This window comes from Diplotaxodon limnothrissa, linkage group LG20 (genome assembly GCF_057381915.1).
Source record: "Diplotaxodon limnothrissa isolate DT_005_m linkage group LG20, D_limnothrissa_male_GT1.1, whole genome shotgun sequence".
NCBI classification, from domain to species: domain Eukaryota; kingdom Metazoa; phylum Chordata; class Actinopteri; order Cichliformes; family Cichlidae; genus Diplotaxodon; species Diplotaxodon limnothrissa.
In genome coordinates, this window is record NC_140615.1 from 13,628,602 (window position 1) to 13,772,780 (window position 144,179).

The 144,179-nt window shown below is 40.2% G+C and overlaps 5 protein-coding genes and 1 non-coding gene across 8 annotated transcripts; 4 read left to right on the forward strand and 2 right to left on the reverse strand.

The window, feature by feature from the left end:
- The first annotated feature begins 10,503 nt into the window (after positions 1-10,503).
- Positions 10,504-10,575, forward strand: trnaq-uug (transfer RNA glutamine (anticodon UUG)). The gene has a single exon. It is a non-coding gene; the product is annotated as a tRNA-Gln (tRNA).
- Positions 10,576-11,569: 994 nt separating this feature from the next.
- On the reverse strand, positions 11,570-51,194 carry calcrl2 (calcitonin receptor-like 2). Of its 2 annotated transcripts, none has more exons than XM_085344389.1 (13): positions 50,530-51,088; positions 27,708-27,765; positions 27,393-27,567; positions 23,029-23,136; positions 21,327-21,439; positions 20,505-20,596; positions 20,159-20,288; positions 19,811-19,964; positions 19,255-19,315; positions 18,030-18,096; positions 15,936-16,154; positions 15,670-15,711; positions 11,570-15,494 (listed from the first exon to the last, which is right to left on the reverse strand). In XM_085344389.1, exons 2-13 carry the CDS (start codon positions 27,759-27,761, stop codon positions 15,216-15,218), a joined length of 1,494 nt encoding a protein of 497 aa, XP_085200515.1. In that variant the 5' UTR covers positions 27,762-27,765; positions 50,530-51,088; the 3' UTR covers positions 11,570-15,215. The 2 variants fall into 2 exon arrangements, with proteins under 2 accessions (XP_085200515.1, XP_085200516.1); XM_085344390.1 differs by lacking the exon at positions 50,530-51,088 and adding an exon at positions 51,106-51,194 and having other exon boundaries at positions 11,571-15,494.
- Positions 51,195-52,104: 910 nt separating this feature from the next.
- itchb (itchy E3 ubiquitin protein ligase b) lies at positions 52,105-76,001 on the forward strand. Of its 2 annotated transcripts, none has more exons than XM_085345512.1 (24): positions 52,105-52,237; positions 55,116-55,207; positions 56,118-56,259; positions 58,333-58,457; positions 60,205-60,339; positions 60,657-60,702; positions 60,812-60,993; positions 61,701-61,947; positions 62,749-62,844; positions 63,045-63,219; positions 64,324-64,393; positions 65,060-65,144; positions 65,279-65,407; positions 66,568-66,640; positions 67,090-67,161; positions 67,339-67,427; positions 67,558-67,717; positions 69,361-69,494; positions 71,657-71,797; positions 71,966-72,086; positions 72,164-72,268; positions 72,373-72,469; positions 72,719-72,791; positions 73,151-76,001. In XM_085345512.1, exons 2-24 carry the CDS (start codon positions 55,138-55,140, stop codon positions 73,248-73,250), a joined length of 2,667 nt encoding a protein of 888 aa, XP_085201638.1. In that variant the 5' UTR covers positions 52,105-52,237; positions 55,116-55,137; the 3' UTR covers positions 73,251-76,001. The 2 variants fall into 2 exon arrangements, with proteins under 2 accessions (XP_085201638.1, XP_085201639.1); XM_085345513.1 differs by having other exon boundaries at positions 52,113-52,169.
- A 2,242-nt stretch (positions 76,002-78,243) lies between these two features.
- On the reverse strand, positions 78,244-86,066 carry znf341 (zinc finger protein 341). Its single transcript, XM_085345514.1, has 16 exons — positions 86,032-86,066; positions 85,319-85,429; positions 84,005-84,195; positions 83,574-83,723; positions 83,163-83,486; positions 82,894-83,077; positions 82,661-82,754; positions 82,489-82,579; positions 82,244-82,409; positions 80,707-80,924; positions 80,378-80,586; positions 79,970-80,066; positions 79,644-79,776; positions 79,077-79,188; positions 78,915-78,985; positions 78,244-78,785 (listed from the first exon to the last, which is right to left on the reverse strand). Exons 1-16 carry the CDS (start codon positions 86,060-86,062, stop codon positions 78,244-78,246), a joined length of 2,724 nt encoding a protein of 907 aa, XP_085201640.1. The 5' UTR covers positions 86,063-86,066.
- Positions 86,067-87,683: 1,617 nt separating this feature from the next.
- Positions 87,684-94,127, forward strand: e2f1 (E2F transcription factor 1). The gene is made up of 7 exons (XM_085345275.1): positions 87,684-87,935; positions 88,175-88,274; positions 90,756-90,975; positions 91,124-91,276; positions 91,557-91,671; positions 91,761-92,043; positions 93,886-94,127. Exons 1-7 carry the CDS (start codon positions 87,684-87,686, stop codon positions 94,125-94,127), a joined length of 1,365 nt encoding a protein of 454 aa, XP_085201401.1.
- A 5,993-nt stretch (positions 94,128-100,120) lies between these two features.
- Positions 100,121-113,994, forward strand: LOC146610685 (protein-glutamine gamma-glutamyltransferase 2-like). Its single transcript, XM_085344921.1, has 14 exons — positions 100,121-100,157; positions 100,781-100,975; positions 101,368-101,610; positions 101,704-101,822; positions 101,919-102,047; positions 102,137-102,314; positions 102,774-102,909; positions 108,172-108,275; positions 108,390-108,629; positions 108,793-108,834; positions 109,372-109,584; positions 109,727-109,887; positions 112,538-112,677; positions 113,841-113,994. Exons 1-14 carry the CDS (start codon positions 100,121-100,123, stop codon positions 113,992-113,994), a joined length of 2,091 nt encoding a protein of 696 aa, XP_085201047.1.
- The last annotated feature ends 30,185 nt before the right edge of the window (positions 113,995-144,179 follow it).

The window sequence follows — 144,179 nt, forward strand, 5'->3', positions numbered from 1 at the left end:
GCAATAAGCTGCTTAGCAACAACCTTTTCTAAAATCTTAGCAATGAATGGTAATTTTGAAATTGGTCTGTAGCTGCTAAGAAGAGAAGCGTCAAGCTTAGTTTTTTTTTAACAATGGGTGAATGACAGCATGTAAAGCCATGTCCTCATGAAATCAGTGTCTCAACAGTATTCACTTGTGTTTAGAAAAATGTCTTTAATTTCAAAATGAAAGGAAATTCTTCTCCAGACTTCTGAAAAGCCTGAATAACTAGCTTTTTGATGGCACTTCATCTCCAAGGTCTCTTGCAATACAAGTTAGTTTTATACATCCATGTGTATTTAAGCTGGCAGCCAGAATGATTAAAAAGAGTGAAATGGGATTAAAGACGTTAGTATTTTGTCACTAATTTAATTTTCATTACACATTACATTGCATCGGAAACCTCAAAAGAAACTTAGTTGGACTAGAGTGGAAAGTAATGGTCTCATAATAGCCAACGTGCAATCCAATTTTTCCCTTTCAGCAAGAAACACTGACTTCTTGTCATTTACGAGCTGAAAAAAGAAACATCTTTCATCTTGTCTGACATTCTAACATTATTCATGGCTTACAAATCAAGAGCATAAAGTCCAGCGTGTGGCCGTAGAAGTCTTTAAAGTTCTAAAATAAGACCATTAACACTATACTTCTGTTTGCAAACCACCTGCAAAAAACCTGGAATGAATTACAGCCCAGGACCATCTAAGCCAATCAGACAAGCAGGATCCCAGGAGGACGCCAGCAGCTTTCTTTGTGAAAGCGTGATTTAAATTACCACAAGTGGAACTAAATAAATATAAATTCTTCTAAACTTTAGGAAAGAGTGTGACTAAATATTCATATCTCAAGATCCACTAAACTACTGTTCCAGTGAACAATCAATCTTTGGGGAAGAAGTTTCTTCAAACACAGATTAGTTGGATATTTTGGGAGACTCTGGTTTATTGAATGTGCTCATCACTCCAATTTCTCTATAATGCATTTGAAGCTATATTAAGATATCAGCTAGTTTTTATCTTAGCTTAAAAAATATTAATTTGTTCTTGGTATGCAGAATTGGCCAGTTTGTCTACGTCCAAAGGTTAAAATAAACTTCTTCTAGCACATCAGAAGCTCAATTATCAACAATGAATATGTTACTTACCTAATCCAAACGGCAAGTTTAAAAACACCTGTCTGGTCATTCTGTATTTAGCATAATGATGATTGGATAGGCTCATTGCCAGCGTGAATCAGGTCACATTGTGCCTTTCCTTTGCCTTTTTGCTTCTTTGATGAAGGGGACCCCTTCATTAATAAAATTAAGCACTATGCCAGGGGGCACCTCCTGCCATCCTCAAAACACCTGTAAATCGCTGAAAAGGGGGGAATAATTCTTCATAGACCTGGCACTCTGTACACAGTGTGCTGTTGCCAAGTTCAGTTTAATCTCCACACCTTAATTATAAAAAATGACTGTGTCTGACTTTGGTTACTGGGGAAACTGCATGCTGGGTACTGGAACATCAAAAAGGATAGTTCCTTTCCTGTTAACTCAAAACGTTTTCAGTTTTCAGTGAAAAATGTGTTTGTCTGAAGATAACTTTAAACATGTAAAAGTACCAGTTTTTGTAGACAGGACCATATGTGTCTTCTCATTAGGAAAGGGATTTGTGTCAGTGTGGGACTGCAGCCTAGCTTTATATTGTTAAATGGTAATTATGAGGCAATGTGTTTCAGGTCATTATACAGAAAAATGTGATTAGTGCATTACTTTTAAGAATAAGTGATATCAACAATGGAATCAAAATGACTAAATTCTTTCATGCCTTGAACTACCGCAGTGGAGCAGCAAGTTTAACACTATCCTGGCCACTTATGGTATATACTGTGTGTGTTATATTGCAGGGGGCAGTATTACAGATCTTGTGAAGCAGTGTAGCATACCAGGTTCAAAAACAAGCAAAGGATAAGAATCACTAGAAAATTAGCTCGTTTGGCAAAAATATATTTTTGCTTGTTTTGATCCAAATGGCCTTTTTTGCATGATAGTAACTAATATTCAAATGCTGATTTGCAAAACGATTGTCAGAATAATACTCTGATGTGTCTTCTTGCCTTAGACGCCTTCCCTTATGACTCCATTTGATTTGCAAGGCAGCCTCACTATTTTACACACACACGCACGCACACATCTTTGCTTACAGTGTGAGCCTGTCTGTGGGAGTTCTTCTCAGTACAGTATGCAGTCTGTGGGTTTTATCAGAGGCGTCCCACCTGGATGGAGTCTGGAGGAAATCACAGCTTCAGACAGATTTAGAGCTCTTTCTGCTCCACAGGAATGAACGAGCGGTGTTTGTCTTGCACCGTGTTTGAATAGTTCTCTTTTTGAGAGCGAGCCTCCCATTGGAAAGTGGCTCCTGGGGTGTGAGGATGCATAATGATGCCGTTGGATAAAAGTCTTGCATCTGTGAAATGGTGACAGAACACACAGAAGCAACAAAAAGATTATAATTAAAGGAAAGCAAAGTATTTCTGCACTTTTTCATTATTATTATTCAGTGAAAAGTTAGCCTTGACTAATCTTTGACATGTCAAAGAGGTTTTTTTCATCCTATGAATAACAATGTTAAAATGTGTTTTGCAGAATTCCAGCCTTTAATGAGTAAGAGAAATGACAAAGGCCTCAATGAAAAAAACATTTTTTAAAAAGAACGTTGGAGTCAAGCATGTTCCTGGTTTGTTAGCTATTAATCTCCCCATGCAAGGCTTTCCTCATAACTTTTTAGCACCTTGTTTAATGTTGGGTAAAGAGGACACTTAAGAAAAGATGAGACACATAAATGTTCCAGTTTAAGAATCAAAATCAGAGCAGTCTGAATTGCAACTCTGGGCATATCCAGTCATATATTTTCTGTGGATGGAGGAGGAAGACGTGTTCGGCAGCTGTCACTACTGAGAACTGTGTACCTTCTTAAAATATAGTGAAGGGCCAAAAATAGGTCACATGCCTGTTTCTGAGGCTGATATGTGCCTCGGATTTAATTTAGTCAGGCTGACTAAGATTAAAACCAAAATTAAGCCTGGCACAAAAGCCTCACCTAATGTGGTTATGCTTTTTTTTCTTTAACACGTTTAAAATGCACGAGTATATGCTTTTTTAATGACTTGTCAAAAGTGCATGTGGTTACAATCAGAACACGTCTGTTTATAGTCTGTTTATAGGTATGCCACATCATAATGATTGCTCTCTCTCTGATATATATATGTATCAATGGAGGGAAACCAAATCAGGTGACCTCGCTATGAGCAGATTCATGAAGCCTCAGAATAAACATATAGCACGTTCAATTAATGTGATAAATGATCATTATAAATCCACAGTTCTCTGTGATCACTCTGAATGCAGGGGAGCTCAGATTAATAATGCCCCTCTTCATGGTGACTGTCTCCAGTGTAGCAAAAGTATTTAGTATTTTTTCTTTTGCTTGAATTTGTGAAATTATTATAATTCTATACATTACGGCTTTGAGCAAGGTGGAAAAGTTGTGAAAGCTCTCGTGTAACTAATAATTTGCCATCATCTACATTTGGGCCTTTGTAGTGCAACTATTGTGTCCTTTAGCTCAGGTCCCCCAGGAACAACAGCAGACTGCGAGGCAATTTTAGCCCCCTGATCACGCTCTAAATTTCACATCACGTGACCATCACAGAACTCGACATGTATTGTTCTCACCGATGGTTACAAAAGAAACGCAATTGAAGCCATCAAAGTCTCACTGAGATAAAGGGTTTGTGAAGTTTTAAAAAAATGTTCAACCTATGCAGGAAGGGATCAACTTAGAGGCAACTTAGAAGATTATGCCATGTGCTAATATAACATTCATGGCACACATATTAGCATTAGCACTGATAAGGATCTGATGTACAGTCATAGCTACTGACATCAAACTTTATATATTGCCTGAGTTTTTGTGAGTTATTTTTCTAGATTAAAAAAACAAACAAACAAATTTTGATAAAAAGATCAAACTTTATTTATCCCAAAGAATAATTCTTGTACTGCTCAGAAAAATCACACTGAAAAATAATAAAAAATAGAAGAATATATATGGAGCAATAATGTAATAGATTAACATCAACACCTAAAAGTATGACACTAAATATAAAGTATTCACTGTAGAATTTAAGAGAATCTTAAATTAGGATTAATGTAAGATTATTTCTGTTCACTTTATACTTGTACATGTTTGTTATGTAAAATAATGACAACACAAAAAGTCAATACGTGAAACAGCTGCAACAGACAAAAGACAGAGAACTAGGCAATCTGCACAAAGTCGTGAAAACAAGGTTAAAGGGATGTCCTGGCTGCTGTGTTTACAATATTGTTATTTTTAGAATATTAGATAAAGCCTCAGAGTGATCCAGTAACTGAAAGTAAAGATGATACAAAAATAAACCACTGTGAAGTCGGAGTAAATAAAACAGAAAGAAGGCGAGTATTAGCGGAAAGGCTACAATTTGCGCTGCTTCTGGTTTCAATTTCATCTCATTATCCTGAAATGAGAACATTCTCAGAGCCTTATTTTGAGATACTGCTCATAGTTTTCTAGTGATTATAAATTTGCCAATCTTGCACATGCTTTATGGTTGCATATTTAAGCAAGGTTTAGTACAATTTCATTTTCATTTTGCTTTAAGTGGCCATTTAGAGTGTGGATTTCACTAAAGTGCTTACTGTGACTGAAGTTTAGTCACAATAAAAAAAACCCACAAAATTTCTACTCATGGTAGCAAGGAAGGTTTGATCTGTGGATGACATGTTCAGTTTTTTATTATGTATCGCTGCAGTATAAACCAGAATGGTATTGGTTTTTTAAATTTATTTACTTTTTCTTTCTGTTTCTGCTGTCTCCTCTGTGGCAATCAGGCAGGGAGACTCTCACCAGGGCCAGGCAGGCATGGAAGCACAGACAGGAAGTGACTAGATCACATGTGACAATACTGCACTGAAGGAGGCCTGCACATCTACCACTGCGGACAGAGTGACATTACGGAGACATAGAAGGGGGTGGCAGTCACTGCCCATGCAGAAGTGAACACAAAGGAAGAGGTTGTAATTGGTTCATATACAATTTCCATCACTGCGAAAGCAGGGAGAAAAACTAAAGTGATCTGTAACTGTGAGTCTGTGTGAAAAAAAAGAAAATCAATTTGTCAAGAGACCACATCTCAACCGCAGGGAGCGAGAGACGTGTTAGAGTGAGATCAGGAGAGATTATAAGAGCAAGCTGAGAAGGGGGGCGTGAGTCCAAAGGTGCTTATCTGAAGCTGTGTGAGTTACATAAACACTGACCCCTGCCTGACTGCCTGCTTTGCTGCTGGATGGAAATCAGGTTGCAGCATCCAGTCAGAGCATTTAAGGTCACAATCATGGCCAGGACACTATGTACAGCCAAGAGGTGACACAGCAGGCTGAGACACCAATAATATCTACAGTACACCAGAGTACACTGAAGGGCTAGGAAATATGTTTTTGGCTTGTTGCCTCATAGCGGTGTTCACAAGTGCTCTACACTCTTTGCCTTTTGAAAACTAACCAAGATGAACAGATTTTCTGGAGATTAGGGGGGGAAAGGCGTAATTTTGGTAATTGTTGTTAAAAGTTGTTTAGATTCATCCTGTTAGGGATACAATGTAATCCCATCCCAAGACGCTGTACCCTTAGCGTGGTTGAAGATATTGCTGTGCGATACTGCACATTTTGGCACCAATCTGATGCCAGATACAGGGCCAGTATCACCAATACCAATACTTTTGATATATAATGGCAGTTTATGTGAGGGAGAGCAGTGTGTCGTGATTCATGAGATGAATGGTCGTTAATTTGCCAATTCTGAACACATTTTAATGACCACTAAATCACTGTGATTTTTACTGTACGTTATAATTAGCTAATACAAAAAAACACATCTTTTAGCTTTTTGTGGGGTTTGGAGATCTGGATTGCAAATATGCCTGTCTCTACACAAAAAGATTCACACATTTTTCACAGTGCATGTTTGAGGTATAGTTTTTTTTATAACCAAAAAAGTGTCGTTCATGTGTGACCCATTGGACGCTGCCTGCATTTGTTCTTTCCTGCAGCACCTGCAGTACCCACATTGCTCGAGCCGCACACCTTACATTTTACGAGCTTGGCTAACATCACAGAATATCAGATTAAATATGTGATGGCTTGCAAGGGCGAAATTTGGACACGCTTCAGTTAAAATGCCAAAGAGGGAGCGAGTGTATTCATACCAAGAGAGGCTGCACAGCCATCAAAGAGCTAGATCACAAATCTTAAGAGATGCTGCAAAGCACACCTGCGTAGAGTAATGGGGGTTAGCTGAGGTGCCTGCCTGTAAATTTGAAGTTCAGAAGAAACAGTGTGCTTTACTGTCTTTTTCCTCTCCTGATTTACTGCAAATGCGGGATCTTATTTCATTGTCTTTCGCCAGACCTTTCATTGACACTTTTTCCTGTGAAAAACTGGAATACTATCCCATTGTGATGTTGCCACAAAAGATGAGCCTTAATAAGACCAAGCCTTTAAATCAATAACAAATATTCTCAAGAGTAATCCACCTTTTGCAAATCACACCCCTTTAAAATCAGACCAGACAAACCCCAGCTAGACGATGATATCTGCAGTTATGGCCCGAAGAGCTACATGAAAGCTAAAGACGCTGTTTGCAGATTTGAAATATGTATTGCAGTATTGCAATACCTGAACTCCTTTTTCTGTCCATAGTGTGTTTGCAAAGAGAGACTTAGGCGATCGGAGCAAATACTTTATGCTGTCAGTTTTGATTGGTCACAAACTAAGCAGTGACATTGCTCACTTAGCTTAGACACTGAATTAAAGCTTTGACATTTATTGTAACACAGGTATAATTCAGCTACAATTTAGTAGCTAAAAATAATGTTTTTTTCAGAATGCTTTTCATGCTCATCTTAAGAAATGATTCACTTAATGCTTTTGAAACCTGTTACCTTCACTCATTCTTTTCCTCACTGTAATAGTGAAGGGCAGCAGCAGTTAGGAAGGAGCCATCATTTTACAGCTAAGAAGGACTTAAAAATGATCGGCAGCTCTTTTCGTTTCTCTTTGAAGCATGAACTTGCTGGCTTTGTCTGTCAGACATGTTCTTATAATGATAATGCCTTAAGCTCAGCCTCCAATTTCTTAAATAAAGGTTGAACATTTTAGTGCACTGCACGTGTTATACATGAAAGAGGTTTTTTTTAAAGCTTCAAAAGATTAGATGGTTGATTTGTAACTGATTTGTGTTGATAGAGCTGTTTTTTTTTAAAGCTGTTGACTCATGAAACAGTATTAAGTCAATAGATGTGAAAACTGGGTGAAAAATAAGTCCACTGACCCACTCATCAATAGTTTATGTGCTAACTTGGTAACACTGATTCTACCCCAGTTCACACATGATTAAAATAAACTTTACTGATGCATACTATAGCAAAAAAATGACTTAAAAATACTAAAACTATAAACATTGTAAAAGCGCATTCCAGAAAAATGAAACAGTGTATAGTGTGTAGAACATACTGAAGGGCCACGCATACCATCTTGTCTTGCCTGGACAAGAACTGAGACTATCACTAAAACAGGATTTAGCCTAAATCTGACAGGCTGGGATTAAAGGAAAAGAAAAGAGGCTCATCTACTCCTGTGCCTGCTCACATGTGATGTGCATATGGGATTTATTCATGCTTGCACTCAGCAGTTTTTCACCTCGAATGCTTCAAATGATCTTTGATCATGAAACTTTCAAAATGTCAATAAATGTGTGTGTAAATTTAAGTTGGGTAGAGATAAACATAGCACATCGATAATGACCCTGCATTTGATAATTGGGTGAAATTAAAACTATCAGGGCTGTTCTCAAAATAAAGATTGAAATGATATCTTATCTATTTCCTTCTGTGTGGCTGACCTACTTCTATAGGGGTTACCACAGTATAGGATGATCTGCAACAAACACTCCACTAAATTGATTTCACTCACATTCCTGCATCCAAAGTTCAACACCACATTGATTTCCCTCTGATCCTTCTTAGGTCGAATGTGAGTGTAACCAAGTGGCCTGTTTGCTTAAACATACGTGCATTAAAACCAGTCTTTAATGGGGCCGAAGGTGAAGCGGGAGGCATCCGCTCACATGCTAGAGATTGTAACGAGTATGGCTGCTTTAAGCTGTTAGTATAGATAAGCTGTGGGGTATCAAGTGAATGTATCACCATAGCACCTCTCTATTACACTATGTGTGGATGGAGCTGTATTGGATGGACTTGCAGAGCTTATACAGAGAAGCTCATCCTGTCACTGTGAGGGTCATGTTTTTTGACTTTTCCAGTGCTTTCAACACCATCAGGCCGACCCTCCTGGGTGATAAGTTAGCAGCGATGCAGGTGGATGCTTCTCTGGTGTCCTGGATTGTTGATTACCTGACAGGAAGACCACAATATGTACGTCTCCCACAGTGTGTGTCTGACAAGGTGATTAGCAACACAGGGGCACCACAGGGGACTGTCCTCTCCCCCTTCCTCTTCACCCTCTACACCACAGACTTCAGCCACTGCACAGAGACCTGCCATCTTCAGAAGTTTTCTGATGACTCTGCGGTGGTTGGATGCATCAGCAGGGATGATGAGACAGAGTACCGGGCTGTGGTCGACTCCTTTGTCACGTGGTGTGAGCAGAATCATCTGCAGCTCAACGTGGCAAAGACCAAGGAACTGATCGTGGACTTCAGGAAGACCAGGAAACACTTGACCCCTGTTTCAATCCAGGGGGTCAGTGTTGACATTGTGGAGGACTATAAATACCTTGGAGTACACATTGACAATAAACTGGACTGGGCTAAAAACACCACAGCACTTTACAGGAAGGGCCAGAGTCGTCTCTATTTTTTGAGGCGACTGAGGTCCTTCAACATCTGCCAGAAAATGCTGAGGATTTTCTATGAGTCTGTGGTGGCCAGTGCGATCCTCTATGCTGTTGCATGCTGGGGGAGCAGGCTGAGGGTCGCAGATGCCAACAGACTTAATAAACTGATCCGTAAGGCCAGCAATGTTGTGGGGATGGAGCTGGACTCCCTCAAGGTGGTGTCGGAGAGGCGGATGCTGTCCAAGATAAAGACAATGTTGGATAACACCTCCCACCCACTCCATGACATGTTGGTCAGTCACAGGAGCTCGTTCAGTGAGAGACTGAGATTACCGAAAAGCACCACTGAACGACACAGGAAATCATTCCTGCCTGTGGCCATCTCCCTGTACAACGCATCCACTTAACACACTGTTTGCTGCTACAGCTACACATGTTTCTTTTCCAAATATTTATTTATAAGTGACTTATGTATGTATGTATGTATGTATATATATGTATATATTGTACTATTCTTAGTTAGCGTATTGTCTGTCTTGTCTTAATGTTGGTTTAAAATGGAGCACTGTAACAAAAAATAATTTCCCCCAGGGATCAATAAAGTATTCTGATTCTGATCCACAGCATTCTGTAATTATCTAGGTCTGCACAACTGGGGCAGAACCAGTCGTGCTTATTCGGCTGTAGTGCATAAGCTCAGTGACCGTGGAAACTTATTTTTAGGTTTGATTAAAATATAATCAATCTCATTTAGGGGGAAAATGTCATTACAATAGCTTAAACAGTGTAGGGACAGAACTTATAGCCTGCCTGATTACCTGCATTTTCAACAAAGCATCCGGGGGTGGTGATTTAATATGCGTGGAATTCCTTCCTGTACAGCCCAATAAAGAGCACGGTTTTAGTGAAATTATATAATAAAAATGCAAACGATACAAAAACATAGAGAAGTAGACGACGGTGTGGAGTGTGGTTAAAAACACATCCTCTGCTGCCTCCACGTGGCGTATTGTGTTACTACAACTCAGCAATAACCAACAACACCTAATGATAATAACATAACATAACAGATGTATATATGTACTTTATTCTCACCCTGCTTTCTCATTTATCATTCAGTTCATTTCAAGCATCCAAAGTAATTTACGTGTGCGGTAAGAATGAACCTGGAAGCAACGGTTAAGGTTAGCGGCGTTTCATATGAGAACTGTGTTGTAATGCTAGCTAGTTATACTACTGAGTACACGTAAACTACTACTCATATAAAAAAAAAGCGCATAGAATCAACGCTGCCTTTTCAGTCTTTGGCATGTTTGAGTTAGCTAAAGGAGCTCGCTTAAAACTTACAACATGTCTTTGCAGCTAACGTCACTCATATCCTGTTAGCTGTCTTTAAAAAGCTATAAACATAAATTACAGTTTAATGTCATCGTTTCAGCTGTGTCGTTGTAATGTAGCTGAACGTAAATAGACAAATACACCTAAAATTTTAAGCAGAGAGTCTCTTCACTTTCTTCAAAAGTCGACGACCCACACTGGCGATACCATCCGGTCCCATGGTGTAATGGTTAGCACTCTGGACTTTGAATCCAGCGATCCGAGTTCAAATCTCGGTGGGACCTCGTCCTTTTCTACTACAGTACAATAAAATACGGTTTTCTTTCAGAAAATCGACATGTACTAAGAAAACAGCGAATAACCTTAAAGCAGATGTATGCCCATGTTTAAGATATTTTACAAAATAATGTATTATACACCTAAATACTTGGGGAAGATTGTCCTATCGTATCAACCAAGTGATTTGTTATTTGATGATCTAATGGTAAATGGCCTGTATTTGTATAGCGCTTTTCTAGTCCCTAAGGACCCCAAAGTGCTTTACACATCCAGTCATCCACCCATTCACACACACATTCACACACTGGTGATGGCAAGCTACATTGTAGCCACAGCCACCCTGGGGCCATTGACAGAGGTCAATGGTCAATGGAATGGAAATCTAAATGAATAATTCTAAATGAATTATCAATTCATTAACAAATGCCTTTAATGAAAAACGAATTTACAGAAAAAACTCTAAACATTAAACTCTCAATAAAACCTAAATCTATTTAAAATTGCAATTTGCTTTCCCTATTAGCTGCTGGATTAACTATTCAATTAACTTTAGCATTTCAGTGACTATTTTGGTCCTCGGAAATGATCAAACAATGAATTGGTGTATTAAAGGTGAAATATTAATGTGTACACAAATTTACTAATACATATTTTACTGCACAATTCATTAATAAATCAGGAAACGTTTCATTTTGATGCTGGTCATCCTAGCAAACCGCTTATTTCCCAACATATAATCTCAATTAGCTGTTAAAGTTAATAGTACTTATTTTAATTACTTTATATAGTGTTGGTTTACACTAAATAAGATATATTAAATAAAATAAATAATAAACAAACCAAAAAAGAAATAAAGTAGCACACAGATTGCCATATTAAATATACGCCAAATAATAAAGTAACTAGCAAAAGTTAAAATAGTTTGATGGGAAAATAGTTGAGCATAAGTATGTAAAATAACAGCAGAAACACTTGTGTAAATTACAAATATTCCCAAAATAACCCAAAGTATAGAATAGTAACAGACACAGCTGGATTATAGTCACACAAATTTATTTCCACACATAAATGGCAGTGTTAAAAATATAAATACAGTATTATGTTTGTCTGTGTAGGTTCTCAGTCATCCACGTCATGGCGATCTAAGCAGCTGTGAAAGAAACACGACTGGAGTTCTTTAGGGTTCTTGAAGACAGATGGCTTGAAAGAGGAGTGAAAGACGCTATCTATGTCCACTGTGAACGACCATCCTTGAGTCGCTTTTCTTTCCAAGCTCCTTAGAGTAATATGTTTGAAGTGAAAATTTGTTTTGGCACTTTATTGGAATGTTTCTCAAATTGCTTTGCAAATGCATCCATGACAGTTGTTTCTCTGCTGAGCAGGCACTTCCCAAGTGGGTGGGATTAAGTGAAATAGCTCTTTCTCATGCTTAGTTAATTTCCTGTTACCTCACTATATTCACACTGGAGCCTTTGTTTTTCTATTATGATGTGTGTGTATGCATGCTGTAATAACAGCTAAATACATTTGCTAACAGCTCACCTTTAACAATAAGACTTGTTCAGTTTTCTAGTGGACTGTAGCCAGGATACATACAGTGCACTACTATTAAATTGTATTTCTGTAAAGTCACTGTAAATGCATAACTGTGCAAAGGGAGGGGGAAAGCATTGTGTAACAATAATAAGCACTCTTTGAAATAATAAAACAGCAACACTATGGAAAAACTATAACAAAAAAGGCACACACATCTGTTACGCACAAACTCTTCTCCTGTCTACAGAAGTTAGACAAAAGCTCATCTTCGTTTCATCTGAAACCTCAGGGTATTAAAGCTTTACATCAGATCAGTATAACCTGTTCCATTACAATAAAAGTAATATAATTATAAAAGAAACATTAATGGCAGACATTAAATAAGTGCTTTTTTTTCATACATTGTTCACGAGAAAGTAGTGGGGAATTTGTGAAGAAACAAATCGTCTGATACCAACAATTGGTGGTTTAAAGTTCAACATTCCTTTTCCCCCCCTTTAAACACATGAAACATGAATAGATTTTCCTTATATTTTTGTTGTGTGTAGCTATTTATTTACTTTTATATGCTCTACCCAGCTGGTTGTTGTGTTTGCTTCATTCCAAACAGGTGTGTTACCAACAGGGAAGTTGCAGAGTGCCCCCTGGTGGACAAAATATTCATCATCAACATTCATGACATAGTTGAAGGGTAGCTCTCCATCTTGTTTTCTTTTACAAATTTGAATTATCAACTATATTTAATGTCTTCAGTACCAACAGATTGGCTGAGATTGGCTGATAGTATTGGTCTGCCGATAAATTGGTCAGGGTCTAGTGCACACACTATTTATGGAACTTCTCTGAGCCTTTCCTGTACTTAAACCTCAGCCTCAGAGTTTTGAGCCAACCTAGTTGAGCCGTTCTAGTTCTAATCTCATTGTAGAGAAACTGAAACCGGAGCTCAGCAAGAGACAATGAGAAAAGACGAGCAAAAGAAATATTTTTTTGCATATGTAAATATAGTTTGGATAATATGTAAATAAAGTTTTGAAAAATAAAATACCACTCCTGTATTTTAGCTCTTTTGCTGACTGTCCAAAAACCCCCAACATTCTGGCTGCTCAGTTACAGATTGAAGTTAAGGGATAAAACTCCAAACTATAACTAGTCACGACAAGTCTAGTTAAACCACAACAACACACAATATTGTTTAGTCTTTACCTTACATTCTCTTGAACTGAACTAACTGAATTACATTGTGTAAGAAACAGCTAGCATAGCAGTTGCTAGCTTCACATTTTGCTAAATTTTAACTTGGTTCAGCTTTTCACCTCAGTGGGTTTGCTTGTGTCATTTACTTAGGTGATGAAGTACCATAACGCCACTTCAATTTACCAAAATTGGTATTTTTTGACAAAATGCTAAAGAATACGTAGGGTTTAAGTTTCAGATTATCCAGCTGCAGCTATTGGGCCAGCTAGCTTAAACTTTGGATATAATTTTTAGATTTACATGTCTAGTTAGCTGCCTTTCTGTATCATTTGGTTTTGAAAAAAAAAATTAACATCTTTTTTTTTTCATTGTTACAGTAAAAGCCAACTCAAACTAAATATTACAGCATTTTGCCTTTTTTGCATTTTGTATAGGGCAGATTAGTTCTATAACAGTGTATTTTCCAAACTCTCTGGGCACAGCACTCCCTCTGGTAATAAATTCCAGCTCTATTATAGGATTCACTGTGATGTGAAATTTAATATGTGAAACAACTTAAATGAGGATGCTGGCTTTCAAGACAACATGAGGTGTTTTTATCTTTCTTAAATAAAAGTTTGTAAAAAAAAAAAATCACATCTCTGGGCTACGACATTCACTTGGTCACTCTGATATACAGTTAAGCATTCGGCAGCTCTATGGGGCAACTAATGACACAAACACTCACCTGAAAATATGCATTAACTGTTTAGAAAAGAGCAATGTTTTAATACACAGTTATCAGAGGTTTAAATAAGGCTTCAGATAAAATATCTGGATTGATTGCAGTTGCTGGAACTCTCAATATGAGGTCCCGCAAGGTGTCCATGAAAGTGAAAGAGGAAATCATTCCCAAAAAATAAACCTATCAGACAGATAGCAAAAGCTTTTCAAGTGGCCAAATCAACAATCTACTACATTTAGTAGAAAATGTAGTGCTGACCATTAACAGCTCTAAAAGATCTGGAAGCCCACAAAAGGCAACTTAAAGAAGATGATTGCAAATTCTTTCCTTGTTTAGCAAGACCCTTTGAATTTAGCTAACCCAAGAACGCTCTCAGGGAGGTAGCGGTATAATTTTAAAGTCTACAATCAAGCTAGTCACCTCATCTCAGTCTAATAAAGCATGCTTTTCAGTTACTAAATACAAAACTAGCGGCAGGGAAACAAGCAGCAACTGAATGTGGCTGCGGTTAAGACCTGGCAGAGCATCTCAAAGGAAATGCACCATTGATGATATCCATAGTTTTTAGACTCCAAAAGGATTTTCATCCAAATCTTTAAAAACTGTTCAATTAAAATTAAAATTTAAAGTAATTGGTTTATCCAATTACTCAAAGAAAATAGGGGACAATGTAATAAAATGGCTAGAATTCCTAAACAGCTAATGCAATACTTTTATTAATCGCATATTGATTGTTTGATTTGCTGTAGATCGTGTTTGGTGGTGTAGAGATGTGTCATTGTCCAAAAATCTATTTTCCTAACTGCATCTAAGATACAGTGTCAGGATTGTCATCTTTCTCTATTCTGATGAAAACTACAAAAAACAAACAACAACTGAAACTTGACTTGACTGCAGCAACATAACAAAACGTTACAATACGATTACTGGATATTACTGGATATGATGAACGACGATGATGAACGCTTGTTTTTTTCATCAGTTCCTAAAAGTCCAAAAACGTAAGCGTAGAAATGTGCCTGTGTGAGCTACACATTACATGCTTTTAAATCGCTCTCCAGACATTATGTACATACATACAAAACCTAACATTTATTGTGAAAACTCTCCGTCAGTCCCTGTTTTTTTCAGTGTGTGTGTTGTGTGTGTGTGTATATGGCACTAAAACCGTCACCTCTGTGTTTTATCCAATCAGATTTGAGTGGTCTCCAGAATGTTGCTTATCTCCCCGTTGGTGCATGCATTGCTCTTCTTCCTGCTGGCGTTTTGCGGCACCACGGAGATCGAGTCCTTTTTTTCCGAAGGTGCATTGGCAGACGGCTCTACGTTCATGGTGATGCGGCTGGTTTCGGTGATGGAAGAGTTGGTGTGGTAGTTAAAGTGGTTGTTGGTGAGAGGTGTTTCACCCCAGCCGGTTTTGCCCCAGGCAGATTTACACTGAAACCACTTCCTCCGCACTGCTGTTTGAGCCTGCACATCAACAGTGAATAAATGTCATCTTATCTATGCTCTTTTGCCAATTCTAAGTCAACATTTTGGAAATTCGGACAGAATTTATATCGAATGAGTAAAAAAAAATCTGCATTATTTGTGTCATGACTGAAGTCTTAGTCAGTTTAGCACTTTGAAAATTTCTTAGACATACCTCAGCATTGCAGAAACAGAAAATAGATGCCACCAGGAGTCCCTGAAAAATAACAGCCAGACAGATTCAATAGCAGTAAAAAAACATTTCTTAGTGAGAGCACTATACATGGTAAATTTGGAATGGGTTAATATTAATACACAGTGCTTATTTATGCAGTTTTAGGAGCAAAAAGTGCTCTTTGTCACTGCATGTTGTCGAAAGCACTCTTTTGGTTTGATCACAGAGTTTAATGTATCTCAAGTGTGCCATTGTTTTGAGTGTACCTGGAAGTGAGTGAAGATGTTAAGAAAGAACTCATAGACAGCGTGGCTAATGCGTCCATTCGGCGCCCAAGGTATGAGGATATACTGGATTCCCAGCAGAGGGATGAGGATGAGCGTGGCTCTAACTGCTTTCATGTAGGTCGTGGACTCAGCACAGTGTGTCTCTTTCAGTTTGGTTATCAGAACCCGGACGATATTCAGGAGAAAGAAAAAGTTCACCTGGATAGATGGATGGAGGGGGATAGAGAAAAATATATGTGGTTAAAACAAATATGGATGAAAAGAATGAGACATAATGTTTATTATGAGGCTTTAAAAAAAATCTTTTATACGGAAAATACAACAAGTGGCCTGATGGTGGCACTGGAGTCCCAGTAATTAAGGAGACTGAAGTTTAATACATGACTACTTACTGTCTACATTGTGTGCCTTTTACAGTTTAATACAATCATTTTGGCACTCGTTTCAGAACCTGGATGTCATGTTGGGTACTACGTGCTAATGTGTAACATGTTTTCAGGCCAAATCTGCTCTACAGTAATACTTTTTCTCTTGTAATTATTCCAGTGGAATTGACACTAAACCAGGCAGAGACACACTCTTAACTGATGAACAATAGTTGGCCGTGATTGGCTTCTTCTGCATCAGAAGACAACTTCAACAATGTGGAATCTGTAAGTATCCCAACCACTGCACATATGCTGAAAAGGTACCCAATTTCCCTAAAACAGCTCTACTATGTGCTTTTCGAGAGAAATGCAGACATAGAGAAGCAACAGACCATTAAGTATGTTCAGTTTATGGCTCTGGATGCAAGTAAAAACACTCTTAAGTTCATTTTTGTGGCTCAGGCAGGCTTCCAACAAGCCAAGACAAAGAGCGAGGTCAGAATTTCACTGGTCAGTGGAACACCATCACAGTATCTTGACAACGTGAGGCCAACATCACATGTCTGCTGCTATATTAGAAGATGGTGTGGTGGGATGCAGATCTTGTGTTGGCTCATACAATGCAGAGCTCCTTGTAGCATTCTTTATGAGCTAAATCTGGTCTTTGGGACTGCTGGGGAATTCTGTGATACTGTGTGGGACAATGTTAATTTGCATGATGCTTTCAGCTGGAGCCATGGTTTCAGGATCATCCACAGCTCACCATCATAGACTTGCCCATGCACTCTCCTTTCCTCTGTGTGACTGAGGATTTTTCCCCACATGGAAGTAGAAAATATGTGACAGGCATCTGCATCAACAAGTGATCATCCTCCAGACATGCAACATAACAGCAGACAAGTGTCGGGCCTGGACTCGCCAAAGGTTCTTTCCAATATGTTCCAATATGTATATTATTTTTAGCAAATTGCTTTCATTTAAAGGGAACCACGCTGTTATTTACAGTGTATTTTATCTATCTAGTCGGCTATTTTTCTTCACTTATCTGGGTCCCAGTTGTGGGGGCAGCAGACTAATTGGAGACTAAGTTTTTTCCCAAGCCAAACGAGAGATGTAATCTCTCCAGCATGTCCTGGGTCTGCCCCAGAGACCTCCTGTTGAGTGGAACATGCCTGGAGCAACTCATCTAGGAGGTGCATAGCAGAGGCTCTCCTCATCTTACAGTGGATTTCATTAGTAAATTTAACATTTGTTCATTGACTCCACTGCATCTGTTGTATTCTCTCTACTGGTTCTTTTACAGCAACGACATATGTGTACTGCATGTACTCTAATATTCAATGATTTTCTAAACAACTAAACAGTGAAACTGTACCAGTTTTCCTTAAAAACATATGAACGCAAATGCAGTGTTTTGAATGAGAATTTTGTTTTTAGCGTTTTGAAAAATGACATCCAGGTTCTGAAACTAGTGCCAAAGCTATGATTTTATTAGCATTTTATCATTTTACTGTAATTATGCTGGCAATATTTATCATGGCACTTAAAGGCTGACACAGCGTATTTGATCTCTCTGTTAATAAATGAATGTGTATCTGGTATATTGTCTATTTCATGTATCAGAGTGTGCAGCAGTGTAATGAACTGTCACTCAATATTTAAAATTTGGGTAAAAGATATTTAAAATGCACTGTTATCAACTCACAATGAGTGCAACATGAATGGGGGCGTGTATGATGTAGAGCAGCTGAGTGTGTGTGCTAATCCAGCACCTGAAACAAACACAAAGAGGAAATCATTGTTCATCGTTTGTGCCACACTCAATGAACACTGCAATTTGATGAGATAATTCTATATTTTATAATTCTTCTTAACAAAAGACTGTACTATGAGGCTAGAGTAAAGACCTGCAAAAGCACTTTATTCTTTGAGTCCATACCGGAGGCCGAACAAAGGATCACAGTGTTTTTTTTAATATTCTTATATAGTCTCTTATGTTTTATTGTATAAAAATATTTTACTGAAAAAGCAGTTAAATTGACAGATATTCTAAAAAAAAAAAAACTCCCCAAATTTTAAAAACTTCTGAACAAAGTTCAGATGGGAGAAATTTCATAATGGAAGCTCTGATTCAAACCAAAGTAGATGTGACAGATGTGGGCAGAGGGTTCTTCTACGTATCTGAAAAAAAGAATATAAATATCATGATGGACTGATTGAATAGAGTGCTACATATATAAAAATATAAAGATCAGTAAACACCAAACATTTTTGGGGGGAGAAGGTCTGACTGTGATGAATCCAGCAATATAAACCATGTGACTGTATCAGGTGAACTTAATATTCTACATTAAAAAAGCACGTAGCAAGTAAAATAAAGGTGTGGAAGGGGTGGAGCTATCAAATTATCCAAAAACTATAACTGACAAATTAAAAATATAATACCACAATATATTTTACTCAACTAATGTCAAAGGTGTTCATCTGCTTATAATAATGATGATGGCAAAACATCTTTTACGAAGCTGCTGTAGACATAGTCGCTATATAAACTATCCCTGTAAGCCACAATCTTTATCAGTGTTTTCGCAGGCTGTAAAGATTGTGGCTTATGGGAATGGGTCACATTGCAGCTTGTACATGTGGATTACAGTGAATCAAATTACTCTCAGCGAGTCAGGCTTTGTCAGTCATTAGCTTATATCCATTATATACTGACCTTAGTTTGTTGAACATTTTTCAGTCAAATATTTCTATACAAGAATCCACTTCATATTTTAGAGACTATAGAAAAGATGAAAAACTCTCTTGTGCTTTGCTCTACTTCCAGTACGGATATCTCTACACGTCTTACTACATTTCTCATCTTAGTCTGAGCTTCTGATTTACAGAGATGACAATGGCAAAACAGTAAATGTGCTGCATCTTACGGGTCGTTGTGGAAAAGCCCACGAGCCACAGCGTATGTGACAGCAGGAACGATGGGAAAACCTTTGGATAGAGAGAGAGAAAATCAGAAATGAATACTAGTCTGACACCCAGGATCTCTGCAGAGGCTGCTGCAGCCGCAGCAGTACATCTTAGTGTATTAGTGAATGAGGATGTATATGTATGTATAATACATGCTCACGTGTTTGGATACAGTGCCGTGAAAAAGTATTTACCCTCTTCCTGATTTCTTAGTTTTGTTTTGTTCTTTTTTTATATATATATATTTGTCATGCATATCATGTTTCAGATCATCAAGCAAATTTTAATAGTGGACAAAGATAACCAGAGTAAATAATTAAGAGGAAATAATAATAATAATCCCCTTAACAATAATATTAAGGGGGAAAAAAGCTATCCCAACCTACCTGGCCCTTTGTGGCCAGAGCCAGGTCTGCAAATTTGCTGCTAACATGATGCAAATTCCTACATAACTAGACTAAGGAACTCCAAGAAGAATTGGAAAAGGCACAAATGTGTGTGATCCTCCTGACTCACCCCACCCCAGGATGTAGTACCAGAAGAGCTGCTGTTCCCCAACAAAGACGGCCACTATGATGAGTGTGTGGAGGTAGATGCCTTCACACAGCATCCAGAAGTAGGTGGAAGTAGAGGTATACTGAGTCAGTACAGCCAGGATCTTACAGTTCACCTGATAGAGGGGATATCGTAAGTCCTTATATACTGAATATGTTATAAGCAGATTTTTTATAAATATGTAATTAAACACAAACAGAGGACCACAGGTGAAAACTGAGAAAGGCACTAGACTATGGATTATAAGGCCTTTTTGAAAACAGAGAAAACTCATGAGTGTAATGAGATGAAGACTAGTTGGTGGCTCACAGAGTTGCTGGTGTCTGTGCCCTGGTTATTGACTATGCTGAATGTGAGCCATATCATAGTAACAATTGAGTTTAAGATGAAGGAAAGAAACATGTTCTTATGAAGGGAGATTCTCTGGCAGCTAAGGCTCCTGAAAGAGAGCAGAGAGAGCAAAGGAACAGCATTAATGGACTACCGTATTAGTTACGGGTGCTTCAGAGTGAACTAATACTTTTCTCAGGAGATTAATATTCCCATTCAAGCAATCACCATTATTTTCTATGATAATTTAATCATATGATTATGAAGAGGGAAAAAACAAGAAGCAGTCAATTAACCCAGACAGAAGAAACCTCCCATGACTCACTTGAAGTAGGAGAAGATGGTCAGACTGATGACTAAGGACACAATGGAAAGACTATGACCCACCATGGCCATGTAGTAGACACTGATGGCAAGCTGCAGGGAACAAATTGCTCAGCTATGATGAATGTAAATAGATTTATCGCTGACTAAGAGTGATTTTCTTTTAAAATTAAGATGTTAGCCAGCACAGAATACAATCTTTGCATCTTCTCTTCACAGTATGTGAAAGCAGCACACAGCAATGCAAATAAAACAACTGTAAACTCTCTTCTGAGAGAGAAAGTATTTGCTGAATGGCCATCAATTAAGATGCACTAAACAGTAATCACTGCTGGAGAAATGGCATGGGAATTTTAAATTGATTAAAGACAATATACAAAAAGTCTGACAGGCTTTAGAGATTTGTTTCTGACAGGAATATTCTTCAAACAACTGGCCTGTTCAGTCTAGACATGAGGTTGATTAGACTAAAAGCAGATTTGAGCAAGGTGAAAATTTCTATCAGAACTCTACTTAGACATATTTTGGAGGGTTAGATGAGTTTGCAAAGTTTTATGGCTTTCTAATAGTTAAATTGGCATCTCCAAATCAGATCAAATGAGATAAGATAAAATTGCAAGTTGAAAGTTGAAAGTGCGAACAAATTCTAACTCCAGTCAGAAAATTTCACAAAAAACATTCATTTATTCAGAAAAATAGCTCCCGAAACAGTGGCACACAGAACCAGATTACAGTAAAGGTCAATGCTCCAATTTGGTCAATTCAGCCAAAACCAAACCAAATTAAACAAATGCAGTAAATGATGAAAATAGCTCCATTTTACCTTGAGTTTGTGGTTAGTGTGTGCAGAACACATGGTGTAGTTAGACCAGATTCTCTTGCTCTCTGGGTGATGGAACCACTGGCCATCAGGATTACAGACTTTGGTAACCCTCTCTGTTGAATGAACAGATTTTACATGTTGTCATAGTTGGCAATGATAGGCCCATTATACATGAAATACAGCACGTGGACGATTTGTAGTACATGCAGTTAGGTCTGTTCTTTGCTGCACAAAGGGACAATTTTTGCAGTTTTGCCCCTGTAAACCACCAAAGTGGATTTTAAATAAAACAATCAACTTGTCCTTGAAGTGAAGGCTTTTAGCTTTAATTAAAAGGGTTTAACAAAATTATTACAGTTTAACAAATGCAACAACTTTTAAACACAGTCCCCCATTTTTGAAGTCTCTAAATTAGTTAGACAAACTAACTTAATTTTTAAATATCAGGACTGTTTTTAATACTTACATGAAGTCAATGACTGCCTTAAGACTTTAACCCATGGACATCTTTAACCCTGGAGAACCCATGGGCTCGGATCTGACCCCATTGGTTCTCCAGGGTTAAATGCTGTTTTTTCACCCTTGAAATGATCTGCCATGTGTTTACTGTAGCTTATTTAAGTTGCTGTTTGTTTGTGGAACTTTCTGCATTTAACTAGCGAAAAGGTTGTTTTTGCAATATGCTTTGGGTCATTTTCGTCTTACCCAACAGTTTTGCAGCATTTGGCTGAATCTGAGCAGAGAGTATAGCCCTGTTCACTTCAGTATTCATCCTGCTATTTCAACTAAAAGTCAAAACACCATTCATCACTAGTGATCTAGTTCCACTAGCAGCCGTACGGGCACATGCCATAACAAAGTCTCCACTATGTTGGACAGATGATTCCGCTTTGTCTTCCTTTTCTAGTAAATTACCCTTAGTTTCATCAGATTTTTCTGGAAAGTCAAATCTGGTTTTCAGGTTCATTAGTGTAACCAGTGGTTTGCACCTTGTTGTAAACCACCTGTACTTCATTCATGAAGGTGTCTCTTGATTGCAGACTTTTGACAATGACATGCCTACCCCCTTGAAAGTGTTCTTGACTTGGCTAAATGTTTCAGAGTTGGTTTTCTGAACCATCGACAGAATTCTGTCAACATCCTCTCTAGTTGTCTTCTGATCAGTGCAAAAAATTGTTTTAACACTGCACAAGATTGTTGATTTGGCTACTCCTTTAGTTTTCCGATCACACTAATAGATTTATTTTGGTTTTGATCCTAATGACGGGCTTCTTCACTTGCACTGATAACTTTTTGAGCCTTACATTGACTAAAATGACTAAAAAAGCTATAAAACACAAATTCATTACTTTGAATGAAATTCAGACATTACGTGTCCTTTATTTCTCACGAAATAGCAAGGGAATGGACACCTGTCCAAGAAACTTCTTGTCAGTCCAATGAAAATGAAAATTGGTGACTATGTATCGACTATGTATAGAAATGCCTCTAATTCCTAAACAAATAATACAACATTTTTGTTAAACCCGTTTGATTGTGATTTAGAGATCAATCACATCTTCATTACTTGATTTAAAATTAACTATGGTGGTGTAAATTCAAAACTATAACTATCTTTGTTCAATCTATTATTCACTTACTGTATCAGTACAAATAAAAAAGAAGAATACAAAGAGACCATGTGTGTCCATTACGGCCTTACCAGTAGGGTCAAAGTCCATAAAATATGCTGGACACATCTGCATGACAGTTCCTGGAGCTGAATCATCCCAACATAGCCAGCCATCCCATGTACGGTTACAGTAAGGGCCTAAAGAGGGCAGAGGAGAAATGTCATTGAGATTTGCATGTCTGTGCAGTGGTAATTTAGGGTAAGATAACCATAAAACACACACACACACACACACACACACACACACACACACACACACACACACACACACACACACACAGACAGAGAGAGAGAGAGAGAGAGAGAGAGAGAGAGCAGCTGGATAGTGTAGTGGTAACACTATAAGCCTTTTGGAAGTTCTAACCAAGTGGTGGCTAAGATGAATAGGCACATAGACAGGGGTGCACATAAGTGGTCCGCAGGTGCGCATTCGCTGTCAAAATAAAAGACGTGCACCAGATAAGAAGTTGCAACGCGTGTTTGCGTAGATAAAAGGCACTGTTTTTGTCCGCTAGAGTGAGATTTTCACGGCATATTCTGCACCACATCTCTGTGCGTTCATCATTTGAAGCCAGCTCACCTCCTGCAACCACTTTTCAATACGTGCTTCTTTTGCGGTTCGGACTCCTTATGACATTTCTTTGGAGGTGGAGGAACACCAAAGTAATTGCTTAAAGGAGCTTATCTGGTGCGCATCTTTTATTTTGACAGCGAATCCGCACCTGCGGACCACTTTTGTGCACCCCTGCAAATAGCTCAATACAGCGGCACACAGAAAGGAATTGGCAGTAATACCAGAGGGGTAAAACACCAGCCACTTGTAGACAGAGCAGTTCCTCAAGACTGCAAGACCAGACTGACCAACATGTCCACTGCCTGGATTGACTACAAGAAAGCATATTACTCAATGCCCCACGCATGGATCCTAGAATACCTAACAGTATACAAGATCAACAGGACCTTAGGAGACTTTAAAGTTTGTAATATTTGCAGATGACACAAATATATTTTGTTCAGGTGTGGAATTGCCACAGGTTTTGGAGATGATCATACAGGAATTAACGATATTAAAGAAGTGATTTGATATAAATGAATTATCATTGAATCTAGATAAAAACTAATTTATGTTGTTTGGAAACCAAAATAAAAATATCAAAGTAGAAATATGTGTTGACAATGTATATTTAGAAAGAGTAAATGTAATAAAATTTCTTGGTGTGATCATTGACCACAAGGTCTGTTGGAAACCACACATTACTTATGTTCGAGGGAAATTGGCACGGAGCATTGCCGTCCTGGGGAAAGCAAATAATATATAAAGTAAGAAATAAATTGCTTCCAAAAGAAATCTGTAAATTGTTTATAGAAAGACAAGGTGGGTGTAACTTAAGTAAGTAAGTAAAACTTTATTTATATAGCACCTTTCAAGATAAAAATCACAAAGTGCTTCACAGAAGCTAAAGAGGGAGGGAAATAGAATTTGAAAATACAAAGCGCTAGAACAACTTTGAAAAGTATGTCTATCTCTATAGCAGGAGTTAAATTATGGAACAGTCTAACAGAAGAAATGAAAGAAAGTAACAACATAAACTAGTTTAAAATGAAATATAAAAAACAATTTTTTAACAAATATAAGAATGAAGAAAACAGGGTTAACCCAGTGCGGAAATGTTGTTCGTAATAGTGTTTTAGTTTGTTTGTCTCATAATTTGTCAATCTGCAAACGTTACCACTCAGTCCTTATTTATATGAAAGTAACTATACTGTGGTGGGGCTTGTTTATTTGTTTTGTTTATTTGTTTGTTTTGTTTTGTCTTTGCTTTACTTTTACTTCATATGTTGTTTGTTTAATTTAAGGCTAAAAGAAAATTAAATTAAAGGCAAAATTTGAGGGGGTAGGGAATAATAAGTGTAGACTTCTGCCTACTCCTTTTCAAACAAAAGAATGGAATGATATTTTGTAATGAATGTGAAGGCGCATGTTTGAAATAAAAATGAACTGAACTGAACTGAACTTCATTACAAACTCAATGGGGACATGGCAAACAACTCTAGAAGCCAACTTCAACTGCATAAGCCTTAAACCCCTTGGTGAGCAATGGCTATGGATACCGACTATGGAGTGGAGCAATTGACAGCCACCTCCTCTACATGGATGACATCGAGCTATATGCCAAGAGTGAATGAGACATCGATTCACCAATCCGCACCACTAGGATCTACAGCAGTGACATCGGAATGTCATTCGGATTGGAAAAAGTTGAATAGTAACAAAGAGAGCGAAGGTAGTCAGAAAAGAGGGGATCAAACTACCAGAAATGAATTCTACAGGCAGCAGAAACCCAAGAAAGAAAAAGAGCAAGGAGAAGAATCATCATGGTAGGACAGGCCCCTTCATGGTATGTATGAACGCAGATTGAGGAAATTGTATCAGTGGCTGGACAAAGTTGGACTGAAAGACAATACAGAGGCCCTAATCATGGCACCACAAGAAATAGGTCTTAGCACGAGCTCAATAGAAGCAGGGTTCTACCACACCAAGCAAGATCCCAGGTGCAGGCTGTGCAAAGATTCCCTGGGATACATGGAACAACATAAACAAGTGGCCAGCATATACACAGAAACATCCGTGCTGACTATGGCCTGGAAGTCCCACGGTCAAAATGGGACATGGTTCCTAGGGTGGTTGAGAATGACCAAGCTAAGTTCCTGTGGGACTTCCAGATACAGACAGACAAACTGGTGATAGCTAACCAGCCAGACATGGTAGTGGTGGACAAGCAGAGGAAGATGGCTGTAGTGATAGATGTAGCTATACTGAGTAATAGCAACATCAGGACGAAGGAACACAAGAAGCTTGAGAAGTAGGGCTGAGAGAAGAGCTCAAGAAGATGTTAAGGGTGAAGGCAATAGCTGTTCCGTTGGTAATCAGAGCACTGAGTGCAGTGCCCTTGAAGCTTGGCAAGTGCCACCAGTAGATCCCAGACATCCAAGATTTCTGTCCAGAAGAGCGCAGTCCAAGGAACAGCAAAGATACAGCTAAAAGAACACCTGGAGGGGCGAGAGGAACCCTAAAGTGATTATACACCAACTGCTCATTTTGAATTTATTTTATCATCCACAGGCAACCCTTTAAATTATTATTACTATTTATATAGATTTTCCATTCATTATAAATAGTGTGTTACTCTTATATAGAGAGTGTAACCACAGCTGGGCTACACAAAGCTTCTCAACAATACTCGGAAATTCGCTTATACCAGGTCCCACAGAGGCATGCTGGGAATTGAAACACACAATAACATTTCAAAGGCAGTGAAGTACTGAATGGGAGTAACAGGCACTGGGGAAATACAAAGGGCAAGTTTCCTTTCTTTCTGACTCACTTCCTCTCTCTCTCTCTCTTCCTCTCTCTCTCTGTCCCTCTCTCTTTCTCTTTTCCAAGGAATGTGCACACACCAAATAGGAAGGACTGCCAGTAATACACCTCACTTCCTTACTATTCAACTGCTATCAGTTACTTAATATGTTATATGTTGCTTTACGATATATATACACTACTGTGCTGTAAACAAAATGCTGTAAACAAAGAGTGCTTTCAGAAAAAGAAATGATTGTTTATTGGCCCCAAATGTATTCTGCAGCAGGATAATGACCCCAAACACACAGCCAAAGTCATTAAGAACTCTCTTCAGCGTAAAGAAGAACAAGAAGTACTGGAAGTGATGCTATGGCCCCCACAGATCCCTAATATCAACATCATCAAGTGCCTTTATGTATTTTTACTTGATAAACAGAAAATATAGCAACTGCTTTATCACACAGAGAGGTCTACACAATAGCAATGGACTCCTTTACTGCCCCCGAAAGGTGGAGGATGGAAAATATCCAGACTTTTGTTGATGGTGGTTCAGGGGTTTATTTCAAGCCAATTTCACATTCTAAAACAACTTAGTGGGTTAGCGGTAAACAACCCCACCTCCTGTGTATGCTTGCTCTACGGAGCTTTTAAATGCCATTGCTACCAACATTTAAAGTCTTCCGATATAGGTGAGGAATTTGAGGAGTTTTTCTTCTGCCTTGGTGAGATCATGAGTTAAAGTTTTATTTTCCCTTTCCTCTTCATTTACTAGTAATGCAACAAGTCATCTGTTCTAGCACTGGCTCTGATATAATTATGTGGAATGTTTTCCAAACACAATGAAAATAGATGAATTTTTATTAATTAATTTTATTAATTAATTGTTTCATGCATACTGTGCATGTTTATATTTGCAGAAGAAACGATTTCAATGCTTCTTTAATACTGCAGCATCCTCCATCTACCAGGAATAATATACTTAAAAGAAATTCATCCAGCTGGGATGGAACAATGGGTAAAGTGTTATCATCACCTTCTTCTGTTACTGGATCGTGGATTATTTTCAAGTAGCATTCAAACTGAGCAGCCAGGATCTGCCGTCTCGACTGTCCAAGTAAGTCGGCCAAATCCATGTTAGTAAAATTCTCCTGCCGTGGCATTGTTTTTTCAGTGACTGCCAGGGACTCCATATCCTGACAGTGGGCCACCTGGGCAAGGTAGTCATCAAAAACAAAGAGTATGTTAGAGATACTACAAATCTACATCCTCTAATTTAATCAAAGCACATTCTGGCTTTGACATAAAGCATTAGACACTTAAATAGCTAATGGGTGAAAGGAGTACTCACCTCTGTGAAGAGTGCCAGTGCAACCAGCAGGGAGAGTGTTAGGGTTTTCCACATTTCTCTAAAAGGAAAAGAAGAACATGAACAATGTAATTGTGAAACATCTGTACGCTAAGTCTCCCACCATATGTACATGTGAAGTGGCTTCAGCTGCATCATTCAAGTACGACATAAAACCACCACTAGCATGCATGAAATCAAGCGCTCCGCATAGCGTCACTGTTGCAGGCCGAACCCAAATGCCTCTGTGTGAACGCACAGTTTTTATAAGCACATTCGTGTATGTTTATTCGCTGTTTGTGTATCTTCTCATTTATCAGCAAAGGAAGTTCATGCTCCCGCAGTCATTTCTCTCTACTGTCCACTCAGGGTCACAGAAACAGATGTGTGTTTATTGTTATTTTGGGGCAAAAGAGCAGCGAGTTCCCTTTAGCTTTTCATCTTTAATGAGCCAGCCAGTTACAGAGTCTCTAACAACAAATACACAGTCAGTGCTTTAATTCTGTTGTTCTCGCTCTCTATAGTCAGACTTTGTTTCGGGGATTTGCTCAATGCAAAAATCTACAGCTGCATATTCTGTTTAATTTTTCCTTGAAGCAAAATGTATTGTGAAACGGAGGCATCTACATTTTTTTTAAGATTTCAAATGATTAAAGTCAAACACAACTGATAAAATAGCAACATTTTATCAACATGGTTACAAAAACATTTTGCCAGATGTGAAAGGGATATAAACTGAAGAGTGTATGAGAAAAATATCTGAAAAAGCAATAAGAGTTCGCATTATCGTCAATAAATTCTCTGTAGGGGACAGAGTAATGAAAGCATTTTGACAGATGCGAATAAGAGAGATAGAAAAGCAAAAGGGGAAAGAAATGTGTGGAAATGTTGTGAGTCAGCGGTGTTGTTTCTCTAAATATTCAGTTTTATAATTATTTTTGTGTGTGTAAAAGAGCCTGGAGAGAAGAGCTCTCAGAATACAGGCAGACTTGATTTCATCATCCAAAATCTTCTGCGTGACTGGATCATTTTTTTCTCCACTCAATCCAACATATAAGATGAAAACGTTTAAGTTTACAACTGAAATATTCTTGTTTGATGCTTTTGTCTCTGTTGCTTATTTACTCATTGTGACAATAGAATATATTAAAAATAGTTTTGTAACTCTCGTGAAAATTTAGTTCTCTTATTTTTAATTGAACATACACTGGTGATGAAAAGAAAGAAACAAACACTGAACGGTGTAGGTGAGGACAGTAAGCAGGCTTGGTAGACAGATTAACAAATAACAGGACCCATCAAACGCTTAGTTATTCAAATAATTAAACATTTAAGAAAACATGCTTAAAATATAAACTTAATGTATTTCAATTAAGTAAATTTAATTTGACCAGATTCCATTAAATGTAACATTTTATATTCTACACAAGTAAAATTACCATATAATAAAATGAAGTTAAGTCAGCTTGTTTTGTATTTTGGTAATGCCTTTTATATAAATTTATTTTGATCTATTGTAATATTGTGAAGCACTTTTCAAGCCTTTGGTTTTAAACGTGCTATTTAAATAAAGTTGTATTGTATTCTTATAAGTCTGGACACAGACTGGATGTCATGTTGTATTGCGTAAAACAGCTTAAACTACACTTATTATAATTAAAATATCAGTTCGCCAATGTTAAAGGTTAAAGTCAAGTGCTTCTCAAATGCTCATGAGTCAGTCGCAAGCATACAAAAATGACTTGTAACTAGGTTTGAAGTGAAGGCAACACACAGGAAATGTCCCAAGCTCATTACAGCAAAGCTTGCCTGCAAGATTCTTTCCGAACTGCTTGCTTCTGCAGTTTTCCTCCACCAACCCAGAGAAAGTTTTGGTATTGCTGAGTCTGCTAAGATCAAGTGCAACCACGGATTACTTTAGATTGTTTAACCACAGCTTTTTCCCCCAGCTGAGGAGTATTTCAAATCGACTGCAGCACAGGGGGAATTTAATGTGAATATTGATCTTTAAGTAACTTACAGAAGTAAAAAAGTCACTTGTGTTTTTGCATTCTTTATATTAAGAATCATCAACTATTATCTTTACTACTACCATGTGCAAATAGGTTTCTGATTTGGTCTTTTAATGCCATCCTACCAGCGAAGAACAACATCGTAGCCACAGGCTATTGTAGCCTGCCCTTACTTTTTTTTTCTTCGCATCACAAACTGTGCTGTGACAGTTTTTCCCATGAACTTCAGTTCTGAGTTTCCGTCAGTGACAATGATGACACGCACAAACACACACAAATATTTATAATTATGATTCAATCCATCAAGAACCAAACAATGATTGCCCCTCTTTCTGTTTTGTACACAGTTGCCTCTCGTAATGTATTGTTCCCCATCAGAACATTGTTAACCCAAGGACACGCACCCGCACATATCATAATGCCTTGGCAAGTGCTCGCTATGTGCCATTGTCACCAATAAACACTGCTTGCAATCTATCTGTGAATTGTAGCCAAGTGGTTTGGATTGTCTTTGTTTTGCGGTAACAAACTGAGATGCTATTGCTGATTCGTCACTTCCTTTGTCCCTGTGGTTTTATTGTCTTTTATTTTCTCTTAGGCCGTCACCTCTCAATTTGAACTTAGGTGATGCAGATGCATGCTGATTTGACTGTGCCCAGAGAATTGTGTGTCCTATATTCAGCCAGACACATTAAGACGCACACATACAATAAAGCCAACACCCTTTCCGCTTGATCTCTTTCTTTTTCTCTTACTGCTGCTCTTGAAGACTCTTCCTCTCAAACTATTTTTTGTCCTCTGGTTTTTCTCATCCTACACTGCTTCCTGTCAGCATTTATCTCAGTCATACCGGTTCATCTGGTGAGAACAAAAGCCCGAAAATCACTGACATGTCAGTGAGACTGAAGAATATTGTGACTGCTTTTCTTTTACGGCTATGAAAAAAAGCTGGGAATCACTGCTGACCAGTGTTTGAACTCAGAGATTCAAACAGTGTTTAAAAAAAGAAAAGTCGTACTGAGTGCAGACATAAAAAAACACATCACTTTGACAAAGCATCAGCACATGCAGCTTACAATAACCTGGTTCATGAAGAAAACAATGAGTCTTTATACTGTAGCTCTGAGCACCATTACAGCAGGCCAGCTGGGACAGTATCACTAATACTGTGTAAAATAACAACAATAACATAAGTTTCCCCCCTAATTTAGTTAACCTTTCCACACCATTATATTAAGAAATTTTACTTTATAAGTCACTATGCTGTCAATCTCCAAACAATCTCCAAATTTTGACCATGTTTATTAAAAGTCCCAGCACCGTCTGCAGTACATGTAGCAGAGTAGCATAACAGCTGAGCAGACACTGATGTGGGTCAAGTCCCTGTGCTTTTCTTGTGTTGCATGGCTTACTTGGATAGATATTTATATTGCACTAGTCTACACTTACCCAGCGCTCAAATATTTACACTGTAAAACCAAAAGATCCACACACATACACGGAGCAGTTTCTATGCCCTTTTGGTGCATTTTGTCCAGCACACGCGCACTCATTGCCACTACATGGTGGTTCAGTAACTTGCCCTGATTAGTAGACCTAAGACACGGCTTTGGTTTTAATCAGCTGTGCTGTGATTTACCACCATATTTATACTTGAATGATCAGTTTTCCACAGATGAGGTTTTTTTCTTATAAAAAATAATTAAAAGTCTGTTAAGGCATTCTTGTGGTTCCTTGACTTTCCAAAATTAAAGCCTTCATCTGTCAGGCTCCTCACCTGTGAAATCAACCCTCAGTTTGACTTCAGGAAGCAGACATCCTCTCTACTTTTCTGCTCATACACTACTTATCCTTTTCTTTTCTCTTTCCTCTCAAACCCAACAGATCGTGGTAAAAGACGCCCGCCTCTCTGACCTTGATTGTGCTTGAGGTTTCTTCCTGTTAAAAGGGAGCTTTTAATTTCCACCGTCACCTACTGTTTTCTCACAGGTTATCATTTCCCCATTGATACTGTACGTCTTTACCCTACAGTATAAATTGCCTTAAGGTGTTGTTGTTGTGAGCTGGGGCTAAACAAATAAACCTGAATTAAATTAAATACTTTAAAGATTAGGTTTCAAAGTTTATTTTTTATCGGGCAGATCCCTCCTCAGATTAGGTCATCTACCCAACTACCAATCTTGAATTCCCAACTTTAAACATTCTTCTTCTCATTTCCCAGCTTCAGGCCAGCTTCTGTTTTATTTTCCCCACTGTGTCTCTTTTTCTTTTACTATCTTCATTTTTAGTATTTATGAAAGTTGCTATGAATTTATTTTTATTATTATTTTTTTATCCTTCATTTGTATTGTTTTCTTTTTTGATTGATTGATTGATTTTGATTTTACTGTTGTGCAGCATTTTGGTCAATGTCTGTTGTTTAAATGTGCTGTAGAAATAAACTAACTTGACTTGACTTTTTGATAAAGCTTACTGTTACTGTGGATCACGTGATCCACTAGCTGCTCACATTACAGTCCTCCATGAGGCTGATCCTGATCTTGGAAAAACTTCCTTCCAGGCTGATGATCCTGGAATAATGACCTTTTAACTGGAAGTGTCTTCCTGTTAAAAAGGAAGGCTTGCTCCACATAGTGCTTGCTCATAAGGGATTATTTGAATGTTGGGGTCTTCTCTCCAATATCATATCTCAATAAAACTGAATTTAATTGGAATTAGATTGACATGTATATGATTATTGAACTAGTGACAAAAGCACTAAAAGCACTATTTTAAAATTTTAATTTTAAAATAAAAATAAAAACATTAGCAAAATTACATAACAGCAACTAAACTTCAGTATAGGTCAGGCTTTTTCCAATAGCTCAGTGCATTCCTTTAATAGAGTTCTTTCTTTCTTTCTTTCTTTCTTTCTTTCTTTCTTTCTTTCTTTCTTTCTTTCTTTCTTTCCCTAGTGAGATGTTTAAATGGTCTGACAGCGGTCACTGTCAAACTGGTATGCATTGCTTGCTTGTCTGGTAACAGCTGTAAAAACAAATCAAGGCCACCAGTTCACCACATGTAGCAGCCTCACACTAGTAATAATGCAGGAGTAACAGCAGAGAGTCATCACCTATTGGAAGTGCTAATAACAGAAAATACTAACATGAGTCCAAACACGTGTCAGATGCTGTAGCCTTTCTTGGCAACCACAGAACTCAAGGTGATGTTTTCAGTGGATGGCGAGGTTTCACTCACAGACCTCGCAACATATGCGCAGCAGTTTGAAGTAATTAGGCCAAACTGCTACTTCACAAGTGATTTTGGCAAATGAATTCTGATTAAGATAAACTGTCAGACTCTAAAAGAAGGAGCGACCTAACAATAAAACCTAACACGTTTTATGGAATAGAAAATGAAGAAACATACCAGGATCCTGATGTTCTGAGGTCATAAAATGCTTTAAAAAAAGGATCAGTCATCTGTGGTATTGTGAGAAGCCTTTATTGCTAAAGACTTTTTCTCTCCTTAAACAGAATTGTTTCTCATTATTTTTGTTAAACCAAAGTGACTCTAATAAATCGTCCCTTTCCCTCTTTCTGGAAGGCAGAACATAAATATGTCTACATCTGAAAAAGTACAAACTGTACCTCTTGATAGTTCATGAGAAACAGAAACATGGGAGTCTGACTGGAGTGGCCCGTATTAAGCAAAAAGTCAGAGAAAAATATTGATAATGTAGAGATAGCTTAACAATAACAACAACCGTGCTATGTTTCTTTGGCCTGTGTTCCACCCTTTCATTTCCTTCCAGTGTTTGAATATCACCACACTGTAATGTTTTTGCACAAAATACACAAGAAGAACAATCCTGCCCACAAGAAAACCACCACCCTGTAGCTTTAACACTTCTTGTAATGAGGAGCTTTGAAATGGTTGCTGTTCTTCAGATACAGCAGGCATCAAAACCACATCAACATACTGAAGATTGTGGCCCACATAAAGGACCCCTTGAGCTCTCCTGCATTATCCAGGGCCCAGGGGAGAAAAAGCTTGACCTTGGTGCTTCTAAAACCAATACAATTGTTGTAGATTTCCATTTTTGAAGGAATGGATTACACCTTAAATCGGTGAGGTCATCTTTGCAAAAAAAGCCAAGAGTGCCTACATTTTCTGGGGGTGAAAAATGTAAAAATATACAGTCATCGAAAGAATTCTGCAGGTCTTTTGTAAGAGCATCAGTGATAGCTTGATTTGTAGCTATGACGAACATTGGCACAATCCCGAAGAACATTTGGATCAGGAATACAATAATCGTACTAGATCGGGAATCACGAAACACTTACAGGAACAAACTACAGTTAAATGGGTTAAATGAATCAGGACACAACACACTATCTACAGGATCAGTACACAATTTCTCCAGCTGGACATAACCATAGCAAATTTCCCATCAACCTCCTGGTACTTGGACTGGTACTTATACGTTAGAAAGGACTATATCCAGTCCATTTACTAATACTAGTCCATTTACGATTTATCCTTTGCCTTTTGGACACACACTGTTTTATATTTATCTTGAACTATGTCTATCCAGCTAATATTATTATATTTCATTTAGTTATTTCATTTACATGACCATTTTAATTTGAACAGTATATTTAGTTTTATAGTCTCACAGTTCTTAAACCTGGCTCCTATTTTATCTTTCAGTGTGAACGGACGCTCTTTTCCAAAAATGAGACGAATCAAGTCAATTCCATCTGAATCGAGCTATTTACTGACAAGCTCCCTAAACGCCTACTTTTTCTCAAACTGCCTTTTTCTTTAAATCAGTTGTGACGTCCTATAGTTTCCACAATGCCAGTTTGACAGCATCCAAAGAGTGGTCATTTCCATCATGAAGTTACATGTGCAACATGTGTAGGCAGGAGAAGCAGTGGTGATGTTATCAGCAGAAGATACAAGAAGACTTCCAATTAGGGGGGAACTACGAGAGACACAGCATGTCTCATAACATCACTGCATTCCGGTCTTTTGAGGTAACTGTTTCTGAGAAATAGTGTTTCTGTAGTGTGGTCAGTATGTCCTGTATAGCACTGTTTTCCCTGTTTTACTGTGTTTGCTAAAATCCCCTATTGTAGAGTAAGAGTTTAGATCTTCCCCAGTCCTTACTGAATAGATTTAATTCATTATTAAATCTAGTTCTTCATGATCAGTGATATTGTAGCAAAATATATTCAATTCAGTTCAGTTTTATTTATATATAGGGAGTGCAGAATTATTAGGCAAATGAGTATTTTGTCCACATCATCCTCTTCATGCATGTTGTCTTACTCCAAGCTGTATAGGCTCGAAAGCCTACTACCAATTAAGCATATTAGGTGATGTGCATCTCTGTAATGAGAAGGGGTGTGGTCTAATGACATCAACACCCTATATCAGGTGTGCATAATTATTAGGCAACGTCCTTTCCTTTGGCAAAATGGGTCAAAAGAAGGACTTGACAGGCTCAGAAAAGTCAAAAATAGTGAGATATCTTGCAGAGGGATGCAGCAGTCTCAAAATTGCAAAGCTTCTGACGCGTGATCATCGAACAATCAAGCGTTTCATTCAAAATAGTCAACAGGGTTGCAAGAAGCGTGTGGAAAAACCAAGGCACAAAATAACTGCCCATGAACTGAGAAAAGTCAAGCGTGCAGCTGCCAAGATGCCACTTGCCACCAGTTTGGCCATATTTCAGAGCTGCAACATCACTGGAGTGCCCAAAAGCACAAGGTGTGCAATACTCAGAGACATGGCCAAGGTAAGAAAGGCTAAAAGACGACCACCACTGAACAAGACACACAAGCTGAAACGTCAAGACTGGGCCAAGAAATATCTCAAGACTGATTTTTCTAAGGTTTTATGGACTGATGAAATGAGAGTGAGTCTTGATGGGCCAGATGGATGGGCCCGTGGCTGGATTGGTAAAGGGCAGAGAGCTCCAGTCCGACTCAGACGCCAGCAAGGTGGAGGTGGTATCATCAAAGATGAGCTTGTGGGGCCTTTTCGGGTTGAGGATGGAGTCAAGCTCAACTCCCAGTCCTACTGCCAGTTTCTGGAAGACACCTTCTTCAAGCAGTGGTACAGGAAGAAGTCTGCATCCTTCAAGAAAAACATGATTTTCATGCAGGACAATGCTCCATCACACGCGCCCAAGTACTCCACAGCGTGGCTGGCAAGAAAGGGTATAAAAGAAGAAAAACTAATGACATGGCCTCCTTGTTCACCTGATCTGAACCCCATTGAGAACCTGTGGTCCATCATCAAATGTGAGATTTACCAGGAGGGAAAACAGTACACCTCTCTGAACAGTGTCTGGGAGGCTGTGGTTGCTGCTGCACGCAATGTTGATGGTGAACAGATCAAAACACTGACAGAATCCATGGATGGCAGGCTTTTGAGTGTCCTTGCAAAGAAAGGTGGCTATATTGGTCGCTGATTTGTTTTTGTTTTGTTTTTGAATGTCAGAAATGTATATTTGTGAATGTGGAGATGTTATATTGGTTTCACTGGTAAAAATAAATAATTGAAATGGGTATATATTTGTTTTTTGTTAAGTTGCCTAATAATTATGCACAGTAATAGTCACCTGCACACACAGATATCCCCCTAAAATAGCTAAAACTAAAAACAAACTAAAAACTACTTCCAAAAACATTCAGCTTTGATATTAATGTGTCACGGTCCCCGTGCCTGCTCGGCTGGCCCTGTGTGGCTACATGTTATGTTTTGTCTTTTCTCTCTCTCCTCTCTCTCTGCTCGCTGCCTGGGCGGAGCTCATTGTGAGCTCCCGGCCTCCACCACCTGTAGGCAATCACCTGTGGCTCCTCACCCTGTTTGCTCCCGCTACTTAAGGCAGTGACTGAGAGCACCTCGCCGCTGGACTATTGAATAACGCTCGTCAGTGCTACTTTAGCCTCAGCCAGTTTTGAGCTCTGTCCGTAAAAGTTCCGTGCTAACCCTTGTTCTCTGTATGCAGATTTCTCGTGTTTTGGTTTGGAGACTCTGGACGCTTTTCCCGACCCCGCTCTGCACCCCTGGGAACCCTGGCCCCCTTCTCCCTCACCTGTATATAGTGCACCTGGAGTGTGTAAATAAACCTGTTTTTCTGAGACTTCAGTCTGCGCCGAGTCCTCCCTGCTCCTCCGTGACATAATGAGTTTTTTGGGTTCATTGAGAACATGGTTGTTGTTCAATAATAAAATTATTCCTCAAAAATACAACTTGCCTAATAATTCTGCACTCCCTGTACCTACAGCATGTTCTAATCGCTCTAATAGGATATTATGGTCAACAGTATCGAATGCTGCACTAAGGTCTAGCAGGACAAGCACAGAGATGAGTCCACTGTCAGAGGCCATAAGAAGATCATTTGTAACCTTCACTAAAGCTGTTTCTGTGCTGTGATGAACTCTGAAACCTGACTGAAACTCTTCAAATAAACCATTCCTCTGCAGATGATCTGTTAGCTGTTTGACAACTACTCTTTCAAGGATAAGTGCTGTTCACTAAAGGAAAAATATTGTTTCATTTTTTTCACAAAAAAATGTGAGCAGTTTAACACTTTGTTTAGACAATATCAGCTATTCTTTGACCATTGAGCCAAACAGTCAAACAGTTGTGGCTTTAGATATCCCCCTAAAATAGCTAAAACTAAAAACAAACTAAAAACTACTTCCAGAAACATTCAGCTTTGATATTAATGAGTTTTTTGGGTTCATTGAGAACATGGTTGTTGTTCAATAATAAAATTATTCCTCAAAAATACAACTTGCCTAATAATTCTGCACTCCCTGTAGTGCCAAAACACAACGCCAGTCACCTCTACCCACATAGCAAGCAGGTCTGGCCTGGATCTGGTATCAAGCCGGCACTGCTGGTTGACTTCTGGCATGATAAGACGTATGTCATCCAGATATGGGCCAGGTTTGGCAATGATGCCACTGTTTATGCGATGGCATGCCACATCTGGCCCGATTGTGGTTTGGTGTATGTGGCCCAGGCCCATAGAAAATAGGTCTTCCCTGGATCCGGCATCAAGCTGGCACTTCTGACTGACTGGTGTCATGGCAGGGTGTATGTCAACCAGATGTGGGCCAGGTCTGGCAATGATGGCACTATTTATCTTCCTATTTTCCTATTTTAGTCAGAAGACCTAAATGCCATGTTGCAATACTATACTGCTATGGTAGCCAACGTTTCAAATGCAGATTTGACAAGTTTGTGAGTGTACACTATATCCCAAACCTAGTGACAGTTTACTCTCTGCACCAGTGGGTGGCTGTAGCTCAGGAGGTAGAGCAGGCCACCTACTGATCGGAAGGTTAGTGGTTTGATCCCTGGCTCCTCTAGTCTGCAAGTCTGTGTATGAATATAGTTAGAAAGCACTCAGTCTAGAGAAAGTGGGAGAATGTGGAATGTTGTATAGAGTACTTTGAGTAATCTGGGAGAGTAGAAGAGCGCTATATATGAATCAGTCCATTCACTGTCTGAACAGTTTTGTCATGTTACTTTTGCACTATTATGTTCCAGCACATGTTGTTATTACATGGCTTGATTAAGGTACACATTAGGCTGACATCTGGGCCAGCACAGGGCCAGCAGTGTGTTTGCAACTGGCCCTTGGCTGCACACAACTTACACATGGCCCACATACCGCAAAGAATGACGGCCCTTTGGTGGCCCAAATCAGGTTTACCAGAGGTAATCCACACATGGGCCAGCAAAGGACCACCAGTGTGTCTGCAACTGGTCTTGTGCTGGCCCATGTGTGGGCCACCTCTGGCAAACCAGATCTGGGCCACCAAAGGGCTGTTATTCTTTGCGGTATGTGGGCCATGTATAAGAACATTGTGTGGGCCAGATCGGGGCCATACCAATTTTGCTATGTGGGTAGGTGATGTACAAGTCATACAGTCTCAAATAATATGTAATAGAGACATGACTGGTATTATCACTTGAACTAACAAACATGTTATCCAGTGGCTGTAGATAGCAACTACAACTTTTTAGCCAGGGTTTAAAAAAAAAAAAAAATCCAATTAATTTATATAAATCATTTCACAGTGAGGAAGGTCGTTAACAAAAGACATAGCTTTTAAATGTCTGACAAGACTCGGCTCCCCAGCAAATTCAGTCTGTTTAAAGAACTCCAAACTTTCATCACTGGATCTGCAGGTAACTCTTGTTAAAGTTCAAGTGTTTGAAACCAGGAGAAGACTGCATTTGTGTGTTTGTGCATTGATTATTATAACACTCTTCTTTCTGGGTTACCAAAAAAAGGTTTTAGAGGTTTACAGATTTACAGATGGTACAAAACGCAGCTGCTTGGATTTTAGCCAAAAATTGTGAAATTTGAGCACATTACCCCAGTACTGAAATGTCTTCACTGGTTGCCTTGTCAGGTTCGAGCAGATTTTAAGTTCCTGTTGCTCACCTACAAGGCTTTAACCATTTCACGCATAGTGGCCACTACAGTGGACAGCTATCGTTGTGGACAGCTGTTTTCTTGTATTTGTGTCAGTGTTGATATACTTGCACATAAACCACTACACTGGACACTGATGTGTCAAATTCATAAGTCAAAACGTATGTTGTGCACCTAAGTGGACATGTAACCAACTCTTTGAAAAGTACATATTTTAAAAAATGAAGTTCAAAAATATTTTTTCATGCCTAAAGATGAATAAAAGTACTTAATAAAAAAAATCCTGATTGAGGTTGTCATAATTCATGCATGAAAGGGTTAAAGCTAAGTTAAAGACCTACTTGGTCACCTGATCCTATGCGTCTTAATTTTATGCCTATTAGTTTTTAAATTGTTATCAGTTTTTAAATTGTAATGTTTTTTGTATTGCTTTTATTCACTTATCTTTTTTTAAATATTCAAATAGCTGTTCAGCACTTTGTTTAAAAGCGCTTTATAAATAAAGTTATCATTTTTATTATTAATGTAACCTCCATCAGAAGCCTATGTCACATCTGCTGATATTTTTGATTAATAAATGAATGAAAGTGCACATTTTTCCTTGCTTGAAGGTAGAACAAATTTCCCTGCCGTGGGATCAATAAAGTCTTATCTTATCTTATCTTATCTTATCTTATCTTAGACTATCAATTTTGATAAAATGTTTGCTTCTTGCTCAGAAAAGCAAAAAAAAAAAATTGGTTAAAAAGAAATTCCTATAATTTTCATGGGACATACTTGTTTTTTTTGCATGACTATATGGTCTGTACTACAGCTCACCAGCCGGAACTAATAAGAAATCCAAATGTTTTTGTTTTTGCTGTCCCAGAATTAGCTTTATTGGTTCTTTTACTCAGTAAAATGGACTGCAGATGCTGCTGTGAAATAAAACGACTTTTTTTTTCCTCCACTGACCCTAGTGGTCATTATTGCATAATTGCACAATGGCTAATTTTGTATAAACTAAAATAGAATATTATTGTTAGCACATGTGTTATCAATTGCAGTATTGCATTTTTGCAGGGTTAAAGGAATTTCAACTGTAGGGGAAAAAAGCATTTTTGCCTTAAAAGCAGTAACTCGAGAAAGTTATTTTGGGAAGAATGCAGTTAGTTTGAGAAAATCCAGACCCCATGGGTATATATAAAAGAACAAAATCTCAGACTGAAAGCTTAAATTAATTATGAAAAACCAATTTAAAAACTAACAGGCCTAAGAGCAAATAGCTGGCTGGAATTCTCACGCTGCTGTCAGCAACATAACAGAAAAAAGGACTGTGTAATTAAAAACTCTTCTTTGTTAGATAACTAAAACAAATGCCACTCAAAGCAACAATGAATGCACTCCACTGGATAAGAGAGAGTTTATCAGTGATAAGATAAAATACCACAAACACCATGGAGAACCAGAGGGAAGAAAAAGAAAAACTGGCCTTGATATTTATTTACAAGCCATATTTCAACTGTAGCTGAAAACTGTTCTGCACATCAAAGCTCTAATAAGCTCTACAGCTTGTTTATGTATCAATAAGTACTTAGAGTTAAATTTAAGTGCCAATATTGTTTAAATGTTTAAAAAACTATCATTGACCTAAACTTCCATTAACAAAAGTCTTTCAGACTACTGAGTGACTGTCTGAAAAGCATACTTAAAAGTGTAAACACTCCTCATTTTGTAAATACTTGAGCTTATATATTCATAAAGTGCTGTTGATGTTAACATTTCATTCTTACTTTTTGCAGGATGGAAGGACTTTAAGTTGCACGTACTGTAGAAGTTAGATATGGTAGAATCCAACCATAAAGGTCAACCTTCAGGGTCATAACCCAGATAACCCTGGAGGTGACGTAAGATAATAGGCGGGGGTGGTGGTGGTGGTGGTGGCTTTGGTTTGAATACCTCTCTTTTTTGAGTTCATTTAACTCACCAATGCGCAAGCAAAAGTGAATTTAATCTGCAGGGCACTTTATTTTCCCATGGGGTCCCATGAAAAACTGGGACTGCTGTGGAGGGCCCATTAATCATTCCCAAACACTAAAGCTACTGTGTCTACATTTTCAGGCACCTTATATGACTCTTCCATGTTTGACAGTTAGGGGTATGAATTTAATTTTCTGAAGGGGCCATATGACTGGGCCTGTTGTGGAGGGCCACACCAAGAGACTCCAAAGTGCACACAGAATACTTTTAATTTAATAACATTTCATAAAAGTACTGTTTAAACTCAAACCTTGAGGCAGAAAAGTAACTAGTAACTGTATCTCTTAGGGTTGAATTGTTAAATAAAGTGCTCATATACAGTAAATTTAGATTTGAATGAATTTACTTTGTTTCTAATAATGCTTACAGAGTCAAACAGGTATTTGTGGCTCATCCAGCTATATGTTTTTTTTTTTGTTTTTTGTTTTTTGTTTTTGCCTGTCCCATTTAGTTCTTTTGCCATCAGAATTGTTGTCTAAAGGCGAAGAAAGATGCCCAACGGATTTACTTTACCAAATTGACCATCCCAGCCTTGCCGTAATGGTCTATTTGATTCACCTTTTATTGTTTATTTTATTTATTTTTTATTTTCACTTGCTAGATACGGGACAGACTTGAATGAGGAAAAGAAAAGGGAGAAAGGAAGAGGGGGGGGGGAAACAGCGGAGAAGAGGGACGGGGATAAAGGGCAAAAAAACCAAAAACCAACTAAATAAGCAGACAAAAAAAATACATATATCAATCACCTGGATCACCTGTTGAGAAAGAAAAAAGAAAACAAGCAGAAGAAAACGAGAGTAATACAATAAACAACATCACGATGATATATGGGAATATAACAGTAAATACTAAATATTAAACATTATTGTGCAGCACGTAAGATCGACAGCGCACAGTGTGCTTTGAGGTAGGAGCCAAAAAGGGTGTAGTTTGTGTGTGTGAGCACCCGTGTGTACACCTGTGAGCATGGACGCGCTTGTTTTTAAAAGTAATGATCTGCTAGAGGGTGTGGGGGGGCCACTGCCCCGTCCTCCAGGGCATGAAGCAGGTATGGAGGAGATCAAAACTCCAGACATCCAGAGGCCCCTAGAACACAAGAGACCAAGGAAGACCAACAGAGGGGCAGCCGCGCCACTGTCCCAGAAAGAGCTGAGGAGAGTCCCAGATGAGGGGTCACTCAGCAGCCACGGAGCAGAAGCCAGGGGGGTTGCAGTGACGTGCCCGTGAGCTCCGCCGGCAGCCAGCTGTGCCAGAGTGACCGAGCCCCAGGCCGAGAGGCCGAGGGCACCCCACCCCCGAAGTGGCCCGAGCGAGTCCCAGGCTCCAGGCCCCAATAAGCAGCCACCAAGGAGTGAGCCGGTGTGTACCTGGACGCCCATCCCCGCCCATCCAGCTATATGTTTTATTCAGCTCAGCTTCTCATGTTTTCTTATCTGCTTGATGTTTCTTAAATATCCAACATTTAAAGTGAGATTTTTCCAGTTCCTTTCAGTAAGTTGCTCTCGAACACTATCTAGTAGGTCAAACTGTCACAGCTTCTCTCCCATGCAGGTCTACTGTGGCTGAGGAAGTGTCCCTCAGTGCATCTGTTCACACATTATTTTTATTTATTTGTATTTCACTGGGGGTGGGGTGGGCATCACAGAGCGGCAACACAAACCATAGTAATATGTGAGGGAAGGGAGACAGGAAGGATGGATCCTCTGTCATCCTGCACCAGCTTCCTGCCTGCTCTCCCCTTGCCACTTCTAAAGAGCCCAACAGGTTAAAAATAAGCCATTGTAATGTGTACACAAAGGGATATGGAAAGGACTTTTATAGCGGGGGGACACAGATAACATTCTCAAAGCTTCTTAATATAAAAACACTCAGTTCGGTAGGGAGAGGTGAGGAAGTTCATTTGCAGAATTATAAACTGAACAATGTTGCATCTATTCTGTCACCCTTTGTAGTTCAGTTTGTGGGTGTCGAGTACAAAGTAAAATGGGAGGGCAAGTTCGCTGTAAGTCACAACTTTGTTTAACATGCTAATATGTAAACCTGCAATAAATCTACACAGTATGAAAGTTCTGCACCTTAGAACAACACGCAGCAACACTACACATGAGTAGTGAGCGAGAGGAGGGAGGTTTGGGGTCTTCACACACCCCTGTTCTCTGCTGGCCATCGGGGCGGGGGGGCTGGGAGGAGGTGTGGCCGTCCGATTGGGATCTGGGATGCGGGGCCTCCCTGCTGCTGCGGGCGCTCAGATACAGTGGGGCAAAAAAGTATTTAGTCAGCCACCGATTGTGCAAGTTCCCCCACTTAAAATGATGACAGAGGTCAGTAATTTGCACCAGAGGTACACTTCAACTGTGAGAGACAGAATGTGAAAAAAAAATCCATGAATTCACATGGTAGGATTTGTAAAGAATTTATTCGTAAATCAGGGTGGAAAATAAGTATTTGGTCACCTCAAACAAGGAAAATCTCTGGCTCTCACAGACCTGTAACGTCTTCTGTAAGAAGCTTTTCTGTCCCCCACTCGTTACCTGTATGAATGGCACCTGTTTGAACTCATCATCTGTATAAAAGACACCTGTCCACAGCCTCAAACAGTCAGACTCCAAACTCCGCCATGGCCAAGACCAAAGAGCTTTCGAAGGACACCAGGAAAAGTATTGTAGACCTGCACCAGACTGGGAAGAGTGAATCTACAATAGGCAAGCAGCTTGGTGTGAAAAAATCAACTGTGGGAGCAATCATCAGAAAATGGAAGACATGCAAGACCACTGATAATCTCCCTCGATCTGGGGCTCCACGCAAGATCTCATCCCGTGGGGTCAAAATGATCATGAGAACGGTGAGCAAAGATCCCAGAACCACACGGGGGGACCTGGTGAATGACCTGCAGAGAGCTGGGACCAAAGTAACAAAGGTCACCATCAGTAACACACTACAACGGCAGGGAATCAAATCCCGCAGTGCCAGACGTGTTCCGCTGCTGAAGCCAGTGCATGTCCAGGCCCGTCTGAAGTTTGCCAGAGAGCACATGGATGATACAGCAGAGGATTGGGAGAATGTCATGTGGTCAGATGAAACCAAAGTAGAACTTTTTGGTATAAACTCAACTCGTCGTGTTTGGAGGAAGAAGAATACTGAGTTGCATCCCAAGAACACCATACCTACTGTGAAGCATGTTCAACATCATGCTATGGGGCTGTTTTTCTGCCAAGGGGACAGGACGACTGATCCGTGTTAAGGACAGAATGCATGGGGCCATGTATCATGAGATTTTGAGCCAAAACCTCCTTCCGTCAGTGAGAACTTTGAAGATGAAACGAGGCTGGGTCTTCCAACATGACAATGATCCAAAACACACCGCCCGGGCAACAAAGGAGTGGCTCCGTAAGAAGCATTTGAAAGTCCTGGAGTGGCCTAGCCAGTCTCCAGACCTCAACCCCATAGAAAATCTGTGGCGGGAGTTGAAAGTCCGTGTTGCTCGGCGACAGCCCCAAAACATCACTGCTCTCGAGAAGATCTGCATGGAGGAATGGGCCAAGATACCAGCTACTGTGTGTGCAAACCTGGTAAAGACCTATAGTAAACGTTTGACCTCTGTTATTGCCAACAAAGGTTATGTTACAAAGTATTGAGTTGTATTTTTGTTATTGACCAAATACTTATTTTCCACCCTGATTTACGAATAAATTCTTTACAAATCCTACCATGTGGATTCATGGATTTTTTTTTCACATTCTGTCTCTCACAGTTGAAGTGTACCTCTGGTGCAAATTACTGACCTCTGTCATCATTTTAGGTGGGGGAACTTGCACAATCGGTGGCTGACTAAATACTTTTTTGCCCCACTGTATGTACCAGCTCACTCCCAGTGACTACTTGGCGGGGCCTGGTGCCTGTTGCTCGGTCAGGTCGGGTCTTACACTCCACCTCTCTGGGAACTCTCAGGCCCTCCAAAGGCCTATCTCCCCTCACCACACTCACACACACACAACTGATGCCTTCAGGGGTCGGTGAGTTGGTGGTTCTTGGTGTCCGGGGCTGGGTGCTGAGATATGTACCAGCTCACTCCCGGTGACTACTTGGCGGGGCCTGGTGCCTGTTGCTCGGTCAGGCCTCTTCCGGGGCAAAGGGGGCCCTCGGGCCTCTGGGCCTGCGGCTCGGTTCACTCTGGCACAGCTGGCTGCCGGCAGAGCCGGCGGGCACGCCACTGCAGCCCCCTCTGGCTTCTGCTCTGTGGCTACTGGGTGACCCCTCATCTGGGGCTCTCCTCAGCTCTTCCCAGGAGGGTGGCACGGATGCCCCTCTCGCACTCTGGGGCCTCTGGATGTCTGGAGCTTGGATCTCTTCCATGCCTGCTTCATGCCCTGGGGGACGGGGCTATGGCTCTCTACATCCTCTAGCAGACCATTACATGGGGAAACCTTTTGAATACAAGCGCGCTGATCCACACAGGTGTGCACACGGGTGTTCACTGTTCATAGACATAAACTACACCTCTATTGGCTGCTATTTCCAAGCACATTATGCGCTGTCGGTCCTGCTTGCTACACAACAACATTCAATATTTAGTATTTACTGCTGTTTACACTTAGCTAGATTAACGTGATGGTGTTCTGTTTAGTATGTTGCTCTGTTTTTTTTTGCTTGTTTTCTCTTCTTTTTCTCTCAACAGGTGACGTGCCCTTTCTCACTGTCCCTCTTCCCTTCTGTTTTTCTTTTCCTTCATCTTTCTTTCTCCCTTTCCTATCCTTCAGTCATGTCTGTCCCATCTGTTACAACTGAAAATAAAATAAAATAAATAATAACAACAACAAAGGTTGATCAAATGGAGCAATACAGCAAGGCCGTGATGATCCATTGGGTATCCTTGTTGGTCTTCAGACAACAATTCTGACGGCTAAAGAACCAAATGGGACAGGCAGAAAAAAAGAAGAAAAAAATGAACAGTATGAAAGGTCAAACAAGGCCTCCTTTGTTGCTCATAACTTACATCACTAGAAAAATAAGCTATGTCGTAATTTCAAACAAGGAGGTACTAATTGAAAAAACAGACTATATGCAGCACAGAGCAGCTCAGCTAGTCCTGAACAGCAGCCCCGAGGTCATTTTTCTCACAAGTAGGCAGACGTTTACAGTAATTTGGAGTGTGTTTGGAGATATCAATACCATTACAGATTCATTTGTTTGCCTTAAGTAATATAACACACGTCACATAATTTTTATTATTATTTTTTAATAAACGGGAGGATGAGAAAGTCTATTTACCACATCTGCACTCATAGTTCAGTACTGTTCACAAACCCAGAAATAATTTCCATGAGCTGGCTTTACTAAACCTAATCATGCTGTGCAGTCACACAACAGAGGTTATCAACTTGCCAGTCACTTGTGGCCAGGAGCTTGTAAACATGGAGTGAGAGTGCACACTTCTTGTTCTATTTCTCACAAAGAGGAAAAAACTATAAACCTAAACAAATATGAGGAATAAGCGACAAAGCTGGTGAAGCCAAAGCCAGGAAGAAAAGCTGGCTCTGGCCAGACTGTGCCAAGTTGTGAAGTTGAAAGCCTTATCAATAATACTTCCCCTGCATTAACAAAAAGGTAGATCCCTCTGTAGTTACAATTCTGTGTTCCACTAAATTAATGTCTTTCTTAGATGTGTGCATGTAGCATGGATTACACTTGTCCTTAATATTGCAACCATGTTGGTGTTGAATGGTGAGTAGTTAAACAACTAACAATAAAAACCTGTACAACCTTATAGTGACAACCTGCACAAGTCTTTAGGGTTTTAATTAAGATTATATCTAAAAACATCTCATTAAGCTGCCTGTCAGCAAAAGATATGATTTTGCTGGTCTCTGAGTAAGCCACCTCTTAACGCTTAGCTTTGAAGAGAGTTGAATATCTCACTAGTTCTAACTAAACTGAATTGAAAATATTCTGAAAATAACTGCTTCATAAAAACCATTCATATTAAACCCGAGGTTACCTCGCTAGCACCCCACATCTTGCTTCTAATTTCAGAAATGTTTCCAAAAACACATCCTATAAAATGTTTTTCACTTGATTTGTAAGTCTGGCAAAAGTGGAAATATCTAGTGTATCTAGTATAGTGTCAATTCCATTGCATCCCCCCATATAACACTGCTTTTACATTCAGGTATTTAGCTTGCTAAGCAGATGGTTCCTTATTTTGTCTGTTGTTTGATGCAGCTAGTGAGAGCCACGAGACTCAACCATATGATAAATGTGTTTTGAAAAGCATCTACAAGCATCATGGCGGTTCAGAGTTAGGAGATCATTCTCAGTCTGTTTGTCACTATGTTTGAATCATTTCACATCATATTTGTATCTGATTCCATTTAATACTGATATTACGTAACAATGCTAACCCTGGATCCAGGCCGATCTGAGGACTCGTGTTTCTGTTTTCCCTTCTATGCAAAGAGATTTTCATTGATATGCTACTGAGTCATATCTGCATGTTATGATCTGTTTAGAAATGCTGACTCATTGCTATAGTTGTTTGTACACTGAAAAAAAATATTTATGCCCCAAATACTGACTTTAAATAATCTGATTACATTTCAGTTTCCCATGTTACATTAGTACAGTGTAAAATGTTGAATTTGATCAAATCTGGTCAAATGAAATTGACTTGATTGGTATTCAGTTTATACCAAGCGTATTTTCCTTAATGATTAGTTATTTGAATAAATGAACCTATAATTTTATATAATTAGTGCTTTACAGATTTTTGTGAGTGTATCTCTGTCCAGCTGCATCCAGAGGCATTTTGGTGCGCACTGGCTGATAACTCCCTTCAGAAATCAAAAGTGAACTGAAAAATTTCAGAGGTCTTTGCATTTCTGCATTTGTCTGGTGTAATTAAAAAAAAAAAAAACAAGTTGAAAATGTGGAGCTACAATGAAGACCCCTTGTGAATGCAGGAACAAAGTGAAGGTAGCTTCTTTCTTCTTTTGTCTGGCAATATCTACTCACACATCTTATAAGCAGCTGTTTGGAAATAGAAGACATATTTCCAATAGTAAACAAGTGAGAGTCACTTATAAAACCTGCCCACTAACCTGTTGCAGAACAACAAGAGCCAGCAACTAGTCAACACACAAGAGCCTGTTATGCAATAACCACAAGGAGCTTTAATTACAGGTCAAACAGGGTACTTGAACCTACCGGCAGGGGGTGATGGAAAGGATGCACAGCGCTTTCATAAAACAAATGCTTTCTACTTAGAGTGACCTCAAAGAAATATGATCTCCACATTGTAAAGTGATCCAGACAAAACGTATTGTTTGATTTAATACACTTTACAGTTGAGGCTCTGTGTTTGTTTGATGCTATGAACAACGGCAAGGTGTGCAGAAAGTGGTCTCTTAACATTATCTGATTCTGTAAATCACTTATGAGAGTCAGCCCACCAATAGCACCAGGATTTACAGCCACCATGTTGTCCATGTATGACTTATTGGGAGCTTGGTTATGTTCCCATAGCTGGACCCAAAAATAGCTCCTGCAGCTTGGAGCTATGCCATGCGGTTCCTTTTTTGTTTCTTATTTATACTTTTTTGTCCCTGGGACCATAAAAGAAGCACAAGCAGCACGGACCAGTGAATAGAGGAAGTCTGACATCTTCTTAACTGCTCTATCCAACCAAACACAAGAGCTCCCACCTAACAGATTACTGCCAACACCCGTGGCTAATGATGACACAGAGGGAAGTTAAAACTAATAAAATGGTAAATATGCCAGGTTTAGCCATCCTTCCCATCTATCAGCCAGCGTGGGAGCAAGCACACCCTGACACAGTTCCCAGATATGGTCAGCCTGACACCATGTTCACTACCAAAGCATCTACTATGATTCTCCCCCCCCCCCCCCCCCCCCCCCCCCCATTTCCCATATATCACACTAAAGTTCTTCTTTAGTTTCCCCTTGAGAATAAACAGACTCAGTCTTGTTCTTTCTTTCCTCCACTTATTCAACTTCCTAGGAAAAAGAAAATCTAATATAGCCATGTAAAAAATGGAATAATTCAAATGTGACATCAACAAGGTGGTTCCTGTTGTAGAAATAACCTTTAAAATGACCTTTATCTCTAAAGTTTTATAGATAACACAATCTAAAAAAAAATAAAAAATCCTATCTATGACTGAATGACAGGTCATCTTAGGCTACCTAACAACAAACCCTGCAACTCACCACCTATTATTAACATACAGCATGCAACCCAAACTGTCAGTTATCTACCACTGAGCCTAAAATAAGCTCATATTTTTATTTTTATTTTCTTGTTTTGTTTTATGTAGCAGTGGGGGGGGGGGGGGGGGTCGGGGTCGGGCAGGGGGGTTTGTTGGCCTGTTTGTGTTATGAAAACTGAAAAGCCAGTTGGGGGTTGGGACCAAAGTAGCAGCTCAAACACCTATTAATACACTGATAGCTGCCTGGCAAGAGCAGGCTGTTCCACTCAGACACACACTAGAGTGCAGGGGTGCAAAGTTTCCCACAGGCACATGCAAAGTCCAGGAAACATCTTAGAGCATTCACACGAAATCAAGCAATGAGGTGGTCTGAAAGCTGAGAATGCACAGGTATGATGACTACACCTTGGCAACACTAGGTCGAGAGCACAGTGTTGAAGAAACTTAATTCGAATGGCAAATATAAGAAACAAATGCACAAAGCAAAACAGGAAACTGTTGTTGACATAAAAGTTTCTTGTAAAGTTTTGATAGAAATGTAATAAAACAAGTGAGAGTCACTTATACAGAGCATGTAATTCTCTATCGCTCTTTTTTTTTAAACACACACACATTCAAAGCAGGTCCTACCAGTCTGCAGAGGTTTTCTAGTGATTGCTAATGTGCATGTAGAAGGAAATGAAAATCACCCGGGAGAAATGCAAATGCTAAGAGAAATAACAAAGCACTTGTCAGTCTGATGCGAACAACTTCGAGCAAGCTTGTGTGCACCTCTGTGTTTCCTATATTATTTTACTCTCTGTGCTGTTAAGTCAGACTGAATGTCAAAAGGAGCACTTGGGGATGCCTTCCTTAATTTGCGTTCTGTAATTAGTTTATCAACCGGCATTACTCAAGGATGTGAAGATTTTACAACAGCAATGTCAATTTCAGCAGAAATCCCTTCCCCACATTGCTTACTGCTTTAAAAAACTGTTCTATTAGAAGCCATCTAGCGTTTGATTGAATCTCAGAGTGCTCCTAATGACAGGAAACACTATCACCTCCCACTAAAGCACTGCTATATTGTCCATCTTTACTGTCAGATGTCATTTACTTTTCATGCCATGTTGACTCACTGCAGACTCCCTGATGTTGACCATCTGCCATCTGTGCTTCGCAGTAGTGAAGATAATCATGGCATACACTATTTTATCCCTCTGTATTCTATTCATATATTACTTAGAACTGCAACAGCAGTAGCAGCCAAGGAGTCAGCTCAGGGTGTGACCTTCCCTCAACTTGCATGAACCCTATATACAAAACCCCATAAGGGAAAAAAAATGTTAGAATCTTTTAATATTGCATAAAATGCTTTCAGTGAGTGTCAGCTACAAAAACCTTATTGTTCTCTATCATAATAAACATACTCGTAAATAGTTCTATTATTTTTTGTGAAAAAATACAACGTGCATGATTATTACTACGTGTTACAGACACCTTGTATCGGATTTACATGCCTACATCGTGGATTTTCCACAGTCATGGAGTAACTTTTCTTATGCATTGCATTGGTGCAGTTTTTCTTTTTCATAAGACACAACACGTTTGCATCTTGCGCTGTGTGGCCACAATTCAAGTGAAGGCTCATAAACATTGTAATAAGTCGTGCCCTGGACTGTTCCTAATGCCTGATGTTGAGATTTGTGGCTTACCTTTTCTTTGAGTTAGCTGTCAAACTGTCTTCTCCTCCAAATATCCCCATGCTTGCATGATCCGAACAGAGAACTGTCTCATGCTGTCTCTGTATCAACAGTGACCAAACCCGACCACCCCGCTATAGGAGTCAAGACAAACGTCATAGCGAATACTACGTTCCTGTTAGCACTTTCAAAATAAAGCATCTCTGAACTGAACTGACATATTTGTATTCATTAAGTGTATAGTACAATACATCCTATTTTACATTTATGTTCTATTTATTAGATTGTAATATCTATGAATTATAACACACGCAGTATGTAGTATATTAACCTATTGCAATATTAAATTTAGTAAGCTTTAGTAAACACTCTTCTCTTTGTCCCTACAGCTCTTTGTCCTCACCGAGGAGGTGACAACGATTACACAGTCAGCTATACAGCACAACACTTCCATCTGCCGTTTGTTGTTGGACCACCATCTGTAAATAGGAAACAGCCTCCATAAGAAATATTTCTAACCAAATTAGAAATATGACTACATTTAAAGTCAAATACAAAATATGTTGGTTATCAAGTAGTCTTTTGATATTTTTAATGGCATGTTAAATTTTACATTGTCAAGAGCTACATAGGACAGATTAAGATTGAACAGGAATTTCTTTTTGCACACAAGAGATTTGTGGATATTTTATTCTAACTGTATTTACCTAAGCCTATTTTCACTAAACACATCATAAACACATTTATGTATCAAGTTTGCCACAGAAGATGATGGATATCCTTCATATCAAGTATATATAAAAATATATTCGTTATTTTAAAAAATGCTGCACAAGGCATTAAAAACATTGCGTTAACGTAAGGTTTATGAGTAGACTGCAAGTACTTTAAATGCATCATTATGTTTACTGACCGTCTATTGGTTCGTAGCACTACAACTCTTGTCCAATCACGGCACAAAGAGGGAGTAGCGTGCGCGCTCCACCTTGTTTCGATCACGTGATACGAGCTTACGAAGATGGTGGAAGTTTCTTCTTCCTTGAAGTGAAACCCCCAACAGAAACCCAAACATCCTGGTGAGCGAAGGCTGGGTGGACACTTTAGATACAGCGCGTTAGTTTTACAGCTCCTCGCTCGGACTCCGGTAAGTAATGGGAGCCAATAACTGGAGTTCTCATCGGTGATATTAGCTTTTTCCACAGCCGTTGGACTTTGGGATTTCCAGCCAGCCATGATGATGACACAAGCTAGCAGGCTAGTAATTAGCCTGGGCTGGGATGGCACCAGGCTGTCAATTCTGGTGGCCAGCTGACATTCAACACGTACTCAGCAACTCTAGTTAAAAAGCCACAGCGGCGAACATAACTAAAAGTGGTCAACTTCATGGCTTTTGACTTTGGCAACCAGGACATACTGTACTTCTTTCTCCGGCTAACCGAATTAGCGTTAGCTTGTTATCAATTCCTAGTTGGATTAAATTATGTAATCTTACGAACGTTTCTTAGCTTAGCATCCAAGACACGGAATGTGGAGGTACATTGAGTAGTTTCTTCTCAGCTATGTGCTGTCATTTGCGAAGGAAGGTGCGCCACACTCAATCTGATATTTTAGTAGTTCGATTAAATCTTTACGCTTAGACGTCATGGAGTCATTTCTCAGTACGCTATTGAGGAATGTTGAAGTGATTTGGTAGGAATTTATATTATTATAAATGGGTTTGTGTCAGTGAAGCAGTGAAAAGAAGTGTTATTAAAGGTATACGGAAGCTTGTTGACTCTTCGGGAAACTGACTGCACCTGTCAAACGTCACTGCTCCCAAGTGCCCTCCATTAGCAAGCTGTCCTGACCGCATAGTTTTCTCTTTTGACATAATTGCTTTGTAAACATAATGCAAGAATGACGTTTACGTTATTTTGTGCCCTCAGTCGCAATTGTTCTCAACAGTCTCCGATTTTTACTTATAATGACGGTTTTTGAGTATTGTTTGCTTGAATCGTAATATTAGAAAACCCATTTGTCCCTTTTATCTGACAAAGATTTCGTGTTCGTCATTGCGACGGTATGTTGTTTTGATGTGCTGCATTGTTTTGCCCTCTTAGTCATGATGTAAACAGCGTGTCCATGTGATTTAACAAGGTGTTAGCAACCTTGACAATAGAAGTTCAGCATATAGTAATGAAAAGCTCCTCTTATGCGGTTTTGGTCATACTGTTCAAAATAGTTGGTTCACCTGCAACACCACAGCACTAACAGGCAATAGTTGAATCAGTCTGAGTTCAGATTAGTTTCAAGAAACCCCAGATGCACTTTGTGAAATAGTGGGAGATGTTGCTTAGCTGAAAACACAAAAATCCAGTTTAGTATCCAGGAAATACACTCATCCATGATACACATTCAGCCTACTTGCAAGGATGCAAAGTCAGCAATTATAATGAATTATTGACTGAGACCCGTAGCCAACGTGAAAGTTTACCCGGGAGCTCCTCACTGTCTCCTGCTCTGCTGTGTGCGTAGACTGTTGGATGAGCTAGAGCTGAGGACCCTGCATTATTCAGTGCCACACTGAAGTAACCACAATCAAGAAAAGATCACAGGGCCTGCTTCAGAGCTTTCGGAGTTCATATACTGTTGACATGCTTATAAGCAAACAGTATAACTGGCCCTGGCAACCTTATCCTCAGAACCAATTATTGCTGTTGTCGGTGTATTTTTGGCATGAGCTTTATGTAATTGCTCTCATGTATTATATAAATGAAATTGTGATCTTAAAGTGAAGACTGGTGACAAAGATCACAAGTTTTTTTTGTAAGACCCATAAGATTTTCTTTTACAGCCACCTTACAGGTTTCACAGCCTGCAGCCCTGGCCTTTGCCTCCTTTTGTGGTCTTTTATTACCTTCCATGATGACGCAGCATTTAGGAGATTTTTACTGTTGCTTGAACTGATATTCTTTTTATTTTGAGTTTACCGTCAGTCTGTTCCCTTGTTGCGGACGTTTAACAGGTCATTATACTGTTTAGTGTTGTTAAGGATGGGATCCTGAAAGGAAATACAATTTTTTTTTTTTTTTTTTAATGTAGACTTTCTACTATTCAAAATGACTCTCCAGGTGATGAGATTATTTAGGTAGAAGTCTTTGTACAAAGGAAAAAATATGTATGCATGTTGCTGATGTCTTAAGTAGGGTGTCCGTTGAGCTAAGCTAAGCTAACTTGTTTGCACAGATTTGGCGAGAATAGTGATTTGGCGTATTTTCTTGTTTATCTTAGACTTTGAAGATAATTGGGTAAAGGCTGCTTGCTTCAAGCCAAACCCAGTGAAAGCATTTGCACAGGAATATAGGAAGAAATATGCATTAGAGGTAATTTGGAGCCCACAGTTATGATACTTTTGTGTCAGCTATGGAAGATGTACGAGCTTGATGTGCTTTATGCATCTTGCAAGGTTCTTATAGTGACTGACTGTTATAGCTTTGACTGCTGAACTGCAGCTGATTAAATTGACTAATTGATTAATTCAGTTTTAGTTGCAACAAATGTAGTCTCAGTGCACTTTACAGACAGGTGTTGGAGCGAGTTTTCCATTAATCAAATAGTTAGTGGTTTGTTTCCCAGCTTTGCCACCAAATGTCTGTGACTGTGTATGAATGAAAGTCATTGTGTACTATTTTAATCTCAGATGTTGTACATTTTAAGAGTATTTCAGTAAGAAATATAGTTGCAGTATAACTCCTGTAGTTAATGAAAATTTGCTCAAAGCTCTGATATTTTTCTATTTTACTGTACAGTGTAGATTTGCAGAGATAATTTGTGAAATATAAATATTTTTAATGTAGTGTTTCATATTTTTTTAACCTATTAATAGTCAGAAATCAGTTCAGCTCACAATGTAAGCTAAATATATTTGAGCTAAATGATCTCACCAGTATGGTGCACATCTGCAACTTACAGATGAGATCATTTAGTCATATCTGTATGAGTTCTGCATGATTGTCACCAACCTAATGATGTGTTGTCTACAGGCCTTTATACCAGCCCTATGTCATGGCCAGTGGAGCCACCAAGTCGGGCACTTCCAATGGATACCCTATTAGGGCACAGCTACAAATCGTTGGTGAGTCTTCGGTCTTCATCAAGAAGTGAAGACCGACACACAGAGGTTAAAATAAAAGTCAGGTTGACTTATTTTATTTCTGAGCATTCAGATAGCTGCTTAAGTTTTTCAGATGTTCTCATTAGTAAAAATCTGTGCTTCTTGCTATTACTGCATATTTTTTACTACCAGTTAAAAAAACAAAATTTGTATGTTTGCTCATTCACAAAGAAAGGAACAGTCTCTAATTGTTATGGTAATAATAGAGTGAGAGAATACCAACCACAAAATCCAGAACAAACTGATTTGCATGTCATAGAGTGAAATAAGAATTTCATCCCCTACAACCACACCACAATTCTGGCTCCCACTAATTACAATCAGTCATTCAATTATATTTATTATATTCCTGATCTCAACTCATATTGTGTATGAAGCGCACCTCTCCACAGAATCAATTTCTTCCATTCCAACATAGCCGTCACCACGGGCAAGACCAAAGAGCTGCCCAAGACGTCAGCTGGGTCGTAGACATGCACATGGGTCCGTGGATCAGTCTTCCATCATGACAATGTCTCAAAACATACTGTCAAGCAGCACATTAAGGTCACATAGTGTTCTAACCAGTCTCCAGACCTGAATCCTGTAGAAAAATCTGTGAAGGGAAAGAAACCTCAAGCTGCCAAGCGGCAGCCTAGAAACCTAAAGGGTTTAGAGTTTTAGCGTTTGGGACTTTGTTTCTCTTCATTAAAATGACTGTCCATTTCTTTGTAAGTAAACTTGTAAATTCAGCAGGGGATCAAATAATTGTTCCCCCACTGCCTTCATACTAGTATTTTGTTCCTAAATTAAAGTTGTAAACAATTTATTTGTTTTGTTTTGGACTCCAACATCTGACTGCTCATTTACTATATGTATTCTTCCTGTTTAGTGCTATCAGCAAAACTGAAAGAAAACAAGAAAAACTGGTTTGGTCCCAGTCCCTATGTGGAAGTGACAGTCGACGGCCAGTCCAAGAAAACAGAGAAATGTACCAACACTCACAGCCCCAAATGGAAGCAGCCGCTCACTGTGTGAGTCAGTCTTGCCAGGATTACTAGACTCTTATATTAATTCATATCATAGATACTCCTATGCCATACTTCTATTTTATTACCCATAAAAGGTATTTAACTCGAGCCAAACCTGTCTAAATAAAACCTGTATTTAAATTGCAAATGTTTGAATTTATGAGAAAGGATACAGAATGAATTCTAATGTTTAAATGTGCCCATAAAACATCTAATAGCCCACTTACTCAGATGCCATAGACTGTTTATTGTCATAAATGTTACTACTTATATTTTCAGGAAACCAAACCAACTGTGTATTTACCAAATCCTCAATTTTGTTCATCTGGATGTAGCGTTTTCAGAGGGAGAAACGAAACAACTAGAGAGCAGAGTAGAGTAATTGCATCATTCACAGTTTAAAAAGATAGATCTGTATTTATCTTATGTTGCGACAGACCCTTTTCAGTCCTCTTCTTGCAAACAGGAGGTTTGAACAGTAGGTTAATACAGCTGTGAGATGACCATATTAAGGATATCCCCTGTTTTTGACATCATACAACATCTAAAACCCTAATTTTTAACTCACCAGAACTACTTGTACAAATGCTGATTATGCCTCATTATTTGAAACTTTGCCCATGTTTGTATAAATATCCATATGAAAATCGGCAAAAGCATAAAGGGCACCCTTTAAAGATTCTCTAAGCATCTCTATAGAGTGAGAAATATTCAACTATGTTGAAGGAAAACAAAAGTTTTGGCACTAATAAAATGATAGTAGTTTATATTTGTAGCTTATAAAATATGCATATCAAAAAGAGAGCATATAGTAAATAATGCCTGTGCTCCTCGGTGAGAAGAGCATCTTTCCATTGTTCAAACATTTTTACAGCCCATTTAATGGCTATAATCCCTAGAGACTGCATTAAGTGATTAATAAAAACAGTGTGGTAATTTGGGTTTTGGCTCAAAGGAAGAAGTGTACCATGCACGATTACTGCTGACTGCACTATGCGGTAAGACAAATCATCATTTCCCCAGCAAACTGTCAGTTTCTCTCATGAGAATATAAAAATAGAATTTCACTGAAACTGTGCAATTGTTTTTCGTGCATACGCTCTTGGGCTCGGTTTTCATAGAGTTTCCAGTTTAAAGAGAAGTTTAAAGACCTGTGTGTTTGGAATTGGCTTCCATTAGCAGTTACAGTCCCACACAGTTGGGTGAGTGTCCTGTGCATTTACAGGACTCCTGTTTCCAAGAATGCACTTCACATTTAGTGCACTCACACCACTTCACTTCCTGCAGTAAAAATATTCACACATTTAGCACCCCCTTAATTTTAGCCTATCTAATGTCTCCTTCTATGCAAAGTGGCCTTCTTATTATAGAACCCTCCTACAGTTTCTTTTAGACCAACGGGGGAAGCGTTATTATATAACAAGTGTTTACTATGGGGTGTAACCGGACCCAGTCCACATATCCACTGTCTCTTTTCCTGGTGACTGTTAAACAACTGTCGTAGTGACGGTCATGGACACTCACTGTCCCTGAATAGCTTTTGAACTTTATTGTCTGTGGTTCGCTTTCAGGACAACACAAAGATTTTTGCTGCTCATACAGACAAAGTGGTGTTCACTGTTTAGCTTGGTAAAACAGTTGTCAAATAGATTGCAGTGCTGGGAATTCCTGAGAGTAATTGGTTGTTATTTCCTATATTTGTAATTATTGATGCTTGTAGAACTTATCATTGGGAATTGTACTTAACACAAATGTTAGATTGGAGCTGTAAAAGGTTTTAAGACTCACACAAAATGGTATTCACTTGACATTGGCTAGCTAAGGACTTGTGATTGAGAAGTGGAATAAGAACTGCTTACAGATTTATTCATTTAGACAATGGAAAGTCTATAAAAACACTATCAGCACATATTAATCTGTCAACCTGGTTGTTGAAATGGTGTACACGGCCATGAAGAACTTTCCTATGTTAGCTTTTCAATCGAAAAAAGCATGTTTGTTTTTTTTTCTTTCTCTTTTTAGTTTGTTTTTTAAACTTTCAAAAGTAACTGTTTCTAAATATATTGGTTTTCACAGGATCGTAACTCCATTCAGCAAACTAGTGTTTCGTGTGTGGAGCCACCAGACCCTGAAGTCAGATCTGTTGCTAGGGATGGCCACGCTGGATCTTAGTGAAACACTCAAATCTAATGACATGAAAAGTGAGTATATATGACACAAAGGGAAAAAAAGGTTCCTACATACAAGCGGTGCGTTCTGCCTTAAAGGTAGAGTAAGGAGTCTAGTCATTTGGGTGGGGTCAGAGTAGAGCTCCTGTACTTCCACACTACAAGGAGCCAGCTGAGGTGGTTCAGGCATCTGACTAAGATGCCTCCTAGGTGAGCTGTGTGGGGACATGTCCAATTGAAAGGAAACAGCTGGGAGATTATGCTTCTTGGCTCTCTGAGGAATACCTCAACTTACCCCTAGAAGAGCTGCAGGATGAAACATGTTAGCTTGGTAAAAACAGTGTCTTGTCACTCTGAGCCTTGCCTCAGAGTTGACATATATGATTATAAAGATATATAATTTAGTAAAATTTTTGCGAAGGGATCAAATATAGAGAATAAATTTTGCAAGCATCTGATGACAAAAAAAAGGGAAACCCTCAACCCTTTAAATGATGTTTATCACATACAGCCGTTTGCCAGTGATGAAGCAAGATGTACTCAAAAGTACCACAGAAAATGTAAATTAAGTCCCTGTTTTACAAATTCTTGTGCCTTGACAAAGAAGTTTGATACACAAGTCAGACAGCTGTGATAGGCTCCAGCACATAATAATATGCAGCGGAAAATCAATGAATTGACTGATCCAGCAAATAAGATCCTGGATACAAGCCGTAGAAATGCGCTTTGGCTAACCCAAGTAACACAACAGTTGCACATAGAACAAAGGAGATTGCTAAATATAAGAAATTATATGTGTAGACAATTAGACAGTAATGGTTAACTAGTAATTTTCTACTGCAAAAGTAAACTGCTGCAAGTATAAACCACATCACTTCCTGCCCACCAAAGTTTTGTCAGATAATTTCCTGCTGTCTGTGTGAGTTGATGCAGGTTTACATGGTTTCACTGCAGCACACGTACATACAGAAAGAATTTCAGAGCGCTTACAGATGTGGTTTATCTGACTTACACCCAGTAAAACAATCAGTAGAGTATTCCATTTATAATCTTTGTCATCTGCTTGTATGCTGGAAGATTTTTGGTCTGTTTATCTTTTTGTTTTTCCCTCATAAAGACCAGTTCACTGTGCGGTCATTTTTTTTATTTTTTTATATGCATGGACCCTGTCCAGCAGAGCAGAGCTAATGACAGGGAGCTCTGGGAGCAAATCAAATGTCAAGAGCTGACTTTGATATCAGAGCAGGGAAACACATGCTGATTGCCATAACTTTGTAATTTAAATATTCAAGATTTCATGTTTGAAATCATTTGTCATGTTTGTTTTTTGTGTTTTGGTGTTGTTTTCCACCTCAAAAATGAACCTTTTCATTATTGTACTAGGTACAATATTTAGCCATAACAGAAGCAGGAAAACAGTCTTTTAAGTAATCTTTCTCATTTAATTAAAAAATGTATTATAATATATAATTACATCTCCTGGCGGTGAGCAGGGTAAACTGCTTCTGTCACTGTGCTATCAATAAATGGTTATAACAGTACTTTTATATTTCTTTTTGTTAGTATCCAGTATGTGATCTCAGGAGGCTTACGGGGGGCAAAAAGTACTTCTTTTTCTACTATGAATGTTGTGTAAAATACTACTGTGTATTGTTGGTTAGAATTTTTTTAAGGGACATTATACCACTGACTGAAGTAAAGTTTGGTGGCATCATTAATGGCAAGGTTTGTATTTCAGATGCCATAGTAGCACTGACCATCGTGTGTTTCTTGTATGTAGTTTCTGAGGTGGTGCAGACCTTACAACTGTGTGCAGACAGGGACGAGTCAGACGTGGTGGGGGACCTGTCTGTCTGCCTTGACGGCATGACTGTTGATCCTGATATGTTCGCAAAAGCAGAAGCCGACCATCACAGTGAGTCACGGAAGAGCACAAAGAGGAACTTACATTGGAAGCATGTGAAGTTTTTCATTTTATGTTGTCATTTTTTTGTTTTATTTTACAGGACCTTTGTTTTTTTGTTTTGTTTTTTACAACTTTTTTTTTTTTTTTTTTTTAAGTGAAAAAGGGGACTGAAGATATTTTGACATGTTTTTTTTTTTTTCAGAAGTTCAACTTTTCATCCATATCAGCAGTACTAATAGCAGAGTTCTTAATTATTTGACTGGTTATGTTACATTCTAACAGAATCTCTCATTTTGACTCTTTTCTCTTGCATGCTTTTATTTCAGGTACATCAAATGGGGAGTCGCAGCCAAATGGTGATCATTCCATAAGGTACAGTACATCTTCCTGTCTTTAGGCAAGTTCTACCAGTGTCACATTTCTGGTTTCTTCTTTTTTTTTTCTGCTTTGTTTATCAGTATCCACCCACCCTCCTCCACAGGCACAGTCGAGACAGCTCTCCGGCTGTGGACAGCATAGAGCACAAGTCCTCTCCTAGTGGCCGTAGATCAGTAAACAGCACAGGGTCTCCATCGGTATCTTCAACAGGGCTGAGGCCTGTTCGACCACCTAGGCCATCTAGACCTCCGCCTCCAACCCCACGCAGACCCAACTCTTCACCAGGTAAGAGATTTAATGAGTGAAAACTGCTCTAATCTGTCAAGACACTGAAACTATGAACTAAAGGAAAACAAAGAAGAAGAGACACTCTTTTTCTATACCCACTCTCTACCATCATTCCAGTGTCAAATATTTAACCCAGAGGTAGATCTGGAATTGAGCTAAAGCACAACTTGCTCTTGATATGTTTGTACAACCGGTTTCCTTAAATATGAGCTTTCTTCATGCACAACAACACAGAGATGCACAATAAGATCATTTCTAGCTAAATCCTCTCGCACATGCGCCTTAATGATCTCTTATAATCATATTAATTCCACAGTTTTGTTCTTGCACTCCAAAATGGGGCCGATTCACACAATTCATGATTGGCAGCTCAAAATGAACTTTATTTAACTTACAGTGTTCCTTGTTTCAACTATGCAGTTCATTCGCTGTCTGAAACGAGGCATTTTAAGTTAAGTTTCTTCTAATTGGCTGGCCCTCACCAGTACAAAAAGATTTGAACAAAAATGCTCATAGTTAGATCCATGTCCCTAAGGTGAATATTTTAAGGAAATGGTGACATCACACAGTAGTGACATTCAAGAGCAGACAAAACTGTCTTAAAATTTGTTTAGAGCAGTGTGAAGCCTGTTGAAGCCTGTTGAAGCCTTGTTCATATGCTCTGGCCGTGTTTAAAGTGAGGATCCACCATTTTCTTTCTTCAGCATCTTCCAGCAATGACTCTGCTGCAGCAGACTGCAGCGACGGCCAGTCAGGTTCTGATACCCCAGTGCGAGCGCCGGCCTCGGGTCCCTCATCAGCCCCAGACTCAAGTCCATCATGGGGCTCTGACAGGAACTCCACAGTGGCCTCCGGTTCTGGAGCTGCAGCAACCAGGCAGCCGACCAGCACCATCACCCCTGCTGTCACTCCCAGAGTCCCCGCAGTCAGCACAGGACCCTTGCCTCCTGGGTTGGTGCTCATTTTCTAATTCTTGCAGAAGAACTGAGAGAGGTTTTCTGTACAGTCATAAGTCATGAATGTGAAAGAATGGAAATGATTATCTAATCTCCAAAGCCATGCTAAGCAATAATAGTGCCCAAGCCAAACTACTAATTGCTAAAGCGGCTGACTGCGCTGTATTATAAATAGACCAAGAAAAGGAAGCTTCATCCAGAGAAAAAATGCTTAACTACTGAGGAAAAAATAAAGAAAAGGGGCTGTTGCTTAGCCGTAAATTAATGTTTTCTAAAACAGAACAGAAATACCTGAACAAGGCAAGGTCAGATGAGCATTTATATTCCATTCATCAATCTAATGACACGTTAGATGACGGAGCATGCTGAATATTGTAACGATAAAAAAATCAAACGAATATGCAAACATGAGTGATAAATGTGAGAGCAGTTTTTAGCATAGCAGAATCTTCTTACTGAAAAGACAAGGTGACATGCTACTTGTTTGTCTGTTGAGAGCAGATATGCCTAAACAGTGAATGACTTTATCTCACATTTTATATATTAAACATGGTTGTGACAATCGTGGTCTTTTTTTGGTCTGGCTTCATCCAGCCTGTAATTCTGTAAACATCCCTTTCTGAGCTCTGTGCTCCTATGACATCATTGTGACCTTCACTGGCTGTTAGCTGTTTTTCTACTAGGATGACTCATGTAGAAAATGCTAGAAATTATAAATCTGTACCTAATCTGCTAGAGTAGTGTCTTGCACCATTAAGAAAAGTGGCCTGAACTTTATCATTGTTCCTTTTTCTAGATGGGAGCAGAGAGTGGATCAGAACGGCAGGCTTTATTATGTTGATCACGTGGAGAAGAAAACAACGTGGGAACGGCCTGAACCACTGCCCCATGGGTAAACAAAAAAACCCTCTATCACTTAGATTTTTCTTAGAAAGTCATCTCTAGTGTTATTGGACTGTTATAATAGTAGATACTGGTTATATTATTGTTGTTCACTTCGTCCAGTGATATATTTGTCATGTCCTTTAGCCTGGAAAAAGTGTATGGTTTTTCTGTCATTAAAGCATTTATTCCCCCCCTTTACACCTTCAGCTGGGAGCGTCGTGTTGACCAAATGGGGCGGGTCTACTTTGTTGATCACATGACACGTACCACCACATGGCAACGCCCCACTGTGGAGTCAGTGCGCAATTATGAACAATGGCAGCACCAGCGAAGCCAGCTGCAGGGCGCCATGCAGCAATTCAACCAGAGATTTATATTTGGGGTGAGACATCCTCTTTATCATGTGATGCATTGTGTTGACTTGGATGGTAATAAGCTGGAATATAGTGACTATAGGTGTGTCTCATCTGTGAATTTACAGTCTTGTAATACAAATACTAAATGCAAAGAAAAGCGCCTGGACTTCTTTAAGTTGCTTGAAGACGTTTCACCTCTCATCCGAGAAGCTTCTTCAGTTCTAAGGTCAAACTGTGAGGAGTTCCAGATTTAAACCTAGTGGGAGTATCCCGCCAAAGAGGGACAAAAGGACCCCCTGATGATCCTCTAATCGCCTGAGCCAAGGTGTGAAAATGGGTGTGGGTCCCAATCAGCCAGGGTTTCGGGTGAGCTCATTGTGAAACCTGGCCCCACCTTATCATGCGAATTCCTGGCCCAGGATCTACATCCTGGGCCATCTGACCTCAGGAATTTGACCTTAGAACTGAAGAAGCTTCTCGGATGAGAGGTGAAACGTCTTCAAGCAACTTAAAGAAGTCCAGGCGCTTTTCTTTGCAAGCTCCTTTGACTACAATGACCTGGATTACTGAGAACCTTCACAGACACAAATACTAAATGATTAGGAAATCGGATTTTGATTAAAGATCGATTGAAGGATGCAAGTTGAGAAAAAAAGCTAGATATCTTTCTTTTCTTGAAGCATTTTATACAAAATATATACATAAGTACTGTGCTGGATATAGCTTATAGTTTACTTTATGTTGCCATATTTCTGTGACATTGCTATTAATGGAAAAAGGTGGCTCACTGCTTTTGAGATGTTACTTTGGCCCTGTAGTTACAGGCCTCTTGCTCTAATATAGAATAGAATAGCCCTTTATTGTCATTGTACATGTACAACGAAATTGTGGGTGCTCCACGCCACCTGTGTCAGAATAAAATACAAATAATAGACAGCAGGAATAAGCGGGGTGTGGGGGGAAAACACAAAAAGATGCACAGTAGTTGGGATCGCTGTGCCACTGCATATGTCCTTACACGCCACTATCTTAAAAACATGCCAAGCTTGTTAAACACAAAGCTTGGCATATCTGTTATGTCATACATACAAGTGAAGACGCTTCATTAACGATCATCTTCTGCTGTGTAGGCCCAAGACCAGGCCACAGCCACTCAAAATAAGGAGTATGATCCTCTTGGGCCTCTACCACAGGGATGGGGTAAGGTCATAATGACTTTCTAATTTAAATACAAAAGTTTCTGTCACTGTTAACTACAATTGTTGCTAAGAGACATCCACACAGGAAGCCATTTGCTTGTTGTGCAATGCTTTGTTGCTGATAGTGTTTTACCAGCGGACATTCAAGGTTCCAGTTGCTGAGATGAACTCTCACATATGTCAATCAGTGTCCTACACTCTCATTGGAAGTGGCTTAAATCGCATATTGTTCTCATATTTTCTGTCACATTTGGATTTTTCATTGTTTTAGCATTTGAACATCAGTTTTCAACATTTATTGTGACTGCCTTCTGGAACCTGTTGGATTATATTCGATGTCTACATTGGGGACTTTTTTTCTAGCAGTAGCCTGGTAGCTGCTGAGCTGCCAGCCCTGATATAAAGTGTTATATCATGATAGCCACAGCAGGATTTATTTTTATTATTTAATATAACCCCTTTAAATTAAGCTATCTTTATATTTGATTAAGGTAGAGATGTTTGTAGCATGAAAAAGACACTCGTCCCTAATTTCTCAATAATAATAAAGTTAAATAATTCAAAGGTAGCTATGCTTAATTGTGGCTTTTGCATTAATCTATTATAATGTAAAGTAAAGATGGAGTTAGGGTAGGGCAATATAATGTCTCACTTTGTGTGCTTGCAGAGAAGAGAACAGACTCCAATGGCAGAGTTTATTTTGTGCATCACCCTACACGGTCAACACAGTGGGAGGATCCAAGAACACAGGGGTTAGTGTGTGTTTGCATATTCCACTGTTTTTGTTATCAGATAAACATAAAACTTGTATATCTGTAGTGTGTTTTTTTTTTCATAACCTTTACTGAGAACATTAAACAGGAAAAGGTCTAATGTTGTTTTTCAGTTTGCTGAATGAGAAGCCCCTTCCTGAAGGCTGGGAGATGCGCTTCACTGTAGACGGTATTCCTTATTTTGTCGACCACACCAGGAGAACCACCACCTACATCGACCCCCGCACTGGAAAATCCTCACTGTATGTTATTCCAATGCATTCTTTTCCATTCTCCCAAAATTTTAAGGCTTCAGAAAGATATAGAAGACACAGTCACATTGGCTAACTAAAAGACGTACATTCTTTTCAAAAATAGTTTTATTGCTAATTACTGCCATAATGATACTTTGTAACAGAAGCAACAAACACGTTTATATCTCAAACCATCTTGTGTTCTTCTAAACATAATCATCATTCTTTTAAAAGACATTCTGAGTATTTTGGAAACAAGGTTTTATCTTAATAGTCTGGTTTGACCGAAGCAGGTACTAAAGAAACACAACAACAAAAAGCTGTGCTGCTATATGAATTTGTTTCTAAAAGAACTTATTGGTTTGTCTTTGGGATTTAGTTTTTCCTTTTAGTGGCCCCTTTTTAACTATCATTTGTTAGTGACATGTGATCTGGATTCACTGTCAGTGACATTCTGGCTGCACACAGTCTTTTCAACAGTTCTGCGTGCCACAGATAAGTAAGCAAGTGCGTTTGAGTTTCCAGCCAGAGAATACAAAAGACTGGTTTAATGTTATGCAGAAAGTCATTCTGGTGTGCTGATAAGCTGTTACTGAAACAAAGGCAGGTACTTGAAGACCTTTTTTGTTTGTTGTTGTTTTTTGTTTTGCTTTTTTTTTGGGGGGGGGATCAACATAAATAGTTTAATTTCACAGTTGATCTAGCATCTCACAAGGTAGCTTTGATATACCTGATAGTTATGTTTCAGCTGATTTTCAGTCATATGTGTCACTGTCCTAAGAATCCCTCTCTAATTTTAGAAGTCGTGATGCATTAGCCTGATATGACTAATGGGTCACCTAGTCTCCTACAGCATTCTCAGTCCTGATAGTTACTGAGTTGAGGCTTGGGTCTGGTTTTTTCACTCAGGTGGAAAAACCAGTTTGGGTGGAAGGTGATGAGAATGTGGTTATGTAAACTAAGATGAACAGTGGCGAAATTCACATGTTTATAACCTTCTCATGTACGTTTTTGTAAGTGGATCGCTTTTTTAAAATATATTTTGCAAGGACATTTATGTGGGCGTTCATGGGAGTGGAAGCGAGTGTGAGATCGAAATATCTGAAAGTAATATTTAAGGTATTAACGGATTAAATGAAACTCTGGTTTTTCCTTCTTTTTTGTCACAGTGAAAATGGACCCCAGATCACCTATGTTCGAGACTTCAAAGCCAAAGTACAGTACTTCAGATTCTGGTGCCAGGTGGGTGTCGCTACAGGAAAGGAGAGTTGTTGTCTTTAGAATAAAAATCTGCAGATTTCTGGCATTACACCATATCCACTGACACTATGTGGAAAATGGAGTATTTCATATCTTTCTAATGGATCTCTCAAATTGCATGATGAAACAAAGTAGAGATGAATTCCGTTTAGTCAGTCATAAATTTATTCACGGTGACTGATGACCTTAGGTTCATTTCAACTCAATTTGTTGTTATCAAGTCTGAACTCCCACAGTCTTCGATGGATAACAAAAAATCCCAAGTCATCATAAACAGGGGAGTGCACTGTTTTTGCTTTATTTAGTGTGCATGTGTAATATTTGTGTGCGTACCATGTTAAATTAAAAAAAAAACGTAATCCTTCCTTTAAGGCGAACCAGTGAGTCTTCACTGCAAAATTAACTGTTGCTGGCATTTTTCTTTTCTCCAGCAACTGGCGATGCCTCAACACGTCAAGATCAACGTATCCAGAAAAACCCTGTTTGAGGACTCCTTCCAGCAGGTACAGCAACCACCTTGAGCCACACTGTTCATTGTATTTATTAATGCATAATAATGACAAAAGTGCAGGGCATAAAGTAAGCAGACTGTAAAATTCCTAATTATGATACTGGGGTATTTTGTTTTAGAATAATAGTGATTTCACAGGTGGTATATCAGTCTGTTGTCTTTGTTGTAGATAATGAGCTTAAATGCTCAAGATCTGCGAAGGAGGCTGTGGATCATCTTCCCTGGAGAAGAAGGGCTTGACTATGGCGGTGTTTCCAGGTTAGTTATGAGAAGTCTCAGAATTCATAGCATAGAACTATTATTGGGCTGCTGCTGTCATTTTTATTTATGTATTTGCTGGATTTCTCATCCCACACTCACTTCTGCCTTGTCTTCTCCTCACTCACAGGGAGTGGTTCTTCCTGCTGTCCCATGAGGTTTTGAACCCGATGTATTGCCTGTTTGAATATGCTGGTAAAGATAACTACTGTCTTCAGATCAACCCAGCCTCCTACATCAACCCTGACCACCTCAAGTATTTCAAGTTCATAGGACGCTTTATTGCCATGGTTAGTCACTTTCTCATATGCTGGTTTTAAAGCTGTAATGGCAAGTAAGATATTGTAAGAGTCACTGTAGCATTATTTATAACAGTAAGGTGTTTCTCTTTGGCTCTCAGCGAAGGCGGTCGCACTTTTCTCCTCTCCCTTATCTTCCCTGCTTAGCTCCTCATGTCCTTGTCTTGTCTCGTGTTTTTTTTTTTTTTTTTTTTGTATTACTTTCCCTGGAACACACTCTCACAGTCTGTTTCTAAAACCTAAAGAGAATTATGGATTTGATCAACTGGTCTCTGAATGCTATTGACACCCTTTTCTCAACGAGAAGTCTGGGCTCGGGAGAGCCCGAGTGCCCTGGAGGGACTTTCCCTGCCGGATACACAATGGACGGGTGGCAGACATGGAGGATCGTGTGCCTGGCGGGACTGTCGATCGAGGACGCTGAAGATATCTACCTATTCGGAACCATGATAACAGGGTTCTTGCTGATCGGAGCTGGCTTGGCCCTGGCTTATCGGAGAATTAAGAAAGCGGAACTGGCTGTTCAAACCCCCCCCAAGGCTGCCCGCTGGGATTGAAACGATGGGACGAGGTGCGGCTTCTCAGGTAGGGCTCACTGAATGCAGCATGGTTAAGAGCTTGGAGGCGCTAACGGCTGCAGTGAAGGCTCAGAATAACACCTCTGAGCGTATATTGGATTACATCAGGGAAGAATCCACTCGGAACAACACCTCTGGGCGGAAGCTGGATTACATCGCGGATCAGTTGGCTGCGGTCATGAGGTCTCAGAATCTGCTCTGTGAGCAAAAAACTGAAAAGACCACAGAATTGAAGGTAAATAACATCATGGAGAAACTCGCAGCTATCCAACGGGAGATTGAGAGACCAGTGTCGGTGTCGGAGTGTTAAAACAGCTTGAAATTCTCATGAGTTGTTTGTAAAAGAAAAATCACCATTATAATAATGCGGCTACCCCTTCGGCGCCAGCTGTGGGCTCAAGGCCGGAACTGAACAAAAACTCCCTGATAACGACTGTTGAGTCTGTTCCTTCCCATTCCATGCAAGGCCACCTGGGTTGGCTGGTAGACTGTTTTCTTAGCCTGGCAGGGCAAAGGACACTGTCTCAGCTGAACTATGGACACGCACACACATACACTTACACTGATAAGCACACACTCATCCCCCTCCATTTCCAAACGCCTTCGATGCTTGTTTCCTGCGGGGGAACACGTCAGGTCTGTGTGACGCGCTGGGATGGTAGCGCTGTGCAGGGCGGCTGCTGTGTTCGCTTCGGATTACTCCTCACCCCCACCCAATCCTGTGGCTTGTCATGTCCTTCACAATGTTGTGCTGTGGACATTTTTGTGCTTTTTGTGCAGAGGAGTTTTTTTTGTTTCCTGTTCTCATGCTGTCCTACCATGGAAGCACAGCATGAGTAGAGGTCTCTTTTTCCTCTTGTACTTTCCCATTGTAATGTACATTTCAGTGTTTTTCAGTAACGCTACCGATCTCAGACTTGTATCCCCATGTAATGTCTGTGTTGTGTGTGTATGGTCGGGGGGGGGGTCCCATTTCACTGCAGGGCAACCTGCATGTGGCGAATAAAGCTTTGATTGATTGTGTGTAATAATGATGAACATGCATTTCCCCCTCAGGCTCTTTTCCATGGCAAGTTCATCGACACTGGTTTCTCACTGCCATTTTACAAGCGCATCCTCAACAAGCCGCTGACCCTCCACGACCTGGAGTCCATTGATCCAGAGTTCTACAACTCCCTCATGTGGATCAAGTGAGTTCACAAAACTGCTGTGTGTGTAAAGCGGTTTGAGAGACGATGCATTCTTAATTATTCTCATTCTAAATGAACTTGTTGACATTTCTTATTACAAAGTTACTAATACATTAGATTGTTTATGTCTTTGTATTGGTGTGTATCACCCTATACATCTCAGGTTTTATTTATGACGAGAAGAGTAACAGTGTGCTTAATGTGCTGCTCGTGTTTATTTGTGTGGAGAAATGACACATCACTGCACTTTGTTACACTAACTCATTAATGAAAGAAGAACTGTCCCCCAAACGGCAGGGGCTGTAATAAAACTTTGATGTTTTATGATTTTTTTTTTTTTATTACAACATGCTGACGTCAGCCTGCTGACAACGAGCTGATACCTGACCTTTGACCTGTGACCTTGAAGCACATACAGTCTAAAATGGTTTATTTTCTATCTTTTTCACCCACATGATTGGGGCAGAATTGGCTGAAATCTTTTGCTTTTATAAGCTGTAAAAACGTGAGATTTTTAAGATGTATTCATGCAGCGTGTGATTTCTTTTGCGAAACATTATGGGTCCATCTTGACGTTGTAGGGTCTCATATTGGGGGGGAGTAACCATATGTCCTTTCATATTGCACTGGTCAACTTGGGCGCTAAAAATGAAGGTCAACCCAGTTGCTCACATCCCCAGAGACCCTGTTATTGGGAAGTTTGAAGAAAAGAAATTGTGGGTAAAATAAAGCTTTTACTGCTTTTCACATTTTGTGGGGCCTTGACTTTGATCCGATAATTTTTTATTTTATTTATTTATTTATCCATCCATCCATCCATTCGCTTCCGCTTATCCTTTTTCAGGGTCGCGGGGGGCGCTGGAGCCAATCCCAGCTGTCATAGGGCGAGAGGCGGGGTACACCCTGGACAGGTCGCCAGTCTGTCGCAGGGCCAACACACAGGGACAGACAACCATTCGCACTCACTTTCATTCGCACATTCACACCTAGTGACAATTTGGGTTATCCAATTAACCTATCCCCACTAAGTGCATGTCTTTGGACGGTGGGAGGAAGCCGGAGTACCCGGAGGGAACCCACGCAAACACGGGGAGAACATGCAAACTCCACACAGAAAGACCCCGGCCTGATGTTGGAATTGAACTCAGGACCACCTTGCTGTGCGGCAACAGTGCTAACCACCGTGCCTTTATTTATTTATTTATTTATTTATTTATTTATTTATTTATTTATTTCCAAAAATTAAATAGACTCAAGCTGTCATGGGTTTTTTACCATCACATAATATCTTGAAAACTGTGGATGCTACACTGCTGACAAACAAAACAAATTAAGCCGATTACATATTTCCTGTCTTTGTGGGGACAGCCAATTGAAATGATGCCTCAAAACCCCCTCAAGATGAGTACTGAGCTCAGTCATTTGGGATTGCAAAGTCTAGTCCTATTAAGTAATCTAACCTACAAAGAACTGGAGAAAAAAATCAGTGAAGTCTTATCTAAAAAGCTTGAGAAGAAAAGTGGCTAGACTTGAGTGTTTTTTGAGTACGTTTCACATCTCATCCGAGAAGCTTATTCAGTTCTGGAAGTTTTATATTAACTGGCTACAGATGACATAAATATTTTTATGCCATCATTAATTGTCAACAGAACCCCAGCACAATGATCAAAACCTCCATTAACATCCTGCGGTTAGCCAAACATCTCATGTGATTTTTAGTCCTTTTTAGTCACATGAATAACTGTGACTAGTAACTCAAAACTGAATTTACATTTTTACAAAATAATTGATTCCATGTTCTTCAGTCACTTTTAATTACCTTCTAATGCTAATCTAATCTAATTCAAGCTTAACATTTCCTGGGGAAACCATGAAGAAAATGTTCTTAAAATTGGGCCTTGAGTAGCTCTAAATCCCCTTAGGCAACATTTTAGCTGGATGAGCGGAGGAAGAAATGTCGTCAGCAGCATTAATAGGTCACTGAAACGTGTTAGTCTTTAACCCTTGGTCAGGTTTTCAAATCATTCTTGGCTGCAGCAAATTTCCTGTGGTGTTAGACTCTCAGAGCTTTAAGTGTAGAATGTGTCATGATAACGGAATAACATGACACGGATGAAAACTTGTTGTAACAGTAATGCTGCAGGGACCTTGTTGCTCTTTAGGGATAACAACATTGAGGAGTGCGGGCTGGAGATGTTCTTCTCTGTTGACAAGGAGATCCTGGGGGAGATCTCCACCCATGAGCTGAAGCCAGGAGGAGGTGACATCCAAGTCACAGAAGAGAACAAGGAGGAGTACATCAGGTGGATTTCAGGGTTTTCCATTTAGTTGTTAATTCAGATCATTGTCTATTATTATTATTATTATTATTATTATTATTATGTCAATTCAATATAAGGCTCATATGACATGTTTATTAAGATAAGAGTTTTTTTTAGGTTTTAAGGTTGGGCTTGTGTTTGCCTGTGCAGGCTGGTGGCAGAGTGGCGCCTGTCCAGAGGAGTAGAAGAGCAGACACAGGCTTTCTTTGAAGGCTTCAATGAGGTCCTCCCTCAGCAGTACCTGCAGTACTTTGATGCAAAAGAGTTGGAGGTATGCTTAAAGACAAATACTCAAGAATGGAGTGGGCGGTATACTTTTTGTCTTAATGAAAATGTATTCCATCCCAGGTCATGCTGTGTGGTATGCAGGAGATTGACCTGGTAGACTGGCAAAGAAACACCATCTACAGACACTATGCTCGCAGCAGTAAACAGATCGTCTGGTTCTGGCAGGTCAGTGTGAAGCCGAAGGAGTGACTCATTAAACTGAAGTTTATAATAATATGATAATATGGTCTTTAATCTTTCTTGTTTTTTGTTTGTTTTTTCTCCTGCAGCTGGTGAAGGAGATGGACAATGAGAAGAGGATGAGACTGCTGCAGTTCGTCACTGGTACCTGTCGCCTGCCAGTCGGAGGCTTCAATGACCTCATGGGTAAATATTGCAGGGATGACCATTTGAAGTGCCAAATGATTCTACATGCAGCATGACGCCAAAGGATAACCTACAAAGTTTTGTTGGTGGTTTATTTCAGTTGTATGTTTGTTCTCATTGTTAAGATTTAAGCCATTTGTAGCCTTTAGTGTGTTAGGTAGGAAACTGTCAAATTATTGCAATTTGTTTTGAAAGTTCACCTTTTCTGTAAGGATCAAACTTAACAGTGAGTTGTGCTTCACCTCGTAGGAAGCAACGGTGCTCAAAAGTTCTGCATTGAAAAGGTGGGAAAAGAAAACTGGCTTCCCAGAAGTCACACATGGTGAGTTCATACAGAGGACTAAAGAAACTACTGGGTGCGGATGGATGATAATGGGCATACACCTCACACCCCACCTCATGTAAAAGAACAGAACTGTTTTGAGTTGCAGAAGTGTTATGGACAGTGTTGAAATAACTATGGAGACAGTACAGTTTTCCAATTGGGCCTGGATATTATGAATGCAGATTTACAACCTACTTCAGAGTTGTTTCAACTGTCCTTAAACTTCTTTAGTTTTCATCCAAGCACACAGCTCCACACTGACATAGACTCACTTCAGAATCAAGCTAGGTTTGTTGTGGTAGCACCAGAATCAGCTTTTCAAGCTAAAATACATTTTTTTAATGTTCATTTTCCAGCTTCAACAGACTGGATTTGCCACCCTACAAGAGCTACGAGCAGCTGAAAGAGAAGCTGATGTTTGCCATTGAGGAAACGGAAGGCTTTGGACAGGAGTAAAGAAAACCAGGAGGAGCTGGGTGCAGGAGTCTGGAGGAATGAAAAAACCCCACCAGTGTTCAAATCAGGGAGCCTCTTTAGAATAGGCAGGAGTTTTTGGGAGTTTGTGCTCATGCATGCACTCACATGTGTAGTACTTCTATGGGAGCATATGCTAGACTGTTGTCTGCATGTTGTTGGGTTTTGGGCACGGGCCCTGCACACTGCAGTCTCAGCAGGCCTCTGCACGCCCGACAGCTTGGAGAAATTTTTGTATCGTTTCAAACCAAAACACGGACGCTGCTCCCATCTCTCAGAATGTGCACCGCTCTATGCCCGGTGAACTCGTCCTCTGTGACATCTGTTTAACAAGACTACAGGTTTTTTGTTTTGTGCTTTCGACTCATATGATCATGTCAGGTAAGAAGGAGGGGTTAAACTGAAAACATCTTGACCTGACGGAGCACAAGAAGTTCCAGGAGTAAAACCTTTAAAGAGATTGAGAGGGTCTGCTTTTTCTTCTAAAACTGACGTGAGAGTCACCAAAAATCATTTTTAAATTCTGTTGTTTTAGAATCGAACTCACACTTTGATCTGCATGTTAATTATAACAAGACCCTTTTTTTTTCTCAAAAGTAGTGCTTCAAACTTTTACTAACAGACAATCCTGGTGCTTCAGAGAGATTTGGCCACATGCCTAATTTGCGTTCCTGCTTCTTTAGTATTTGATCTGGGAATCGATTCGATGATTGTGAAAAGTGTTGTAACCTCCATTGTCTTTAGTGGTGGGAAGAGTGGAAGAGAACTTAGAGGCCCTAGTTTTATAGGGCCAGAGTTTGCACGCTGTGATGTGTGATGGGGGACACTGTGGATTAGAGTATCCTGGGGGAGTCTTTTAAGTTATTCATCTTAGTATCAGCTTTAAAATGTTTTCCAGCTTTCTCCTTTTATTTCACGGGATAGTCTTGATTAAAAATTAAATAAATTAACATCCTGAGGAAATCCTTTTTAGTAATTAATGAATCGAGATTTGTTTTGATGCTATTTAAAGTTAAAAGTTTGAAAACAAGACACCAAAATCAAGTCAAACCAAATCAACTTTTAAATGATAATGGATATTTTGAATGCTCACTTAACAGCTTGAAAATAAGCAGTTTGTAGCTTTTTGTACACGTGTAGCATTTGAATTGGATCGAGCGCTTTGCCTTAGTTGAACTTTTACAAACCCTACAGCGAGAGACAAAATGAAAGAGACAAAGCGTTTTGGAATTGAAAAAGGTTGAATTCTGTCTTCCCTTTTCCACTTAGAGGAACATTTTACCTCTAAATGCTTTTAGCAGAGAAAGCAGTTTGTAATTCTATAGTTTGTGGATTTGGGTAATTCTAAGAAAAACAGAATTTTAAAGCTGTGCGAGGCATTGTACTGCTTCAAGGAAAAAAAATAAAAGTCATGAATTCCTGGGAAGAAAAAGTCTGAGATTAAAGTGGTAAATTTATAAGAGGGGGAGGGGTGAGCCCGGACTTCAAATTCAGACCCGAGACGACACCACCTGCTGGTTCGTGCCTGCAGTGTATCACAGCTGACAATTATGGTCACAAAATGACCTTCTCATTATAAACATCTGCACTTTGAAGATACTCGCCCATGATTCAGGCCTGTTCAAATGAAAATAACATACAGACCGAGATGCTGTGATAGTTGTTATCACAGACCAGCACTCTGTAATGTCACCACTTCTTACCAAAACTTTTTTTTCTCCTAAAATAACCACTTTAATCTCAGACGGGATCTTGATTTTTATTTATTTTTTTTTTTAAATCCTGCATTATTTTTAATGTCATGATTTTAAGCTTTTTGTTTTGTTTTTTGTTTTTTTTTCTTTGAAAATGATAAGTCTTCCATAGCTTCGTATTCTTAAATTTTTTTACCTTACCTAGAATGCATTACGAAAGTGAAAAGGTGTGTTTGTGTGTGAGAGAGATTCTTGCTTCACCTTCTAGGTTATGTATCATGGAACAGCTGACTTGGGCAGATTGTTGTATTAAAATGTGAATGCACAAAGAAACCTCCTGATGCTTTGCCAAGGTGGTATCCAGAGTTTTGTGTGTGTGTGTGTGTGTGTGTGTGTGCGCGCGCGCGCTGAGGTTGGTGTAGTTTGGCATCAATCATGTGAAATTTAGAGCAGCAGGTAGTGTGGGTTCTCATTTTTAGAGCGCTCCTTTGAATGATTCAGGTTACACACTTGAAAGACTGTTGGGGTCACTGATGGGGGCATTGGATTCAGGCGGTGTTAGTCTAATAAAGCACGGCACTTTCTTTCCCAACACCCCCAGCTTGTGCGAGTTCCATTCTGCTTTGTCTGTACCCCTGGACTCACCGTTTCCACGTGCATGGTGAGATCATCTGTCATTAGCCTTCAGGTAGCCTTATTTCCACCCTCGGGCTTCAGGCATGCTTTGTTAGCAGCTTGAAGCCGGCAGAGATGATCCACCGCAGGTTGCTTTATGCTAAAGTGAATACTCTGGACTGCACCAGATTGAGCTTGGGGGGGGGGTGTCACGTGGCCTGTTTTTAAATAGTCAAGTGTGACCTCGGCTAGGACAACAACTACTGAGACAATGCTAGCATAAAAACTGATGAATGTATCAAGATGGAAAGTTGGTTGCCTATTTACAGCTTTGCCTCAGATTGTTTTCCCTGATGCAGGATGACGTTTTGATCTTGTTCTGGGTCGATCGCATATTAAAATCTTGGGAACATAGTTGAATAGATATGTAAATATTAACTGCTTCTTTTTTTCTTTTTTGGGTTTTTTTTTTTTTTTTTGGTTTTAATTTTTTTTGTCTAGAAGCCTCCATATCCAAATAAACCACTGTCACTCCCCTGTACATGAAGTTGTAAATGGTGTCAATAACAAAGTTTCTTTTTTAAAAGAGAGGTTTTAAAAAGAGGTTTATGTTAACACTATTTTCTTTTCCCTGTTTAATTTCTGATGTATATGAACGATGTGTAATATAGATAATGCCACCTTAATAAATTAACTCAGAAATGTGTGTGTGCCTTTACTGGGATGCAGTTGGTAAAAAAGACATTTTGTATCATCTTGTTTATCACTTTGATTTACTTAGTCTTGCTTGCCCTGGCAGGTTTAAGGACACAGTTGTGGTTTGGTTCCTTATCCTCTCTGCTATGATAAACATTTTCTCCTTACATGTGGTGTTTCACTACCCACATTATCAGGGTATTTACTATGCCAGATGCATCCTGGTTGCTTTTCCCAATAAGCAAGCTTGCATGCTTTCTTGGGACTCTGATCTAAAATGCAACTGCAGTTACCCAACAGCAAGAGGGTCAAAGTCTAAGTCAGCGCGAGCCGTCTGTTATAAACTGCTAAATCTACCCAGGCATATGCAAATTGTAAAGGCCGATGCGTGACCCACCTGTTACTGGGAGACAAATGAGATCAATAAACTTTGGTCAGAGTAATGGGTTAAATCACAAACTAACTACCTTTATTTACCGATTTTAATTGACCTTTTTATATTAATACATTTCAATAAACATGTAACTACATATGTTTAATTTCAAGCTGAGTTTCTTCCACACTTTGGGAATCACTGGTCTAAAGCATAATGTAGTCTGGATGAAAGAATATACAGAAGTAGTTAAATAAGTGAAATTTGGTGTTGGAAACATTTTTGGGTGATTCACCATTATGAATGGCAATGAATCACTCTAAAACTAACAGTAAAGGCTGATGTTAAAGGAAGATTTACCATCTACTGCGAGTTGAGCTGAAGTTAAAAGCAATGTTAAAAACTGGTCATTCTGTATAGTTTAGTTTGTGGGTTTTTTTTAATCAGTCATAGATTACTGGTGTAAATACAGCTAGTTTATAAATTATTTTATTAATTATAGGAATTTGTTAAACCTGTATGAAAAAGTAATCACCCCCTATTGTTAAATCATGAATTAAATGTAATTAACCCCATTTTTTTTTTATCAGAAGTTTGAAATAAATTTCATTATCTAGACCAGGGGTGTCAAACTCAAATTCACAGTGGGCCAAAATTCAAAACTGGAACAAGGTCGCGGGCTAACATTAATATTTATTGGAAAAAAATCTTCCTCCAGATTTAAGAATGAATCTCTTCTTATGGACTCAAACAAGTTTTGCTGAAAAACTGAATATGGAACAAGCAAAGCTTAATACTAAACAATATATATATTAGCTGTATAATACCAGTAGGCCAGCTCTAATAATAATTTGGTATGGCTTCGCGGGCCAAATGTAATTAGGCTGCGGGCCAAATTTGGCCCGCGGGCCAGAGTTTGACACCTATGATCTAGACCAAGAGGTAAGTGAAGCAGGTAAAAGAAAGGCATTTCTAAGGCTTTGGGACTCTAGTGAGCCACGATAAGACCCATTACCCAAACAGAAAACCTGGAAGTGTGGTGACCCATCCCAGCAGTGGCCAGCCTACCAAAATACTCTTGAGTGCATTGATGAGGAGTTCCCCAGAAGTTCCCCTTTCCCCCAGAGCTGCTTTGAAATGCTTCTCAGACTCGCTGAGTGACCCAACCAAAGCCAAAACTGAAACCATTATAACGTCAGCAGCTTTGGTGGCACCTGCACTAAAACATGCACTAACATGCATTTAAATAGACACAATTACACTTTGAGTCACGTACAAACCTTAAAGTAATTTTATTTGTCGTTACATGAAATGACATGAAAACAGACCATTTTGGCAAAGGCTTGAGATTATGTTGTGACGGAGCCGGCGTGGTTTGAACTTGCACATAATACAAGAATTTAGAAACTTTCCACTGGGCATCATAGATCCAACAGATCCTTCAAATCTTCCAGTTCCTGTTAATCCAGTGTAATAATTTAAATGACGTTTTAATTTAAAACAAATAATGTTATGTAAATGTGTGGTTTAAATAATAAAAAAAAGGATAACAAAGCTTGTCGACTGGTCCTGGAAACATTCGGACTTGGCATTAGGACTACAAACATGGCTGCTGCAAACAGTTTTGGTCATCGCTTGAAATCTGCTCCAGTCCTCCTCCACCATGATTCACCCCGTCGTCATCCTCCTCTTCTCCCTTTGTCTGCCTTTCGATGGTGCTGATGGACAGCACAGCCTGACAGCCCTCATCATTCCTTCTCTCCTCTCCCGCCTCCCCATGTGTTTCCACTTGCTGCCGGATGCCATTTATGCCATTGCCCACCGCTCCATCATCGCCCCCTGTCTCCGTCCTTTTTGCTTTTCTCGTAAACCCGTTTCTTCTCTGCTCATCCTCTCCGTCCTTCTCCTCAGCCTCCTCTACCTCGTCTCCCTCCATTTCTCCCGTCCCCATTTCTGCTTCCAGCTCATTTCCTGCGGCAGGACATTTGTGATCTCTGTAATAGCTCTGCCTGGTGAAGCCCTTGTTGCAGGTGGAGCAACGGAAGCGGTAGTTATCAGTGTGGGACTGCTGATGCTCGAGCATGTGAGCCCTGCGGCTGAACGCCTTCTGACAGAACAGACACTTGTAGGGCTTGATACCTGGAAAAAAGTTCATGTGATGATGCATTAAAATATTCGCATATACATACTGTATCTGGAATACAGAAGATCCCTAACAGTGCTTCTTCATCTTTTTCCTCAAAAATATTCTTGGTGTTATCCACTCACCAGAGTGTGACAGGATGTGGGCCTTGAGTTTGTCTGGTCTGTTGAATTCTTTGGTGCAACCGACATGTGTCCTGATGAAAATGAGAAAAACAAGAGTGAATAACTTTTAGAAAAGGAAAAACAAACAGAAGAGAACAGGGCTTTCCCACTTAAAGGTCTCACCTGAAAGGACACTTGTATTTCTTAAAGGGTTCATGAATGAGCATGTGTCGCTTCACTTTGTCTTTCCTGTTGAACGTCGCCTCACAGAGGGAACATTTATATGGCTTTTCACCTAGAAAATGGAATCAGCATTAAACTTACGCCTAAGCTGTATGCACAGCGAACAAAATCGGGTGTTCACATCTCATGAGATGCTAAAACCAGTCTAGAGTCACTGCACATCTGCAGACCACCTTACAACCCACCCCTCTCAGCACCTTCTTGTCATGCAGCCTTGACTTAATCGTTACCTGTCTGTTGTCTGCTCTAGTCTGTCCTGTTATTCCAGTCCCATAGTCTTCCATTGTATGTATCTGTATATATTAGAGCTATTTTGTAACATTGTAATACATTGTATTAATAGTTGCTGTTCTTAGTCACTTGGAGCAACTGTGACCACCTAATTTCCTCTGACATTAATAAATACCTCCTTCATAATAACTGAACAGAAGGGAAACTGTGCATGTTTTGCATATAGTCTGCGGTGCATGAGGTCATACAACATAGCCAAACAGATGAAAAGATAACCTGAGTGAATCCGTGTGTGCAGTTTGAGGTAGTGCTCCGTCTTAAAGGCCTTCTTGCAGATCTGACACTTGAACCTGCCGCCAACGCCGTGAGTGGGGAGGTGGCGTCTGAAGTATCTTTCACATGGGAAGACCTGATGGTCGCAAAGGGCGTGAGTCAGAGACTGAACTGACACGGGAAACAAAACGCCTCAAACAGCTCAAACCTATGTTCCTGAACTAAACCATTCAAGCCAAGTTGCATTAGGCACAGGGAATCTGAAGCCTACTTTAACATGTGCATACACAGTGAATAAAAGGTGAAACGTCGGGTGTGTCATAGTGTACCTTTTGACAGTGTGGGCAGGGAAAGCTGTGCGATGCAGTTAGCAGGTGTTGCTCTAACGCTTCTTGCGTAGAATATCGGCTTTGGCATTTCACACATCTGAAGGAAAAACGTAAACTGTCACTGATAACAAATCCTATGAAGAAGCGCATTCAGTCTGACAACTGTAGAAATGACTAGTAGACATGCAGTTCAGAGTAAGACGTGATATATAATTTTTGCTACAGGCAAAAGTACAAGTGATTATTTACAGCAGCAGAACAGTGAACGTGAGACCTGCTCAAGACAAACTATGCAACAAAGGAATATGACATATGTGTTATGGGATTTATGCAAGCAGGCTCTCTCCACCTCTCCAAACTTCTTCTCTCTACTCCTTCTTCCACTCGAGGATAAGTGCTTGAGCTGACCTGTACACGGTGGCCTCCTTGCGTGTATTTTGCTGCGGGCAGAGGGAATGGGAGTACTGGTGGAGTCCCAGCTCAAAGAGCGAGGGGAACACCTTGCTGCACAGGTGGCAGCGGTAGGTCAGTTGCTCCTGGTGCGTCCGGATGTGTTCCAAAAACTGATCCAGAATCTGGAAGGTCTGGGAGCATGATTTTAACACACACTTATAAACCTGCAGGAAAACAGTCACAAAGTCCGAGTGACTAACCCCGTGTGTGTCTGGACGTTTTCAGTCAATCCAACTCATCAGCACAGTTTTCTAATGTGTACCCATCATGTCTTTATGACTCACCTGCTCCCCCTTGTGTTGGGTCAGGTGGGACTTGAGCTGGAAGTAGGTCTTAAACCTGCTGGCGCAGAACTGGCACTGGTAGGAGCTGTCTATCACCACGATCTGTTTGGTCTGAGCCGGGCACTGCTGGTTCTGCCTGCTCTGCACATCCTCCACTTGGCTGCCCTCTGGATCAGCCCGAACCTCGGCCACTCTCTCCTCCAGCTCCCCAGGTGCTTCTGCAGTCAAGCAGTGAGTTAACAGTGAGGGCTGTGAGTGTCCACATGTGTCAAGAAACCATAACAATGAAAAGACAGTAGAGGCTGATTTATCAGTGACAGTCACTGTTACTGACAAAAACAGACTTCTTGAGGAACACCGCCACACCTCTACAGCTGAGGGACACAGCAGCAATCTGCCCGCCTGATTTAAATCTGGCTGCTGTCACATTCAACGTTATCTCCTTAGAATCACTGGAATGATTTCACTGATGCTGCTATTTCTGGCTCGCTCATTCACTCTGACTTGGTGTCAGGCAGTGTCAGCGTCAGACCTATCAGCTGTCATTTTGGCGAGGACTACAAAGGAGGCAAATGTGCTGAGTAGTACTGAGCTGACTGCTTTGCTCCAGGAGTTCAGAGCGTTTGCCTAGAAAGCTCCTACTTAGATGTCACAATATTAAACAGTAGAACTTTATCACAGGACCTGAGGTGGTAAAGTGTCTGTGCCTGGTCATGGTCCTGACCTGGAGCACCGCATCTGGGCTTGGACCCTGTGAAAAACTGCAGTTTGGTCTCAACATGACAGTCAGGTTGGTTCGACACAGGAAGTCAGTGGTACAAAGGGTCAGAACAGGACTTCCTGTGAGACTGGAAACAGTCCAGAAGTGTGCGAGGATGCAATCTCGAAGAGAAGTTTGACCAAATTTAAATCAGGTACATTTTTTACTTTACTTTTAAAATTGTCTCGTGTTGTAGCTGATCGTTACTTCTAACTTTACATAGCCCTTTTCTCCTGAGTTTCAATTGTTGATGTTCTGAATAACATTTTAAGCAAACTTTTTGAAATCCATTGATTAACTCGTGCTTATCTGGAAATCAGGTCGCAGTGGCAAAGTGTCCCAGATGTCTTTGTCGTCAGCAACATTTTCTAGTTCCTCTTGGGAGATCCTGAAGTATTCCCAGGTCAGACAGGGCATATACGGCAAGATTAACTAAACGTGACAAAATACCATGCAAGTACAATCTCCAAAAAGCGCTCATATGTGTGGTTAGTTTTACAGATGATTTACAAAAGCTGTGCTGCTTTCTAAACACAGGTGCAGTCAGTTCATTTAATATCAAATGCAAAAACATGCTTTTGTTCTGCGTCAGATATAAGCACAGTTAGCAAATGTTAGTAAACTCCCAAAAATACATAAAGGGAGAGTAAAACAAGCCCAGTTTTGTACTGACAATGTGTAAGTAAACTGGGCCTTAGTCTCTTCAGTGGGTTCTGGATCTACACCGGGCTCTGCTTGCAGTGTGTTTTTCACAGTGTGTTATTTAACAGACGGTACCTGCTTGCGTTGGCTCCTCTGTTTGTGTTTCCTGCATCCCGTCCTCATCCCGCTCACTTTCCTGCTGCTGTTCCCCGCCTTCTTCTTCCTCACTGGGGGGCACTGGTACCACCTTTACTGTGATTGGTAGTCTAGACACAGTGCTGGCCACGCTCATAGGCCACACCTGTAAGATAAAGACAGCTGTTGTTAGTGTGTTGATTAAAATTTAAATACATCATGCAGATACCTCTATATCACAGCACCTTGTGTGTCTGCATGTGTTTCTTCACATTGGACTTCTGCGCGAAGGCTCGGCCACAGACGATGCACTGAAACGGTTTCTCTCCCGTGTGGCTGCAAGAGGGAAATTGTTTTAATGAATCCTTTATTTCAGCTTTAAAGTTGGTCGATTCTACATCCTGGAAAGCAACTCACCTCCTAATGTGCTGCTGGAGATCAAAGTTTTTCGAGAAGACTTTGTCACAGAAGTTACATTTGAGCTTCGGACCTTTTCCCTTGAGCTGCTCTGCTGAGGAGTCCAATTCAGACAATTAATACAGTTTATATAAACAGTTAATACAGTTTATATAAACATCCATCATGTTGTCTTCTACAGTTCCATTAGATAAAAACTGTAGCCTACAAATGTAATCTTTTTCCACACATACCTGCGACTCCATCTGAGCTTTTTTTACAGTTCCTCGGTCGCTTGGGAACGATAACCTTTTCAAAGTCACCCAGCTCCGCCATGCTGGCAGTGATGCTGCAGGTCTTGGTTTTGGTGCCCTGCTTCCCGGGGCTGTACACGGGAGGGGTTGTGAACGAATGACTCTCCACACCCTGACTGGGCACCTGAGGAAGACACGCATGGTCACAGAAACTGGAAACGTATCATTTTAACCACTGCGACGGCAACCAAACAGCAAGCCTCACTCACTTGCACAGGATGGAAAGGCTGCAAACCCAGTGTGTGGATCTCAGCTCCACCCCCGCCACCCCCTCCACCTCCGACCATGTGGGGCAGAGTGCTGTACACCTGCACCACTGAGTTGCTGTGGCTCGCCGGGACCTGGGAAGTGAGTGTCTGCTGGGTGGGCTGTGCAGGTGGCAGGGGATGGGAGGGCGGCTGCTGCTGCTGCTGTTGTTGTTGTTGTTGCTGCTGCTGCTGCGGGGGCTGCTGCTGCGGTTGATGAAGGTGATGGAGGTGGTGGTGATGGTGCTGTAAGTAGGACACACCGGCTGTGTGCATGCTCAGGTTACTCTGTCATAAAGGAAGCGCACAGATTTGGTGACAGGATGTAATAAATTCAAATGCTGGGCGTGAAAGAGAGAAGGAAGCAAACAGTACCTGTATGGGAGTCTGCATGGGGGCCATGGGCTGGTCGATGGAGGTGAAGGCTGAGATGGCAGACATGAGGATGTCATCGCTGACGAGCACGTTGCCTTGGACCAGAGTGTGCGTCAAAGGGGAGGGAGGGACTGTGATGTAGGTGGACACCTGTGTGAGTGCCAAGTTAAACAGTCACATCAGCTGCTTTTTGAATCATTATAACAAAATCTTTTTTCCTTTACAGTCCTGGCCTCTTATATAACGTATTTATAAAATACTTTTACCATCAGGTCAGCTTTACCTCAGACCATTACCTCTTTCCCACTTCTCCTTACATTTCTTATCAGTTTTATTACTGCTTTAAGCTCTGCACTCTGCACAACTAACTTATTAAACCGAGCAAGTTATTTATCACCCCCACAGATAAATTGCCCTTTTGCTTTCCTCACCTGTCTGTTGGCAGGAGTCTGCGGTACCGAACTAATAGACGGGACAGGCGTGTAAGCATTGGTGGAGGCCAAGGACACTGTGGACAGAGAAGGGGTGCTAGACTGGCACTGCTCCCTCTTGTGCGTCATGAAAGCAGGCAAAGAGTTGAACTGTTTTTTACACTTCCCACACAGGAACACGTCTTCGTCGTCTGTATAAAGGTTTTAGGCAGCAAGAAACAGCAGACGGGGGAAAAAAAGACACACATGAGTCAATTTTGAGGATCTTAATGCACTTTTGGACATTTAATGGGTGGTGATATTCATCCTTTAATGTTTTTGCAGTGATGCACTTGGCTTTAATAGCTATTTTAGCGGAAAAGTATTTTTCAAAGACTGCACACGATGACATCATTTCACAGCAAAAAGTGTGCACCACCAGATAAATTAAACTAGCAGTCGAGTCTGTCACGAGGACCTCATTTTGGTTTGATGAACCAGCTAATAGCTAACTAACTAATAACACAACCGTAATAACGTGTCAAATTCTTGCCTCTAGATTCTTCTTTTTGTGTAAGGTTTTTGTTATGTGACACAAATATGAGCTGCAATAACATCAGGATGAAAAACATGTGCTTATAAACTACTTACATTGTTTTAACTGACATTTACTTAATAAGCTGATCTGACGACAAGACTTTTCAAGAACCTTGGTCTCTGCGATGATTAATCAAATTAAACTGAATCCAACCACCAGGGTCACTGACCGCCACCCAATCCACAAGGCACCGAACCCCTGTGGTACCTTTTGTTTGTGGTGGGCTCATTGTTGCTCATTCTGGCTATGCCTGGACAGGCCCCGTGGATAAGGCCTGACCACCAGGCGCTCTGCCTCAAGCCACATGTCTGACTCCATGGTTGGGCCTTGGTAACCCTCTCCTAGGCAGGGTAAACTGTTCTCTATTTTTAGTTCTTGGTATTGGGGTTTTCTGAATTGCCCTTTGTCTGATCCTCTTCCACACTGAAAGGAGCCAGTTGAGGTGATTCTGGCAAAAATACCTGCTACCTGAGGGATTTTTCCGACACATCCTCCCTTTAGAATGCACTGGGCAAAATCCAGGACAGAATGAAGAGAAATATCTCAGCTGGCTTAGGAATGTCTTGGTGTCCTCCTGGATTAGCTAGAAGAGATGGGCGGGCATCTCTCCTTCTGCCCAAAAACCCAGACCCAGATAGGCGTCAGAAAATGGATGGATGGATGACATGTCTCTTGACATAAAAGAATAACAGGACAATGACACAGCCTGTCCCACAGCTGTGCATGCTATTACATACCCATAGACTGGATTGTTGGCGTCCCAGAGACGTTTTGGTTGTTTGGGTCAGGAACACCTCCTTGGCTGTCTAGCAGTGACTGGACTGCCAGCACTGTCTGATTGTCCATGCCTGAAGAGTAAGAAGAAGAAGAATTCACCTGCTGCAAAGATCCATTTTAGTCTGATGCATGACTTACTGAAATGTCTAAACATGAATTAGTAGTTTTATCTAATCAACTGTGATCAGAAGCAATATTAGTGTGGAAGACTAACAGCTTTCGATAAGGATATCTCTACATCCACTTCAAATCTGCGTACAGTAATCTCCTGATACTGTACTCACTTACAATAACAAAAACAGTAATAATCCATTTACAACAAACAGGCTGTTAGTCCAGTAATATTACAAAGTCTTGTCATTAAGAGGGCCTGAAGGAAAGAAAATCACCCTGAAATGTAAATACATTTACCATCTGACTGCAATACGATGACTACGATTAATAATAAGCTGTCCGTTAGTTCGAAAAAGTGTTTAATCACTTTGTTTGTTTACATTCATACAGAGTCCTTCCTATGTGCTGTTTTCCTGATTGAAACAAAACCAGAGGCTTGTACGTGGATTTACGTTATTTTTCTGCGTTTCCGAATGGGCCTACATCAGTGAAATATCTAAAGTAGGAGCAAACGTTTTGGGTAACTGTAATTACGCTGCAAATAAATAAATACTCATACCTTCCAGCACCTCAAATATTGCCTGCGCCATCTTGTAGCACTCCTACTGGGTGGTAGGCGCTCGATTACTTATGGCTGCCTCTTGAGGTAACTGCTTAACTAAGGAAAATCGCTTTCACCCAGACATGTTTTATTATTATTAATGTTATTATTATTGTTGTTGTTATTATTATTATTATTATTATTATTAGTAGTAGTAGTAGTATTATTATTATTTGTGAGAAACTCTTCTCGAACGCGAGACCGGCAAGAAGAACTGCGGTTAATAGTTTTTTTTTTTACTCCGACAACAACAAAAATGTAAATTTATATTAATTACAAACAACTTGCTTGACATCAGCCTAATAAACTAAATATATTTGCTTCAACTAAAATAAAATGCTTTATTTTCCAAGTTCCGCGAACGCGCTTCTCATCGATTTATCTGCGTTCGTGACGTGACAGACACCCGCTTCTGCCAATCAGAGCTCCTCGGCCCCGCCCCGCGAAAAGCGCACAGCTCGGACCAATCCCAACCGACTGCTTGGCGCACGTGTTGGTTTCGCGGCAAAAAAGATTTCGCGCGAAAACCGTCAGGGGCTTGTTTAGATGTAGATCAGCTGAGACAAAAACAACAATAAAGGACGATAACGGGGTAATGACGGCGTTTTAACGGGTGGATTGCGGCCGGGGTGAGCAGGCGAGGTCCACCGATTGTTATGTTAAACCGTGCGCTTGTTTTTCGCCGCTTTATGTGCTTATATTTCCAATTTTGTCGGACTGCTTCCTGCGTGCCCCAACAAAACAAGGGGATTGAACAACTGCCGCTAATAAGTTAGCTAACATGCTAATCTGCCCTATATATTCATATTCGACCACATCTATGTACTATCCGCTGGACTGATGCTCGCTTTTATAGATATAGTCTCAAAGATGATTTTAAGTTCCCGTGATGCTTTTTTGCTGCGTGGATATTTTGTTCTCATCGCTCACTTCTGTAAGCTGCTGTAAAGTTTTAATAGCCTCTTAACTTCGCTCGGTGTTTAATACAAGGAGAAGTAATATTGTTCTACCGGCGTGACCTGCTAGTTTGGCGGCTGCTCGAGTTTGTTTTGTGACCCTGTTCGAGTCTTTGTCATTTGGTTGGAAGCTAGCTCGTTAGCCGGGGTGGTAGCTGTTCAGGGGCAGTGTGGCCAGGCCTCGGCTCTACTGTACTGACAGGAGAGATGAAAACAAAAGGTTAGCTTGCTCCCTTTGCTAGCTTGCCTGACTGGATTTCTCCCACGGCCAGTTTCGGACTGGTTCTCTGATAACTTATTCGCGGCGGAGCTTTTATAGTATGCATTTAGCAATATTTCATGTGCCAAATTTCCTGTTTGGCAGCACACCCTGGCTTGCTGTTTCAGCCTCAGTCTGAGTTTTAGGACGTGGCTTTACATTGCTGTGGTGTAATCAAAATGTGTAACAAAATAAAACAGTTTATGAAATGTTCCACCTGCTAATGAACTCATTCGAGACAGTTTTCACGAGAATTCACCCTTGTTGCCTTTATTCACAAAAAAATGGCAGATGTGAGTCGGTGCTGATACTGTCATAACAGCACCTTAGTTTATAACTACCACAACCACCGCCACCCAAGTCCAGTGAAGAGGGGCTCCTGGTGACACACTGCAATGTCAGAGACTCTGATAACAGGGCAGACATCGGAGGATCTGTTAGCAGACTTTGAGACTTTGCTGAACTCTGGGAGTATCAACTTGGACGAGGACCACCAGATAGTGATTATCACCAGCCCCAGCAATGAAGGACTCCACCCAGCCCCTGCCCCGACGAGCACGGGGGAGATCCTGCTGTTCGCCACTCCGCAGGGCCCAGCTGACGTAGGGATCCAGGACAAGAGGAGACCGTCTCTGGGAAGGCCACCGGTGAGGAAGGGAGGTGTGGGAGGAAAGGGGAGAGAGAAAGTGAAAGAGCAATAAGGGAAGTGGTTAAACTGAGGAGTTGTTCCTTTACATACTGCACGTAGCAGAGCTGCTGTAAGTTACCCACCTGTTGCTGGTATCATTTTCACATTTCTCTGCTCGTAAACAGTGCGTGTCTGTGTCAGCAGTTAGTCTGTTACTGTCTTACGTCTGTTTCTTACTCCAGACGTGTGTTCCTTCAGGTAAAAAGGAAGTTGGACCTGGACAGTGACCATCAGTATGTCAGCACCACTCGACCTTCCACAGGCCAGGCACCGCTTTCCACTCCTGCTCCTCCCAGAGGTACAGCTGACAGCCCACACCCCGCTCTAAAAAATCCTCGCCCACACATCCTTGCTCACCTTTGCTCTCAGTCATTGTCATAAAAGCAGCTGTTCTTTTATCAGCGCGGCCTGTCATCCTGTCTCCTCCAGGCTGGCTGTAGTGAGAGAAACTTACAAATATCTTTCTATTCAAATAATGGAGAGACTGTTTTTTTGAGAATGGAGCAAGAGAAGAGGCGTTGCGATTTATCAGTTCATTTGATCCCTTTCATTTGCAGTATTTGGGCTCACTGCATGCACCAAAAGGATCAAATGATGGACTTGAAACGGAAAAGCTACACGTGACACACACATTATATTAATTGGTATAATGTAGAAATATGAGTCTATCCCTCATGCAAGATAGACTTCTGAATTGTTAGAAATGCAGTCCATGTGGATTTCCACTGGGATCTGTTTGGAAGGAGCAGAGAGGAGCGAGGGGGGAATTCTTTATTTTTATATACCGTATTTTCACGACCATAAGGCGCACTGTGCTAAAAGGCGCAGTCTCAGTTATGTGTGCCCTTACTGTATTTAACACACACATAAGGCGCACTGGACCATAGGGCGCATACAAGTACCGTATGCGTATTTAAAAATAAAGCGGGAGCAAACCTGAATTCGGTACCTTACTCACATTTCTATTGCCGGTAATCGTCACATCAACAACACACAAGCATACAAGTGTGCGTATTTAAAAATAAAGCAGGAGCAAAACTGAGTTTGGTACTCACATTTTTATCATCAATCAAACCCATCGAAGTCCTCATCCTCTGTGTCTGAATTGAACAGCTGCGCTAAATCTCCATCAAACATGCCAGGTTCACTGTCTTCACTGTCAGAGTCACTTTCCGTGCCGTGCGGCTCCTCGGAAACGATGCCGGCTTTTGCGAAAGCTCGAACAACAGTGCCAGCAGACATGTTAGCCCAAGCATCTACAATCCATTGGCAAATTGTGGCGTAACTCGCCCGGCGCTGCCTTCCACTCTTAGTGAAACTGTGGTCTCCACCGGTCATCCATCGCTCCCAGGCCGCTCGCAGCCTTACTTTGAACGGGCGGTTCACACCGATGTCCAGCGGTTGGAGTTCCTTTGTCAGGCCTCCCGGAATGACAGCAAGCTCACAGTTCATTTGCTTCACAAGTTTTTTCACATCGGCTGTGAGATGGGCACGCTACCGTGCTGGTCCCCTTCTTCTCCACAGTGTGACTCACCGGGATGTCAAAAGTGAGCGGGACCTCGTCCATGTTTGTGATGTGGCTGGGCTGGATGTTTTTGTCGCCGATGTGTTTGCTGCAGTAGGAGCGGAAGATGGCCAGCTTTTCCTTATAATCCGCTGGAAGTTGCTGCGCTACCGTAGTCCGGATGGAAAAATGGCACCGTTTCATAAAACGAAAGCACCAAGACGGACCTCCTTGGAAATGTTCAATGTTCATCTCTTCAGCTAGTGAAACTGCTTTTAGCCGAATGGTGACCGTCGAAACGCTTCTCCCGCTCGCTCTTTGCTCGATGATCCACCGCTCGAGTCTTTCCTCCAACTCGGGCCACCTCGCCTTATGTCCGCGGAAACTCAGCTGCGTTTTCTTGACCTGCCGGAGCTTGTTTTCCAGCTTCCTCCATTTGCGAACCATCGATTCGTTAATCTTAAATTCTCTCGCCGCTGCTCGATTTCCATGTTCCTCCGCGTAGCTGATGGCCTTCAGTTTAAACTGTGCTTCGTAAGCGTGTCTCTTTGCCATTTTCAGGGTTGTTAAAACAACGATGTCCTGCATAATGCACATACCTGTTCTTTTATACAGGTATGTGCGATTGTCCCGGTATATACGATCAACGCCCACACTTCACCCTTTAACGTTCTCATGGTGTTCTCTACTACGTCCTCCTTACAACACACAGGGCGCACTGCGCTATAGGGCGCGCCGCACTTTTTGAAGAAAATCTAAGACTTTTAAGTGCGCCTTATGGTCGTGAAAATACGGTATCAAAAGCACAGTGGTTAGCACTGTTGCCTCACAGCAAATGTGTCCTGAGTTCAGTTCATTCCACCATCAGGCCAGGATCCTTCTCTGTGGAGTTTGCGTTTGTGTTCTCTCCAGGTACTCTGGCTTCCTCCCACTGTCTGAAGACATTGTAGTCAGTGTGGGTTAGGTTAATTGTAACCCTAAATTGCCCATTGGTGTGACTGAGTGTGTTGTTGTCTGTCTCTATGTGTTAGCCCTCTGACAGACTGGCAACCTGTCCAGGGTGTACTCTGCCTCTCGCCCTAAGGCAGCTAGAATAAGCAGTAGCAGAAGAGAATGGTTAAGTTCTTTTGATGCTGAAGAGTCCCATTTTTTTAAAGTGACTGATAATCTTCATTTGAACCTTTTGCCCACCGCAAACCGCTGTCTCAGCTTACGCTCTAGACCAGTAATATGTGCATTTCTTTTCATTCTTGTATGTATTCTCTTTCTGCCCAGTTCCTCGGACCACGGCAGAGAAGTCTCGGTATGACACTTCTTTGAACCTGACCACCAAGCGCTTTCTGGACCTGTTGTCCCAGTCGGCCGACGGCGTGGTGGATCTGAACTGGGCGTCTCAGGTGCTCGATGTTCAGAAGAGACGCATCTACGACATAACCAATGTCCTGGAGGGGATCCAGCTCATCTCCAAGAAGTCAAAGAACAACATCCAGTGGCTGTAAGTGTTCAAAGACGCCTAAAACAGCAAATGAAAGAAATCTGGGAACGGGAGCAAGAACTGTGGCAGAATAAATTTGAGTGCTTGGTGTGTGTGTGTGTATCTGGTGACCCTAAGCAGTCAGTTTTTCTCTCGTCTACCCCTGCAGCGGTAATCGCATTGATGCGGCTCTGGTTTCCCGCCATAAGGAGCTGCAGAGGGAGGTGTGTGACCTCACAGATGCTGAGGAGCAGCTGGATGAGCTCATTTCCAAATGCAATCTGCAGCTCAGATTGCTCACAGAGGACCCACAGAACAAAAAATATCCTTTTTGTTTTGAGTATCAGGTTGTCTGAAGCGGTTACAGAGCTCTGAGTGTTGCCGTGTGCAGACTCGTCACGTGTGCACAGCTCTGTGATCTCTAAGTGATGAGCTGCGATCTGTTAAACAGAAAGTGGCTCTGGCAGCAGCAGTGGAGCTGAGCTGGACACGTGATGCTCGTGACTTGTGCGTCACTCAGAAACAGATGTCAAAAAACAGATGGCCTAAACATTTACATTAATGAATATATGAAATTATTCCTTAATCGCTGAGTTCATCACGTTGGGGTATGTGCGCTGTCAGGACTTGAGGCAGTCGTTCGATTCCCCCGACCAGCTGGTTATGGTGATCAGAGCTCCACCAGAAACCCAGATGCAAGTTTCAGAACCCTCTGAGGTAAAAGCTTTGAAAACATTTTGCCCAGGTCACTGGACTCACTGTTGTTGGAGTTTCTGCTAATCTGCACATCTGCATGCACATCCCAGGGTTACCAGGTGTCGCTGAAGAGCACGCGAGGTCCGATCGACGTCTTCCTCTGTCCAGAAGACAGCTCTGGCGTCTGCAGCCCTGTGACAGGAGGCAGTCCCTCTAAACCCATTGCCGACCCTTCCCTTGTTCAACCTTCCACACAACCCACCGACCAATCACAACCCAGAACCTGCTCAACAGCCCTGGAAGTGGGTTTATCATCTCCAGCATCCACATCATCCACTGTAACAGCAGTGTCGCAACAGGACCCCTCATCACTGGTGTTAGGTGGCGACACAGGTGAGTGTTGTAAATAAACCACATTTATGTATTAATTTGTATAATTATCATCAGGAACTATTTTAAGGCCACTTCTGCGTAACACAGTCTGTTTCCAACATTTATATTTTAGCCAGTGCAGACAAAACATGAGGGGAATGTTTGCCTCACCTTTCTTGGACTGATATATTTCCTGGAAGTTTTTGAAGCAAATATTTGCTTCACAGGTAACCGAAGAAGGAGAACAGCAAATAGGTGGAATTAATAACATATCAAACTTGGCAGGAAGTCCCACAATTTTGCTTAAATTTCACCAAGGACATATGGATGGCGGCACACTCCACGTCTCATAAAGTGCCGCTGCACTAAAAATAGTTTATCAGAATGTATCTAGAAACATACAGGAACACATTAACATAAACACAATGTCAACAGTGAACATGTAACATTGACATGATGTCACAGTTTGTTCTGATTATATAGAACTTGTGAGGCTTTGAGTTTTATAATAATAGGGTTCCCAAAAGCTATATAGATGATGATAATCCTTCCCATAATATTGTCCATATTGATGTAGGATTTAACACAGCAAAGCATAACTACATCCTGTAATCATTATTGTAAAATTAACACATTTTAGTGCTAAAACCCCAAAAAGGTAAATGAAGCTTAGATTTCTGCTATTTCTGTTACAGATTTGACAAAGTAAGAATAAATTAAAACTACTACCAATTATCCCAATATATACATTTAGTCTGGCTCAGTTCAGAAACTTTGTAACACTTTTTTTTTTTTTAATAAAGTAGACGCTTAGTCTTGTAATATGAGACTTTCGACATTTTGCTGTTGTGTCGGTCGGAGCGAGTTGTGTATTTACTAGAAATGGCATTTGCAACATGTCTGTGAAGGTTCTCAGTCATCCAGGTCATCGTAGTCTAAGGAGCTTGCAAAGAAAAGCGTCTGGACTTCTTTAAGTTGCTTGAAGACTTTTCACCTCTCATCCGAGAAGCTTCTTCAGTTCTAAGGTCAAATGGTGGAGAGTCCCAGATATAAACCTAGTGGGAGTAACCCCCCACAGAGGGACAAAAGGACCCCCTGATGATCCTCTAATCGCCTGAGCCAAGGTGTGAAACTGGGTGTGGGTCCCAATCAGCCAGAGTTTCGGGTGTGTTCATTGTGAAACCTGGCCCCACCTTATCATGCGAATTCCTGAGGTCAGATGGCCCAGGATGTGAGTGGGCGTTAAGGCGTCTGGGAAGGGATCTCAAAACTGGATTATAGATGGCAGAGAGTTGGTGTCGTAAACCCCCGCCTCTGTTCAAAGATGGTCGCTCACAGTGGACATAGATGGCTTCTTTCACTCCTCTTTCAAACCATCTGTCCTCTCTGTCCAAAATGTGAACATTGGCATCCTCGAAAGAGTGTCCTTGGTGACTCTTTCGAGACACTGTTTTCACTGCTGACACTTTGTGTCATCAAACAGGTGGCTTTAATTGTATTAATCAGTACTTGTAGAATGCAGTCATCCCCTTCCTGCTGTGCCACGTCAAAATGTCTACAGTGGAAAAAGCTTTGCTTGAGGCACTGCTGCTGAAGTGTTCCTGACTCCCATAGATAAAATATTATGCACACTGGTACCTAATGCAAAACTAAGAATAAATTGTTTTATTTATGGTCTTTAGCTTGGTTTTGATCATGGTAATGGACTTACTGTGCTTATTTCCAGCTCCATATTTTTTATTCTTGAGCTTTTCATGATTTATTTTGAAATAATTTTCACTGATCTTATACTGTAAGTTGGTGCAGCTCTTTAATCCTCTCTTTAATCTCTTACTGTTTCTTACATTTCTCTTTCTGTGACAGAATCCATCCTGGGAGGCGACCCATTCTCCAACCTTGGAGACCTACCTGATTTTGATCTCTCACCGCTCTCTTCTACGGACTTCCTGAACGGAGAGGGCCTTCCTCTCCCATTGGACGGTTTCATCAACTTGTCCCCCCCTCACAGTCACGACTACCACTATGGACTAGAGGACCATGAAGGCATCAGTGAACTGTTTGACTGTGACTTTGGTGACCTGTCACAAGTTTTGGGGGACGATTAGAAGTTAAAAAGCAAAAGAAGAGGAGCGCGTGGGCAAATGATTATAAATTCAGGCCTTCTCCTCAGTGATCTGGAGCTCCTTTAAAACAAAAAAAGAAGAAAAAAAGAATGGGAATCAATATTTTATGGACACATCATTATCAAAAATGTAGTGTTTTCATTGTGGGAGTTTGGAGAAATGTTTTGTGTATTGTTTTAATTGTGTTCCCCGAAATACCACCCTAACTAAAATCTCAAATAATTCCCCCTAAATTGTACAGCATATCATTAGCACTTCTCTTTGGCCATTCAAAAGTTTTAGACCAAGAGTTTAGCTTTAGAATAGCTATTTAAATTATTTATATGAATGTTATTTTCATATTTTGTACCTTGTGAGGTTTTTGTGTTTGATGTTTTTTCCCAAGCGGATTGTGCAGGTGTTTTGTGTGTGTGTGTGTGTGTGTGTGTGTGTGTGTGTGTGGCATTGGGACTCTTAGGGCTGGTTTCTTAAACACTGACATGTTATACCTCTTCAGGTTTGTTCCTCAGATGGCTCGGACTAAACGAGAAACTTCCGCACGCGTCCAGCACGTTTAGCCCAAAGCTGCTTCAGTGAGGCCAGCTGGGCTTTACAGAAGCATTTTGGCGTTGCGGTGTAGTTTATTATTTTTCTTTCACACCCGCAGAGATCATTAAAAACCCAAATCTAAAAGGCTTTTCCCTTTTAATAATGTGGTTTAAAACACTGGAGTCGTGATAGAACTGGATCCTGTAACATGGCTTCATTGTGAGCTCCAAATTAGATTTGCACAGACCCAAACTCTACCACAGTCAGTGGATTTGGATACAGTGTTGCTGTTGTTAACACAAAGTAAAACTGGGGAAAAACTGTGGGAAACTGGAACTTAATAAATGGTAAAAGATTTACCACAACACTTTAAATTTCTTTTTCTTTTTGTAAAGAAAACATCTGCACAGTAGTCAAGCGCTTTAAAGTATGAAAATGGCAAAGATAGAAATTCCACTGCATGACAAAAAAAATGGCCGCTTTGAAGGATCAATGTGAACTTAGCCTGAAAACTTAAGGTATGTTTTGTCAGTGTGCAGGAAACCAGGTGGGTAAAAACTAATACTGATTTGTTCTCTATTAGTTAGCTAAGCGTTTAGCCATAGTCTCAGGTGTTCGGAGCAGAGCAAAGTCTTAAATCAACTGTTTTGATGCAAAGGTGTGTGGGCGTTACGTAGGTTAATGGTAGATTTTTAAAGGTGTGTGTTTTAAAAAATTGTCGTTTAAATATTTTAGCTGTAGGTTCAAGTGAGTTCACCGGATGTCTGCAGATGGAAGTTCCTGAAACAACCCGACTGTTCGTGTCGTGTAGGTGGGGAGGAACTTCCAGCAGGTCCCGAACCCCGGACCTCCCAAACTAGTCATTGTTTTCTGGACGCACTCAGTGTGGTTTGTTTGTCGTCCTGGGTGAATCAAAAGACAGCTGGAGCTTTACTTTTACCAATCCAATCAGTGTAAAGCAGTGACGACTCCAGGAAGGATTCTTGAGAGTTCAGAGCAGGCGCATCCTGTTATTGTTCAGTACATGCACATCGAGTCAGTTCAGAAAGTTGTTTGTGATGTTCATGCCTTAAATTCATACCCAGTCAGGTCAACAGGGTGGTACATCTTATCTTAGGTGCGAGTGATCGATTCTGTGTGTCTTCTGCAACGGGCACACCGGCTTCACTGCACGTACTACTTTGTTTTATTTTTTCATTTTTTGTTGTGTTGTTAAGGAAACCATATTGATTTTCAGAAGTATGTGGCAATAACAGACATTTTCACATCATGTACTCAAGAGTATGAGATGATCATTGTAGTTAAAAATGTCTGTCGTATTTTCTCGTCCTAAGTTATGTAAGCTAACATTTTTTCCCCCCCCCCTATCATTCTTTAAATATTGGGTTTTGTGTGCAGGTGCATGCGTGTGGAAAATGCATATTTTGTTTTTATTTTTTGGAATTTAATATTTATTTAAAAAGGGTACAAAAAATTTTTTGATCTGTTTTCTGTCAGGAAGGGACTTTTATTTTGTAAATCCGTGCAAATCATTAATTTCTAAATGTGCTATTTGTCAATTAGCTTCTTATTCGTAGCACGTTTTTAGATTTTTGCCGTGTTTTCTACTCAGTGCATTTTCCTGCCTTAAGCTGTTGTCCATGTGCAACCTTTGAATTGCCGTGTGGTGCCAAAATTTGAAAAAGAGAAGTCTTTTTTTTGTTTTGTTGTTGATTGATTTATCTGTAACTTATTTACAGTTCAGATTTAAGTTTTTGTCATGTTGCAGGCAACATTGCTGTTCTAAGGTTGTACATGAAGTATTTTGTAGCCTTTGGGTGCCTCAGTCTCATCCAAATGTTTTAAAATGTTGTAACTGCTGTCTTGTTTCCGTATATCTTCAAAATACCATCTGAGAGGTTTTCAACTGTTGTTACAAGCAACTAGACTCCTTTTATAACAGATGATGTAACACGTTTCGTCTCCGTGTTGGACTTCAGCTCCCATCTATTGTGTTCGCCGCCCTGCTTCACAGGACAAATGCAGCAAGTGCCTTGCTGAGGTAAAGCAGTAAGTTCCTAAAAATATTCAGATCAGGAAATCTTAATGTGTGACGTCCTGATTTTCCGCTAGTTGTATGTAGAATCTGTTTGATTTTTGTTTGAAAAACTTTGCACCTTCAGTTTAAACGCAAATCTTTTGCAATTGTAAGATTCAAAGCACGCTTAAGGGCACAAGTGGGATTTTTCTGAAACAATGGGCTATATTGAACTCATCATGAAATGACATTTGATCCTAGATTTATAACACTATAAAATGCACATTTTGAAAGGCAGATTTCTTTCTGTTGAAGTCACCTTAGAGTACAAAATAAAATCCAGATCTACTGACAAATCTTTAAAAAAATGATGTGGCTTAACAGAACAGAAGTGAACGGAGTGCAGCCCTGACTAAGTTGCTGTTCTCAGTGCTGGCTTATCGAGAAACTTAACAATCTTCTTGTTTTGTTTCTTTTCTTCTTCCTTCATTCTGGTTAAAGTTTGTACTTGTGATTTACTTATGGATCCCAATATGCCCTTTTGTATCGAAATGTCTTTTGACAAAATAAAAATAACTATTTTCATTTGAATCATTTGTGTCGCAAATTGTTTTTGTGTGATGTAAAGAAAATACGAGGTGTAGCTATTACCTAAGACTAATGATGCTTTCTTTTACATTAGGTAAGTCTTGTTATTACGTAGTTAAACCTTCACTAGTATTCTATTGAACCATGTTTGTTTACTTCAGAAGGCTGATTGTAATTTAGTACTATCAAAAACATTTCCCCCACAAAGGTTAGCAGTGGAAGTCGCACAGGAGCCACATAAAGTCTGAGCTATACATTTCTGAGCTAAAAAAAAAAAAAAAAAAAAAAAAATTAGAGGTGGGTGGATCGATCCAAATATCATAGTATCGATACCAACACTAGCATTGGTATCGGACTGATACTTTGTCGGTACTGATATTGGCAATACTGGCCCTGTATTTAGCTGCTATTGGATCGATACCAAACTTTGTAGTGTGGCACACACAGCACTACTGTGGCCACCAGACTGCTGAACACTGACCACTAACACTTCATAGACACTTCACTGTCACTTATCGAAACTACAACACGTATGCACTCCATATTGTACATAAATCCCATTTTTGCACAATATTCATCTGCTGACTTCTGTATATATATGTATGTACACCCATACACATATACTATATGTACTGTATGTGTAGATGTATGCATAATTAGTAATGTGCATACATTCTTATATTTGTACATATATTTATTCTTATATTTCTCATATTTCTTATTCTTATATTTTACTTTGTTTCTTGTGTTTCTTGTATTTTGCACACCGCTGTTGCTTGTGAAGCTTGCACACAAGAATTTCACTCACATGTGCTGCACCAGTGTATCAGCAATGATGTGACAATAAAAGTGATTTGATACATGTTAAATGACAAGATATATGTGTTCAAATAGCATCAATTAACACACAACTTCAGTAATTTTTTTCTATGTAATAATTCTTCATAATTAAACAATAAGAACAAGTAGTCTGATGTCCTGTAATCATTATGATGCTATAACTTGAAATACAATAACACCTTAAGTTTTTGTACAAAGTATCGGTATCAGATCAGTATCGTAGACGCCACCCTGAATTTTATCAGATCGGAAAGGAAATCAGTGGTATCACATGTCATTAGTTAAACAATGTGTATTTGTGACCTGGTAGTGTAACAGGCTACACCCTCAGCATTTTCCAAGTGGCATGTGAGGAATCTGGGTTAGACTGGCTGTAGATCAGTCCTGAAGTTAGTGATAATCATATGTATATATGCACAAACAGGCATTTCTCTCAACTCCCTGGCATTTTATACTGTAGTCAGAACATTCAAAATAGGCCTACTTCTTTTATGAGCAGTCACTGTTTAGACGGTGACTTTTTCCTCTCCTTTCTTGTAGTTTGAACTCTACAGCCAAAGCAGTCTTTAAATGACACAAGGCAAACTCTGCACTTGCTATAGTCTGAAGGCCTCGTATGACTTCACTTTAATTAAACAGTGAGGAGACAAGCCACAATGAAATTGCTCAAATGTCCAATTAGTTTTTGAGCTTTTGAAAATGACGACACTCTGCAAAAATGGCTGTAATTCCTGAAGGGTTCAGTCCTTTATATTGACTCTAAAGGACTTTAAAAATATATCTTTAGTTCTTTGTGATATAAAAATGATAAATCATAAATGTATTCATCGAATCCTGCAAGTCCATCACCACACATTTGACTGGCTGACTCACAGTGGTGCCGTGCTGCTGCTCAGCATTTGATCACTGACATTATTGTCGTTTCACTTATGGTAATGGGATTTTTTTTCCTGGGTAGACTCTGTGAATCTAACATGCATGTGTGGGGTAGCGAGTTCTCCATGAAAAGGCATCGAGAACTTCACACAGAGATGCCCCAGCTGGCCTGCGGGTTCTTGCTTGCACGCTAACCACTGCACAGCTGTTTATCATATTGACGTAAATGCAATGTCGCCCCTATGCCACTAGAGGGAGCGCTACACTCTTGCAGTCCACTTGCAACATCATTCAGGGAAATGTGTGATGTGTTTGTGTTACAGAAACAGGTGGGGCATACGTTGAAAAAAGAGTAAGAGTCTGTGCAACCTTTCTGCTGATGAAAGTCAGTCCTCTGTTTGTGCTTTATTTTCCGGACCCACTAAGTGAAAGGTATGAAAATAGGTTTTAAAGTTTGGTTTAAAGCACACGAACTTCATTTCATACTGTTTCATAAACTCATGGATGAACTTTGAGTGTCACCAAAATACCACAGTCTTTTATCTCAGAAGCTAAAGATGTAGACTATTATATTAGAGTTGTTCTGTTTGATTGTGTTTTGTGAACTTTTAATAGAACATCAAATAACAATGACAATGCGCTCCAAGATGTTCTCGGTCTATATTTTAAAATACTGAATATTTCATGGAGTATAGAGAAAGTGAATCATAAACTTAATAATAAACCACACAGTTTCTCTGGAAGTTTGAAGTGACATCACTCGAATGCTTGGCTAGTGAATACTTGAAAAGTTGGAGGGTGTGTCTCCTGCTGGTATGAAGTCTGAAATGTTTTTTTGTGTTAAGGTTGTTGACTTTTCTGTAGGTTTTGCACTTTGAGTTAAGAATAAGGACACTGACACAATTTCCTGCTGTGCTTTTGCAATTTGTGATTTGTGTGCAATTTGTTTGTAATGTATGACGTACACTTTGTCAGACACCTGCATAATTAAAATCAGATAAGAAGAAAAAAAAATGAATGGTGATTGGTTAATCACTGGAGAGGTGTGAGATGTTTAGCTTTGCGAAGGGCTATTTAAAGCATGCTTGTCATTCTTCCAAACACTTGCAATTCTAGCTGTCACACCATGGACAACATGCAGCAGACAATATACAGCATCAATGGTAAGTGCACTCTGCCACTCAGATGTAACTTTAATCTTTTTCTTGTCCATAGGAAGGCGCATGTGTGCGTTTGAGCTGCTTTGAGTTTTGCTTAAATGGATTGATTAAATTTCATATGATTTTGCATAAACAGTTTATTTTCCAGCTGAAAGTAATCCAATTAAGTTTTATTCCAGCAGACATTAAGTGCAAAGAGTAAAGAAAATAACACTAATATTCTACCAAGTAATCTGATACATGGACTTTATGTAATAAATATAAATATTACAGTTGTGAAGCGGAATAGGATAGTTTTTAACATGAATGAGAGAGGCAGCATCATTTGTTAAGTGATTTCGTTTGTTAGGTAGAAAGAAACAATTTTAAATCATTCATTGCAATATTTTTTCTTGTCCTGTTGTTTATTTTTTGCGTTTTCTAAAGTTCATTTTACCCAGCGGTAATCCAGAAAACCTGTAATTCCTTTAACACTGATTTGTAAATTAAAATTGATGGCTTTGCTGAAATTCATCTCCAAAGCTCCCGTCTTACCTTCTTATCCCCGTCTGTTCTCTAGTTCCTGACAGATCTTTGTCATGTGTACTGTCTTCAGATCAGTATGGGTTCTGCCATCTGTTTTACAGGTACCACTAATGGCCACTGCCGACTAAAGTCCATGAACTTTGAGATTCCCGAAAACAGCATTTCCCATGAAACTCAGGGGCTTAGTAGGAACCGACTTGTGGTTCGACGAGGGAAACCCTTCAAAGTGACGCTAAAGTCTGACAGTTGGCTGTGGAATCCCTGCGCTGAGAGCCTGGTGCTGGAGGTTTGTTTAGGTATCAAAGACTAAGACTGTTCATATTTAAAGCAATACTTCTGATTTATAAATACCACACTCATACTTTTTCAAGTGAAAAATTGCACTCAAAAGCATTCAGGAGCACCTTTGCACCAGGGCAGTGCTGATATTAGCAATTAGAAACTGTAGCAGCTGCCAGAAAGCAACAGGTCAAAAAGGGGAGAACCACACCCTTCTGAGGCATTGGGAAATGTACAGTTCCCAAAGGCAGTGGTGGTCCTAGCCTGTTTGGCGCCCCGGGCGAACACTCCCTCTGCAATTTTAAAAAAAACTAGTTTAGTTATTATATTTTTTTTATTACAAATTCAAATTATAAGGTGGAAATTATGCTGCTTTTATCTTTATTTATTTATTTACTTTACCATACAGGTGGCCTGTCAAAGAGGATCCCAGTTCTGTTCTATGAAGAACAGTCCCACCCCCAGCTCTATGACTGGAAAGCTACAATCTACCCAGGGAACATGCATCCCCAGTCAGTCATTATCCACATTTGCGCTCCTGTTCAGTCATCAGTGGCTCTGTATGAACTCCTGGCCCACATAGAGACCAGACGGAGCAGAAAAACTTATGTATTGGGAACATTTGTGCTACTGTGCAACCCTTGGCTGAAAGGTGAGTCCATGTAGCTGCTGCCACTTGCTGTTCTTGTCCACAGTCTGCTGTTATCCTTTTGTAGACATAATTCCAACTATCACCGCTTTTCAGGTGATCCAGTATACATGCCACTGGATGCCCATAAAGAAGAGTACATCAAAAGTGACTATGGGCTAGTGTATATGGGGAGCAGTTTAAATGTTAGCAAGCGTCCATGGTCATTTGGTCTGGTATGTGACCCAGAATCATAGAACAAGTCTGCATAGATCATATATAGTAGCATTATTAGCAGGTAACATGCTAAATTTCCATCCACATGTATGCAGTATGAGCCTGGAGTCCTGGAAGCATGTCTGAAGCTCCTGGAGTTCAGCCCGCAACACCTCACTGACAAAAACAAAGATTATACATTACGAGCAGACCCTGTCTACCTCAGCCGAGTGGTCTGCGCTATGGTGAGAGACAATATAGTATAATGCTAAGCAATTTTGTCCACAGTAAAAGGAAAAAAGTGAAGTCATTAATGTGATTCTTCCTGCTCTAGATAAACTGTAACGATGACCTGGGTATTCTGGAGGGGAAGTGGCAGGGCAGTTACAAAAATGGTGTGAAGCCTACAGACTGGAGTGGCAGCGCTGACATCCTTCTCCGCTGGGCCTCATCCAAATGCAGACCTGTGCGTTATGGCCAATGCTGGGTCTTTGCATCCGTCCTCTGTACAGGTAGGATGTGTGTTTAGGATGAGATCATTGGTGAAATCTGTGTTTGATTGAGTTATCTCCTGTGCAGAGCTGTTGTTCTATGTCTCATGGAGTTCTAGATTTGTTGACCTAAATCTGTCTTAATTGCTCTACAGTACAGAAGTGATACCAGTATTAGTCTCAAGAATTGTCCAAACAAGTCAGCACAGACCCAAAATCTAAATGTATACAGGCGAGTCCACACAGGATGGATTAAAGTTGCTCTTGTGATGCTTAAAATGCTGTAGATTGACAGAATTCCATCATATGCCCCTTGATTGTTAGATCAATTATTGGATCTATTTTCTTTCTTTGAAGGGACATACCATTTACACTGCATTCCCATGGTAACTTGCCATAGGCATTATGTCAGCATTGCTATGTGATTATTGAAAATATGGTTTTTAAATGATATTAAAGCCTTTTTTTTTCTCTCTCCAGTAATGAGAGTTCTAGGGATTCCCTCCAGGGTGGTAACAGTTTTCAACGCAGCTCATGATGGAAATGGCAACATGATAATTGAAGAGTTTTACACGAGAACAGGGGAGAAGTTCGGCGTGTCAAAGGACAGCATTTGGTTGGTGTCACTTGCTCTTAACCATAAATATACAATTTCTTTTTGTAACTTCTTGCAATCTGCACTCGGTGACTTCTTTAATAGCTACAGGTGTTCACTTTCTGTTAACTCAAAGATCTAATCAGCTAGTCACATGACAGGACTTAAATGCACATAGGCATGTGTATAGACATGTTCAACAACCTGTCGAAGTTGAAACCAGGTATCACTCAAACTGTGAAGAAAGGTGATTTACTGTAAGTAGTTCTGAATGTGGTATGGTTGTTGAGGTAATAGGAGAATGCTTCAAGGTGGCAGCAAGGCAACAGTAACTCAATTAACCAAAGTTATAGAAGAACCGAAGAACCGAACAAGAAACTAAGGATACAATTCACACCGGAATAATACACATAAGAAATATTGGAAAAATTTTTTCTAGTCTCAATTTCTTCTACAAGAGTTGGATGGTAGGGTCAGGATTTGTCATAAAACATCATGGCTGGAAGGATCCATTCTGCCTCGTATCAATGGTTCAGGTTGCTGCTGGTGGTGTAATGGTGTGGTGGATCCTTTCTTGGAAACTTTGGGCACCTTAGTACAAACTGAGCATCATTTAAACACCACAGCCTGCCTGAGTATTGTTGCTGACCAAGTCATCCACTGAGCACAGTGTCCCTATATTCTGATGGCTGTTTCCAGGAGGATAACACACCATGTCACAAAACTCAGATCATCTCAAAATGGTTTTTTGACCATGACAATGAGTTCATTGTACTCAAACGGCCTCCACTATCACCAGATCTCAATCCAACAGATCACCTTTGGGATGTAGTGTAATGACAAATTTACATTATAGATGAAGCGACAAATCTACAGCAATTGAGCGATGCTGGAGTAAAATCTGTGAGGAAGCAGCTTGTTGAATGTGTAACACAAATAAATTAAGGCAGTGCGCAAAGCAAAACAGGGCCCAACCTGCTACTAGCACAGTGTATCTCATAAAGTGGCTTTCAAAATAATTGTGTAACTTGCTAAAAGGACTTTTTACTACTACAAATATTTTTCTGTTTTGTAAAATTAACCTGACTGTTCTGTATATTAATTGCATAATGCACATCATCTGTAGTTATCTCTACACTGTTAAAAAAACATCTTAAAAAAAACGGTAATATTCTGGCACCTGGGGCGCCAAAATACTACCGTAACATAACAGAAAATAACTTCCTCATAAAAATACGGTTATTTCCAGTAATGACAATACAGTTTGTTGCGCTAATTTCACATGGGATTCTGCCTTTACCAAGTGCTTTTAGACATTAAATTAGGAACATTTTAACGTGATCAAACAAAGAAATTACCTATAAACAAGGTCAATGAATGTGGCAATATGAATCATAATACGTAAATGTACAGAAATATACAGTTAACAGTTGGTTTAAATAATAATGGATTGCATGCCCTGGGACAGACTGACAGAGGGGAGGCTGCCATATCGCACCATCGGCTCCTCTGGCCATCACCAGTAGGCGAAAAGTCTTGACCACAGACACAATACCGAGAGTGTCCGAGCCGGGGCTCGAACCGGCAACTTTCTGATCATAAGGCGAACTGCTAACTCTTGAGCCATGATCACCCTAAATAGCAATGATAATAATACTTATGTGATGTAACACAAACTTATAGGAATCATGTTATATACTTTTCCATAGCATTACATTTGAATTCAACAGTTCAATCTTTCAAATAACGGACAGATATTTGTGAGATCATGATACATTTGTGAATGTATTTTAACAATCTAAATATGCATATGTACAGACAGGTACATTTAATAATCATGAAAATTATGTTTTATTACATTACAGTGATTTAACGTTAATTTACGTCTGTGAAGGTTCTCAGTCATCCAGGTCATCGTAGTCAAAGGAGCTTGCAAAGAAAAGCGTCTGGACTTCTTTAAGTTGCTTGAAGACGTTTCACCTCTCATCCTAGAAGCTTCTTCAGTTCTAAGGTCAAATGGTGGAGAGTCCCAGATATAAACCTAGTGGGAGTAACCCCCCACAGAGGGACAAAAGGACCCCCTGATGATCCTCTAATCGCCTGAGCCAAGGTGTGAAACTGGGCGTGGGTCCCAATCAGCCAGAGTTTCGGGTGCCAATGTCCAAAATGTGAACATTGGCATCCTCGAAAGAGTGTCCTTTATCCTTAAGATGCAGATGGACTGCTGAGTCTTGTCCTGTGGAGGTGGCTCTTCTGTGTTGTGCCATGCGCTTGTGAAGTGGCTGTTTGGTCTCTCCAATGTAGAGGTCTGAGCATTCCTCGCTGCACTGTACAGCATACACCACATTGTTAAGTTTGTGTTTTGGCGTTTTGTCTTTCGGGTGAACCAGTTTCTGTCTGAGCGTGTTGCTGGGTCTGAAATGCACCGGGATGTCATGCTTGGAGAAAACTCTCCTGAGTTTCTCTGATACACCGGCTACATAGGGGATGACAATGTTGTTGCGTCTGTCCTTCTTATCCTCCCTCGCTGGTGTCTGGTCTTCTTCTCTGTGCCTCTTTGCTGACTTTAAGAACGCCCATTTAGGATAGCCGCACGTTTTGAGTGCTTCCTTTACATGTGTGTGTTCCTTCTTTTTTCCTTCAGGCTTAGAGGGAACATGTTCTGCCCGGTGGTGTAGGGTCCTAATTACTCCAAGTTTGTGTTCCAAAGGGTGATGGGAGTCAAAGAGGAGGTACTGGTCTGTGTGTGTGGGCTTCCGGTAAACTTCGATGTTGAGTTTGCCGTTCTCTTCAATGTGCACGGCGCAGTCCAGGAAAGGCAAACAGTCGTCCTTTGTGTCTTCCCTGGTGAACTTGATGTTCTTATCCACAGCGTTAATGTGCGCAGTGAAGGATTCCACTTCTTGTGTCTTGATTTTGACCCAGGTGTCGTCCACATATCTGTACCAGTGGCTGGGTACTCTTCCTTTGAAAGAGCCAAGAGCCTTCCTTTCCACTTCCTCCATGTAAAGGTTGGCTACAATAGGTGACACGGGGGAGCCCATGGCACAGCCATGTTTTTGTCTGTAAAAGCCTTCGTTGTACTTGAAATATGTAGTGGTGAGGCAGAGGTCTAACAGTGTGCAAATCTGATCGGGTGTGAAGTTGGTCCTGTCCTCCAAGGAGCTGTCTTCTTGTAGTCGTTTTCTGACAGTCTCCACGGCCTCCGTGGTGGGTATGCAAGTGAAAAGAGAGACTACATCAAAGGACACCATGGTTTCATCTGGATCCAGGGTAAGTTTCTGGACCTTGTCGGTGAAGTCGGTGGAGTTCTTGATGTGGTGTGGGGTGTTCCCCACGAGAGGCGCAAGGATGGTGGCAAGGTGTTTAGCAATGTTGTAAGTGGCTGAGTTTATGCTACTGACTATGGGTCTGAGTGGGACAGCTTCCTTGTGGATCTTAGGAAGTCCATAGATGCAGGGTATGGCATCCCCTGGGTAAAGGCGGTGATATGTAAGGCGGTCAATGATTTTGTCCTTTTCAAAGTCTTGAAGGCAAGCTATAACTTTCTTTTTGTAGCTGCTTGTGGGGTCTCGCTTTAGGGCTTCGTAGGTATTGTTGTCACTGAGGAGAGTAGTGATCTTTGTATGGTAATCTGTAGTGTTTAGGACCACGGTGCATCTTCCCTTATCAGCTGGTAAAACAGTGATGTTGTGGTCTTTGCTCAGGGAAGCGACGGCTTTCTTTTCCTGCATTGTGAGGTTGGATGGAGGGACTTTGGCACTGGAGAGCGTGGCTGAGACTTTCATCCTGATGTATGCTGTACAGTGCAGCGAGGAATGCTCAGACCTCTACATTGGAGAGACCAAACAGCCACTTCACAAGCGCATGGCACAACACAGAAGAACCACCTCCACAGGACAAGACTCAGCAGTCCATCTGCATCTTAAGGATAAAGGACACTCTTTCGAGGATGCCAATGTTCACATTTTGGACGGAGAGGACAGATGGTTTGAAAGAGGAGTGAAAGAAGCCATCTATGCCCACTGTGAGCGACCATCTTTGAACAGAGGCGGGGGCTTACGACACCAACTCTCTGCCATCTATAATCCAGTTTTGAGATCCCTTCCCAGACGTCTTAACGCCCACTCACATCCTGGGCCATCTGACCTCAGGAATTCGCATGATAAGGTGGGGCCAGGTTTCACAATGAACACACCCGAAACTCTGGCTGATTGGGACCCACACCCAGTTTCACACCTTGGCTCAGGCGATTAGAGGATCATCAGGGGGTCCTTTTGTCCCTCTGTGGGGGGAAACTCCCACTAGGTTTATATCTGGGACTCTCCACTATTTGACCTTAGAACTGAAGAAGCTTCTCGGATGAGAGGTGAAACGTCTTCAAGCAACTTAAAGAAGTCCAGACGCTTTTCTTTGCAAGCTCCTTTGACAACGTTAATTTACATTTGAAATGTGAAATCACAGTCTATTTACTTAACTTTAATGATATTCTAGAAGAACAGAAAAGAACTGTAAAATGCACAGTAAAATACTTTTATATTAGGATTTTCCTACAGTGCAGCCATACCCGCGACCTTGTGGTTGTTAGTTCACATTCATTGGCCGATGCTTAGCGTCATGTTATTATGTGTCCCATGGCATGTCACATTGTTTTCATGGCCACACCCTCACCACAGGTGCAGAGGCCTATTTCTGTTCAGGAATGTTGTGAATACTTTGAGATTTATATTAATTGCAATTCCTACCTCTACATTTATTTTTTAAAATATCTAATTAGCACAGCGTGGCTGTGCAATGTTTTAGATGTTTTTTTTAGTTTTTATTCCTATTAATTATATTTTCACTTGTTACCTCTGAATTATTGAATCAGGCCTAGATGACATGAAATTTTCAGCAAAATTATAATTCAAATACTCCTTTAATTATTGATTATTCTCATTAATTTTCGATCATTTTATATATTTTTCCATAGTATTACATTTGAATTTAACAGATCATTCTCTCACATAACAGACAAATATTTGTGAAATGATGATGCATTTCTGAATGTATTTTTACAATCTAAATATGCATATGTACAAAAAAAATCTATTTTAAAAACAAGTAAATTGTGTTTTACTATATTTACAGTGATGTTATGTTATTTTACCTTTGACATGTAAAATCACAGTCTACTTATGTAAACTTAAGGATATTCTAGAAAGACAGTACAAAACTGTAAAATATGCAGTAAGATACTTTGACATTACTATTTTTTGGAACAGTGTACTTGACCTCTTGCAGGAACTTCCATGTGTGGGTGGAGTGCTGGATGAGGAGACCAGATCTTGGTGCAGGGTGTGACGGTTGGCAGGTAGTGGACCCAACACCGCAGGAAAAGAGTGAAGGTACATGTAGGCCCCTGCTCCAAATAGCTGTCAAAATTATGCTCTTTATAGATTGCATTGATTTGCAATGAAAGATACTGACTGATATTTCTCTGTAAACACATTGATCCTCAGGGATATTTTGCTGTGGACCTTGTCCAGTTGCTGCCATCCAGCACCACTGGTTGGACGCCCAATACGACATCCCATTCGTCTGTGCCTCTGTTGATGCGGATGTCGTAAGGTTAATTGTGCACAATGGACTGGTGGTGGGAAAGACGGTGGACACTGAGTGTGTGGGAAAGCTCATCTACACCAAAAGCATCGGATCAGATAAACCAGAGAATCTGAAGCTGACATATAAACCTGACAAAAGTAAGAGAATGTGCTCAATCTATCTCTGAGGCTTGTCATAGCAAAATGTTTCTCTTATAACTTTTAAAAAGCTAAAGATCTTCAGCAATTGTTCCTTGAAAAACAGACACTTTCTGTATGAGAAAAGAAGTTCAAGTAGTTTTATTTCTGCTTTTTCTTTCAGGAGGAAACACCTCAGTCTGTGCAAGAACACTGCAACACCAAGGTCAGTGTCTGTACCCCAGAGCATCCCCAACAACCTTTAAGACTCCCCTTATTGCTATCAGGGGCTAAGCTAAATTGTTAACACATTCATGTGTTAACTCTGTCACCGGGCGCTTTGCTAGGTTTTAAAGGCTAGATGTTACAGTGCCTAACCTGGTGCATTCAGTCCTCAGTGCAGGTTCTTCCCAGGTGGGTGCTCCTTCCATGTGGAGCTATTGGGGACAGCTGTCTTCTTAACATACATGTCTGGCAATCTGGGAGTCAGTATTTTCCCATAGTGAGATTTGAAACGAATGCTATGAAGGAGAACCTATAATATAAAACCTATAATATATATATATATGCGCGTGTGTGTGTGTGTGTGTGTGTGTGTGTGTGTGTGTGTGTGTGTGTGTGTGTGTGTGTGTATGTATAATTTCTACACACCTTTAATCATTTAGGGTTTAATCTAGAACGAGCTAGATTGTTCAAGTGGTGAAAATCAAACCAGCTCTAGTCGCATATCTTTAACCTGAAACAATGTACATGTTATTACCAGGTACAATGTCACCCAATTTGAACGTGACCCTAAAAATAGTTGGGGTGCCAAAACTGGGTGAGCCCATCCACATATGTGTGACCATCACAAACCAGTGCAAGAACCCCAGGGTTCTGGTGGGACACATCAACGCTCAGGTGAAAGAGTACGACAGCAGCCCGTGTGAGGCCTTCTGGGACGCACAAACAGAGGTGCAGATACAGCCATTTTCAGGTGACTGAATACATTCATGATTCCAGTACATTTACTATTGTACTGCTTATATATAGATTAGTGTTTGATAAACAAAGTAACTAACCTTCCCTTTGATTTGCTTCGTTTCTTTCCTTTCCCATGACGTTTTCCTCATCCCCAGTGACAACACTCAATCACACCATCTCTCATTTTAAATATCAGTCATTCCTGGCTGGTGATGATATTGTGAACTTGGCAGTGGTGCTAAAGGACATGAGGACCAAAGAAACATTTCTGGCTGCTGAAGAGTTCAGCATAAGCCCTCCACAAATAACCATACAGGTACAACAACATCCCCCCTCCTGTCTCTGCAACTCACAAAGTATTATATATGAATTACATAGCACTGTCTTCCTTTCTCTTCCTTCCTCATCTTCCTCACTTTTATCTTTTTCATGGCTGTCAGCTGAATATGACAGGATCAGGTTATTATTGTAATGAAGAACAAAGTCAAAATCACATCAAAAGAGCATGCACAACAACAGTCTCTCTAACATAGTTTGGTGACCTAAATCAAATTACCTTTCACATTATGATGTCAGTCAACTGATAATATGTCGGCCTTGCAGGAAAAGATTCAGCAAAGAAATAAATTTCTTTTGCTGTTCCCTGACCAACTATATTCATTCACTTTACACCATATATTAAATTCCAAAGCCTATTTAGTGTAATTAATGAGCTTTATTAGGCTCACCAAAACTGGAAAATAAAGACTCACTTTCTGGTCAAGCATTCAGATGGTAGGGTCAAAATTTAGTGTAAAAAATCTGAAAGCATGGATCCATCCTGCCTTGTCTCAATGGTTCAAGCTGATGTTGGTGTAATGGTGCAGGGGATATTTTCATGAAAAAATCTGCTAGCCTTAGTATCAACTGAGCATTTTATTTTAGTTTAAACACCACAGCCTACAGTGTTGCTGACCACGACTATCCTTTTGTGTGAGCACAGTCTACACCGTGTCACAAAGCTCAAACAATGTCAAACTGGTTTCTTGAACATAATGATGAGTTCACTGTACTCAAACAGCCTCCACGGTCACCAGATCTCAATCCAACAGATCAAGTTTAGGGTGTGTTGATATAAAAAAAAAATCACATTATGGATGTGTAGCCGACAAATCTACTGCAGCTGTGTGATGCTATCATGTCAACATGGACCAAAACGTCTGAGGAATGTTTCCAGTACCTTGGAAACTAACTAATGAAGTAGTTGACGACTGTCAAGATGACATGCTTTCAGTATTCAGTAGACTTTAGATGTTTCTCAATAATCTTTTTCTTTCATTTTCCTATTTGCACATTATTTTCATTTTTATCAGCATGTTACGGTATTCAAATTTGGAGTGATACAAGTGTTAGAGTAAAGGTCATGAAGCGTTACGATCACAGGCTCACTAAAAACCATATTCTTTACTCTCAGTCAGTAAGCTCTCACAGTCTTATCACCGGTCCTCCTGGGCTTAACAAAAAACAACAGCAATAAAAACTAAAATTTACAAGAAGAAGACGGGCATTGTGCAATGTACATATGAATATATAGAATTATACACTGCTTAAAAAATTAAAGGAACACTTTGAAAACACATCAGATCTCAGTGCTGGATATCTATTGTGACACGGACTGGCCGTGTGTTTGGAAAAGGTGCCACATCATTTCATGGAAAGTGAAAAAAAATGATACGGTAGGGTAGTCATTTTGATGAAATTTCATAGCATGGCAGATGGTGTCCTGGGGGGGATCTCCTCCCACATATGGACATGGGCTTTACTGAGCTCCTGGACACTCTGAGGTGCAACTTGTTACACCCTTTTATGTCTGTCACATGTGCTCAGGGTGAACTTGCTCCTATGTGTATTCTATGGAAAATGCCAATCAGGCTCCATGATGCCAGGCAATGAACACAGGGCCCTTTAGAGGTAGAGGATGTCGGGCCCTCAGGCCACTCTCATCAAGTTTGTTTCTGATTATTTGGTCAGACATTCACAGCAGTGTCCTGCTAGAGGTCATTTTTACAGTCTTGGCAGTGCTCATCCTGTGCCACCTTCCATAAAGGAGCAGACACCGGTCTGGCTGATGGGTTAAGGGCGTTGTACGGCTCTGTCCAGCTCTCCTAGAGTACCTGTCTGTCTCCTGGAATCTCCACCATGATATTGAGCTGGTAGACAAAGCAAGCCGTGTGGCAATGGCATGTATTGATGTGCCATCCTGGAGAAGTTGCACCAGCTGTGCAACCTCTGTGAGTTCCAGGTAGCACCTCATGCTACCATTAGTAACGGCGACTCTGGCCAAATGCAAAACTAGTAAAAAAAACCAAACAAAACAGAATCAGTGAGGATGGAAAGAATGTCAGTGGCCTCCACTTGTAAAACAGTTCCTGATTGTCTCACTGTTGTCCCTATTTTACAGCTTTTGTTCATTTCATTAGGACCAAAGCAGCTGAAACGGATTAACCACCCTCTCTGCTACTTAACTGACCAAAAAAATATTGGAGACTTGATGTTTTACTCTGAACAAAAAGTATTAATTCCTTGATTTTTTTTCACACAGAGTATAAGTCACTTTGCTAAAGAGCAGATTAAAGCCCAAAATGCTAATGCTATTAGCATTTTTAGCAGTGTCTAGTGAATCATTTACAGAAGCCAAAAGAAAGGTGGATCCATGTAACTCACTTATAAAACACTGCAAGATAATGTTTGGTGCCAGAGAAAATATTGGTGAAAAATGCTGTGTGAAGAAGAACACCACTAGCATTCAAAACTTTATAAAACACAAGCTTCCACCTCGAACTCATATGAAAACTTCCCACGCTTCTTTAAAAATATCCATATTTATTTTCCTTTTTTTATTGGGTTAAAAAAACAGTATCTGCCACAATCAGTTTTACAGATAATTTTTTTCCCTGTGTGCTCTTGTAATTGTGGCTGCTCTGTAGATTGAAGGAGGCAACTCTATCCAGCTGAAGAAGCAGCGCACAGTCCTTGTGTCCTTCACCAACTGCCTCAGCACAGCTCTGTATGAAGCTGTGTTGACTGTGCAGGGAGCCGGCTTGCTGGAGGGCAAACAAGTGGCCAAGTAAGTGTGTCAAAAAACACAAAACTATCTTCCCTTCAAATCTGAACTGGGCAGATGTCTGAGGAATGTGGCCTGAGAATGCGGTCAGGTATGTTACTGCAACAGTAAAAACAAGTTGCTGTCATATCTGTCATATGTTAGAGCACCATTGCCCACAGGCAATTAATTTACTGTTCCATTTATTTGATGATGACCTGTTTACATTATCTCACTTTTATAAACGCAAGATTTCTTCATCGAGAAATTAGGTTGCTGAAGGTTCATGGTTGTTGTTTAAGATTACAAGTACTGTAAATCTGTGGCTGATGGTAAGGTGGAATGTCTTGAGGAATGTCGAGAGGTCGTAAAGTCTTGAAAAGTCTACAGTTGTGCCACACCTCCTTTAAAAATAGTGTTGTTTCAGTCATCCCAACTAAACACCTAGCCGTCTAATGACTAGTCTGTATTTTCAGGTTTGGCAGTGAGTGTATTTAGCTTCAGCTAGCTTTTTTTTACAGTGCCAAATGTAGTTTTTAAAAAACCTAAAAACAACATCCCTCTTCATAAAACCCATTCAACCACCCTTTTCCTGCATCACACAAAATATACAGGACCCTGCTGTTGTTTTTTCTGTTTATTTTTTCCATTATTATTTTTACACACTGAATTTCACTTGGTTAATTCTTCTTCAGTTTCTTTTTTATGGGCTTCAAGGATGTGTAAGGTATTGTAAATCTGTATCCATTGGCTTTTTATTTGCACAGACACCCTTGGGAGGAATGAATTAGCTAACAAGGGAAGAGATTATGCAGAAATAATGTATCTTGTTAAGATGTTATACATCAGCATTACTGAGACTGGTTTGGCATTAGCTTTTTGGCTTGATATATAGTGGAGAAGAAGAGTAAGGTCTGTGAGCCAGAAAAAAAATCTCTACCTGGCAAAGGTTTCCTTGAGAAATTGGTAGCATTACTCAAAATTCATCATCCACAGCACATGGAGATATTGGGATCATTTTGTACTGTGGGATAGAAAATCCCTCACCAATTTCTCCTTTATTCAGTTTGTACTATTACTACCTGCTTTCGCCTGTGCAAAACATTAGATCTCCGAGCTCTGGAGCTGTACTGTCTTTGTGGGAGGTGAGATGTGAAAAGAATACATTTGTCTGCTCTGTCTCTCAGGATAATTCTCCTGCAGCCAGGCGAGAAGATAGAGAAGAAGGTGTCCATCACGGCTACTTCACCTGGCACCAAGCTGCTGATGGCCACTTTGTCACACAGCAACAACCCCAACATCATTGCCAGGTGGTACCACAAAGTGTCTGTCACAGCATAATGACCACGACTTCATCAGCGTAAAACAAATTAAAAAGTAACATTAAAGTAACACTTTAACCTTTTGTCTATTGAAGAATACAAATGATCTTACATGAAAGAAAAAGTGTGATTTATTGTTATTATTATTCCGTCATGAACACAACTTAGATGAAGATGTCAAGTTTACAGAGTGTGTTGGTTTACTTTGCAGTCACTACTTTAAATATATTCTACTTATTGTCCAAGATATTGTTTCTTTATTTCATTTATTTTTTTCCATCACACCTTCCAATGTTTATATGGCGTGCACACATATGAACACTGCAAGGTCAAAGTTCTGTTTTATGTTACATTAATACATCTTTGTTTGAGTTACCTGGGGGTTGAAGTACTGCTGACAGACTAATTGGACGAAATCACCTTCTTTATTGCCTGGGGGATGTTTCAAATTTGTTCAATTGTTTTGTATTAGTTGGTTATATAGTAGCCATTTTTGAGTTTAGTTTATTGAGTTGACCTCTTTTCTTTGTCTGCCTGTTTAGGTTTTTGGGTTGTCAATTAATTTTTATGTTTTGGGTCAATAAAACCCCTTTTTTGAATTAAACACCTTTATGCCTTACTGCTTGGTCCCTGACACAGCAGCTCATGAATGTAGCATATTTCTTATACAACTGTATGTGGTTATTATACTGTACCTCCTTCTTCTATGACTAAATAAAGACATAGACCAGCTTTCCCCCCCAACTGCAACCTATTCTTATTGAAATACCTTCCATAAATATATATATAGATTATCGGTGCATGATATCTGCTTCAGGGAGACGATGAAATTTAAGGTTAAATTCCAAAAAACTGACGCTGGCACCGACTGCTCTTTCATGAAATAAGGCAAAGCTGCTGTCAGGGGAATCAAAGCGTGTGGTCAAATTGTTATCTTAATCTTGTTTTATCTGGTTGATTGAAGCCAACGCAGCATTTTCAGCGTCCACTAAATCCACGGGTTTAGTGGGATTAATAAAATATGACACCAATTTGACCTTTTTTGAACAAGAGCGTTTGAAGCAAGGAGATGATAGCGTTGCAAGTTTATGTAATACACACTGTACATTTTAAAAACTGAAATGATTATAAAAAAATTTAAATGGAGAGAGTTTGAACTAAAAATAATATTGTAATATGTAGTTTGTAAAGAGATTCATGACCTATAAATGAACATTAAGTTCATGTTACGATTCTACCCATGCGACAGGTAAAATTCTTATATTTGTTTTTCTTTTTGAATCAAAAATGTAAACCAGACAGGCTCGGTTTTATCATTTTTTTGTCCTTGATACAGGCCAAAACCCCTTCAGTATCATGCCTATTTCTCTATAATAAGAAATATGAACATGAGTACAGTCTTCACTCCCCCCTTTTTGTTTTTATCTGAGGCTGGACTGAGCTGCATTGCTGTAACACAAAAAGACCACCAGGCGGCAGCAGCGGCTTTCCCAGTTGTCTCTGTTTTTGCTTTCTCCCTCATGCAGCTGTGTGTTTAATAAGAGGAAATGAAAGTTTGCCCCGTTTTAATGTCTTTAATGTTGCCTCTGAGGTTCTTTTCATCTTTTCCCCACCCTGGCTTTAGTTTAGCTCTTCCTCTCATGCAGATGCAAATAAGAGGCTGAAATTTAGACTGCTAAACTTACTGTTGTCTTTGGCTTTGTGATCCCCCCTCCAAAAAAACAAACCCAGTAGATTTGTGGAGGTCAGACGATATCATCAAAGACTCCTGATATAGGTGAATTTTAACATTTGACTTTAGGTTATTTTTCAGCTTCCTGCAAGACCCAGGAAGCTGAAAACTCATGGTAAGAGAGATGTGCATTCCTTATTCTGTTCGAAAACAGGCCCATCAGCCTGTAAAACTATACCTAGTGAGCTTGGATAAGAGCTTCTGTTTTTTCCAGCACTACCTCCTCTGTTCCCTGTCAGTTTAATGGGCTTCTAAATGGAATAATATAGAAGATCTTGTCTGCGTTTGGGCATTTCATTTCAGGCACTTCTGGGAGATTAGAAGATGCTTTACACAGAGATACATTGTGTCTGCATGGGTGCAGCCTTTAGATGAGTGTTTCAACCTAAAGGATTTCCGGCTGACGTGCGTACTGAACAGCTTGTGATCTCACCTCGGTGTCAGAGATGGAGGCAGAGGCGTTGGCAGACGGAGACGATAATCAGACTCCACACTCGCTGATTTCCAGACAAATTAAACGTCAGGGGAAAGCAGGGAGCGGGACCGCTGGGCTGCTTTGGAAAGTCGAGGCTATCATAAATTATTAATCGCTCCTCGTCACGGCCTCCCTCTCTCTCATCATCCCTCCCTTTTCAGCCACCCCCTTTCTTCATCCATCCCTCACATTTCCCCTCGTTAAAAAAAATCTTCATCTTTTTTTCTGGCTTCTTTTTTGCCTGTCACCTTATTCCATGCCTCCTTCCTTCCACCTTTTGTCAGTTCATATCTGTCTTCCCTTACCCCTCCTCCCTGCCTTCTTCTTGACTTCACTGATTTTCATCCCTCCCATCCATCTGCTCTTCATTTCCATCTCCCCTGTTAATCTTGATCACTTTTTCCTCCTCTGAATATCCTCTTCGCATCCCTCCTTCCTGTTTACAATCTTGCTCTCCATCCTTCCCCTCTTTGTCTCCTCTCCTTCCTTTTGATAACATTTTGTGTTCTGGGAGTTTTTTTCTCCCTGCCATCCTCTCTTCTCTTTTGCCTTGTTCTGTCTTTTCACCTTTGACACGTGTAAAACAGACCCGTGTGATTTTGCATTGACTTTGTGTTTTCAGTTCTGAAATATTTTGGCACTATAGCTAAAACAGAAAAGCCTCATTATACACAGCGCATACGCCTGGCGGGAGGTTTGCTCCTCTTCTCTCTCTCTCTCTCTCTCTCTCTCTCTCTCTCTCTCTCTCTCTCTCTCTCTCTCTCTTTTTCCAGAATGCTGAAAGATCCTCAAGAAAACGAGTTGACAATTTAGAGCTTGTTTAAATTTGTTATTTTACTACACACCACATATTGCTTATCCTTGATTTATGTTGTAGTCAGTTTATTCTTAATTTTTTGCTACTAAAAAAAAGCGAAAAATTTAAAGAGTGAAAACAGTAGGCGGCATTGCAGAGGACACCACTTCCACTTTTTTAACGATGGCATCTTGAAGAAAATATTATTTGATGGAATACTAAATGCTCAGAAACTCATTTATATGCTTATTTGTGGTATTTAATTAAGAGTTTATTTAATCTGTTCAATCTGAATTCAGGGTTGGGGTTGCTAGGATGCGCCATGTGGATTTTTGATTGACTAATCACCCTCAAACAAAAACTTTTACCCTAATAAACTTTACATAGGCTAGTATTCCAGGAGTATTTATACAGAACACTGCTGCACTTTACAGTTTCCATCCAGTGCAGTTACATTCTGTGCAAAGTAGGTTTAACAAGCTGAAAAGGGTGCAGGGTAACCTAACCTACAGGCTGTGCAGGTTAGGTATATTGTGACACAAGAAATGATGCAAGTGATAACAAAAGAGACCAGGATGTGTTCCTTCTTTGTGTTACCTGCATAGAAGAAATTTCCACGCACAGATATGTAGAAAATATCTGCTGTCAGAGACATTGTAAGTCCTGTGACCATTTTAACCTTGCACATTGTTGGAAGCTATTTGTGTTGAAATGCGCTTAGTAGTGCTGACTGTGTGTTTGTTGCCACTACTAGTATTTGTACCACAAATACTTCTTGCCCACCCGTATAGCCCAGTGTGGCTAACTCAGAACCTGTTGCATACATTTCCACACATGCTGCAAAGAGGCAGGAGTCATTTTCAGTCCCATTTTGTTTTGGTTTAGGCAACCAAACCCCAGAATGGGCTTCAAAACATGATGTCATGGAGCATTTACCACATCTTAGAGAGCCTGTTTGACAGAAAGCATCAAAGGTAAATGTGTTGGGGCAAGAAAGCAATAATTTGCTATACTGCCTGCAGATTTTGTCTGCTGTAATTTTGTCCTGATGAAAATTATCCCAACTTTGCTACAGTAGATTGTTAAAGGCACTAAAAAGGCTCTGCACCACACAACACTGTACTGATAGCAGCACTGTGAACCTGTAAGATTTACGAAGTGAATTCAAATTAACCCACCATTTTTATGTTGGCCACTTTATGGAAACTGAGACTTTTTTTTCTGCTAGAAAAGCAAAATTAATTACTAGTCTCCTAATTATTCCATATTTATATTCTCAATTAGCAGGGTTGTCTGAAAAACAAGTTGATATCATGTTCAAATAATCTGCAGATGAAGTATGTCATCCATCTGCAGGTAACACAGTATTTAAACCAGGACTTCACTACTGCTCCTTGCCTGAATGCTAACTTGCTCATGTGGTAGCACTGTTTTGTTACTCACGATAAATGGGCTGGTACTCATATAGTGCTTTTTTACTCCGACGAAACAATCTGACATCCGTCTCCACAGTGACATCTATTGGCCACTTTTGGTATTGTCACATCTCCACAAGGTTACACATTACACCAGACTATCAGTAACGATGATCAACACTTATTTTGGAGTAACCGTCTTTATTTGTAGTAAGATTTCTATTCAAAAGCTTTTTGGCTTTTTCCTTTATTCGGCTATTAGGTTGAGATGGTTCGAAGGGTAACACTTTGCTTCTGCCAATAAACTAGTGGATCATGTGGCCTTGAAACAAATGCATCATTGAGGTATCGTTTGACCTCTACAGTGCCATTAGCATAGGCACTGTACCTACTGTAGGTTTCACTAACTGTCAAAAAGTTGCCACTGTCTTTTGCTGTGGTTATTCCAGCCGCTCGGCTACTGTTGCTAACTCTTAATCTTTCTGGGAGTTTGTGGTGTCATCAGGTATTACCGGGGTATAAAGACAACAATATAGGCACATCCTATGTGAGGGTTCTGTTTTCTTGTTTAGTAAGCTTCCTGCTTTTATGACCCTTTGGTGAGCAGGAGGTCACACTCGCATACACACACGTGCTTACACGTGCACACACATACACACATAGTACCTTATCTTTTGTGACCATAGGGTTTTTTTTTTTTACAATGGGTGGTGCTTGTGTATACCGTAACTGTTTTCAATAAAAGGCGGCAAGCGGAAGCTGGTTCTTCGAAGTGGTCTGACCGAGGGCAGAAGTGCTGCTCTGAGATCCTTCCCTTGCTTGCAAGTAAAAACTGGTTAAAGCTGATTGTCTTGCTTCCTTGTCGTTAACAGGAATAAGTTTCTAAACCAGCGGGGCCTGTGGAAGCGCAGACCCAACAAAAACCTTCGTGCTTTTTGAACTAGTGACAAAACATCGGTATCGAGCGTCTCATCCCCAGTCAATTCTGCATTGTAGAATTCTCCTTTGCTTGGAGCTTCCTGACCAAGACCCGTCTGCTTACATGCCTTGCTCACTCTTGCCTCACTTGCTGCAAATACAACCTTCTTCACATGGCAAAGTACTGCCACCACTTATCCCATCAGGAGAAGGTGAGACAGTGAGTCAACGTTGCATCTTGCCAAACCCATGCTGAAGTTGCTGTGTACCCAGGTCAGAGAATGATAACACATCTGCTTAAGTACCCGTTGATTACTTATCTGCTCTCAATACCTGCAACACACTTGTTCTCTCTTCCTGCAATACACTTACTTACCCACGATCTGTACCTGTTAAATACTTACCTGCTAGAGTATCAGATGCATACCTATCTTTCCCTGTTCTCTCATTGGCTCCATGAGTAATGAGTAAGTTCCCTGCTGTCGTGAAGCCTGAGAAGCGCAAGTTTGTAAACTTCCCTCTGCCGTTTGACAAGAGAGGGAGCAGCAAGAGGGACCATTGATAGATGACCATTTGATAGATTCAAGCGAACAGATGGAACAGCTGCAAAGCATTGAAGTGGCCGTCCATTCTCAAATGTGTGCATCCTTGCACACATTTCTGAGCTCGATGTTTGACTCTGTCATGTCAAAAAGGAAAAAAAAAATAGAATATTCATTCAGGATTCAGTGGGGCTGTAATGCACTTGTCCAAATGTTATTTGAAAGTACAGGCCTCCTCATTACAGCCTATAAAATATGAGAGAATTCTAGTCAAATTGCTCCAAGCTATTGCACAGCACTGAGATAATTTTTCACAGTATTGTAATGGTCTCTAACTACTTGTAATGCTCTCTGTCTTGTGCTTTCAGTCACACAGATGCAGGTTCGCACACAAGCGTGTATCTCGATCAACAACCCCTGCGAGCTGCAATAAAGGCGGTGCTGATAATTATGATAATGAATCTAGCTTCTGTCTGGCGTCTATTGTCACCTGGTAATGAGTTTGTCCCGGAGGTCACTGCTGTAATAGCTCATTAGCAACGTTGGCTATTGCTGCACGGTAATGTAGCGCACAGTTGCTGGAGGTGCACTGGTCAGTGAGGCTATTTGTTTGCTGTAGTGGTTGAGTTGCTGCTCGCCTGGACTGTCATTCAGTGTTGATCAGTGCAGCTTTGGTTAATCCTGTAGAAGAGTCTGATTGCAGTCTTTTTGCACACACACACAAAATCTAATACAAAAAACACTAACAAAACACAAAATGGAATAAGAATTTGTACTTTTATGAATTAGAATATGTTCCAAAATACCCATTGAAAGCTGTTAAATATATATTAAAGACCAGCCTACATGTTTTCTCACTCTTTATATATATATATATAAAACATATGCCCCACATGGTACTGCTTATGTCGAAACACATTACAGCTGCTGTTGCCATGCAATGTTTAGCTTTAAGCACATGGTTGGCATCTTTGTAAGTCATAATTAGATTATGTTTCTAAGCAGCCTGGAGCTGGAGGTGGGAGAACTTTAGTTGTAATGTAACCCTCCACTGTATTGATAAAATATGACATGACCCTCTCTATTGTATAAATATTTTCCATTAATGCCTTAACCACTTATGCGGCTTAGGGTTGAGGGAGCCTGTCCCGGTTGTCATAAAAGGAGAGGATGGGCACACCCAGGACAGGTCTGCAGTGTGTCAGCAGAGAGCGAGACATTTATTCAAGCTCACATTCAATTTAGAATCACCAGTTAACTTGACTAGCCTGAGTATCAGGAGAGAACACCCATGGAAAAGCCAGGAAATTAATGTGTTGCAGGAACACAAAGCAAAACAAAACAAAAGAAAAAAAGATAATAAGGATCTTAAAATAAATGCATGTATCGTGGTATGAGATAATAATGTTTTTGTATCTGTTCTTGAGGCAGAGTTGAAACATTTGTTAGAGAAAGTAGCACCACAGAGGGTCGGGATGCATTCATCACCTTTGGGAACGTCCAACCACCTCACATTCCCTATGATGATCATTGGAACAAGTCCAGCACTGAAACCATTCACCACAGTCATTTAAACGAACTCTTTCACAAATGGTAGAGGACTGAAACAGTGATTCAATCTGGATTCACACCGGAGCAACGGTGATAAATTCCTTTAGTGAGTTATATGGATGCATTCCAGTAGTATCAGTTCAGTTTTTCTGTCCACCAGAAAAAAACACAAACCTGAAGCCAAGTTGGGTCACACTTTGGTCTGGGCGATGTGTACGTGGTCCGTCTTGCTACAATGCCCCAATGCTGTTCAAAGCACATCAAACTATGTTCACTGTGTTCCACCTGAGTCTTAATGAACTCACCGAGCCTGTCTATACTACTGTCCGAACACCTCACATTCCCCAAGATGATCGTTTGAAGACTGCCGAAGGCCTTTCTCCACGACTGCCAGCTCCATCATCTGGTGAAGATCTATTACCAGGAGTGTAATGTGAAGAAAGATCATTAGTAGATTTGTGTAAATAATGCAGTTTCTCTGTGCTTGGGGCAGAAGGCCATGTTGGATCACTAGTTCCCAGAAGTATCCGTGAAGGAATGGTGCAGTTGCTCAGAACAATATCTTCTAACTAGCCACAAGAAATAAGGCTCACTTGTTGCACCAGGACTCTATTGAGTAGATGCAGGAGACTGAAAGGAAAGGAGGCACAGAAGTCCCTGGGACATTGATGTCTAGCGAGCTGTCTCTCTGGAACCAAAGAAGATAGTAATACATTCCAAGATCTTGCTTTCTTGCTTGAGATTGAGAGTATAAGCGACATGTTATGCCATCCAACCTGCCAGTGGCTGATGATAAATGATCCCTGTCCACAGTTATCAAGTGTGCCTGGGAGGCATCAGATTAGTCTTTTCTTGTCTGAGGGGTAGAGAAGAACATTTCTGCGATCGTGACTTCAGCGTTGGTAAAGATACTGACCAGGCACACTCATTGCTAAGGCCAACACATGTCTGCTTGACTTTAAAATGATGGAAATCAAAGGCTTGAAGAGTCCATGCATATTTGGTTTTTATATAACTAGGGCTGACAGCCAGTGTGCAGCCACCACAGGTGATGTGTCTCAAATAGTAGCCATTTCAAATGGGAATGGTTGGGGTCAGTCCCTGTGCACATGGAATATGCAGGGTGGAAAGCTAGTCTTAATCTTTGGGAGGTTAGTCTAATTGTTTAGCTGACAGCCTTCTCATTATGTCTACAATAAAAATAGCAGTTCATTTTCTTGCTGGATGTTTTCTTCCACATTAAGCATAATTATGGACCCGTGAGCTCAGTCTGCAGCTTTTCTTATAAAAGAAAAAAAAAGAAACAGTGACTCTCAGCCCCATCCAGAAAGTTCCTATAATTTAAGAAAGTATTAGACCCTTGACAGGGTCTTAGGGTAAGACCCTAGTTGTCCATATATTTATAGACCCTAACCCTATTTGTTTTACATGAAATGTCTAACAAAACATATTCAAGTCACAGTTATTTAATGATTAGGGGTTTAACTCTTCTTGTCCATTCCCACTCTATTACAGGCACAGCTGATTTCCTGTCATTGCAATTAAAAAGCTTTTCACCAGCTAAATTGCCTAACCACTGCTATAGCTGTTACACTGCCACCTTAACTTTACCAATCAGTGTTTATAAGGTACAGATACAAAAAGTTTTATATTGACCACATTTCTATACACAGGCTTATTAATTTGAATACTGTGCCTTTTAAGTTTCAGTCTGATTTTTACTCTTGGCAATTTTTACTCATTCTGTAATCTTCCGGCATACAGTGCATCCAAAAAGTATTCACAGCGCTTCACTTGTTCTACATTTTGTAAGGTTATGGCCTTATTCCAAAATGAATGAAATTCTTTTTTAACTTCAGAATTCTACACAGTATTCGAAGCCTTTCCTTTCTATCCTGTTTCCACTGATCGTATGTCACATGTTTGGACAAGAGTCCACCTGTGGTAAATTCAGTTGACTGGATATGATTTGGAAAGGCACACACGTGTCTATATAATGTCCCATAGTTGAGCCATGAAATCCAAGGAATCGTCTGTAGACCTCAGAGACAGGATTGTATCGAGGCACAGATCTGGTGGAGGGGACAGAATAATTTCTGCAGCATTGAAGATCCCAATGAGAAAAGAGGCCTACATCATCCATAATATGAATAAGTTTGAAACCACCAGGACTCTTCCTAGAGCTGGCTGCCTGGTCAGTCTGAGTGATCCGGGTTAAATGGCCTTAGTCAGGGAGGCTACCATGAACCCAATGGTCACTCTGACAGAGCTCCAACATTGCTTTGTGGAGAAAGGAGAACTTTCTAGAAGGACAACAATTTCTGCTGCGCTCTACCAATCATGCCTGCATGCTACAGTGGCCAACCTACACGACAGCCCACCTGAAGGACTTTCTAATGATGACAAACTGCCAAAAATCATATCTGAAAGAAACCAGGCAATGCTCATCACCTGGCTGGAACCGGAAGACTAGTCAGGGTCAAGGGAAAGATGAATGCAGTAATGCACAGAGACACCACTGATAACAACCTGCTCTGGACCTCGTGCTGGGGTGAAAGTTCATCTTCCAACAGGACAATGACCCTAAGCACACAGCCAAGACCACAAAAGAGTGGCTTCAGCACCACTTTTTGACTGTGCTTAAGTGGTGCAGCCAGATCCCAGACCTGAACCTTAGTGAACATCTCTGGAGACAGAGCCTGGAGAGATCTGAAAATGGCTGTGCACAGATATCTCACTATCCACCCTAATGGAGCTTGAGAGATTTAAAGAAACAAGACTGGAGAAACTGCAAAGCTTGTATAATCATACTCAAAAACTTGTTGCCAAACGTGCTCCAAAAAGTATTGACCAAAATCTTTGAATACTTACGTGCATGTTATATTTTTTCTCACTTTGTCATCGCAGTGTGTTGTGTGTCCAATTCTGAGGCGAAGAATGAATTTAATCCATTTTGGAATAATGCTGTGACATGACAAAATGTGAGACAAAACAGCTGAATACTTTCCAGATGTACTGTATGTCTGATCTGCTCATTTTCAACAGTTTCAGACAGTGTTGTCTTTCCACAGCCAAATTGCTCATTATTGCATCTTTAATGAGAATTTGGCAGCAAGGGTTTCAGTTCTCTTTTCTAATGTACCCATATCAACACCTAATTATTTATATATCAGTGACTTATTGCTCATCAATTACGTGATTGATGTAATATATTCTTGATTATGTAGTCCCCTTAAAAGCCAGCTTAGCCCCAGTTACCAATCCTTTACTCTGGATCAACAATAATATTTGTCATTAGAGAAGCATGTATAGAAAGGCAGAATGGAGATGGTACAACAGAAACCTCCATATACATACTACCTTCACATGAAGAAATTAGATGCAGATGTAAGGTTTGGTGGTTTGTTTGTAAGCACAATCCAAGGTTTTTGTTGAAGACCAGTAACAGAATCCTTAATCCTGCTCAGTATGCTTTCCCTGCCATGTGCTCTGATGACTTTTCTTTGTTGGAAAGATCAGTAGTATGTGACTTGAACAGGTCACAGTCACAGTTCAATACAAGATCCTATCAACCTGCCCAAGTGTATCATCCAGTGCTATTATCCGAGTTTAATCTCATTTCCAGGACACATCTCCTTGATAAAATTTCTCAGATGTACACATCTTCCTGCCCAACTGACATTATATCCCTCCTAAATTTATTAAACGAGTTCTACCTGTCATCTCTCCCTGGCTTCTCTATTATTAATCAATCCCTTTCATCTGGGTGCATACAAGATGAAAAAAAAAAACAGCCATCATTTTTACGTTACTTAAAAAAACCCTTCCTGGATCCAGCGTTGGATGCAACATGTTCCAAAGTTATGTATTACTGTAATCACATTACATTTTTCAGTAATACACGAATGCAATACATTACCGCACTAGATTAAGTAATTAACTACAGTTAGGCCAGCCTTAACTACAGACCCAGATATAAACTGCTGTTCATTTCAACAATTCTTGAGCAAGTTGTTGCTCATCAGCTCTGTCAGCTAGTTGATGGAAACTACCCATATGGAAAAGAAATAGTAAAAACTCATGAAAGTGGCCACTTTCTCATTACTTTCATATATTGTTTTAGTAAGTATCCAAAACATACAAGTTTCATTATATAATTTTTCAAGGGATCTTATATCTGTTTTCACTCTTGTATGCTTTTCATACAAGTTTCACACAAGACAGATACAAACTTTATAAGATTTATATATATCTTTTCCATATGGGTATCTTTGATACATTTTGATAAGTGATATTCTTATGAACTTAGATCAAGATGAATATTGCATTTTAGTCCTGCTGTTTTTATCTGCAGCCTTTGACATCGCTTTTTCTCAGCTTCATCTGCATGACTGGTTCCACACTATTTCTTACCATTGCTATGCTGACAATATACTGCTGTACTTTTCTGTTAAGCCAACCAACCTCAGCAGCCTCTCAGTGAAGGCTTTTACAGACATTAGTGTCTTAGTTTCCTTCATCTCAGTCCTGGCAAAACTAAGACTCTTACTGAGAACCTTAAAATAGATTTGTATAGGTTAGCTTTTCCTTTGTTTCTCCCATTATTGTTGTCCATAGTATAAAATCAAACATGTACCTGGAAATGTGTATGTTGGAATGAATGTAAGACCATATATTTGACAGCAAGCACATTTGTCTTTAAAACATAATTTTATTCCTGTTTTGTAACTATGTTTTTTTAAAATTGTAAATGGTAAATGGTCTGTATTTGTATAGCGCTTTACTTGGTCCTAAGGACCCCAAAGCGCTTTACACTATACACAATCATCCACCCATTCACACACACATTCACACACTGGTGATGGCAAGCTACATTGTAGCCACAGCTGCCCTGGGGCGCACTTATAATGTGATTTTTTTATTCATAACTTTTTCCATTAGCACAACACTGAAGAAAATATATTTCTTAAAGTCCAATAATACCACAGATTCAGAACTGAATCAACATTTCATAGATTATTTTAGAAACTTCAGAAAGAAAAAAAAAGAAAACCATCTCTTTTCTGAATGCTGCCACTTTCTGCCCTGTTTCTATATCCTGTTCACAAATGCATCGCTTGCGAGTAAGAATGTGTGTGACTATGTTTTGCTAGGAGAAGTACTCACTAGCTCTTTGCTGCCTCATTAGCTCAGTGCAGATGGATTTCCCTGGCCGCTATATTTTCCTGCATTTTCCTGTAGACAAACTCTTGCCATGGGGGATGCTAATATAATGAATTGGTCCCAGTGGGTTCTTGCACAGACACTTGGCAGCCCACAGGTAGCACATTTCCTCTCCAATGCAGGCCTTATTTCTTAACCTGGGACCCATATGACAAATTCATCCTCATTCTGGGACCAAGGCTTATGAAAATATATTGCTAATTTTGCTAGCGAAGAAGAGGTCATTTTGAGTTTTCTCATATTTTATTGATGGAGGACAGAAGGCAGGGAATTCAACAATATCCTGGACAGAGGGATATAATAATGGTGATACACTTACCTACATAATCCTGCCAGGTATAAAAATGATAGCTCTGGCTATGAAATTTATCACATTTCTTTTACAGTTGCTGGATTCCTGCTGAATAAATAAAATTTTAACTCAGTGACTTAGTTATAAAGTCAGAACAGGAACATCCTCTTTTTAAAAAATCCTTGAAAATGTTCTTGAGACTTTAGCAAACAGATTAAACTTTTATGAACAGTAAATAATATTCAGACAGCCGTCACTAAGCTCAGCTTATTTAGCTTTAAGTTCAGAAACTGTGACTGCGTGTGAGAGCTCACCTGTCTCAAATGAAAAAAGCACACAGCATCAGTGTAGGTCTCGACTTATCTGTGTCAGGAATGAATAATAGTTCTGAAAAATTAATGAAGTCGTTGCTATGCCACATGCAACTCTCTTCCTTTGGAAACACTCATTGATCGAACGTGTGGTTTTGCAGAAGATGCTGGACTCAACACTAAATCTGAATTAATGGAAAAAAGGACAATTTTTAGTGCCTATAAATGACGGGGAAATTGGATTGCAGTCAGCCATTTTGCAACCAGAATATGTGTCATAGTTTAATGAGTCAGTCAGCCATTTTGGCTTCTGGAGACACGACTTAATCAGTCAATTAGAGCAGCACTTGATTAATATGGCTGGACTGGGAGCAACCTGCAGCCAAGAGAGAAAAGGGCTAGTGAATGAATAATCACCACCTGAGTGCCGGAGCACTGCTGCGTGAGTGATAATCATCAAAGATTAAAGGGGAAATAAACTCAAATTTTAAATATGGTCCTGGCTCTCAGCTTTGCATGATGATGAGCCGTAGCAATTTTTCTGAATGAGTGGCGAAGGAAAAAAAAAGTTCAAAGATGGTTATTTGGCAATTGAGCAATAATGATACCTCTGGGGGCTATAAGGAACAAAGTCATGAATAAAACAGGACTGGCTGTAATTCTTAACACTCTCCATGGCTTCCAAGAGGCCATGATTCAAGAAAATCGGACTATATGTTTCAATAATCAATATTTTATGAGCTACAGAGTCGTTTTCAACTGCCTTCAGCTCCTTTTTGGTCATCTGTGAACCGGAATACATCATCGTTGAGCTGGTGCCGCGGAGGGCGCTATTAGACTATCAAAGCTGACCGATTGCTAAAGTTGCCTCAGAGGCAGCATTGCTGAAAATCCAATATGTAACAGCAGAAGTTTAGTTGGAACTTTTATGCCTTCAAAACAGTAAGTTACAGCTTGTAGAGCTGGACCTGCATTGCTTGAACGCGGGTAATTTAAAGACTAAAAGAATTACAGTCTGCTGTTTCATCTCTATTAACATCCTCTAGAAGAACCATAATGTTATTATTCTGCAGTCATACTGGTGCTATTTGTTCATACTTGCAGCAAGTAATACTCCGTGTTTTACTTGAAGAAAAAAGTGTATTCTGGGAATTCTTGTTAGAAAAAAAAAACTTAAGCCCCATATCACATAATATGTTTATGCTGGGTGGTGAAACTTTAGATTTCCAGTTTTATTGACTTCTGGAAAGCTTTTGAATATGCACAAGTACACAGATCCATAGGTAATCGTAGCTGGTTAATTGGTTTCTTTGTTTAGTTTAAATGCAAATTAGTTTCAATTAGACACCATAAACATGACTGTGCATTAACTACTATGTTACTAACAGCTGAGAGGCAGATGCTGTTTGGCTAAGTATAAAGAGAGCGTGCATAATTAGCCCAGTGCACAAAGGAGTTACATCACTTCCTGCGTTCACCATGTGGAATCAGAGAGCACTCACTAATCACATGTATAAGATGTAAATTGGATAATGTTATCTGTTGCAACGACATGTGTTCACACCTAGATGTTTATCATGTATGAACAGACTGATGACACACATTTTGGAGAAGATTCGATCATTTACATTTGACTCACAGTATTTTTTCTGAGTATCCATCCATCGGTTCGCTTCCGCTTATCCTTCTTCAGGGTTGCGGGGAGCGCTGGAGCCTATCCCAGCTAGGTGAGAAGCAGGGTACATCCTGGACAGGTCGCCAGTCTGTCCAGTCAACCTATTTCCAATCAACCTATCCCCACTTATTTTCCCCACTAATTTAATGCTGCATTCAAAGAGAAATAAAAAGTCAAAATTCTGTACATTTTGTGCATTTTCATAAGCAGTCTTCATATCAGTAGGTTTGAAGAACCAAATATTGTAATTTTGCCTCGTTACACCACTGTCAGGGTTCCTGGGTGGTTTTCAGTTTTGTCATGTTCAGTTTATTTTTCACATCCATGTTTTTCACTTCCTGTTTTTTGTGCCAGCCTGTCTACCTGTGTATTGTGTTCCAGTTTATTCCATGCATCATTAGTCAGTCAAGTTCAGCCGCGTACTCACCTGTCTCCAATCGTCGTCATCGTTAGTCTTGTATTTAAGCCCTCAGTTCCCGCCAGTCCTTCGTCTTGTCATTGATGTTGTCATTCCCGTGAGTGCCGTATGCGCAGTCAGCCATTCGTAGGCGGCATCCTTTGGAGGACCCGGCCTTCGTGGTCTACGTGCGCTTGGTCCTTCGAAGGATGCAGCCTACGTTTTGGGACACAACTTTTCAGTTGTCCAGTCAGTCAGTCGTCTTATGTTCTGTTCATTTCTCCATTATCTACAATAAATCACCAATTCTCACCTAGCAGCGAGTTCTGCGTTTGGGTCCTCTCTTCCTCTCATCCACACACACCCATGACAACCACCACACAGGATTTTAATGAAAAATTCTACCCTTTAATTTAAGATGTTTGACCAAAGTATTCCATTAACTGCTCCATTTTCACAGGATCATTTGTAACTTGAAAAACTAAATATTTTTAAACAAGATATTTTTTTCTGTTACATTTTCCTTTTATCAATAATTTATCACTGGCCCGATGATGCCCATACAAAGAACATGGTCAGGCCTTGAAGCCATATGCTCAAATCATAGCTTGTACTGGTCAGATCTAACACTTTACCTAAGAAAAACACAGATTCTTTAAGGCACTTGAGGACATGAAGAGAATTCATAAATGGCCATGAAAAACAGCACGCCCAGTTAAACACGGCAGCCACATTCCCAGAGGAAAGAGTCATGTATGCTGAACTATAATAGGCAGTGGATAATTCTACCATGAAGGAAAATAAGTGTAAAAGTGTTTTCATCACTGAGCCTTGGACCAAGTCCAACCTCATCAGGAGGGTGAATTTATTTCAGAGTCAGAAATGCATTGGCTTTAATTTCACGCTGCACGCATTTTGATACCAGCAAAAGGAGAGGGCAGAAAGGAGGGACAGAGAGAGAGAGAGAGACAAAGAAGTACAGAGAGAAAATATGAAGTTAAATTTTCTGCCAAAAAGAATTAAAGTTGATACACTTACAAACAAAAGAGGGAAAATAAGATAAGGGGACAGGGGGAATGGAATAAACACTTTATATAAATTCGGAGGAGGTAATTGGAATTTTGTTTTGGAAATAATTTAATTCATTCAGAATTTAATGTTCGGCTTTGTATAACCCGTCTTCATGAATGCTGCAGTGCTTGTAAAATGTCTCCATTTTATTTCTGGATGTAGACTCAAAGGAAGACTATTAACAGAAGGAACTGGTACTTTAAGAAAAAAGAAATACTTTGTTGTGAGCCTGTATGTGTGTGTGTATTTTTAGCTCTTATATTGGAGAGAAATGCTCCGTTTTAATCTCTTGGATGTGCCATGCCTCTTGGTGTCTTACATTTGGCCACTTTTAGCATGGTGATACTTGCCAGGTAAGACTCTGCCTGCGCAATGAGCTGCTGGGTGTTTTACTTGTGGCCTTTGGTCTTTTTGCATCGTGTCCAAAGCTTTTCTCCATTGTTTGCACGAGTATGACATGCAAAAGGAATTAGTGTAAAGGTGTATTGTGACTTTAATAAAAGGACTCTATCATGATTTTGTGTAGCCTGATAATATATACCAATCACTGACAGGTGAAGTGAATGACACTGACCATCTCTTCCTCATGCACCTGTTAGGTGGTGGGGTATTTTAGGGAACAAGTGAATTAGAAGCAGGAAAAATAAAACTGAATAACCGAGATGGTGTATTAGCAAAGTCACTGTTTAACTGGTTTCTTATGTACTAATCTGCAAAGGCAGACTGTAACAAAGCAAAAATAGTTTGTTACTAGAATTTTCAGCTATCTGCACTTTATTTGAATATTTATTTTTCTCGCAACTTTAGCTATTATACATTCTAAAACAGATATCTGTCATTTCCATCCCTTGCATTTTCAAAAAAGGTTCGTTAGTTTAGGTTTAAGCCATTTCAGGGGAGTTATTTCCTCTCCCTGCAAACCTTCAAACATCAAACCAATTTAAATTAAAATTGACAGAACAATAACACATAAACAACAGTGTTATTGGTGTATCCATAACCACTGCTTATCACACAAAAGATGCAAGACACAAAAGCATATCATTTCTGTATCAAAGTGTTTCTGTGCAAACTGTGACACAGTGTGTCTGCTAGCTAAAGGTAATGCTGTATTACTCAGGGAGAGAAAATAATGTGAGATGAGGAAGAAGAGAGATTACATTAGAAGGTAAGGAACGTGCAGTGATATTTGATAAACTGGAACTGTAAACTTACATCTAATGTCCTCATTTAGTTTAGTTTAGTTTTCTGTTTTTCCTGTCAGATAGAGGATCCATACATGACATGAGGTTGAAGTTAATTTTCTCAAATTGTGAGTGTCCTGAAAAAGAAACTGAAGTATATTAACTTTTTGTTATTTAAAGGTTGCATGAAAACAAAGCAAAGTGCACAAGAGGTTGATTTTCAGCACTGTGATGAAGTTTAGTATATAACAGTAATGCACTATGTTGTAAGGCAGTTGTGATGTTCATGGTTACTGGTAGGTTACATCAAAGCAGATATCATCATTTAAGTGGATAATGGAGATTAGATTAACTCTATATTTATACCACCTTTGTAATATCTAGGATGGGACCATGTGCCATAATGTCTTCCTGCTCTAAGCCAGAATGCATAATTCATGTAATTTAACACTCAATAAGGAGCAGTGATCCTGCCCAGGTTCTGGCAAGTTATAGGAAGTTTGAGATCATTGACTGGGATCTGATAGGTGGGGAAGCAGTGGTTTTGGATGTGTGCTGGTGGGTAGAGGAGGGTACAGCCTCAGTCCTGATAGTTGGAGGACAGTGATGGAGGAGAAATGACAATGGCTGATAGTTGCTGGGTGATTGAGCATTTACAGTCATGATAGCAGGCTTGTTAGCACGTTGGGAGCTGTTCATATACTTGTTTGGGGGTTGCTTGAGCCTTCAATTGTCCAGTATGGTTCCTTTCCATTTTTTCGACTTGGTGCCAGAATGGCCATCTTTTAAATGTTTGCAGCAGTTTGCTCTAGCAGCACTGCCATATTGTGCTGTTTTGCATTTTTCACACATGCTGACAAACTTGATGATGACAGTTAGAATATATTCTAATATCACAAAAATTAGAAAATGGCTTAATAAATCCAAAGATGCCACAAATGCTGTCGCTCTTATAAAGCAACTGCAGCCTTTCGCCTCGAGATGATGTCTTCACTGGGTGTTTTGACCCTTAACTGTGACACCCACCATGTCACCAGTACATATCATTTGTTGTGTGTGTGTGCTTTTAGAAGCTGATAGTAGCTCTTAAAAATGCACACAGCTCTTGGTATTGTTCACGTAAAGAACAAACAACAAAACGAACACCAATAAACTAACATTTAACAAAGTATTTTGAAAATAATTTCCCAGAGGACCTACTGAGTTGAGCATCCATTCAGCTATCCTTTTTTTTGAAAACTTACCTAACATCCTAGTTAGTCACTGGGAAACTTTGTGTGGACCAATAGAGAAGATGCTAACAATCCCCATCCCTTCGGCTCTCCAGTCTCCAGCTGAATTGAAACTGGCCACTTGACAAACCAAAAATCCCTCAGAAAAAAGTACTTTAGGCTCTGTTAGAATTTTCTCTTTCTTAGCTTGCAGCAGTCTGCTGTCTGCTTTACAGTACCTGCCAAAAGCAGAGAAACTGCTGCATATAAGCATATCAATACAATACAGGCACAGAGCGTCACTTCATTCATGTGATTATTGCACAGATGATAAAAAAGAAGTCTTAGACATTACATAAAAAAATTCAGCTTGGTTTTTAAAAGATCCTCAAATCAGCCATTGACTCAATGTTTCATTTTTTTTTTTTCTAGACAGAGGCCTAGGGATGCTCTAAAAATGACAACTGCACGGGAAGCTTGTTGCACAGCTGAGTCACCGCTCTGCTGCTTGTGTGTGGGAGATGTATATGCAGGGCAAAGGTAAGCAGACTGCAGAGCAGGTACCTCCCATAAACACACACGACCTGGCAATGTGTCACAAAAAGTATGGCATATTTAGCAGTAGCTGATTGTCTGTACCCTGTGATAGACTGGAGACATGTCCAGGGTGTGCACTGTCTCTTGACCCATGTCAGCTGGGATAGACTTCAGTGCCCCCGCAGCCCTGGGGATAGTTGGATACGTGGTTAAGAAACTGAATGGATTCTTTCCTGATTTTCTAGGATGTAAGGATATTTATGCATGGTTAAATATTTCTTTGTTGTACTGATGCTTCATGGGGATGTTGGAAAGCCCGTTTATTCCCCCCTAATGGTGCCACATTTGTAAGGAAGATGCATTTGTGGGTTGAGCAGCAACGTTGAGTATGTGGGTTGCGACAAAAAAACCACTTGCCAGATCTTCTCTGCTGGTGCCAAACAGCTTATTCTGCTATTGACTCTTTTTTTGGAGCTTCTAGTTCCCCGTGTGCTGACACATATCACCTATAAATAATCACTGAAACACTAAGTGCTATATCATATAACCTTTTTGATATTTTTTGCCTGGAGCATTGCATTTGGACCCAAAACCATTTTAGCTATAACAGCATTTGAAAATGATGAGAACAGTTGGGAAGTAAAAGAACATTTACTAAAATTTCCCTTTGGAGAGATTTGTGTCCTGTGAGGCACCAGAATTTTTTTAGACATCCTAAACCAAATAATTAGGAAATAAATGTGTTTTTAATTAAATTTGTTGGGTGTTAAAAAGGTTTTCCACACCTCATAGAAGAAAAACCCCACTTTCTTAGAGTGGACAGGTTAATCTAGCACACATTGGTGCGATAGTGGACTGGACGACACTAGCATAGATTTTACCAGCTCTTATTCTGGAGAGGTTGCTTATGTAATCTGGGCCATTTCTGCTTTATCAGTGATCAGAATGGATGATGCAGACATTCTGGCCTATTAGTATGGTACTACAGGCACTTAGGTAAAGTACCTGTAGTACAATTAAGGGATTGATATCAGGGATAAGAGTCATTTATTGATCTGATAACCTTTGAAGCAGCTGTACACAGTTAACATATTAACACTATAGGTGTATGAGGTGAAATCATTGTCCCTTAAAACACAATGTGCTGCGAACATTGATTTTGACTATTGTCTGTGTCCAGCAAATCTGATAAACCTCTTCAGCAGTTAAATGTGCCACTGTGTTCAGAAATGAGCCATTATCCTTATCTGTATGAGGGCTGATCATCTTCACTAAGTTTAAGCAGATAATAAGAGTTAAATGAAAATGCCATAAAACCAAAATAGTGAAATAGACGGTGCTTTAGGTTTGCCACTATGCATGCATCCACATCCAAACCATGTGCAGGTATTGGATACATTGTTAAAAAGAGAATGTTGACTAAAGTAACCTTTAATCACTAATTTAAATATGATTTAATTAGACACAATCAAGATATGATCTTCTGCAAGGCTCTACTCTTCTTTACCAGTGCCCTGGTAACCCACTGCTCATCGAGCATGTGACTCTGTTACAGAAAAGGCCCAAGTAAATGTCATGTCTACATGTCGCTCTTTATTTGCAACTCAACATGCTGGATTCTTGAGATAAACTTAAAAACGTTTTGTATCAAGTTCTGTAATTTTAGGTAATTTGTAAGAAAATAGCAGAGCAAACGATTAGCCTGTTAACTTTGCAGCGAAACAGAGAGGCCATCAAAGGGTGCCTGCAGCCTGTAGAGCAAGCAGCCCTTTGCTGACTGAGCACTCAGCAGTCACAAGCATGCATCCTGACACATAAAGGCAGACACTGAAACCATCGCATCGTAATGTGCCTCTATCTTTACGACATGTTCATATTGAATTTGTGCTACAAACTATGTGGTGGCATGAGGACGATGATGGATGACTTACAAAACCGAGTCCGTCATGGAGATGCATGTTACATGCACAACTGAGAAAGCAATTACGGCAGATATAATTCTCACATATACACAAATGTCAACCCGCTAGTGTCGTTCCTCTTCATCCGACTTCCCCTGCCGGTCTGTGTCTCCTTCACTGCCACTTCCTTTTTCAAATATTTGAACAACTCAAGCAACACCGTGGGTATTTGATGTGATTCATTCATTCAGCAGACTCAGAAAGACATGCAGCAGTGTATGAGAAGGATACATGGAGAGTGATTACACTTAAAGAAAGCCGTGCCCTTTATATTTGTAATGTAAGTTTCTTTGAAGGTCGACTAAATGGTTTAAAGAAATGTTTGTACACTGCGTTTAAAGCACTTTGTTCATTTGCCTTTGCATACGTGAACTTGGGTGACGTCCCATTCTTAATCCATAGGGATGAGATGTGAGACAATCCTTTGCAGCTATAACAGCTTCAGCTCTTCTGAGAAGGCTTTCCACAAAGTTTAGGAGTATGTTTGACCATTCTTCCAGAAGCCAAACCCTGATGTTGGATGAAACGCCCTGAAATGCAGTCTCTGCCCTAATTCATCCCAAAGATGTTCCATCAGGTCACAACTCTGACCTTCCTTATCGAGCTTGTTCAACCGCGTTTTTATGGACCTAACTTAGTGGGCTGGTAGACAGTCATGGTGGAACAGGAAGGGGCCATCCCCAAACTGTTCCCACAAAGAAGAAATAAATTTTCCGAATTGTCTTGGTATGCTGAAGGAGTTCCTTTCACTGTAACTTAGGGACCAAACCCAACTCCTGAAAAACCTCCCCACACCACAATCACCCCCAGCTGTTTGTAGAAGCAGTCTGCATGCCTACGTGCTTGATTTTATACAACTGAGGCCATGGAAGTGATTGGAACACCTGATTTGGATGTGGTGAGTGAATACTTTTGGCAATATAGTGAGGTTAGTGAGCACTTAAATTGCTTCACACCAGGAAAGGAATGTAAGAAGGTGTTGATTACACGAAAGGTGGCAGGCTCCATCAATTACTCAAACAATAATAATGATAATAATAAAGTTGCAGCTTGCTCGTCTTCTAACAGAGAGAAGGAAAAAATCCCCCACTGCTGTGCCCCACCTTGCTACTTTTGACCAACTCCCCTCTTTTATTTTCTCAGTGCAGTATTCCTGAGCTCTAATACAGAATTAGGACACCCTCCCCCCAAAAACGATGTCTTGCATACACAAATCATCTACTGACTGGTTCTATTTCCAATGAATAAAACACTAACTTGTCTTTACTGTGACATCTGTGAGATGTTAATTCATAAAGCAACTCAATAAAAGGTCCAGGATTCAGGGAGCCTATAAACACACCAAAAAACAACCCTATTTCTTTCTCCCGTCTTGGCTGTGCGCACACACACATGAACTCACACACACACACACACACACACACACACACACACACACACACACACACACACACACACACACACACACACACACACACAATTTGCTAAGGCAGACAGTTGTTGTTTTAACCCATGTAGGCATACACACACACAGGCTTATAGGATACTTACGCTCACACTCCTTATGAGACTTGAGATGACTGTGTTGCTATAGTAACATGAGTAGTGAGATACATGGAGCATCTTGTTTGGTCACTGCCCTTTTCAAAGAATTGTCCCCCGAGGCACTGAAATGAGAATGTAGCCTAAAGATGTGGACTATATAGGACTGCAGCAGCTATAGAAAAGATCTGAACATGTTGAACTCTGTGTGTGTTTGTGTGTTCAACTCTCTGGCCTCAGTGCATTAAATAAGTACTTGTTCAATGCGGCTTGGACACAGTGTAACTCGTGGATTTGTAGACACAATTTACTGATTTTACTGTCCCCTAAAACATCACATGCAGGAAATCATTAAGTACCTGTTTTAAAAAGGGTACAGAGGACTGAAAAGTTGCTCTATGGATACAGTGTGTGTGTAATTGTGCCCGCTCAAGACGAGACTATGGGGAAGAGACATATTGTGGCAGATTACAGGTTGCAGCTTTTGTCCCAAAAAAATATGAGCAAGTAACTGAAGTTATTTGATACAGGAGCCATTGACAAAATAAATAAATAAATGAACAATAACCCGTCAAACTATCAGAACCTTTCCAGCTCATTTTTCCTCACACTTTCAAAGGCCTGTTTGAGTGGAAAGACTTTGTTTTAGGATTTAGGTTAGACCTAGGTTCATGTTAGGGTTAGGATAAGTCTACTCTACTGAGCAATTATTCAACATGCCTATTTCACCCATTTATACTTTTTTCTGCATCTAATTGTTTTCTATCTAACGTTCTGAAAACATTAATATGGTGACGAATGCATTAGAGAGCAACCTGGGGATCAGTATCAAGGATACATAGGTTTGCGTACTGGTGCAGCCAGGGATTGAACCACCAACCTTCCAAATATTCAATGACCTACTCTGCTTTATAAGCTGCAGCCACCCAGGCCTAAGGTTACGAGGCATGGAGATGCTTGACTCTCAGTTTGTCATAGCAGAGGCTATGCCAGTGAATTTTCTCAAAAAGGCTAAACAAGCATATATGTATGAGCAGGCCCCTCAAGATAGGTAGAAAATGTACAGACGGACATCCAGAAATTACTCAAATAATTAGGTGTGTTCTTTAGACTGTAATTAGATGCAATTGTCATGCAATTCCTTCTTAGTCGAATCTATCTTGCAGTATCAGTTGGTTAGCCTTGGTAAAAGTGCATTTTTGCATGCTGTTTTTGAGCATTTGAAAATATGTTGAAGAGATTGAGCATCATATGAAACATCACATTTGATTGTTTATGTAGCGTTTCTGTCTCTAAAGATTCCTTGTGTTCCATTTGTAATGTGGAGCTACCTCAGTGTTAAGTGGAAGCTGTTGCAGCAGCTTGTTTACACAGCACAAGTGGTGTGTCAAATAAAATAGGTACATCATTTTGGGGAAATTCATCATTTGCATCGGAGTCATGTTGCAGTGTACAATTAGTCCCCAATTCAAAAGACACGGAGCATTATGTGACGTACTCCGGTGATCTGTGAGCCACAATCAGTCACCTGTTCCAGATTAACTATCACTGTCTGAATCAGGGTGTGAATGCTTTCATTTTGCAACAACTTTCAAGCAAATGACATTAAATTACTTCTTTTCACTGAAAATCCACTAACACAATTAATGTGATACATTTACTGTGTATTTGCTGTACTTCACTATGCCCTTATAACACAGCAGTGGCATTTCAGTTCTGTCAACATGACTATCATTAATGGTGTGCGAGAATTGAATTTTGGAATCTGTAGACTGATTCATGATTGAGTGGTTCTGAGGCTGTAAATCAAGTCTGGCAGGATAACAAATAAATTGCATCAATATTCAATTGTTCACCTTGCAATTTAAGTCCTGTCTGAACTGTGGGATTATGTAAAGAGACAGATCGTTAGGATGTGAAGGTCGTGGCAGTGCATTGTTGTAGTGAGTCATACTGTCATGCAGAAGCCGACATCCTGCAAATTAATGTTTGTATTCATCATAACCACCATCTTTCTCCTGCCTTAACAAATCTGGGCGTGTTTACCATGAGCACAGCAAGCTTTAGATATTTTAGCCTAAATTCTGTAGTTCTCGTGTGATTTGTAGTACATGCATCAGCTTTTTGCTTTATTGTCCAGTACTAATTAACATTGTTTTGCAATAGCGATAACAGAAGCCCTTTCTTTATATCATATTCAACTTCTCTCATGTCCTGGGTCCAGAGGGGATTACTTCTAAAGAAGACTGAGGTATGCTGACAAGTCTTGGTCTTCAATCTTAGAAATATGGCTCTCTATACTATCTATACTATATTTATATCTGTCTAGGTCCTCAGTCATCTTGGTCATGATAGTCTTAAGAGCCTGAACAGATGACGAGTGGACTTCTTTAGGTTTTTTGGAAGACGTTTCACCTCTCACCCAAAAAGTTTTGAATCAGAAAAGGTGGAGAGTCTCAGGTATTTAAACCTTAATAGGGGTTCTCCTTTAGGAGGTGGTTGTTGACCCATTATTAATCATATGCGTCATCACAGGAGCAAATGTGAGAAAAAAAGGCATGGGTCATTACCACTAAAGGTTTTTAACCACCCATTACAGACCTTCCACCGGTTGGTTTCAGAGCTGAAGAAGCCTCTTGGATGAAAGGTGAGACATCTTCAAAAAAAAAACCTAAAGAAGTTCAGCTGCCTTCTTTTCTAGCTCTTAAAATAACTATATGTATTCGTGTTGAACAAATATAACACTCCAGAGCAGATTATATTTAGAGTTTTGGTTTAAAATCAGCTTTAAAAAATACCACATGGATGTAAGATATTTTCTAGATGAGATTTTCCATGATCATTACGTTGAAACCAAGCACACCATTGTTTTTCTTGTGACATTACCAATAAGTTTGATGTGTCACATGGCCCTCTTCCTATTGAAAAAACAAAAGTTGTATCCAAGATGGCCGACTTCTAAATGGCCACCATGGTCACCACCCATCTTGAGGAGTTTGCCCCCTCACATATACTAATGTGCCACAAACAGGACTTTAATATCACCAACCATTCCCATGTTATTACGGTGTATCCATATAAATGGCCCACCCTGTAGTTTGTCTTTGACTGTATATATTTTCTCTTTTGTTTTTCCTGGGTTCTTTATTTATAGCAAACTCTTTTTCTTTGTTAAATAATTGTACCAGTCGTGAGTCGTTCTGGTGACAGACCTCATTGTTGTAGCCTTTCTAGCAGTCGTAATAGCTCTGAATAGATTTTCTGTGATTACAACTGATAAAATGGCGTACACCACATGGCCAGTGGTCATGCCTGGCAGAAACACAATGGATTCAAAATTGACTGCAGTCAAACTAGAGACAAAAGGTTGACCTGCAGAATCTTTATAACTTGTCAAATAAACACAAAGATAACAATCTTAATAATGTTTAGCTTAGTCCTAAACTTCATTAAGCATTTTCCAGGGTGTAAATGTGTAGACAGTTCTTTTAAACAGACCGTCAGTCTGACAGGCAGAAATACAATTCAAGAGAAAATGCAAAGAAGGGTAGCAGTGAAATCATGAATTCTTCATAAGGTGTTACAGCTCAATATTAAGAAGGTGTTGTGGTGACACTGTGCACCCAGTGCATAGCTAGCAGGTTTATATGAATGCAGGCTGTGTGGGTGGTGATGCACTGTGGTCGATAGGATTCACACCGGGCCTTCAATATCACAGCATCACGCAGTCTCTTCAGCTCAAAGCTCCATCTTAACAGAGGTAATCATTTATCCTCTGTGGATCCACTGAAATGACTGTCTGTCTCCCACCCACACACACACACACACACACACACACACACACACACACACACACACACACATTAGTCAGTTCTCCCTCTCCCCTGTGACACCATCTCAGATAGAGTGATGAAATGATTTTCTCCTCCAGTGCTTTTCAATTCACATTAGGGGGAATATTGTGCACCCCCCTTTTTAAATGGCTACAGGTAAATCAAACTATATTGGGTGCACTGAAAGCTAACCCTTGTTACTTTATCCGTACGATCTACAAAGAGGCAGATATGTGATTGCATGTAAGTGCAATGGGAATGCAAAGCCTATATTTGATTTATTTTCTCTTGAATCTTAGAGGATGAAATATTTTAGAATATTGCTAAAACAGTGAAAGTGCATTTGCCGCATACATTTACATCGTCTTAATGGATGCTGCATTTGAAGACAGCAATCAAGTCTGCCAGCAGCTATACCAATGTTCTTTTCTCGTTTCAAAGTTTGCTCGGATGGGGAGCTAGCACGGCTTCATTAGCAACAATTTATAGCGGCAACAACAAACCCACACGTACACACAAACTCAAAGAAGTCAGAGTTTCCTGTTAAAAATGCCTGCAGTAAAACCCTTGAACAAATAGCTCTCCAAACAAGAACAAAGCACTACAAAGCAAATCAACGGTTGATGCCAGCTTAATGACATCTGGGAATTAAATCACTTTCGAGAGCTGCAGTCAGGTAACTCAAAAAAGAAAAAAAGAAAAAAAAGAAATACAAACAAACTCTGCATTTCAAACTGACGGCACATACCGAACACATTTCTTCTCCTTCAGCTTCCACCTGCCACTGGATTGATGTCCTGACAGCTGTTTTTGTAGTCCTAAAAATAGTTGAGAATAGCTTTGTTTTGGCCCGAAGATCAGCACAGAACTTTAAAAACTGCAGTCTGCAATTGACACAACATTTAATGCAGCTTTCTTGATTTCACTCACACGTTTTTTTTTCTAGCGATTGATCCTGAAGTAGAAGTAGTGGTTGCATGAAGCAGTGTCTTGGAATAAGTTGGGTTTTTGAATTTTTTTTTCAGCTTCACATAATAAAAGTTTGCCTTTAGTCCAGCAAGATGTCTGTGAAGGTTCTCAGTCATCCAGGTCATCGTAGTCAAAGGAGCTTGCAAAGAAAAGCGTCTGGACTTCTTTAAGTTACTTGAAGACGTTTCACCTCTCATCCGAGAAGCTTCTTCAGTTCTAAGGTCAAATGGTGGAGAGTCCCAGATATAAACCTAGTGGGAGTAACCCCCCACAGAGGGACAAAAGGACCCCCTGATGATCCTCTAATCGCCTGAGCCAAGGTGTGAAACTGGGTGTGGGTCCCAATCAGCCAGAGTTTCGGGTGAGTTCATTGTGAAACCTGGCCCCACCTTATCATGCGAATTCCTGAGATCAGATGGCCCAGGATGTGAGTGGGCGTTAAGGCGTCTGGGAAGAGATCTCAAAACTGGATTATAGATGGCAGAGAGTTGGTGTCGTAAACCCCCGCCTCTGTTCAAAGATGGTCGCTCCACAGTGGACATAGATGGCTTCTTTCACTCCTAGAGAGATGAGAGGTTAAAACTTCTTCAAGGAACTTAAAGAAGTCCAGACGCTTTTCTTTGCAAGCTCCTTTGACTACGATGACCTGGATGACTGAGAACCTTCACAGACATTCAAAATTAGCTAGCGTAAAGCTGTAAGGCCTTTTCTGCAGCTACATTTTTATTAGGCTGTCTGTCACTTACTCCAAAAACTACATAAACCAGCTTTGTGCAGCACTCCAGTGAAAAATAAGCAATAATCAAATGCATGATACTGTGGTACTGTACTTAACACCATTAAGATAAACATCGAGGATTACTCCTTTTGTCTCCTAAATCTGTCGTAGCTGCCATTTGTGTCTCTGCATGACTGCACTAAGATGAAACTTGATCTCTTGCATAGGAACTGGGGAACCTCTCTATCAACAAGGACATCAAACAACATTGTCCAAATGTATCAGTCTCTTAAAGCGCAACTGAAGCTGTATCTGAACATCAGGCCACGGTGAAACTTGCAGAAATTAGCATTGAGAAGTCAACAGATGGCTGCAATTATTATTGAACATGCATGTTGTATACTGCTGCCTTCACCATCTGTTTGCAAGATAATCGGGAAGGACAAGTTACACTGGATTATACCCAAAGTGTAGAAGAAGTTGACTAATTATCCCTTGCAAAATGCTTTAATCACACCTGTGCACATTCAGGTTTAATCTTTTTCTTTTATAAATCTGTAATCTGCAGCGTATCAGAATCTGTGTATTTTATCTGAACTTACTGGATGCTGTTTGGCAGTGACAGGTAGATTGGCAGACAGGAAACTGCCTCAGGCAAGCACACACACACAAGCACACGCCAGTGAGAAAGTTACTCTCTGGACTAAATTGAGAGTTTGAGACAAGTTTTCTGGGGCAGTTGTTAAATTCTTAAATACATCACTGACCACCCAGGATGCATTCACACACGAGAACGTGCATGCACACCTCCTGCTTCCTCAGATAGGCGAGGTACGACATCAATAACACTGCAGAGGCAGGAGGCACACCAGGTGAGCTGGAAGGTGGTGAGGATGAATTCTAATGGCAGCTGCAGACGCAGCAGTGGAAAAAGCTTCAAAGAAGAAACCCTACCTTCACCGTACCGTTTTTCAACTTATTAAACTTCAAATGTTGAATCATGCTCTTTTAATGTCTTATTCTTGAACAGCTGCCGCATGATTGATCAGACATGATTGCATATGTTGGTTTTAATGTCAACATGCTTTTTTTTAAAAATCCCAATTTCCTGTACTCTCTGTTGCTCTGCTTACAGCACCTTCCGCTGCTCAAAATCTTCCCCATTCACATGATTCTCACCTCCCAAAGCAGCCTCTGATGACCACCAGAAGAGCATTTGGGCCAGGATGTGAGTGGGCGTTAAGGCGTCTGGGAAGGGATCTCAAAACTGGATTATAGATGGCAGAGAGTTGGTGTCGTAAACCCCCGCCTCTGTTCAAAGATGGTCGCTCACAGTGGACATAGATGGCTTCTTTCACTCCTCTTTCAAACCATCTGTCCTCTCTGTCCAAAATGTGAACATTGGCATCCTCGAAAGAGTGTCCTTTATCCTTAAGGTGCAGATGGACTGCTGAGTCTTGTCCTGTGGAGGTGGCTCTTCTGTGTTGTGCCATGCGTTTGTGAAGTGGCTGTTTAGTCCAGCAACTAAGTCTTCAACTCTGCAACTCTGGGTCCACATTATCCACACACTATGATATAGCCAAGATGGGAATTATAGTCTTACTAGAACCCTGCACAGGCTTCTATAAGATTTATATAATTGAACAGATTTGCTAAGAAGTCAAGCACAGCTGCAGTGCACATTTCCTGTGCGCCTGCAAGTCGCTTTGCAGCCCACCTCCACAACAGCTGCTCCTTTTGTTTTGGATCTGACTTAAAGAGTAGCAGATCTCTTACATGGATGCACATGGAAAGGCAGGCAGGAATGATTATTCTGTCTTATGCAGTCATGCACGTACACTCTAAGAAATG

What these genes read in the sequence shown, in the direction of transcription:
- LOC146610685 (XM_085344921.1), top strand. Translation starts at nt 100,121, where the DNA reads ATGGACAACATGCAGCAGACAATATACAGCATCAATG. An exon ending in GCCGAGTGGTCTGCGCTATG is followed by an intron (nt 102,048 to 102,136) that starts GTGAGAGACAAT and finishes TTCCTGCTCTAG; the next exon opens with ATAAACTGTAACGATGACCT. An exon ending in CTCCACAAATAACCATACAG is followed by an intron (nt 109,888 to 112,537) that starts GTACAACAACAT and finishes GCTGCTCTGTAG; the next exon opens with ATTGAAGGAGGCAACTCTAT.
- e2f1 (XM_085345275.1), top strand. Translation starts at nt 87,684, where the DNA reads ATGTCAGAGACTCTGATAACAGGGCAGACATCGGAGGATCTGTTAGCA. An exon ending in GAGGACCCACAGAACAAAAA is followed by an intron (nt 91,277 to 91,556) that starts ATATCCTTTTTG and finishes TGAGTTCATCAC; the next exon opens with GTTGGGGTATGTGCGCTGTC. An exon ending in GGTGTTAGGTGGCGACACAG is followed by an intron (nt 92,044 to 93,885) that starts GTGAGTGTTGTA and finishes TTTCTGTGACAG; the next exon opens with AATCCATCCTGGGAGGCGAC.
- itchb (XM_085345512.1), top strand. Translation starts at nt 55,138, where the DNA reads ATGGCCAGTGGAGCCACCAAGTCGGGCACTTCCAATGGATACCCTATT. An exon ending in CAGACCCAACTCTTCACCAG is followed by an intron (nt 60,994 to 61,700) that starts GTAAGAGATTTA and finishes TTCTTTCTTCAG; the next exon opens with CATCTTCCAGCAATGACTCT. An exon ending in AACTCCCTCATGTGGATCAA is followed by an intron (nt 69,495 to 71,656) that starts GTGAGTTCACAA and finishes GTTGCTCTTTAG; the next exon opens with GGATAACAACATTGAGGAGT.
- znf341 (XM_085345514.1), bottom strand. Translation starts at nt 86,062, where the DNA reads ATGGCGCAGGCAATATTTGAGGTGCTGGAAG. An exon ending in CCATGCAGACTCCCATACAG is followed by an intron (nt 83,487 to 83,573) that starts GTACTGTTTGCT and finishes CCTTTATGACAG; the next exon opens with AGTAACCTGAGCATGCACAC. An exon ending in AGCCTTTCCATCCTGTGCAA is followed by an intron (nt 83,078 to 83,162) that starts GTGAGTGAGGCT and finishes TGTCTTCCTCAG; the next exon opens with GTGCCCAGTCAGGGTGTGGA.
- calcrl2 (XM_085344390.1), bottom strand. Translation starts at nt 51,155, where the DNA reads ATGGGGATATTTGGAGGAGAAGACAGTTTGACAGCTAACTCAAAGAAA. An exon ending in TATGGACTTTGACCCTACTG is followed by an intron (nt 21,440 to 23,028) that starts GTAAGGCCGTAA and finishes TTCATTCAACAG; the next exon opens with AGAGGGTTACCAAAGTCTGT. An exon ending in GTACTACATCCTGGGGTGGG is followed by an intron (nt 19,316 to 19,810) that starts GTGAGTCAGGAG and finishes CTCTATCCAAAG; the next exon opens with GTTTTCCCATCGTTCCTGCT.